We start from the raw sequence: 136,051 nt of genomic DNA, 5'->3' as shown, positions 1-136,051 counted from the left end.
CTCCCTACAGGGAGGGAGCCCTATGCGGGACTCGATTCCAGACCCCAGGATCACGCCCTGGGCTGAAGGCAGATGCTCAACCACTGAGCCACCCAGGTGTCCCAAGTCTTCCATTCCAACTCAAAGTCACCCCGCTGGGGCCCTTACCATTCTCACTAGGGCCTTTTATGCCTGCCTGATTTTGCCATGCCCACCCATCCCCGACCAACAGCCTGTGGCTTCCAGTCTACCACCCTCTGCTTTCTGGGTGTCAGAATAACATGGATGCCCTTGACCGTATCACTCAGTACAGGTGAATCTTTTTCTGTCAAAGCCATAGGCACAGATTCAGAGCAACGGATGGGATCAAACTGGAGACAAGAAGGTCAAATGATTAGTCATGTGGGCTGATACCTAACCAATGCCATTCATGGGAAGAAAATCAGGCTGCTTACCATGCCCCAGACCATAGACCATCAACAGCACTAGATTCCTATTGGTTCTACTTTTTAAGAAATCACGCCTATTCAGTTCTTCCTTTAATAAATGACATACTCTGTAAATGGAGGTATGGGAGGGAATATGGCCAGTGTCACCTTTATGCTTTGAAGTGGCTTCTGCTTTTTTTTTTTTTTTAAAGATTTTATTTATTCATGAGAGACACCCACAGAGAAAGAGAGGCAGGCTCCACGCAGAGAGCCCATTGTGGGACTCGATTCCAAGACTCCAGGATCACGTGAAGTGGCTTCTGCTTCTGTCCCTACATGACAGTCTTAACAACAAACCAGGGAATGCTCTGTAGAAGGGGAAACTTCTAGCACCAGGAGTACGAGAAAGACATCTTTGGTGTCTCTTACTGCTCTTCAGTCTTCATCGCTCTCCACTGCTGCTAGACCTCAGCATATTTTTATCTTCTCTCTTTTGTTCTTTTTCCTCCCTCTTTTTTCTTCATCTTAGCCTATTCTCAGATATTACTGAGAGCACCAAAGCCACTGCAGAACCCTCCTGGATGGGCCATGATTGTCATGAGTGGTTCAAAAGATACACCAATCACTAAGAGTTTTTACCCAGATGATGGTGTGAGCTCCCCTGGATGCCAGCTCTGGATTTCTAAATATTTTAGTATTTGTAGCTGCTCATTAAGTCTCAAGAAGGTGGCTGAAATCCTCCAAGACAGGAAGGGAATCCATGATGGCTTTAAAGGCATGATGCAATATGAAAGGGGCCAATAAATCTAAACCCAGCAGAAGGGAAAACCAGGTTTGCTTCAGTTGAGAAAAGCTGATTTGGAAGCAATTGGATGTCAAGTTGGGCATAAGTCAAGAAAAATCCAGACAAATTCAGGGTGCAATAGTGTGACTATACCCAGCCAGGGGTTCATCCTCTCTGCCTCCTTCAGTGTTCTTCAGTATTGTCCAAATCTCTGTGGCATAATTTTATTCAGATTTTTTACATCTGCAGAAAAAGCTTTGAAAAGCCCTGTGATGAAGGAACTGGAGTATTATAAATCTGGATGGATAAAGACAAAGGGGCAAGCAATTTAGTGGTGGTTCTCAATATTACTTTGTAAGCATGAACCTTCGTCACAAACTCAGTCACTCCAGAAATAGTTTTCTTGCCTTTGGCCCTGAGCCACCAACTTTCTCATCTTCTGTGCACACTGTTTGCTTTATTCTCCAAATTATTCATGAGACTTCGAGTCTTCCACAGATGACTCCTTTCCCTCCATCCTCTGTACACACTATGAAACAACTGATCTATTCTCTGGACCCCAGAGACCCCACATTCATCATCCCTGGTGCCCAGTCTGCAGTATGGGAAGCTTGCTGAGGTCTTAAGTGTCCAGCTCATCCAAGATCCCACACAGCTTCTTCCACAGACACCCTGTTGGGCCGCTATCTGGGAGCTAAGGTGACCATCTGCATTAACCTTGGGATCCACTACCATTTTCCTTTTCAGGTTGAAGAATTAGGTATTCCATAATGAACATCTTGTTGTATTTGTAATGTATTTTTTCAAAGCATTTAAAAGCAAACTTCAGATTCTAGCACACTTCTTATATTAAATTTTATAGTTAGCTTCTCTGTTTGCAAGTGAACTGAGAATGACCAGAAATCTGCCTTGAATGTGAAGACGTGTACTTGCTGATAAATTTTGAAGGGAAGCTCTGACATCAGGGTGGTTTTAGGAATTACTCAGATATGAAATCATTTAATATTTAAAATGAGGTGAGTAAAGCGTTGCTTTTTTTTTTTTTTTTTTTACTGCTTCTGGTAACTTTTAACCTTGCTCAATTTTATGCTGGTGTCAAGGAAAAAAGGGGGAAAGAGAAATGCATGGAGAGTGTAGGACATCCTCCTTACTGCACATATTAACATTTCTTGCACAATTACCCATGGAATATTCTCATTTTGGACTTTTTCCACACCCTAAATTTAGCAAGCTAGAATTATCTTTTAAATACCACTTTAAGCAACCTTTTTGAAAAGAAGAATGCCAAACGGGGAAATCTGCATTTCTTTGTGGTTAGAATGAAATGGCCTCAGTTTAATTATTCTGCAAAGCAGTAGATTACTCCTTTATTATATGCTGAAGATACAGTAAAGACAGTAATGTAGCAAATTCATTACAGGTCTGAAGATTAGAAATTTATCCATTCAGATTGAGAAACAGGCAATACATTTACAGACATCTCTGCTTTGCATTTTCTGGTAACAGCACATTGAATTGAATAATTACTTTAAATATGTCAGGCAGGTTTCATGATTTAAGGGAATTCTATGTTTGAGTCCTTTTAGGTCTAAAAAGTCTTTAAAATGAGGTCTAAGGACTTTTTCATTTTTTAATTTCTGCACTTTGAAAAACTAAAATCTTCATATAAAATCGGTTTTTCGGGCAGCCCCGGTGGCGCAGCGGTTTGGCGCCGCCTGTGGCCTGGGGTGTGATCCTGGAGACCCAGGATCGAGTCCCGCATCGGGCTCCCTGCATGGAGCCTGCTTCTCCCTCTGCCTCTTTCTGTCTCTATGAATAAATAAATAAGATCTTTTAAAAAATAAATAAATAAATAAATAAAATCGGTTTTTCTTAAAGTGAGACATACCTTTAGAACACAACAGAATTTCCCTAAGTCTGGTTTACAAAGAAATGCATGAAGCTAGCACAAATGTAGAGAGAAGTTTTGAATGAGAAAAGTTTCAAATGAATGGTTTTTGTTCATAATTATTAGTTCTACACTGTAGAGAGGGCTCAGTATTTGAGAAAAGGTTTACCGTGAGGAACAGTGGCTTTTTAGGAGATCAGGGGTCCCTTCCTTGCTGCTCCTTCTTTTGAGGCTAATTTGTGCAATGGAATAAACTAAAAATGTGTTTTAAACCCAGCTGTCTCCACTTAGCTGGGAGACCTGGCCATATTCCTTAAGCTAGGTCTCCCCTTTCTCCTCTATAAAATGGAGCTAATGGTAACTGCCTCCAGAGTGTGGTTAAGAAAAGGACATAAGGGGCACCCGGATGGCTATGGCTCAGGGTGTGATCCCCGGGTCCTGGGATCCGGTTTCCCCACCCCCCATCGGGCTCCCCAAAGGGAGCCTGCTTCTCCCTCTGCCTATGTGTCTGCCTCTCTCTCTGTCTCTCATGAATAAATAAATTTAAAAAGCTTAAAAGAGAGGGACAAAGATCAAGAGTCAAATGTTCCTTAACAATCAAATAAGAGATGTATCAAAGTGGCTGCTGATTCTGGCAATGAGGGAGCTAAGTGTGGCCCGAAAGGAGTTTTGCTGGAGTGGGGGGAGGGGTTGCCTGTGTTGAGAGTGAATGAGGGGCAGCCCTGGTGCCTCAGCGGTTTAGTGCCGCCTTCAGCCTAGGGCGTGATTCTGGGGACCCCGGATCGAGTCCCATGGAGCCTGCCTACTTCTCCCTCTGCCTGTGTCTCTGCCTCTCTCTGTGTGTCTCTCATGAATAAATAAATAAAATCTTTAAAAAAAAAAAAAACTGAGAAGAAAGAAGCCATTTCTAAAAAAACTGAAGACAAAAAATGAATCTAGCAGATCAAATTGGTCATAGAGCCATAAACAAAAGAAGTAAACCTTCTTCACATAGCATTTGACACATAGCATTTGATTATAACTATTCACCAGTATAGCCTAAAGATGAAAAAGAACGGCAAAGAAAACTACAATCATGTTCAATAATCTTTAGTGATAACACTTCTACTTTGATACCTTTATATGTACAATTGGGACAAAGTAAAATAATTGTTAATGTGAGAAAAGATTTTTCAGTGAAAGTGTCTCATACTTTAAAAGTATAAGCCTGATAACTTCACTTGGAAATATCAATATAAATTCATGATTTATTTTCTTTTTCTAAAGAACACATATTTCCTAGATGTGTCTGCTGAGCCTGGAAACCTAAAAAAAACACACACACACACACACAAAAACAAAAAACCTCAGGAGGAATGGCATCCCACTGTTCGGATTATAGCCTTTAAATACCATTTCCCCTTAGAAGGAGCCAGGCTCCTGAATGGTTGATTCAATCTTGCCATTCTAGAAAGCAAGGAAGAAATCCAAGACTGCTGGTCATGTCAGAAAGACACAGGAGCCAAAATGAAAAGACTCTCATTGGACTTGAAAATGTGTGTGGGGAGGTGGGAGGGGGCAGGGAGGGACAAGGAGTATATAGGAAATCTGTGTCTTTCAATATTTAGTGTGAACCAAAAACTCTAAAAATTAGACTGCATTTAAAATTTTATTTTGAAGACTCCTTTTGGCAAGAAGCACCTAGGCGGCTCAGTCGGTTGTGTCCAACTCTTGATTTCAGCTCAGGTCATGATTTCAGGATAATGAGATGGAGACTTCAGAGGAGCCCCAAGTCCTGCTTCCTGCTCAGCAGGGAGACTGCTGGTCTCTCCCCCTCTCCCTCTGCCCCTCCACTCACTCATGCAAGTGTGCAAGCGTATGCTCTCTCTCTGTCTCTAAAATAAGGAAATCTTGTTTTTTAAGCCTCCCTTTAGTAAGAGGACAAACAGTATGAAAAGAATGACAATGGACTAAAATTCAGCAGATATATAAAATTCCTTGATCAGAGGAAACTAACAAAACAGCAAAATAGCTTTTCACTGAAGGCTACTAAACTTCTAAAACTTGGTAAATAAAGGGAAGAATTAAGCATTTACCCTGCTTTTCCTGTACAGACTGTATTGAAGTGTCAGGGGAAAAACTGATGAGGAACTTTGTATCAGATCTCTCATCAATAAAAGAGAAATCACATGTCTCCACTGATACAATCCCAAGCGCAGGGCCCTGCCCCCCTCAGCTGATCCTGCATTTAAACCTGCCTCTAGATCTGACGCTCTGTATAGGAAATAGGGGAGATAAAGGGGAAAATTCGGTGACAAGAAGCAGCAATCTGCCAAATCCAGAGCTTCAGTCCTTTTATAAGACAAATGACCTTGTTTCTTCAATGGCATTTTCAAAAAATAGGGGAGTTATAATAGTTTTCAAAAGAGAGAGAACCAGGAGCAATCTTCCCATAATAAAATTCTAAGCAAATGATATAGGTGGAGAGTGAGAGACAACATGGGGGAGGGGGTTATTTTGTTTTCGGTTTTAAGACATTTTGCTGGATCACCTGAGTGGCTCAGTGGTTGAGCATCTGCCTTTGGCTCAAGTCGTGATCCTGGGATCCTGGGATTGAGTCCCGCATAGGGCTCCTGGCGGGGAGCCTGCTTCTCTCTATGCCTATATCTCTGTTTCTCTGTGTCTCATGAATAAGTAAAATCTTAAAAAAAAAAAAAAGACATTTTGCTGAGCAGAGAAACAGGGTCCTCACCGCAGCAAGGAGAACATGTGGAACAGAGTGAGCCGTTTGGGAATGATTAGGAAGGGAATGCTGCTGGAATGAGGTCCTCAAAGAAACACAGTGAGCAGGATCCCAGTCCCTGTGGAAAGAACAGCCCCTGGGTAAGCTGTTCTTAGATCATACACCGTCTTAATAAAAAACACATGTAGTAATATTAAGCTGATGGCTCGGATCTGAAAAAGCAGCTAAGCGAGCCTAGACGTCTTAGGAGGGAGAAAGGTATATTGGAGATGCAGTGGATTTATGTAGCCCAGTGAAAGCTGACTTGTTGAATCCAGTTTCCAACGTGGCTCAGACTTTCATTATTCTGGTGGATAGTCCATGTTTACAAGAGCCTTTTGTTTACAGCTCTCTACGCTGTTTCAAAGAATTCTGGTTCATTAAAAGCCATTTGGTGCTGACCCTACAGATCTTCTGAACATGTGAGCCTTCCAAATAATTAGCATACTCTTCCCCCACACCAGCCTCCATTATGGTCAAATTTTTTTTAGCCTCCCAGGCAAAAGGATATCGTGGTCACCTCCTTCTCCACAGGCATTCAGGGGTTGTAAATATTGTACTCTCATTTTTCCATTTGGCCCGTAATCAGAACAGTGGCTCTGCTGCAAGCAGTAATTACCTTCCAGTGTGTTCCCAATCCTATTATTAACCACGCCAAGACCACGTGAACCCTGAAAGACCAAGCTACAAAGCTGTCATGCCCTGAACACATCAGATTTTACTCCTCGGAGAATGAAAGGGAGCAAACATTTGTTTTTTGTTTTCTTTTTTTACTTTCTCTCCTTTTCATTTCTCCTGAGGAAGAAGTCTTCACCTCACAACATCTATCATATGGTCCTGGAAAAACTGAGAGGTACGGCTAAATGGTTAGCCACCAAATCTCTGGAATTTATTGCATTCTTCCATTTCTCCTTAAAGGAAAGTTATAAATTGCATGTCTTTGTACATGAGCACATCTATACATCATTTTACGCAGGTACGCAGGGTCACACATGTGCTTTGTAAAAAGGTGCTTAGCAAAGCAAAAGCTCCAACAGCTTCCTCTCTTGCTCCTTTTCCCCACAGGATGGCCCAAGGCCATCTACAGGGAGAGGCTGGGATGCATCCTCCGGTGTTTTCTCCTTTCTCAAGTGTTCTTCGAAGCACACATAGGCATGTATCCACTTCTAAAGGCACGCATTTTTTCAAGCATTGTCTTATAAATGGGCAGTCAAATGGGCATCTCTTTGCATTCTGTGTGTGTTCACCATCACACAATACCTTGTGGACACTCCCTCCCAGTCCCCTGTCTTAGCTCCACTTCGTTCTTTCAGTAAATGTCGGGAGAATTCCTCAGCCTGGAGATGCCATGGATGAGCCTTCACTTTGCGCTCGGGTTTTCACACAAAGGACCTACCTGTGTATCCTGTGGTCTTGAAGAACCCAGAGCCCTCCCCTCCACGGGGCCATGTGTATTCGATAGACTCTCAGGGGCACAGCTGCCAGGGAATTCATTTATTCTCTTAAGAGGTGTTGCCAGATTGCTTTTCAAAAACTGGAGGGAAAAAAAAACAAAAAAACAAAAAAACAAAAAACAAAAACTGGAGGGAAAGAGTCAAGGAGAGGACAGCAAATGTGGATAAAGTGCTCACTCTGAATTTAAATTGTGTGGGTTGGCTGGGGGGGCCAGGTGCTGTGTAATGACCAGTCCAGTGATATTATTATTGGTTGTTGTTCTAAAGACTAGAGCCTCCTCAGGTGATGGTCTGGGCCTCCGTGGAGGGGGCCATTCACGAGGTGTGTGGTAAAAGGGACCCTCCACAATTGTGCACCTGGGGTTTCAGAAAGGAAGATGAAGCAGTGAAGAGCACAGGCTTTGGGGGTCAAGTGTTCAAATCCCCACGTTACCCCTTTCCATTGTGGCACCTTGGGCAGGTTACCCAACTTCTCAGCTTCAATACCCTCATCTGCAGAATGAGAGAATGGTGCCAGCCTCAGAGGCTGGCTGTGAGGAGAAAGTCTGGAAGGCCCTACCTGAGCAGAGTACCTGACACCTGCCTGACTGCAGGAGACACTGTTTCTCAAACGCCTTCATTAGGGCTTCTTCCCACGCCCTCCCAGTGCCCCAGTGCCCCAGCTGATGGAAGCCCACCGAAGCAGAGATTGTGTCTGATTCATCTTTTCATTTTTACATATCCAGGGAGTATTTTAAAGTGAATCCCAGATGTCCTGTCGTGTCAACTGTTAATACTTGTGTGTACTTTTTCTTTCTCTCTCTCTCTTTTTTTTAAAGAGTTTATTTATGAGAGACATAGAGGGGCAGAGACACAGGCAGAGGGAGAAGCAGGCTCCATGCAGGGAGCCTGATGTGGGACTCGATCCCAGGACCCCGGATCACACCCTGAGCTGAAGGCACACACTCAACCACTGAGCCACCAGGTGTCTCTTGTGTGTACTTCTGATAGTTCTCACAGTGTAATCTGGAGACCCCTGAAGGTTTTCCTCTCAGGGGGTCTCCCGGGTCAAGATTATCATAATATGAATATACTGCTTGTCTTTTTCATTCTCATTCTCTCATGGATGTACAGTGGAGTTTTCGGGCACAGACTGAAAGCAGCAGCAGATCTGAGAATCCAGCTTTTTTGTTTTGTTTTTAATTTATTTATTCATTCATGAGAGACACAGAGAGAGAGAGAGAGGCAGAGACACAGGCAGAGGGAGAAGCAGGCTCCATGCAGGGAGCCCGACGTGGGACTCGATTCTGGGTCTCCAGGATTATGCCCAGGGCCAAAGGCAGGTGCTAAACCGCTGAGCCACCCAGGAATCCCAGAATCCAGCTATCTTAAACTAAACCAATATGACACATAGCAAATGTTTACAAATCTTTTCACAAAAATTTAACACAATGCCACACTTTTATTTTTCTGTCTTGGAATATATACTTATTTTTCACAAAAATAACTTTGAAAATGTTTATTTAAACATGTATATTTATCTTGTTTTATTTTAATTTTTAAATATTTTATTGATTTATTTGACAGAGAGAGCACAAGTGGGGGCGCGGCAGGGGAGGGGGAGGCAGGCTCCCTGCTCAGCAGGGAGCCCAGGACTTGGGATCACAACCTGAGCTGAAGGCAGATGCTTAACCGACTGAACTACTGAGGAGCCCCTGTTGTTGTGGTCTTAAAAGAATCAAATGGATATGTAAAAAATTTATCAGTTTTAATTTCTACTATAAAAAAAAATCTTTTTCACATAAAGAAAATCTCTTGGGAGGGGTCCTCAATACTTTGGTAGTGTTTTGATTGAGATTTAATTCACAGACCACAGGATTCACCTCTTTAAAGTATATAATCCAGTAGGTTGTAGTAGATTTACAAGATTGGCCAACCGTCTCCACTAGCTAATTCCAGAACATTCTTATCACCCTAAAAAAGAAACTCCATATCCAGCACCCATCATTTTCATTTTCCCCTCTCCCCCATCCCCTTTCTGACTCTGACTTATTTCTTCTGGACATTTGAAATACTTGGAACCTTTTGTGTCTGGCTTACTTAGCATAATGTCTTTAAGACTCATCCACACTGTAGCATGTGCCAGAACTTCATTACTTTTTATACCTGGTATTCCCCTGTATATAAATGCCACATTTCATTTATTTGTTCATCAGTTTATGGACTTTTGGATTTTCTCCTTTTTGGCTGTTGTGAATAATGATACTATGAACATTTGTGTCCAAGTTTTTGTATAAATACACATTTTTAGTGCTCTTGGCTCGATACCTAGGAACAGAATTCCTGAGTCTAACTCTGTGTTATTCTATGCTTAACTTTTTTGAGAAACTGTCAAACTGTTTTCCACAGCAGCTGCAGCATTTTACATTTCAGCCACCAATGTATAGGCGTTCCAGTTCTCCACAGCTTTTCCAAAATTTGTTATTTTCACCATTCTTGATGCTAGACATCTCCCAAGGATTGGGAGTATGGCTCGGTAATTTTTAGAAGCGTAAAGAGTTTTGAGACTAAAAGTTTTAAGAATTGCCTTTCTGACATACAGCTTAAAAAAATAAACATAACAGCATTGTCAATCTAAAAATTAACAATAATTCCACACAGTTGTGCAACACCAGTTTGAGTTTACTGGGACAGACCCAATCTATACCACTGTACCCTTTAACTTTCTTTCAACATGCCCTGATTAGATGACAAATTATATGGGCACCCTAATAACGAGTCTAATGTTCAGATTTCTGTCAATTGCCTTCAATATGTCTTTTTCCAGTGTATTGAGAACAAGATCCCACACTGCATTTGGTTGAGGTGGCTTTAAAAACTTTTCATCTCAGGGATCTCTGGGTGGCTCAGTGGTTTAGCACCTGCCTTCAGCCCAGGGCATGATTGTGGAGTCCCAGGATCGAGTCCCAGGATCGAGTCCCACATTGGGCTCCCTCCATGGAGCCTGCTTCTCCCTCTGCCTGTGTCTCTGCCTCTCTCTGTGTGTCTCTCATGAATAAAATCTCTGAAAAAAAATTGTCTTATAAAAAAAAAAAAACTTCATCTCTATCAGAACTCCTCATACTCCATTTCTTTCATGCTCATTATTTATTGAAGAAACTGGGTGATTTGTGGAACTTCCTACATCCTTACTCAGCTGATTAAACCATCGTAGTCTCTTTTCATCTGTTTCTTTGTCCTCTATGCTTCTTGCCATTTGGTAGTTAGATCTAGAAGTCTGATTAGGTGAGGTTTGTGCAAGAATATTTCTTAGATGCTGTGTACTTCCGATTGCATTGTAACAGGAGGCATGTGGTATGGCTCACTCAGTGATGTGAAGATAAATCCGTGGGTTCAGGGGCAGCTGGGTGGTTCAGTGGTTGAGCGTCTGCCTTTGGCTCAGGTCGTGATCCTGGGGTCCTGAGATTGAGTCCCACATTGGGCTCCCCGTGGGGAGCCTGCTTTTCCTTCTGCCTATGTCTCTGCCTCTCTTTCTGTCTCTCATAAATTAATTTTTAAAAAATCTGTGGGTTCAGGATTTTTAGCTTCATCCAATCATGTTTCCCATCAATGTACTTTTTAAGAATTTTTAAGTAATCTCTGTGCTCAACATGGAGTTTGAAGTCCCCACCCTGAGATCAGGAGTCTTATGTTGTACCCACTCACTGAGCCAGTCAGGTGCCCCCCACCTCACACTTTTAATAACACGGTTATTGCTGCCATGTCCCAGGGCTTCTTTAGGAGTTGTGAAGACTGACTCTTTAATTCCAACTATTCTGTTGCATTTATTATCCTTACAAACTATTTGGATAACATGAAATGATAGCAGAATAAATGCTTGATTTTTTTCCTCTTCTTTACCAATTTTCTAAACAAATAGTTCCTTAGATGATACACGAATAAACGATGAAGGATTTTAAAAAAATATTACTATGCATTCATGGATTTGTATATATTTGATGTTTCAATCAGTCATTCTCCTTTTTTTTAAGACTTTATTTATTCATGAGAGATACAGGCAGAGGGAGAAGCAAGCTCCTTGTAGGGAACCCGATGTGGGACTCAATCCCAGGACCCCAGCATCACACTCCAAGCCAAAGGCAGATGCTCAACTGCTGAGCCACCCAGGTGCCTCCAGAATCAATCATTATTCTTTCTTATGCCCAAACTGTTCCATCTTTGGCCAAAGGATGCCCCTTTATCTTTGCTCTTGGCTCTTTTGACATAACTTCAGTAGCATTTGATAGCTACCTTACTTTTGGGCATAACAGAATGTCACAGGCTCATCTTACACAATCCCTGCCCCAGTTCTGAAATCGGTCATTTCCTAAAAGGGTCCTGTTCCTTTTAGTGGGCAATGGCATTTGGATGATCAGTTTGGACACTAGGGTTGTTCATAGCCAATGGATTGCCTTTGCTTCTTGGCTTTTTCAAGACAAGGGAAGACAGGCAGGGAAGACAGGCTCCCACACAGGAGGGACACAGCTAACATATGCAAAGAAAGAAAATTTAATGATTCATATTACCATTGCCAATTCAAATTTTCCGTTATTTACACGACTTATCCTTGGCACCATTGATTTGATAGTTGTATCTCTTCGTCTTTCACTGAAGACCTTGGTATCTAACGATACTAATTCAATTACTTATTTACTCTTTTATTTACACATATGTGTAAAATATAGATGCATGATGGGATGCCTGGGTGGCTCAGTGGTTGGGCATCTGCCTTTGGCTCAGGCGTGATCCCGCAGTCCTGGGATCGAGTCCTACATCAGGCTCCCTGCATGGAGCCTGCTTCTCCCTCTACCTTTGTCTCTGCCTCTCTTTCTCTGTGTCTTTCATGAACAAATAAATAAAGTCGTAAAAAAAATTCATACAATAGCATTAAAAAACCAACAATATCAGTATTATTACTAACAAATACTATTATTACATGCAGTTTGATTTCTTTGCCAATCTTTTTTTTTTTTTTTATCCTGAAGATGTGTCACTAAGGATGTACAGTCAAAATAATGAGTTTTAAAGTCAGTTACTTATTTTTCCAGGTAGTTATGTCAGTAACTCCTGATACTTTACTTTTTTTTTTCTTTTGGAAAATGCTTTATTTTTTTCTTTTAAAAAAGTAATCATGGAAACCAAAAGTTTACTTTGATTCCAAAGTCAAACTAAAAAAACGCAGTATATGAAGATAAGTCTAGCTTCCACTCCCATTTTTTTCTCTCTGGTTTCTTCCTTATATGTAACATTTTTATTGGTTTGTGACTTATAATTCCACTGCCTCTTCTTGCAAATGTAAACAAACACACACATCTTTCTTAGGAGAAGGGCAACATATATGTGCCCCCAGCCTTGCTTTTTCCACTTAATGCATCCTGGAGGGACGCCTGAGTGGCTCAGTGGTTGAGCATCTGCCTTTGGGGCGGTGTCCTGGGATGAGTCCGGCATGGGGGCCCCCACAGGGAGCCTGCTTCTTCCTCTGCCTAAGCCTCTGCCTCTCTGTCTCTCACAAATAAATATTTTTAAAAATGCATCCTGGAGTTCTGTGACCTTCCACAGAGATGGTCTTCATTCTTTTGTAAAGCTGCACAGACCTGCATTGTGCGGATGCACCGTGGCTTATTCAGCCGGTCTTCTGCGGATAGACTTGTGGGTTCCACAGACTTCTACTGCATGGCTAAATCGTGCCAGGCACTGGGGATAAAGACGTGGTCTGGCCTCAGGGAACTCGGGGCGCAGGGGGGAGACCTCTGCAGTACAAGCGCCTCGCTCACAAGGGAGTGAGATGGCAGATCCACTTGGCGCAAAGGGTGCGAGGCGCAGGGAAGACAGGCTCCCACACAGGAGGGCACAATCACGGTCTGTGGGCGGGCATCCTGCTCCCCGCACCCACTGTAGCGTGGGAGAAGTCCCTCGGGAGGAACCCCTGATTTTTTGATCAATGTTTGAAATTGCTTAGAAAGTCATGAGTGCCACCAATTGGTCAGAGAAGGCAAGGCCAGATGGAGGAGGCAGAGAGGCAGGGTCCTAACCGCAAAGTTCCCGCAAAAGAGGAAACGTAAATTAACACCGCTCTAAGCTGCTGACGCATACTTGGCTCCTTTATTTTTCATAACAATCCTAAGAAGTAGGGACTCTCATTCCTCACACGTCACCGTTAAAGAAGTTAAGGCGCAGAGGGGCACCTGGGTGGCTCGGCGGCTGCGCGTCGGCGTCGGCTCAGGGCGTGGGCGTGATCCCGGGGTCCTGGGATCGAGTCCCGCATCGGGCTCCCTGCGGGGAGCCTGCCCCTCTCTGTGTCTCTCATGAGTAGATGGATAAAGTCCTTTAAAAAAAGAAAATAGAAGGTACAGAGAGATTAGGAAGTGCTCTCCCAGGGCACCCAGGGCACCCAGCGGGCGAGCAAGTGAGGGAGCAAGAGACGCGGAGGGAGGTTGCCCGCAAGCAGCGCCCTCTGCCACGTGGGACAAGGTCACACGAGGTCTTCTCCGGCCATACAGTCACCCCCTGGGGAGGAGACCGCACCGTGGCCCCGCCCCCAGCGCCCAGGTCGGGAACTCCCTGCAGAGCGCCCTCTGACCTGTGGGGGGCGCAGCGTCCCCAGGCCCGACCGCAGAGCGGACTCAGCCCCAGCCGCGAGGCTGCCCCCCGAGGGCGCCCCCTTCTCGGCGACCCCCCCCCCCCCAGCCGGCCCCACGCCCACCTCTCCGCGCTCCCGCCCTCGCCTTGGCACCGGTGAGGTTCTCCCCCCCCGCGCTCCTAGGACACGCGCGCGGAAGGTGCAGGAGGTCAGGGGCGAGGGCACCACCACCCTCCGCTGGGGACCCGGGGCCACCCGGACAGCATGGACAGACCTCCACTCCCGGGGACCCGCGGCGCGGCGAGGCGACCGGCCGTGCGGACGCGGCCACACACGCGCTCGGACAGGCTCCTCCCCCCGCCTACTCCGTCGGGACCGAACCCGAGACGGACAAAGGGCGGCGGGCCCGGCGCTTGAACCCGCCGCGGCTCCCGGCTCGCTCGGGGCGCCGCCTGCCGCCCAGACCCCGCAGCGCGCGCGGCAGCACCCGAGGGCACCGCCCCTCCTCCGCCCCGGGCCAGACCCCACGCGACGCCGACCTCCCCCAGCCCACGGGCCTCCCGAGCGAGAGCTGCGCCCGGCACCCGGCACCCAGGCCGGGAAGGCCGCGCAGCCGCGCGCCCACAGCGGAGGCCGACGACGAGCTAACGTTCTGAGGTACGGGAAGAGCGAAAAAGATCCTCCGAGTTCACGTCAGACGGGTAATGTGCCGCGTCGTAACAAGGTTTGAGGGAGGCACATGTCACACAACGGCGTGAACACCCAATCATCACGCTTATGAACTACAAAAGGATCGCGCGCCTGCGTCTGTTAAGGAAACCCGGGTGTGTACCACACACTTTTTGAAGAGGGTGACAGACTTAGTCCTTACATATTCAGTCTTAACAGTAAAATTCTGCATGCTTTTAAAGTATCTTCGATACCGCGTCGTGTGTTTCTACCTTAATAAGTGAAGAAGATATAAAACTAGCGAGAGGATGCGTCTATGCAAATTTTTACTCCCAAACTCCACCTTTTTTGGAGGGGAACCTGGATCTCTGCTGCTTTACGACAGCGGGTCGTGAAATGACGAAGTGTTGCCTGGGCACTGGCGGAAGCTAGCTTGGTGCCTTGCGGCAGCGAGGCGAGCTGGGTCCGGATCCCGATGCGTACGCGGTGCAGGCGGGTTGTGAGGCGCCGGTGGAGGTGTTTGCGTCTCGCCTTAGGGCTTTATTTCTTAGAGCTTTAGGGTTGTTTTGTTTTTAATCTTCAGAAGGGCAAGGGTAAGTTATCTACCGTTGGGAGTCTGAGATCCTCTTACTCCCAGAGAGGCTCCGTTCCCCTTCCTTTGCACAGACTGGCCTCTCCTGCGGGTTAGACTCGCGACCCCGCGCCCCGCCCTCCTAGTCTTGCCGTCCTACTTGGTTTTCTAGGTGTTCCTTGGGAGGATTCCAGCCTCCGGGTGACCTTTGTTGTCGGGCGGGCCGCGCCAGCCTCCCATCTCGGCTCCCTGGAGGAGGCCAGCTCGTCGCTGCCGCGGGCTGAGCAATGGAGCCCGAGAGCCCGCGGGAAGGAGAGCGGCCTCCCTCCGCCCTCGGGCAGGCCTTGTCTCAGATCGTGCACCGTCTCACCAGCCAGGAGTCCCGACGGGCCAAGGCCAGGAGTGCGGCGCTTGAGGACCTGAGCGCTCTGATGGAAGCCACGGAGTGTGACCAGCTGTTGGAGGGGGGCGGCACGTGGCGCCGCGGAATGCCCGAGGTGCTGGGGCAGGTGGCAAAAGCCCTGGAGAAGTATGCAGCCCCGCCCAGGGAGCAGGAGGGCAGACGTCGCGCGGACTGCGACGTGGCCGAGAAGGCGGCCGCGGTCGGGTTACTGTTTCTTAAACTATTGGGGAGAATGGAGGCGGCCCAGTCTTCGTTGGTTGGCCCTGCGTGGAAGGCAGGCCTGCGTCACTTGGCAGCACCCATCTATGTTTTCGCGCTCACGCACAGTCTGGAGCACCCGTGGACCAGCCCGAGGTCCCGTGAGGTTGCTGGAGAGGTGCTCTCCGAACTCCTTCGGGTTACTCCGTGTGCGTCCGTGGCAGGATTTCTGCACGGAGAACATGAAGACGAGAAAGGGCGGTTCACGGTAGTGATGGAGCTTCTCAAACGCGATTTGAATAAGTGAGTATTCTTGACAAAGGACCACGACCTCTGGGCTTCAGCCTAACATCTTAGAATGTTTAGGGCTCGAAGGACCTGAGTTCCTCCAACGATAAGGTAAAGGTGGTGTGATATTAGCAGATCTCTTAAGGCCCGGGAGGGTTGTGATTTGCTATAAATGGCATTATTAGATTTTGGCGAATTCAACATTAGAGCCCAGGCCTTCAGGCCCCCACTTCCTAGCGCTCCTTCTAGCCCTTTGGAGTTCTGTCCCATGTCTTTAGGCTCAAGTTTCTTTCTTTTTTTTTTTTTTTTTAATTTTTATTTCTTTATGATAGTCACAGAGAGAGAGAGAGAGAGAGAGAGAGAGGCAGAGACACAGGCAGAGGGAGAAGCAGGCTCCATGCACCGGGAGCCCGACGTGGGATTCGATCCCCCGTCTCCAGGATCACGCCCCAGGCCAAAGGCAGGCGCTAAACTGCTGCGCCACCCAGGGATCCCTAGACTCAAGTTTCTTAAGTTAGGTGACGATGGGGATTTGGAGAGGATTTAAACGTAGGGTTTGATTTTAAACTTAGGGATCTTGAAACTCATCACTAGGTATTAGATACGGTTGATTAGATCTGGAAGCCAGTTTGGGATGAAAGAAAGCCCTTTAGATTGCTCTCAGCTAAAGTGTTCTTTGTGAGTTCCACTTGCTACTTTATATATTTGTAACAGGAGATAGAAAAATGTGCACACAACTGTCACTTTACCAGGAGCCTGGAGTTTTGAGGTGACTTGGCACTTCATTTTATTGCTTCTGAGTCAGACCATGTCAGAGAGCCTCTTTGAACCTGTTTGTTTTGTTTTGTTTTTTTTTTTTTTTGGTAATGAAAAGATATTATCTCCTCTTACACAGTTATTCTGAAGGTTGAGTAAAGTGTAATGAAAAACCCACTTAATAAGCTGTAAATTGCTTTTCTTCAGATATTGATTCACTTGCTCCCCCCCCCCCCTTTTTTTAAAAAGATTTTGTTTATCTATTCTTGAGAGAAAGAGATGCAGGCAGAGGGAGAAGCAGGCTCCATGCAGGGACCCCAACGTGGGACTCCATCCCAGGTCTCCAGGATCAGGCCCTGGGCTGCCCCACTTGCTCCCTTGTTATAGTGACTAGTACTGAAGGCATTTCCTTTACTCCCCTCTCCCTTCTTAACAAATCTTCACTGTAACCACCCACCCCATCACCTCCGATTCTTTACAAGCTCGGATTGTAAACAGTTCCTTCTCACTGGATAAGCTTTAGGCCCAGAGCCCTGGGTGATTGATTGTTCAATGTACTTAGTGTCAGGTTACTTTTTGTTTGTTTGTTTTTGTTCTTTTGGTGCAAGTTCTGTAAGTTATTTTGATCTAAATCTTAAACTGTATAATATCAAGAATTTTGTGTGCTATATTCTTTACAAGAGCAAGAAAATATTCTTTCACTTGAAGAGGTTGATTTGCTTTGCTAGTTAACATGTCACTACTTAATGTGGTTTCACATTTCCATTTAGGGAATCCTGGAAGAATAACCCTGCCACGAAACATGTTTTTTCATGGAGTCTACAACAGGTCACCCGACCCTGGCTTAGCCAACATCTGGAAATGGTACTTCCCCCGTCACTGCTCATCTCAGATGACTATCAAACCGAGAACAAAATCCTGGGTGTACGCTGCCTCCATCACATTGTGCTTAATGTGGTAAGCAACCTGTCATCTGTGTTGATGGGACAGATTGAGTCACCAGCATAACACACTATTTTAACACACCAGCATAACACTGTTTTAGTGTTGCCTTTTTATACCTCTTATTAGCTTCCTGTTACGCTGTTACGTGACAAAAATCACTTACATATATTTTTTTCTTTATATTTTCCTTCTGCCAACCTAGTAGATTGTACCTCTTAAGTAACGTATGTAGGACACCTGCATGTCAAACTGAATAACCAGACCTTGATTAACAGTTGATTTTCAAGGAGCAAAAAAATCAGAAACTGAAAAGGATTATGCTCAGTGTGCAAGCTATTATATTACTCAAGGAAACTTTTTTTCTTTAAACTGTGTATAATGGAGCTTTAAAAATACACATAGAAGTAGAGAGGGGCATAATGAATCTTATGGTATAATTGTGTATCCATAGTTTCAAAAATTATCAACAATTTGGCAACCTTGGGAAACTTAATTGGGTAATTTTTCTGCTTGCAGCCAGCTGCTGATTTGCTCCAGTATAACAGAGCCCAGGTCGTATATCATGCCCTTTTCAACCACCTGTACACACCAGAGTACAACCTCATTCAGGTAATTTTAAGTTTTGTTTATAACTGCGAATCTAAGTTCCCAAACTTGAGTAGAAGGTGGTATTATGTGAATAAGGATAGTTGAGACACATTTTCCTCTCTTGGAAAGTGAGGGTGATGACCAAGTCATTGCCAACTTGAAAATAAAGTAGCAAATGACTAGTGAAAATGTCTTAATACTAAGCGGGCATTCACATTTCTGAGTCTCCACAGTAAAGCTAGTGTTTGGTCTTCATCTAGGCCAGTTCTCTATCACTTGAGAAAAGCTTTGTCTGAAAAGTTCTATTTTTATTAAATGTCCTTCTCTGTTGCTTTGTATCAACACACTCTTGAAACTCCTTTTATGTTGGATATTACAGTGCTTTCACCCGAGAGATACTGGATACCTACTGTCTGAGGAACCATGTGGGTTCCAAGAATGAATGGGTCAGACAGGGTTTCTGGCTTTAAGAAACCCTTTAGGAAGACATGTAAATAAATATTTGGGGCACCTGGGTGGCTCAGTTGGCTGACTGCCTTTGGCTCAAGTCATGATCCCGGGGTCCTGGAATCCAGGCCCGTGTTAGGCTCAGGCTCCCTGCTCGGTGGGTAGTCTGATTCTCCCTCTCCCTCAGTCCCTCCCTCTCCCCTTGTGCTCTCTGGTGCGTGCTCTCTCAAATAATAATTAAAAATAAATGGACTCAACTTAAAAAAATAAATGAGTATTTCTACATGTCTACAGCACAGTGTGAAATATCTATTAAGAGGTTTGTGTAGGGGATCCCTGGGTGGCGCAGCGGTTTGGCACCTGCCTTTGGCCCAGGGCGCGATCCTGGAGACCTGGGATCGAATCCCACGTCGGGCTCCCGGTGCATGGAGCCTGCTTCTCCCTCTGCCTGTGTCTCTGCCTCTCTATCTCTCTGTGACTATCATAAATAAATAAAAAAAAAAATTAAAAAAAAGAGGTTTGTGTAGAGTGCAGTGGGTGTCCAGCAAAAGGTGGCTAACCAGTTTGGTGGTGGTGGGATGGTTTTAGGAGAATTTGGGAAGGAGGTGATCTTGGAAGGATGAACAGTTCTTTAGTAACAGAAAGAACATTCTGAAGACAGAAGAAACAAGTTATAAAATCAGAGGTAGAAATAACCTTTTTTATGCCTGTCTTCCCTTCTTCTGTCCCCCCTGCCACATTTCTTTAAATATCAATTTAGGTATTAAGCCGAGAATCCAGGTATTGACAGCCAAAAAGTTTAGGACTCTTTAGATGATGGCTTTAAAACAAAACTAAGAGAAAAAGCAAAGATCCCAAGAGAGCTAGAAGGGAGTGCCTAGACATTGAAACCTCACAGAAGGTGGTCAAACTGGACACAAAGACCACCTCAGACTTTATGGAGGAGTTTTATTGTGAGACATGTATATAAAGTTGCTAGCCCAATCAGTGAGTGTGAATGCAAATGAACAGGTCTTTTTTATTACTACCTCCCAGGCTGTGCTCCTGTGTCTGCTGGATTTATTCCCCATCCTGGAGAAAGCCCTGCAATGGAAGGGAGGTGCAGGTCGGCCCACCACACACTGTGATGAGGTGCTGCAGTTGATTCTGACCCACATGGAGCCAGAGCACCGCCTTCTCCTTCGCAGGACCTATGCCCGAAACCTCCCAGCGTTTGTGAAGAGGTGAGTGCCTGGGCCACTGGTCTGGCCCGGCCTACTCTTCAAGTTCATCTCCTCGATGCACATTTCTCTTTGCTTTTTAGGTTGGGGATTCTAACTGTCCGGCACTTAAAGAGACTGGAGCGGATCATTATTGGTTATCTGGAGGTTTATGATGGACCGGAGGAAGAGGCTAGATTGAAGATACTGGAAACCCTAAAACTTCTCATGCAATATGCATGGCCCAGGTAAAACTGCAGGCAGGTATGCCCAGAACAATTTTTATCAAGATAAAAACTTTCAGAAAGGCTAGTAAGTTGAAGTTAATAGGCTGGGCTTAACTGATGGTAAGCTAGGATCTGGAACTAAATGACAGAAAATTCTAATTGACAGTGAGGTCCCAGAACCCAAGCTTATTTCTCTCTTTAACTTTTAGGCCTAAGACTGTAACAGTTAAGGGACTATGGACCATTTCCTCTTCTCTGGCCCAAAGTATAAGCCCCTGGTAAGGAGAGATTCTACTTCTCCCTTTCCAGGAGGGATTATTTCCTTACAATAGAACCACACTTCTGGAGGGGAGTAGGGTGTTCCTAGGCAGGCCGAGTGTTCACGGGCACACACTGTGCTGCAGAAAACAGGGGGTCTCGAAGTGACTAAACCTGGTGTCTGGTGTCTAGTTCTGCTTCTGGCTCCCTGGTTGTTGAGTCATTTCCCTCAGTTCCTTCATTTAGGAAGGGAGGGCTTTACAACTTTGATGGCCTTTTGAAATCTTTGTTAATATCCTGATTTAGATAGAGTATGAACATAACTTTTTCTTGATTCCAGAGTTCCCTGTAGACTTGTGGTCTTATTGAAGGCGCTCCTGAAACTGATATGTGATGTAGCGAGGGATCCAAACCTTACACCTGAGCCTGTAAAGAGCGCCTTACTAGAGGAGGCCACCGAGTGCCTGATTCTCCTGGACCACTGTTCTCAAGGACAGGTGAAGGTGAGTCTGCAACCTGGGTCTTGAGCAGTTCCTCTGACTACAGTTCACATGCCTCACCTACTCTGTGGAAAAAAACACAGGGTTTAGGGCTCCACTTTGGAGACTGCTAGCCCCCAATAAAGGGTGATTAACATCTCATTCTTCTTTTAAAGCTACTCAGCACTATTTAGACCAAAAAGCAAGAGGATCAGGAGAGGTCTCTGGGGTGAGGGTAGAAAATGGGCAAAAGATTGAGTTTATTAAAAAGGACTGTTTCAGTCTCTGAATTTTTTTTAAATGATGAAATAATGAACTACAAGCCACCAAAAAATAACAACACAAGTAGAGTGATTCAGATCCCAGAAGTGTTTCCAGTTTTTCTGGGCAACTATATTTTTACATACTCTTACTTATTCACATGGAGATTTTTCCTTTAGTTTCATATTCCACAAAGTTAACTTCTCAAAACCAGAGCATATAATAGCTATATGTGTGTATTTATAGACATTTAATAAACCACTGCCTCATTTCTCTTTAGAAATTTTCAATTTAAAGTTAAAAAACAGCGTAAAAATATTTAGAAATAGTTTGGTTTTTTTTAATCAGTTTATTCAAATTACTTCGTGTTGGCTCTTTCATCTCAGGCAGTTTTCACGAGCTGGATCCAATCTGATTTGCATTGGCTGGTATTAACGGGCTTCTTACCAGCCATCTTCACCAGCCAGCAGGACATTTCCATGCACACCAACACAGTACACCTGTTCCACAGACTGCTCTCTAATCTCATTTTTTTTTTCTTTTGAGTGTGGTACCAAGAAAGTAGTACCAAGGTAAAAGAAAAAGTATCAATTAAAAATAAAACCCAAAGTCTATTTGGTTTCATATTTCAGGATCTCCTGGTCAAAATTCTCCAAAGCTGTGAAGACAGCAAGGTGGTGAACTGTATCCGAAAAGTGCAGCAGGTTTCTGAAGGCACATCCTACAACGGAACCTAAAACTGGAAGGCTTTTTCTTCTTGTTCCTACTGTGTAAATGGAATTATTTAAGAAAAAAGGTATTTTCACTAAACACTGTAGCTTAGACCTTTTTGTTTTAGTCCCTTCCATAGAAGTAGGGAAAGGGGAACAAGGCAAAAAAAATGAAGATATTTCTAAATAAAGTTGGGGGGGGGGGGAGGATGCCAAGGAAACGGGTGTATAGCATTTAAAACTTAGAAATATTTACACCCACAAATTCATCTGTTAAGCTTTTTGGGCTCAAGCTGTTACTTCAAAGCATATGCCAACGCTATAAAAATACTGTGTTCACAACTCAAGGCCTCCTCCGCTCCCTCCCAGATTTCTTGCCCCACAGAAGTAGCATAAATATTAAAAACACAAATATTGTGTTGAATACCATATGAAAGAGCAAAAACTGGAGGTGTTTACATGTTCATGGTAGAAGAAAGAGGATGATGAAAATGTTCAGTCCTGCTTATAAATGTCTCAAGTCACATAGTTTTGGCCTTGGCCACAGGCTCTGTCTCCTGCTCATACTCTATCTCTACATAGGCTCGTTTTCTCTGCAGGTGTCCTTTCAAGGGTGTTTTGCCTTTATGTTTTGCATTAAGGACCTTTTCTTCTTCCTCACTGGAGGATTTATCATCCTGATCTTCGTCACTGCTGGCATCCAATTTATCCATATCCTGATATGGGGATGGAAAAAAAAGAAAATTCTAGATTCATCCTCAAACTCCTCTCATTGTCTTCTCAATTTAGAACCAGAGAATTTATCTGGCTCTGTATTCAGAAACCACCTTTTTCCTGAAGGCCAAGGACAATTTTTCTGCCCATTAATCTCACCTCAAAATCACTTATGTCACTTTCATCCACCTCATCGTCTTCCACAAACTCTCTTTTTCCCACATCCTAAAATAAAAATTGGTACGTTCAAAATACAGAATGAAAATTCAGCTTATGCTTCTTGATGAGTAAGTGTATAACAGATTCAGTCTACTTACTAGGCTCAACCAAAATCTACTTATTTCCAAGTTTTAATACTTCTAAATTAAAAACATTTTAGGGTTATCAATTTCTTTTAATGAGGTAAAACATCCTTATTTAAAAAAAATCAGTATACAAATAGGGCTTTACAAACAATTCTGTATATTTAATTAAAACTATTAATTTCAAATATTGAAAAGGGTTACTACTAGGAAAAAGTACCATCTGTATGCCTATGTGAGCATACCATGTGATTAAGCAACTACCTGCTAAATCTGACCTTTTCCTAAAAATACTATCGCTCAAGTACCTCCCCTGTATTAATAGTGAAATGAAATCCTGTATAAATTTCAGTAAGTTCCTAAAAAAAAAAAAAAAAAAAATTTCAGTAAGTTCCTTTAGCTGATGAAGATTCTTCATTGGTCTCCTTGCAAGAAAAATTTCAGAATCCCAGTAAATACGATTAAATTGTCAATGTGTAAACAGCTTATTGGCTGAACAGAGTTATTAACCTCATGATAAAGAAAACCGACCAAAGAATTTTTGGTTAGGGGAACGAAATGATATTGTCTCCCAAGTTCATGTAAAGAGATCTAGTTTTACAAGACTACCGTTTGATGAAGCAAAACGAACAAACAAGGCTTACTTCTTCATCTTCATCTTTTTCCTCAGAATCTGAAGAGTCACTCTCTGCCTCCTGCTGTTCCAGGGCTTTATCAAAGGCATGAATGGGGAAGTTGTAGATGTCGCCATACTGAAGAACAAAGATACACACCAGCTTTAATGACCTCTCAATCGTACATGTGAAATCCACTGTCCAATAAGCATATTATTTTTTCCCCAGTGATTAAATGAGAATACTTGATTTGATAAGTAGTAGTATTTCTGTATTAATATCAAGCCTAGAGCTGACAATATCTTAAAAGCCCATTTTAAATAATCACTGGTTAAAATCAAACAAGTAGCTTCCATGAAGAGTCACTTGAAACTTAGTTTATAAAACCCATGGCTTGGAACAAATGTAAATTCGCTGACAGAAAGAAGTAATAAGGAAAGTTTTATTCATTTTTGTCTTGTAAATGACATTTCTATTTTTTTTTTTAAAGATTTTATTTATTCATGAGACACAGAGAGGCAGAGGGAGAAGCAGGCTCCATGTAGGGAACCCAACATGGGACTCGATCCTGGGTCTCCAGGATCACACCCTGGGCTGAAGGTGGCGCTAAACCGCTGAGCCACCCAGGCTGCCCAACATTAGTTTTTAAAAAGTCTTAGAAGATTAGGGTGCAGAAGGATCAAAACTGCATGCCTTTTATACAGAGATCTGGAACTGTTGTACTGGGGACACAAGTTGGCAATATGGTGCAAAGGGAAAGGTCTCTTACACTAAATGGAGCATCAAGGGTGACCAGAGCACTTTATAGGTTTGTGTCAATGAACTAAAGTGGGGAAGCCAGAGCCTATATATGTTTTATTTCAGGAACAAAAAATCAAAGATCTTCCCAGCATCTTTGAAAATAAAACACATTTCCCACTAGTTCCTAGCATATTACTGATCTAAAAAATAAAGTTTACACCCCAAAGTTCTTAGCTTTCTCACCGTATCTTGTTTCAATCTCTCCAACAATTCCTTTTCAATAGCATTATCCAGCTGTGCAGCTATTAATGCCTTTTCCTGTAACGAAAGATTTGAGTAAACCCATTTATTTCATATTGATACTCATTTTTCAGCCTAGAAGAAGAAACCGTCAGGTTTTTATTTTAAAAAACTACTTTCCCCCTACTCTTGCTATCACTAGAACTTGTGCCTCTCCAGCCAGATATATTTCTGCTTTCTCTCCCAAACCTTGAGAACCTTTTAATTTTTAAAAACTCCAATTGTTTTATAAATAGCATTCTAAATGAAGTTCTAACAAAGCCTTTCATAGATGCACAAAGCATGTAGCTCTACATTTAAGTGTCTTAGAAAATGAGCAATTCTGAACTAGATTTTAAAAGCTGAGAAAGGAAAATAGAGACCTTTACTCATACTTCTTCTAAAACCGTGTTAGATTCCATGTGACAAAAATAGATTAAAAATTTCTTCCTCAAAAAAAAAAATTTTTTTTCTTCCTCCAGTGATCACATCCAAAATGATATATGGAATCAACCTGGACCACCCAAAACCAAAACATAAGAATCTAATCTAAATCTACTTTCTAGCCCAAGACTGCATTCATTTAATAGTGAAGATCATAAAAGATTCTGAAGTCTTACATACTGAAAGTTTGTTTGAATAACTGTACAAGATAAATCACAGGGAGACTGGGGACACATGATCAGTTAAAAGTCTATCATGCTGGTTTGCACTGTTCTCTAAATTAGGTGCTCGCACCTCAAGGGCAATCCACTGAGATGCCGGCAGAAAATAGTGAAAATTGTTACATATTTCTTCTTTAAAAATTAAATGTTATATTTGAAAAATACTACACAGAGTCTGTAAGTGGGGATCTCACTTTATTCAGATGATTACAGCATTTGGCAGTTAATGTTTGCTTAAGGGGATTTATAGAGGCTACTGAATAGTTTGCAATACCATAGGGATGGTTATAAAAGTATGCTATTTAGTGGTTTAGTACTTAAAAAGAGTTGTACGACTTAAAGAATCATGCATTTTTCACAAAAAGAAAAATGTTCCAAATTTTCCAAGATGACAAAGGACTGTCAGTAGTATGTAACAACACAAGTTTTAAAAAATACTCCATTCTTTCAAGAGAAAAGCAGTATTTTAAGAGTTTAAAATGTTTTTTGAAAAAAAATTTATTCTGTGAATAGAATGTCTTAAAAAGAAAAGTGTGATTACACCTAAAAAGTAACATTGTGAAAACATGCGTCTCCCGTAAAAGCAGCAATCAGACACTCAAAATATTCTGGTACCACAATTTTCCAACCCATTTAAAAATCTTCCAAGTCTACATTTCTCAGAAGGCTTCAAACTTATTTGCTAAAAGCAGAAAAACTTAATTTCCTCTGAAAGGCTTGTAAGACCACCTGTGTAGCCATCAGGGAAAAAGCATACTCACTACCTATATCTGAATAAAAACCTCTGCATAACTGCTGATGAAGGATGAAAAATGAAGAGCCACTACTTAATGCAAACAATCAGCAACGTACTTCTTCATGTATCTCTGAGGAATCTATCAGTTATGAGAGCAATCAAAAAGAATTCCTTCTCAGCAAAGACCTAGACCTTCATTTCATCAATAATAGATATGTCAGTTAAAATACACCTATTAGTGCAAGTACACATGAATAGTAAGTAACATAAAAAATATGCTGGGCAGTATATGTTCAAAAATTCCTTTGGTGGGTAAGGGATCACAACAGTTTGTGGAGACCAATGCTGTAATAGATTTGAAGTCTGGAACTCTATGTGATTAATAGGAACAAAAGCACTAAATTATTAAAGCTATTTCTTGAGAGGACATGACAAATGATCAGGGAAATGTATGTTGGCAGAGGGGAAGTATGCATAGCAGACACCTAGAATAAATGAAAATCCGAACTTGTAGGAAAGCTAATTCCAGGGTCTTGAAAAGCAAAAGAAAAGTCAACTTGAATGAGGTACCAGTGAGGTGGACGGGCAGACAGCTCTATTGACAAAGGCTGGAGTTTTCCAACTAGATTTTCCATGGTATTCCCAACACTACTGATTAATCTGGTAACAAAGCTGCCCAGTTTACTTCAAAGAAACCACCCCAATCAATTCCTTATAAGCAATTTTAAAATCCAAAAAACTCAATTTACTGGCCTAATGTGACCTGAAATGACATAAGGCTACTTAAAAAGTTTTTGAAATTCCATCTAGTCTGAACCTTATATTTCACTAGAGAGCTACTAGTGTATCTGATTAGAATGCTCAAACCCTGAGGACCCAAATAAAATTACTAATGAAAGAGGAGAAATAACAACCAACACCACACAAATACAAACAATGTAACAGAATATTATGAAAATCTGTATGTCAACATTTGGACAACTTAGTTCAAATGGATAAATTTCTAGAAACATATAACCTACCAAAACTAAAGCAGGAGAAAACAAAATTTGAATAGACCAATAGCCAGCAATGGAATTGAATGAGTAATCAAAACGCTCCCCAAAAACAAAAGTCCAAGAACAGATGGCTTCATAGGCTTGTTCTACCAAACATTTAAAGGTTAATACCCATTCTTCTCAAACTATTCCAAAAACACAAGAGGAAGGAAAATTTCCAAATTCATTCTATGAGGTCAGTATTACCTTAATACCAAAACCAGATATAGACACTACAAAAAAAGAGAACTAGAGGCCAATCTCATGAATATAGATGTAAAAATCCTCAACAAAGTATCAGCAAACTGAATCTAACTATATTAAAAAAATTACATACCATGATCAAGTGGGATTTATTCTGAGCATGCAAGGGTAGAGTAGTTCAATACTCACAAAACAACATGACACATCACATCATTCAGAGAAAGGATAAAGACCATATAATTATTTCAATACATATAGAACAAGAATTTGACAAAGTACAACATCCATTCTTGATAAGAAACCTGCAAAGTAGGTCTAGAGGGAACATACCTCAACATATATGAAAAACCTACAGCAAACATCTTCCTCAGTGGGGAAAAACCTGAGGGTTTTCCCCCTAAGATCAGGAACAAGGCAAGGATTGTCCACACCACTTTCATTCAACATAGTACTGGAAGTCCTAGTCACAGGAATTAGACAACACAAAGAAATAAAAGACATCCAATGGGTAGGGAAGAAGCAAAATTCTTACTCTATGCAGATGACATGATAATATATATAGAAAACCATAAAGACTCCATCAGAAAACTGCTAGAATTGATAAATGAATTCAGAAAAGTTGCAAAATCAATGTGCAGAAACCTGCTTCATTCGTAAATAAGCAGCAGAAAGTGAAATACAACAATCCCATTTTCAACTGCATCAAAAACAAAATATCAAGGATAAACTTAACCAAAGAGGTGAAAGACCTGAATTCTGTAAACCACAAAACAGTAATGAAAGAAATTCAAGACGATGCAAAAAAGTGGAAAGACATTCCATGCTCATGGAAGAGCAAATACTGTTAAAATGCCCATAGTTCCCAAAGCAAGCTACACATTAAATGCAATCTCTATCAAAATACCAAGAGCATTTTTCACAGAACTAGAACAAACAATCCTAAAATCTGTAGGGAACCACAAATGACCTCGAGTAGGTAAAACAATCTTGAAAAAGAAAAACAAAACTGGAGGTATCCTGATTTCAAGTTCTACTACTAAGCGGTAGTAATTAAAACAGTATAGTACTAGCATAAAAATAGATATAAATCAATGGAATAGAACAGAAAACCTAGAAATAAATTCACAATTACATGGTCAATTAATCTTTGACAAGGGAGGAATGAATATACAATGGGAAAAAGCCCAATAAATAATGTTGAGAAAACTGGACAGCCACTGGCAAAAGAATGAAATTGGACTTTCTTTCACCAAACACAAAAATAAATGCAAAATGGATTAAAGACCTAAATATGAGACCCCAAACCATAAAAATCCTTGAAGAGAACACAGGCAGTAATCTGACACTGCCCATAGCAACATTTTTCTAGATATGTCTCCTGAGGCAATGGAAATAAAAACAAACTACTGAGACTATAACAAAAAAGAAAGTTTCTGTACAACAAAGGAAACAACTGACAAAACTAAAAGGCAACATACAAAATGGGAGAAAGTATTTGCAAATGATATATCTGATAAAGGATTATTATCTAAGAACTGATATAACTCAGCTCCCAAAACACAAATAATCCAATGTAAAAATGGGGAGAAGGCATGAACAGACATTTCTTCAAAGAAGACATCTAGATGGCCACAAGACACATGAAAAGATGCTCAAAATCACTCATCATCAGGGAAATCTAAATCAAAACTACAATGAGGTATCACTTCATACCTGTCAGAATGGCTAGAATCAGTAACAGATGAAAACAAACGTGGGTGAGAATGTGAAACAAATGAAACCCTCTTGCATTGTTGGTGACAATGCAAACTGGTGCAGCCACTTCAGAAAACAGTATGAAGATGCCTCAGAAAGTTAAAAATAGAACTACCCTAACTACCCTAAGAGCCAGGCATTGCACTATTGGCTATTTACCCAAAAAAATAACAAAACACTAATCAAAAGTATACACACATCCCTCTGTTTATTGCAGCATTATTTACAATAGCCAAAATGTCCACTGATTGATAAATGGATACAGAAGTGGTGTATGTGTGCGTGTGTGTGTGTGTGTGTATATATATATAATTACTCAGCCATAAAAAAAAAAAAAAAAACAAGAAATCTTGCCATTTGCAAAGAGATGGATAGAGCTAGAATGTAACCTGCTAAGTGAAGTAAATCAGAGAAAGACAAATACCATAGGATTTCACTCATATGTGGAATTTAAGAAACAAAAGAACAGAAAAAAAAATACAAATCAGGAAACAAACTCTTAACTATAGAAAACTGTTACCAGAGTGGTGCTCAGTGGGGAGATGGGAAATAGAGGATGGGAATTAGAGTTTTTACCATGGGCATAAAAAAAAAAAAGGATGCTCAAACCCTCCTGAATGGAGTATACAACGTATGAGATCGGCAACAAACCGAAGTTCTGACTTCTGAAACATTTAACATGAAGAATTTCAGACAAGGGATTTCTCTGTTCTCCATTATATACATGCCCAAGAACCCTTATTTTAATCTGCTCTGAAAGTCATAATCTTAAAATGTGAATATCTGATATCTTATACAACTAATACTACTATCCATTAGGGAACCATTACTCAAGGCCCCAACAGTTCATAGACAATGGTGACTGACTCTTTCTCATGATCCTTACCTACACAACCCCAACCTCAATGGAAATACAGAAGCTATGAGTCCCAGAATGGTAAGTTACCTCTCTTCTTTTCTCCCTCCGCTCCACCTTCTTACTCAAGGGAACAAGTTTCCTCCTACGGAAAATAAAAATTATCAGAAAACCCAAGTGCACATTCGGTGTGTTCCTTTTTAAAAAAAAAATGAGAAGAAAGAAGGATTGGAGTTGATTTTGTAGGGCTTGGCTCAATATAGCCAAGACTATATACTTCTATATAACTATAGATGTATATAGATAACTATATACTTAACAATTTCCTAGGTATTTAATGGTACAAAGTCATTTTTACACATATTTTAATGTGTATTTTATTTTTTGTTTCTTAAGGCATTCTGAGACTTCTGAGGGCATTCACTATGCTAAGATTAATGCTTCAGATAACAAAGAAAAGGAATTTTCTGTAGAAGACTGCCATCTTTAGCTTTCTCTGCAGGTCCCAATGAAAAACTATTAGGACCCATCACTCCTTAGGAAGATATTCAATTAATTTTGTGGATTTCATAACACTTTTAAAAATTAGTTTTCAGTGAACCCAGAGTAAAGTTCTTAAATTTTATTTATTCACATTTTTTTTTTTTTTTTTTTTTTTTTTTTTTTTTTTAACATTTTTTTTATTTATTTATGATAGTCACAGAGAGAGAGAGAGGCAGAGACACAGGCAGAGGGAGAAGCAGGCTCCATGCACCGGGAGCCCGATGTGGGACTCGATCCCGGGTCTCCAGGATCACGCCCTGGGCCAAAGGCAGGCGCCAAACCGCTGCGCCACCCAGGGATCCCTATTTATTCACATTTTTTAGGTCATTGTCAATACCCTAATTTTAGGATTCTGTCAGGGAGAAAATTTCCTGAAGCTGCTTTTTAGACAGGGAGGAGATCATCAAGTTCTACTCTACTGCTTTTTAAGTCCTGGAACATCAAAGGGCACAATTTTAACCAGAGGTAAACTTTCTTCTTGTCAGCATCTCATAAAAGGTTACCCAAAATTGGATTTAATAAGAAGCATTACTAAAGGTTTCATAATCTCTCATCTTCCTAATGTGACCCAAGGAAAAAGACTTAAGAAAATAAATATAATAAATGAATGATCGCTTACTTACTGTCGCTTTAGTGTAAGTTTTCTAATTCGAATTAGGTACTGGGTGATCTTGGTGAATCTTTGCTTACACTTGTGTCGAATGAAACGGGGCCAGTAAATTAGATTTTCATCTATTTGTTCCAGTGCTCTCTCATAGTTTTTATGAAGCCGGACCTATCAAACAGAAAAAGCAAGCTTAAAGAGTAAGGGTAAATGGGGGCACCTGGGTGGCTCAGTTGGTTAAGCACCTGCCTGACTCAGCTATGATCCTGGGGCCTGGGGATGGAGCCCTGAGTAGGACTCCCTGTTCAGTGGGAAGCCTGACCTCCCTCTCCCTCTGTAGCTCCTCCTGCTTGTGTGTGTGTGTGTGTTCTTTCAAAATAAATAAATAAAACCTTAAAAAAAAAAAAAGAGTAAGGGTAAATGACCGGGTCTCCACTGCTATGATACCCATATGCCCTAACGAGGTTGGCTTCAAAACTTTAATACAGGGGCACCTGTGTTGCTCAGTAGGTGAAGCATTTGACTCTTGATTTTGGCCCAAGTCATGATCTCAGGGTCCTGGGATCCAGCCCTGTGTCAGGCTCTGTGCTCAGTGAGGAGTCTGCTTCTCCCTCTGCCTCCCACCTTGTTCTCTCTCTCACAAACAAGTAAACCTTAATTAAAAGTTTACTCCAGCTATGGTCAAAGAAAAGAGAAAAACATGGGCATTTTGCTACCGATTAAGGTCATTGTGATTTTATCTCCTAAGTCTTACCCGTTCCCAGAGACGCCTAGGAAAAGCTGCTCGCTCTATAACCTTCATATACAAGTAGCACTGTCCTGCAAGATAAAGTAAATACCATTAATATTATTTACAGAGAGACTAAAGAACATCCTTTTAAAAGCTGTTGACTAGTTCCCATGGAAGTTAAAACTAAGGAGTCACCTTTCTCCTCTTTGATAGTGGCATACTGACTGTTTGCCAGGGGACAAGACGACCGGTTACACAGTCCAGTCAGGCTGTATTCATTTCTGCAAAAACTTTGAGTCTTAGTTCTAGAACAGGAGGAAAAGAGCAAAAGTTGTAAGATGGGTTACCAGGAGGGCAACTGAAGGAATCTTTGCCCACCTTGCAAATCTAGACTCACCTTATTTTGAAAGAACAAAACTGCTTATTTCCTAATGTATCCCAGATAACCTGCAAGACAAAGTAAAATCCATTTCAATTGCTCTGACTCAACAGATGAGGGTATTAACTGAAGAAAACAATGCCCTGGGCAATGCCCTGGTTACTGAAGAAGTCTCCTTGGGTCTTTGAAGAATGAGAAGAGGAAGAAATGCTTTGTAAAAGTCTCACTTTTCTTTTTATGCAGATTCTTGCAGAAAAGAATACAAATTGGCAATAATCATACCCCATTACCCAAGGATTTAGAATTTTGTAAATGTTTTCAATTTTCTTCTATGCACGTACATTCCACCAATCACTATGCCTATATTTTTAACAAAAATTAAATGTCATATATATTTTGTAACTTTCCTTTATTACTTAATATGTTCATTATCCACCGCAGAATACTAGATTGGGGATACAGATAGTATAATTTGGTCTCATCTGGGCAAAAAAAAATAATCTACTGCTATCTTCTACTAACTAATGTGTTCCTTACTCTTTCAGCATTGATTGTAGATTTATATTAATACACTAACATCCCTAAGCCACGAGCAGAGGAGGCACTCAAGTGTTAGTTGAATAAAGGAAGGGATAGTCCTTAAACAGTTTTATCTACTTAGGGAGAAGGAAATGTAAACAAAGCAGCAGTCTAAGTGCCACAAAAGAAGTTTTAAGAGCTTTTGAGTGGGCTGCCCTGAGGAACTGGGAAAGGCTTTAAAGAAGTCAAAGCCTAAAACGTAAATAAAGGTAAACACATAAAATAACATTTTGGAAATTTTATAGTATGTGTGTTTGGTGGGGGATGACAAGAAGGTAAGAAGAAATGAAACTCGGACAATAGCTCATTCTGGCTTGTGGCTGTAAGTAGGTGACTCCCAAATTGACAACTGGTCAAACTTCTCTCCTGGGCAGACTAGTATTTACAACCAACTGCCAACCTGAAATCTCTACCAGGATGTCAGAAAGGCGTCTCCCACATTAACATATCCAAAGGAAGGTCTCGGTTCCACACCTCTCAACACACCCGTTTCCTACCCCATCTCCACAGAGGAAACCACCACTGAACTATTCAAATCCAAAAACCCTTGGATTTTTCCCTTTCCCTCTTCATCGAGGGGATCATATAGTCTTTTTGGTTACACAGAAAATACAGACCTCAGATCCACCCACTTCTTTTCTTCTCCACCATCACTACGTCGGTGGAAACTACTTTCATCATACTCTAGTCTCCCTGCTTTCATTCTTTCTTTCCTTCAAATAACTGGACAACTTTCCCCAAAATGTCAGAGGTCGTTTCCCATCAGCAGCCCTAACAACACTCCTTAGAAGCCTCTATATGACCTTGTCCTGCAAGCAACCCCAACTTCATTACCTCTCTGTCCCCTCAATCCCTAAGGCTAACATCGGTATTCTTTAATATATTCCATCTCTCTTACGTCCAGATCTTTGCACTTCACTGTTCTTACTGCATGGATTTTCCCCCCCTTTTCTGCCCCAAAGCCCCTCAATGAGGGTTCATTCTCCTGTTTCAGATCTCAGCTCAAATATCTCCTATTCAGGGAAACCTTCCCCTCGAACCTTCAGCTGTGTCTGAAGTGGTCTCCAATCACTCTGCTTCACCTGCTTAGCTGGGTCCCTCTCACACAATTAGCACACAGTACAACGGCTTTCAGTTTGGTCCCGTGTCTACCCACCGTCTGCCTTCTGCACTAGAGCGCTGCAGGAAAGCAGAGGTCTTTTGTCAGGCTTATTAAAAACTAATAAAAATCTCCAGTAATTACCACAGTACCTGGCACACCGTAAGCACTTTTGTATTTCGCATACACGTAACTAAATAAATGAGGATCGAGGATGCTTCCAAAAATTATGACTTGGGCAGGCGGACAATGCAACAAATGTAAAGAAAGACCAAAGACGGGAAAAGCAGATTTAAAGGCAACGCACACGTGGAAGAAAGGGATCCTTAAACCTGAGGTCTCAACGCGGCCGCACCCCCCCCCCGCCGCCCCCAGCCGCCCCTCCCACGTCCAGGGACACGCGAGGCCAAGCGCTTCCTGGCTGGGCTTGGACCCCGAGGGCCGAAGCGCCCGTGCTGCGGCCCCCCACCCCCTCGGGCCGCCCGCCGGCCGGAGAGCCCGGGCGGACACGTGAGAGCCCCACGTTCGGAAAGCGGCGTCCCGGGGGCCTCGGATCCGGAGCCACACGAGGCTAACGCGCCAGCTCAGTAGGTGGCTCCTGAGTCCTAAGGCAGGAGAACGCAGGTGGCAGGCACGCGGGAGACTCACGTCATCGGACTGCATGGCGCCGGCGGCTCAGCGTGCGAAGCCCGGCCAGGTCTCCGCGGCAGCCATGCTCCTTCCGGAAAACCCCCTCCGGAAGCCTAGTCTCGCCTATCGCGAGAGTGCGCACGGGTCCGGCGTGCACAGCGCCCCGCGGTGGCGTGACTCACGCCTGCACCGCCGCCCGCCCCGCCGCGCGGTCCCGGTGTCGCCCGGGGACGGACGCCCCACCCGGCCAGCGGCGCCCTGCCACCCCGCGCAGGAGTCGGCCGAGTCGTGGCGCGCGGAGGCCGAGGGCTCTGGGCGCGTCCTGCTCCAGAGCGCGGTCTAAGAGCGCCCCTGCGGGGTGTCCTGGCCGCCGACCCCGGCCCCGGCCCGGAGCGCTCCGTGGGGGAGGGGGGGGGAGCGCCGTCCGCCGGCCGTAGCGCCGCCTAGCGGCAGGAGCTGCGCTGGGTTTACTCCGTGGCCCGCGCTCCGCCGCGGCTTCACCAGGGAGACCCCGCTCCCGCCCTCACTTCCCCTCGCTTAAACCCCGCCAGCCGTTTGCTGTGGCATTGGGTCTTGACCTTTGAAACTCATGGATTTAGATAATAATAAAATAAGAAAAAAATGGGAAGGCTAACAGGTTTTCCTCAATTTTATTTTGAGGGGAAAAAGAAAACCTTTATTAGCTCACACTGTTTTTCTAAAGACCAGTTTAATGCCGAAAGAATAAAAAAAAGGCACACTCTCAGAATAACGGTGGGCACTTCATTTGCATATCACATTATAATAATTATATCATAAGTCATGTAATTTTGCTGCATGCAGGTGGAAACCACTCTGCTGGAGGTATGCCTGGGTGGCTCACTCAGGCCTTGGCCTTGATTTGACTCAGGTTATTAGGGTCCCGGGATCCAGCCCCTACTTGGGCTCCTTGATCAGTGGGGAGTCTGCTTGAGGATTGCTCTTTTTCTCTCCCTCTGCCCCTCCCCTCTGCTGTTTCTCTCTAAAAAGAAGGAAGGAAAGAAAAGACAATACCCTGTTGGAAACCATTTATTTGGCAGTGGTTTTTGAAGCCAAATTCAGGTTATAAAAACCAATTGCGGGGCACCTGGGTGGCTCAGTGGTTGAGCATCTACCTTTGGCTCAGGTTGTGATCTCTGGGTCCTGGGATCGAGTCTCTGCAGGGAGCCTGCTTTTCCCTCTGCCTATGTCTGTGCCTCAATCTGTGTGTCTCTCATGAGTAAATAAATAAAAATATTTTTAAAACAACACTAAAAACCAATTGCTATTTACTAAGTATCCTTGAGCAAGTCACCCTTTAGCAAACTATCCCATTTGAAAAATGGAGGTAAATGAGGACCAGAGGTGTGTTAAATGCATAGTTTACATTGCTTCATAAAAATTTTTGATTGTTCTCACTCACCTACTTGGTTTCCCGGGCTTAAAGACCTAGAGGGCAGGCATATCACACACACACATGCTCTTTTATGTTAAGAAAATCAAGTTTAAAATAATGTGGGAGAGGAGTGCCTGGTTGGCTCAATAGTGTGGTCAGCCCTACCCTGGGTGCAGAGATTACTTAAAAAAATAAATGGAGGAAGCTTCTTAAGAAATAATAATAATGTGGTAGAACCCAAAAGCTAGACAGTACTCACCAGGTACACCACACTGCACTCCCCAAACTGTTTTAAGAAGGGAAAGTGATACATTTTTCAGTTTGATTTAGAAGAACACCACTTCCCTGCTCACCACCAACAGATAAATCCAATGAATAACTTTTTATTTTTTATTTTTTTTAAAAAGATTTTACTTATTTATTTGGGAGAAAGAGAGAGAGAGAGACAGATATATTGACAGAAAGCAGAAGTGGGGAGGAGAGGGAGAAGCAGGCTTCCCGTTGAGCAGGGAGCCTGATGCGGGGTTCAATCCCTGGACCTCAGGATCATGACCTGAGCTGAAGGCAGATGCCTAACCAGACCCAGGTGTCCCTGAATAATTTTTAAAACTGATTTATAATTGACATATATTAGTTTCAGTAGTACAAAATAATGATTTATATCTGTATATTGCAAGAGGATTACCACAGTAAGTCTAGTTATCCTCTGTCACTATAGAATTAACAATTTTTTTCTAACAAGAATGTTAAAGATCTGCTTTCTTAGCAACTTTCAAATATGAAATACATACTTTTATTTTTAACTATAATCACCATGTGCACATTATATCCCTATGACTTTTTCAAAAGAGATTTTATTTATTTACTCATGAGAGATATAGAGAGGCAGAGACATAGGCAGAGGGAGAAGCAGATATAGAGAGGCAGAGACATAGGCAGAGGGAGAAGCTCAACCACTGAGCCACCCAGGCGTCCCTTTGACTTGTTTTTGTTTTTTTAAGATTTTATTTATTTATTCATGAGAGAGACACAGAGAGAGAGAGAGAGAGGGGGAGAGAGGCAGAGACACAAGGCAGAGGGAGAAGCAGGCTCCATGCAGGGAGCCTGACATGGGACTCCATCCCGGGACTCCAGGATCATGCCCTGGGCTGAAGGTGGCACTAAACCACTGAGTCACCTGGGCTGCCTGCTATGACTTGTTTTTTAAAAGTTTATTTATTTATTTATTTATTTATTTATTTATTGATTGAGAGAGAGAGAGAGAGAGGGTGCAAGTGGGGGCAGGGGAAGAGAGAGAGAGAATCTCAAGCAGATGCAGTGCTGAGCAAGGAGCCAAGGGCTTAATCTCAGGACCCTGAGATCATGACCTGAGCTGAAATCAAGAGTTGGATGCTTAACAGACTGAGCCTCCTAGCCTCCCCCCACCGCCGATATTTTTGTAACTACAGGTTTGTACCTTTTGACTGCTTTCACTCATTTCTCCCCCTCCCCCAAACATTCTGTTCTCTGCTTCTATGAGCTCTGTTGCCTTTCTGTTTTAGTTTTTTATTATTTTTAAGATTTATTTATTTGAGCGGGGGAGAGAATCTTCAAGCAGATTCCCCACTGAGCATGGAGCCCAATGCAGTGCTTAGTGTGGGCTTTCTATCTTATGACCTATGAGATCATGACTTGAGCAGAAACCAAGATTCAGACACGTAATTGATTAAACCACCCTGGGCCCTTGTTTTTGTTTTTAAGATTTCACATGTAAGTGAGATCATATGATATTTGTCCTTCTTGGCCTTATTTCACTTTGCATAATCCCCTGTAGGTCCATTCCCATTGTCACAAATGGCAAGATTTCATTTTTAAATAATGACTGAATAATATTCCATTTTCATTTCTTCATATATACTTCCTTTTACTAATACATATATATATATATATATATATATTCTTATTCATTCATCAATTGATAGATATTTAGGTTCTTACCATATCCTTGGGTGTTGTAAATAATGCTGCAATGAATGTGGGGATGCATACCATTGACCCTTCAACAACATGGGTTTGAATTGTGGGAATCCACTTATATGTGCTTTTTCAATAAATATAGTACTATAAGTGTATTTTCCTCAGGATTTTTAACATTTTTTCTAGTTTAGTTTATAGTAAGAATACAATATATAATACATATACCACATATGTATTGAGGAGGGTTGGCATGCCCCTTGTTCAAGGGTCAACTATATATCTTTTTTGAGTTAGCATTTCATTTTCTTCAGATAAATACTAAGAAGTGTAATTACTGGATTACATGGCAGTTTTATTTTTTAAGTTTTTGAGGAAACTTCATACCATTTTCAATAGTGGCTGCACCAGTTTGCATTCCCATCAGCAGTGCACAGTGGGTCTTTTTTCTCTACATCCTGACCAACACCTGTCATTTTGTGTCTTTTTGATACTGGCCTTTCTTACTGGTGTGAGGTGATATCTCATTGTGGTTTCAGTTTTTATTTCCCTAGTGGTTAGTGATGTTGAACATTTTTTCATGTGTGCAATTTTTTTCATGTTGGCCACTTGGATATCTTAAAATACGTTCTTTTTTTAAAAATTTGTATTTATCTGTTCATGAGAGACACACAGACCAGACGGGGGGGAGAGAGAGAGAGAGAGAGAGAGAGAGGCAGAGGCACAGGCGGAGGGAGAAGCAGGCTCCATGCACGGAGCCTGACATGGGACTCAATCCCAAATCTCCAGGATCAGGCCCTGGGCTAAAGGCAGCGCTAAACCTCTGAGCCACCTGGGCTGCTGGGCCATTTGGATATCTTTTTTGCAAAACTGTCTATTCAGGTCCTCTACCCACTTTTTATTTATTTATTTATTATTTACTTATTTTTAAATACTTTTAAAATTTATATATGAGAGAGAGAGGCAGAGACACAGGCAGAGGGAGAAGCAGGCTCCCTGCAAGGAGCCCAACACAGGACTCGATCCCAAGACTCCGGGATCACGACCCAAGCCGAAGGCAGACACTCAACCACTGAGCCACCCAGGTGTCCCTCTCTGCCCACTTTTTTAATTGGATTGTTATTTTGGTATTGAGTTGTGTAAGTTCTTTATATATTTTGTATATTAATCCCTTATTGGCATATCATTTGCAAATATCTTCTACATTCACTAGGTTGCCTTTTTGCTTCATTGATGGTTTCCTCTGCTAGTAAAAGCTTTTTTTTTTGACGTGGTCCCAATTGTTTATTTTCTGCTTTTGTTTCCCTTGCCTCAGGAGACATACCCATAAATATGTTGCTAAGGGCAATGTCCAAGAGATTGCTGCTTATGTTTTCTTTCAGGAGTTTTATGGTTTTGGGTCTCATATTTAGGTCTTTAATCCATTTTGAGTTTATTTTTGTGTATAGTGTAAGAAAGTGGTCCAGTTTCATTGTTTTGTAGGTAGCTGTCCAGTTTTCCTAACACCATTTATTGTAACAACTTTCTTTCGTGGGCTCTTTATCCTGTTCCATTCACGTATGTGGCTATTTTTATGCTAGTACCATACTGTTTTGATTACTCTAGCTTTTATATCTTGAAATCTGGGATTGCAATACCACCAGTTTTGCTCTTCTCAAGATTACTTTGGCTATTCCAGATCTTTTGTGGTTCCATGCTAATTTGGGGATGGGCAGATGTGTAGTAGTATATAAGTGTTGTGTTAATCTGCATTTCTCTGATGACAAAAGTAGTTAAGCATCTTTTCACATACTTACTGGCTTCAGAGTCTTCCTTGATAAGTCTTGGTAAGTCTTTAGTTCCTTCCTCCCCAGAGGAGATTTTTTTTTTAAGATTTTATTTATTTATTTGAGATACAGAGAAAGAAAGTGAGAGAAAAAGAGGGAGCACAAGCAGGGTGAGGGGTAGAGGGAGAAGCAGACTCCACACTGAGTAGGGAGCCTGATGCAGGACTGGATCCCAGAACTCTAGGATCATCACCTGAGCCCAAAGGCAGATGCTTAACGGACTGAGCCCCCGAGGGGCCCCCCAGGGGAGATTCTTATTAGGTCACTGTTTTGATTCTTTCTTATTGAATTATAGGCATTCTTGGCTACATCCTGGATATAAATTCTTTCTTAGATAAGTCTACTGCAAATATCTTTTACTCTGGACTGTCTTCCTTTCTACCAATAGTGTCTATGATGAACAGAATTTGCCTTCTGTGATGATAACCAATTTATCGAGCTTTTCCTCTGTTTTCGGTGTTTCTTGAAATTGATAATATTATTAACCAGTTTCTGTAGAGAAGTTAATTGAGGTGCTTGGCACTGGAACTGACCTCTCAGGGCCAGGGGTACTGTGAGGCAGGCCTAGGGCAGCAATGACTCTAGGTTCCTGCAAGGGTGCCCCGCACTTACCATGGCCCAGTCAGCGTCTCCTACCTTGAGCCCCGGATGCCTCACTTGCCTCACCCTAGCCCTGGCTCTGCCAAGGTCTTGCATTACCTCCCTAGGCTTATCAGCTCCCTGCAGGCTGGGTTCTAAATCCAATTCTAGTTGCGTTCTCCGAATTTGGAGTTGGGTTCTCCGATTTTGGAATTCAGTAGCCTGCTGGACATTTTTACGGGCAAATGACCATCCTGCTCCGTCTACCAAGCAGGGGCACCTGATTAAAGGCACCCGGGTCGCCGCTCGCTTACCGTGTTCTCAGCTTTCCTGCACAGGTGACTCGGGGCTGGCCTCGTGCTAGCCGAGTCCGAGAAGCGTCCCACGACCTACTCAGGAGACTGGCAGGAGCGTCCCGGGAGCTCGGGGCAGCCGGCCTGGCCCCAGCGAGGCGAGGCCCGCGGGCTCCCGGGAACCCCGGCCCCCGGCTCCAAGCCGGCACCGGGGAAAACCCGGATGGAGGATCGCGGGGCCCGGGCGGGCCGTCAGCCCCCCCTTCCCAACCTCCTCTCCGAGTCTTCGCCCCAGCTCGGGCAGGCGCAAACTGAAAGTGCAACTCGGCGGGGCTGCGGGCCACGGAGCGGGCCCCCTCCCCCGAGCCCGAGGTGAGTGGGAGGCGCCGCGTCCCGTCGGGCGGTCCCGGGCCGGGCCGCCGGCAGCCCCCGCGCTCCGCGCCCCCGCCGCTGTGCCCGAGCGAGCGTGTCGGGGGGAAGACGGGCTTGTGCGCCGGCCAGGGAGCCGCGTCCGTTTCGGGAAGCCCCAGGCAGCGCTTTCGGGGCCGCTGCCCGCGAGGGAAACCTCCTCGGGGCTGAAGAGCGCAGGCGGGAGGCCGGGGCCGCGCAGGAGCCCGGGGAGGCGCGGGGAGGCGCGGGGAGGCGCGGGGCTCCCGCCGCGGGCGACCCGGCAGTTCAGGCCGCTCCCCTCCGCCGCCCCCGCGCCGCCCGCCGGCCCCGGAGCCGAGCCCCGCCCCGGGGGCTGCGGGTTGCTCCCCCGCCCACGTTCACGGAGAATCACTTGTTGCTGGAGTTGTGTGCTCACGTGGGAGCGGTCCTGACCGCCCAGCTAGAGGAGCGTCGCGGATTGAATGGAGAAAAATGCCCTGGGCCGTGTGTGTGTGTGTGTGTGTGTGTGTGTGTGTGTGTGTGTGTGCCTGGGGTGTGTGTGTGTGTGGGTGGTGTGTGTGTGCCTGGGGTGTGTGTGTGTGTGTGTGTGCCTGGGGTGTGTGCCTGGTGTGTGTGGGGTGTGTGTGTGCCTGGGGTGTGTGTGTGTGTTGGTGTGTGTGTGTGTTGGTGTGTGTGTGTGCCTGGGGTGTGTGTGTGCCTGGGGTGTTTGTGTGTTGGTGTCTATGTGTGTGCCTGGCGTGTGTGTGTGTGTGTCCCTGGTATGTGTGTGTGTGCCTGGTGTGTGGTGTGTGTGTGTGTGTGTGTGTGTGTGTGCCTGGCGTGTGTGTGTGTTGGTGTGTGTGTGTGTGTGTGTCCCTGGTATGTGTGTGTGTGCCTGGGGGGGGTGTGTGTGTGTGTCCCTTGAGTGTGTGTGTTGGGGTGTGTGTGTGTGTGGAGAGCCCCCAGAAGGGCCGGCTTTGGTTATCCATCCGCAATCCATTTCTTCCCTATTCTTGTACCCCATTAGCGCCTTCAGAATAAAACTCATTTTGTATAAGACGGAGAGATAACACGGATGTCATTTTCATTTCCCGGGCATCTTTTTTTTTTTTTTTTTAAGATTTTATTTATTTATTCATGAGAGACCCAGAGAGAGAGAGGCAGAGACATAGGCAGAGGGAGAAGCAGGCTCCATGCAGGGAGCTCGATGGGGCGGGTGTGGGGGGTGGAGGGACTCATCCCAGGACCCTGGGATCACGCCCTGGGCTGAAGGCAGATGCTCAACCGCTGAGCCACCCAGATATCCCTTCCTGGGAATCTTTTAATGATTCTTTACTATGTAACAAGTGTCATGCAAAATGACTGCTTTCCTTAGCATCACAGCTCCAACAGACTGCCCCCCGCTCACGGCCTCAGCTCCCTCAAATGCGTTGCGGTGACTTGGCTGGTTGACTTCGTTTGCGGAGTGTACGGGCTCTGGCCTCCTCCAGTGTTCTGTATGGCAAGTTGGTCTTCACGACCTCGTTGACCTCGTTTTCTTTGTACGCCCTTCCTTGCCTCACCTTGAGACAACCCAGGAGCTCATGACCAATCTTGGGCTTGCTGGTGATGGCACACTACAAGTAGGGCATTGTTTCTGTACCCCCCGTGGTCCCTCAGAGGGAGGGCTTTCAGGTGGGTCTTGGCTATGGCTCTGAATAAGCATCCCCAGGTATCTGCACACTAAAGTGGCAGAGTCACCAATCTAGAAGCACTCAATTTCAGAACTTTCTCCTTCCGTCTGTCTGCAAGCCACAGGCAATGTCCTAGCGTCAGACGTTCCTTAAGGTCTGCTCCGTTTTTGAAACTGCTGTAGTAACTCTTCCTTTGCTGGCTTCCTGCTAGATGGCAGTGTGTAACAGTGAATTAAATACTCAGCCTTAACTATTACTGTGATTATGGCTTATATTTTATTATTCATTTTAAAAAACTGTATATCCTACAAACAGTATATTTTTAAAAATTCAAACTAGTGTTAAATTAAGAAAATAAAGAACAAGGACATAGTCTGGACAAATAATAATATTATTCATAGATGTGAGTATTGCTCAAATGTGGACATTTCCAACCCATGTTTAAGTGCTTTCTAAATGTGGAATATAGAGTGTTGATTTCAGTGGAAATACAGTACCTAATTCAATTACCAGCACTTCCCAATGAACATTGTTAGTGTTACTGAACATGGGTTGTTAAACATTAAAAAAAAATCTGTCTTTATTTACAATGTCTTTCAGATATTCTTTGAGAATAAAATTTGAGTTTTCAAAAGTTAATGCTGAATTACTATAACAGAGAATGAAGATAAAGTAATCCTAAACTTGTTATATAGAAATATTTCTTTATATTTACAGAAATCTTAGTTTATCATGACTCAAATTGTCTTGGTCACGGTCTCTTTACTTGATCAGTCTTTCTTCTATGGAGAGTTTTTGCTCCTGGACACTATTTGTGGGATCAGAGAGCTTCATTTTGGGATGAGACCCCAGGAGATCACCTGGTTCAGCCCTTTGTCTTTGGACATGTGAAGTCTTAGCCTTACTGTGTTGATATTATTTAACCAGTGCCTCATTCATGATTAGGTAAATGATGAAAGGCAGATGAAGGATTTTTTTTTTTTTCAGATGAAGGATTTTAATTCAAATCTTTTGCCAGGTAGGAAGGTTGTTACATTATAACCAATAAACCCTTCTTGGAGAAAGAACAGTTACTAAGAAGATCTTAAAGGAAAAAGATGAGAAGGTATTGCTCTTCAGGAGCTGGCTAAATTCTTAAATTCTTAGTGCAGGACAAGATCTTCAATATTGTGCCCTCACCTCCATTAAAAAAAAATATTCTTTTTGAATGCTTTTATTTGGGGCTTCATATCAGTCTTTTCTGGTTTTTTTTTTTTTTTTGGTCTGGGTATGTTTTAATTTAGTTTCTGTGTTAAGTAGACCCACTAAATGAGATTGTATTAATTAATACTGCATAATCTGAATGCTTCAGCATGGCCAGAATTTAAGAGTTTAAGAATGGCATCACTTAAGTTCTATTTTTTTTTTAAATTTTATTTATGATAGGCACACAGTGAGAGAGAGAGAGAGAGAGAGAGAAGCAGAGACATAGGCAGAGGGAGAAGCAGGCTCCATGCACCGGGAGCCCGACGTGGGATTCGATCCCGGGTCTCCAGGATCACGCCCTGGGCCAAAGGCAGGCGCCAAACCGCTGCGCCACCCAGGGATCCCTCACCTAAGTTCTATAAGGGAGATGTGAAGGTCTCAGGCTGCAAATTCTATTCCCCTCCCCACCGTTAATCACCAGCCTTGCCTCATGAGATGGCTAGTATTCCTTTATCTCCTTATTCTTTTTTTAAAATTTTTTATTATTATTATTATTTTTTATTTATGATAGTCACACACAGAGAGAGAGAGTCAGAGGGAGAAGCAGGCTCCATGCACCGGGAGCCCGACGTGGGACTCAATCCTGGGTCTCCAGGATCGCGCCCTGGGCCAAAGGCAGGCGCTAAACCGCTGCGCCACCCAGGGTTCCCTATCTCCTTATTCTTTATCTGTCTCACCTGAAAGGTGTGCTTGGTGGAAGAGCATGACCTTCCCAGATAGAAATCTGCAATCTGCAAACCTAAGCACTCTCGTAAAAATAAATGCTTAGCAAGATATGAAGTCTATTTAAAAAGGAGGAAAACAAACACCAATAAATAAAGAAAATTGGAGGGGGCATATGGGTTGCTCAGTGGTTGAGCATCTGCCTTCAGCTCAGGTCGTGATCCTGGGGTCCTGGAATCCAGTGCCGAATCAGTCGCCTCACAGAGAGTCTGCTTCTCCCTCTGCCTATGTCTCTGCCTCTCTCTCTGTGTCTCTCATGAATAAATAAATAAAAACTCTTAAAAAATGAAAAAGAAAATTGTAGGAACATGGAAACTGGAACTACCATGCCATGTTCACCAGGTACCCAAGCAACAGGCACAGACACCAAGGAAGTCTGCAAGTTAACAGAGTACGTCAACTTTTTAACATTCAACAATTGTGTTACATGCATCCAATAAAATGACTTTAGAAAATTTCCTGAATTCTCCCAGCCTCCTCCGTTCTTTCCACTGCTGTGATAGAAACAAGCACAATGATAGGGACCTACATCTCCCAACTTGGCATTGGGAGGGGTAAGGCTTGCCAGCACAGGTGGCCTGGACCCTCTAGGAGAATGGCTAGGATGGTGAAAGAGATGTGGTTATAGGTAGGGACTAGAGCACACAACAGGAAGCTACATTCCAGGAATAGTCGGAACAAAGGGTTTGTTGTGGTGGAAGCTGGAGAAGTAGGGCAGAGTCCAGGGAGTCTTGTTTTCTAAGCTAATGCATTTGATCTTTATCTTGAAATCTGTGGGAAGCCACTGATGGATTTTAATCAGAGGAGAGAGATCCAGTTTACATTCCAGAAACAACTACAGTCAAATGGAGAGTGCAAGGGGTCAGACTGGTAGGAACACCAGTTGTCAGGGTTTTGAAGAAACCAAATAGGAATGAAAGAGGAGTGTTGGAGCGCCTGGGTGGCTCAGTCAGTTAAGCGGATAAGCGTCTGCTTTTGGCTCAGCTCATGATCCAGGGTCCTCCGATTGAGCCCCACGTCAGGGCTCCCGGTTCAGCTCTGCTGTTCCCCCTGTTGGTGCACACTTTCTCTCTCAAATAAATAAATAAAATATATATTTTTAAATCTAAATTCAATTTACCAACATATAATACCCAGTGTTCATCTCGTGTTAAATAAAACCTTAAAAAAAAAAAGGAGTATTGCAGAGGACAAGTAGTTGAAGGGACTGATTAAAAACACCTGGAGAGTTGTCCAAAGGCCCGTAGACCTTCCCACCAGCCTACCATGATCTGTCTTTCCCAGGACAGCCATGTTTGAGGGATATTGTGAGGATTTATACATTATAAAATGAAAACATATTTTGAAAGAGTCAAACCTACTTCAGAAATTACACCTTAGTGGGTATAATCTAAGCCTGGTAATTAGATACATTCCTTTTAAAGACTCTCCCTGGTATAACCTTAAGCTCTATTTAGACAGTCGGTTGCTTTTTAACTCAACTGACACACCAATTTCTAGAGGAGAGATGATCAAAGGAGCCTTCTAAGAGCTCCCAGCATCTGCCTCGCCTCTTTCCCCCTGCCACGGGGACAGGGAGGAAAGATAGAGACACACAAAGTGTCTGGCTCAGAACACCTTGCACATCTCCTAGGGTTACCTTCTCACTTTATCCTCAAAGATGCAGGGTAGAAATCATCTCCTGAGTCCCATTTCTGAGACCCTTACCCTGTACTTTGGACTGGCAGGCACTGCAAGGCAGAAATTGGAAGCTGGCATCCTTAGACTGCTAATTTGCCTTAAGATCTCTCCTCTGTCTGTTTTAATTCAAAACAAAATGGAGAAATTTGAAATTCTTTTAGGGTGAAGGTACTGCCGGTTTTGATAGACTAGTGCTTGCAGGAGTGTGAGGTAGTCACGCTGAGCTTCAGACTCCACTCTGGGCAGCAGATGGCCAGCCCCAGGCAGTGCACAGAAGCTGAAAACTGCATTTCAGGAGCTCAGCTCCAGGGTCAAGAAGGTTGGTTAGCGAGCGTCCGTTTCAGATGTTACCTACCATGGTGGTCTGAACAAACACACATTGCTTCACCAGGCAAGGAGGGTTCTGGGGCATCCTCTTGGTGGATTCTGAGATTCACCTTGCAGGAGGTGATGAAACAGGAGGGAGCTGCTTTCCTCCTGGAGTCCCATTGCATGGTGCTTACTGACTTTCACCACGCTCTCCAAGCCCATCTGTCCCACCAGTGGGGGGACTGGTTACTGGATGACAGGCTTCTGGGTAATTGATACCATATATTAGATTGATGTGCCTCAACGTCTGGCCGGTTGCTGCATGCTATAAATTGTAATACCATCTATACTAACTGGCTCTATTCTCTAGAATGGTGGTGGGTATTTAACCACAGCTGGGTGCCTGAGACCTCATTATACCTCTGGCTTTGGGAGTATAAGCTAAATCAAGATTCTTTGGATGAAAGGGAATTTGTAACCTTAAATTATTGTGTCGTAAGCCATGGAAAGACTTAAAAAGGCCCTACTTAGGACAGACTCTAGGAGAGCATTGTGGTAGCTTTAAAAATATCCCAAACTCTGTCTTCCCATTCTCTTCCTATCTTTTGTTATCCTTTATTACTGACCCTAACAAGAGGTCACTGTTTCCCTCACCTCTTTCCTTTCCTGGGAGCCTGGAGACAGGTGACCTGATCTCTAGACCCACTTTAACCTTTCAAAATTACGATCTTGGGCCTATCACTTAAACTTACAGAGGCTCAGTTTCCTTATTTGTGGGAACTGAGAATAAAACCTACCTTGCTTACTTTACAAAGTGATTTTCCATAAGATTGAGTGGAATGATATATGTTAAAATCTTCTGAAGATGATAGAGTTTTATACCCACTTAAGGTGGTAATATTTCATTACCTAATGCAGAGTACATTAATTATGTCTATAATAAATTGCCTGTGCATATAAAACAGAAATTGGATTGCCTTCCTGTTATGCAAGGCAAAGAAATAATGACCGGTAACGTTTAATTTTTACTGTGAAGAAACCGAAGCTTAGATTTAGTAACTTGTCCAAACTTGTATTATGTATAAATGGCAGAGCTAGGATTGAAACCCTACGTGCTATCTCCCCATTTTAGGTAGTTAATAGCTACTAGCATCAACTGAGTAGACAGGAAGGCACTTTTCAGGTTCTTAGAGATTTTTGTTACTTTTTTCTCTGGTATACTGGCTGATGGAGGGTGATTGTATACAGTTTTTTTCCACTCTGATTAAGACGAATAATCTGTGTTAGTATTATTGGATGGGAATTTCATAGTCTTAGTGTTAAAAAATATAAAAGGATGCATGAACCTTGGAGTGTGACTAGTTTCTGGTTGTAGTACTTATCGAAATTGTAGTGTTGGATAAGTGACTTTATTCAAATTTGGTTTTCTCATCCCTAAAAATGAGGACAATTGCTCCTTCATAGAGTTGTGGGAGGGTCGAATGATCTCATGCATGCTGAGCACTTAGGAAGGGCCTTGCTTACAATAGGTCACTCAACAAATATTAGCGATCTACTTTTCTTTGGCAAAGTGGATGTTTCTCTTTCTGAAGTTCCAGTTTATTGGGCAGCAACATACTTTATATGAATTGAGCTTCAGTTTACACTTAAAAGTATAATTAAAAATTGTAATTAATATTTAAAAATAAGATAGCAAAAGGTTTATTGGACATCTATGCACCACACTCTGAAATAAGTCTTCTAGTATTCTTATCTCATATAATGCTCAATAACTTCCTGATTAGGCACCCTTGTTGTCTACGTTTTGGAAATTGAGATATTGAGAGGCTAGGTTAAACCAGCTGGGGAGTTGAGATTTGCATCCTGGAGGGCTGACTCGAGAGCCTTTCCTCTTAGTCACTGTGGATTGCAGGAGTTCCGTGGGTAAAAGAGGAAAAACATAGCATCAGTGATTTCTGAAAGCAAGAGTCATTTTGTTGCTTGAGGAACTTATCCTGGACTTAGGGAGTAAATCAAGGTAGATGCACTAGAGGGAAGTACACCTTTAAGGCCAGTGTTTTTAACCAGAATTCTATATCATTTATATACTTCTTTTTTTTAATTAATTAATTTGACAGAGAGCACAAGCAGGGGGAGCAGCAGGTAGAGGGGGAGGAAGAAGCAGGGTCCCCACCAAGCAGGGAGCCTAATGTGGGGGCTTGATCCCAGGACCCCGAGATCATGACCTGAACAGAAGGCAGATGTTTAACTGACTGAGCCATCCAGGTGCCCTCATTTTTATATTTCTAATTATATCTTTATGTCTGGGAGATGTTCAATCAGATCTCAGAACCAGGTTTTTGGAGTCCTGTAAAGCCGACTCAGGAATGTTGATCCTTGTTGTATCCTGAAACTCCACTGGGTCATTTGACCAAGACATTTGACTGCACAGAACCCTGGGAATAAAAGGCATTCTTAGGAACTCTTTAGTTCATCTTTAAACTTTTTGAAAAGATCATACATTCCAGACAGATGGAAATCTTATTTCAGAACTTACAGAGAATCATATTGCTCACACAACCCACTGCTTTGTTACACTTGCCATAAAAGACTGAACAAATACATCAATAATCAGAATTCCTTATGTTGTGGCTGATGTTGTTTTCCTTAGGGAAAGTTTGGGTCAGTTGATCATGATCTATTTTCAAACCAAGCCTGAAACTTTTATTTAGTATCTTCCTAATTTTTACAGGAGTGGGTGGATAATCTTGGTAATTTTTTTCAGTTTTGAGAGAGAGAGAGAGAGAGAGAGAGAGCATGCATGGGGGAGGTAAAGGGAGAGAGAGAATCTTAAGCAGGCTCCCTGCTGAGCGCAGAGCCCAACCCAGAGCTTGGTCTCACAACCCTGAGATCATGACCTCAGCTGAAACCAAGCTAGACGCTTAACCAATTGAGCCACCCAGGAGCCCGAATTGTGGTAATTTCTATACCACTTTTCTACTCCTTTGAAACCTAGGAAGTGATTCCATGTAAGTGATTTGTGGATGATGGCAGAGAAAATTAAGTGGAAACAGAAATTTAGATTCAGGACCTAATTGTGGACCTGTCATAGTCTTCTCATGTGCTGTGTGACCTTGACCAAGTCACTTTCCCTCTCTGGTTTTGGTTTCATTATCTAGGAGTAAAGTATGTAGGTTCTCAAAGGTTCCTTTTAGTTTTAAAGTGTCGGCTGTCTATGTGACAACCCTGAAAGACCACATTTATTAAATCTTCTGTATTATGGCTAAAAGATTATTCATTTGTTACAGAATTTTTTGACGCCTTCTGGTTTGAAGAATCTCCAGCTGCTCTGATGATAGCTTAAGACGACTGCATGCTGTTCCCTCTCGATGCCAAGCCAGACCCGCGCAGAACCTCGGATCTCAATCCTTCATGGAGACCAGGTCCCAGCAGGAATGACAGTGGAAGAAATTGGCACCCAGATGGTTCCTCTGCGTGAAGTTGTCTTGGGCTGTGGGCCGACTCGAGAACACCTGGTAACCAGGCTCGCCCTCTGTCAGTCACCCAGGGCCGGGCAGCATGGTGTGGATTCAGAGGAGGAGGCTTTTGGCTTCTTGCCTATGCATCACAGCCACAGTCTTTCTGCTTGTCACACTCCAGGTAGCAAGAATTTGGGTTGCTTAGTGTTGATTCCTGACCCATTCCACCCTTCCCACCCTCAACCCCGGCTCCCCTTCTCTTCAAGTACTTTACTTTTGGCTTAATCTCTCAGGATCGGGGATTTTCTGTCTATGGCAGGGGAAGTACTTTTTTTTTGTTAATAGATGAAACTGAGGTTTTAGTGAATGGGTGTATTAGGTAGAAACAAAATCAATGAGATGGGGAGTCCACTTGTGACTCTTGTAGGGTCCTGGTTCTAAGAGCACAGAAAGTAGAGCTCTGTCCGTCTGGCTGGGTCAAATTTAGATGGCTTGCTCAAAGTCCCCTTTCACGATGACTTCGGAAAGATGGCATTCTTGAAGAAGCCCTGTGTATTTTCTAAGAATAAGATGGTCTGTTCTGCAGAAAACCAGCATCTGCGTTAATACATTTGTCATTCTTGACATATGCTACTTGACCACAGACTGAATGTGAGTGTTGGAACTGCAGCATTTTGTAGTTTTCCCATTTATTTCATTTATTTTTAAAATTTTAAAAAAGATTTTATTTATTTATTCATGAGAGACAAGAGAGGCAGAGACACAGGCAGAAGGAGAAGCAGGCTCCATGCAAGGAGCCCGACGCAGGACTCGATCCTGGGTCTCAGGATCATGCCCTGGGCTGAAGGCAGTGCTAAACCACTGAGCCACCTGGGCTGCCCTATTTAAAAAAATTTTTTTTTTTAAGATTTTATTTATTTATTCATGAGAGACACACAGAGAGACAGAGACATAGACAAGGGGAGAAGCAGGCTCCCTATGGGGAGCCTGATGTAGGACTCGATCCCAGGACCCCGGGATCAGGACCTGAGCCAAAGGCAGATGCTCAACCACTGAGCCACCCAGGTGCCCCCTCTCCCCACCATCTATCTCATTTAGTTGGTGATTCTGAAGTTCATTGACTGATTTCAAATTAAAGTAAAAATGACACAGTGCTAGAAAAAGTATAGGTATGAATTCAGATATAGTTTGGATGCGTTCAAACACCAGCTGTCCATTCTGAATTCCAAAAGACTTTTAAAGATTATTTGTGGATATGGGCAGGTCACATGTGGAGCTGATGGAAACAGAGGTATCCTCTGGGCTTTTTCTTCTTTTATTTCTTTAATTATTAATTTTATTTATTTTTAATTAAATTCAATTAGTTAACATATAGTTTATTATTAGTTTCAGAGGGAGGGGGTCTGTGATTCATTTGTAATACTTCGTGCTCATTCCATCACATGTCCTCCTGAATACCCGTCACCCAGGTACCCATCCCATCCCCTGGGCTTTTACTTCTTGATTAAGATTGAACGAGATAATGCATATAAAAAGACTTTGGCAGACAGTCTGGCGCTGGACTTCTACCACCTTTTGTTACCAGATCAGGATTCTGGTCAGAGGTAATACTTGACTCCTTTCTTGTCTGTCTTGTGGGTGTCCACAACCTGCTTGTACAGGAGCAGCTGGAGTTCTCTACTTTCTGCAGGAAGCTTTGAGAGCTTTGATCTTACCAGACAATTACCTTGGCACTTCCTTCGGTTATGAGGAATGGCTGTGTCTGAGCTAAGAGTGTTTCTGTTGATGTCAGAAGACATTGCCAAGTTTTTGGTATGCATGTCATTTCTAAGCTCCCAGAGTATGAGGGGCAGTATGATCACTGAAGCTAAACCCTCATCTGGATCTTGATTCATTTTGCCACCAGTAGTATGGTTTGGGCTGTTTCCTTGTCCACATGGATGCATTAAATGCTTCAGTGATCAGAGTTTCAGCAGTGTTATATATATATTTTTAACACTGTACATGAGAAACTATAATGCCCATACAGTTAGAACCATTCCTCTTTCTGGTGATTTGTTGCCAAGTAGGTACGGTAAAAGAAGGATCCAATAAAAAAAAAATCATGCTAGGGCTGCTATAATAAGTGCCACAGATTGAGTGGCTTAAGCAACAGAGGTATATTTTCTCACAGTTCTGGAGGCTAAAGTCCAAGATCAAGGTGTCAGCAAGCAGAGTTGTCTCTTCTGAGGCCTCTCTCCTTGGACTTGTGGATGGATGGCTCTTTCCCTGTGTCCTCACCTGGTCTTCTCTCTGTACTTGTGTGTGTCCTAATGTCCTCTTTTGATAAGGGTATCAGTCCTATTGGATTTGGGTTTACTCTGATGACCCCATGTTAACTTAATGACCTCTTTAAAGACCCTATCACCTAGTGTAATTCAGTCTCATTCAGAGGTAGTGGGGGTTAGCACTACAACAAATGAATTTGGAGGGAATACAGTTCAGCCCAAAGCAGATCTGATAGCATAATTCCTAAATAATCTAACCCTGAAAATGTTATGCTGACCTTCAGCTAAGCTGAAGCATGGTTCCCTGGAGGAACTTGTTCATCTGAAACATTATTTTCCACTTGCGTTTGTATGTACTGTTTGCAAATTCTGTGAAAAAAAAAAATATATATCTTTAGTTTCTTAACTATTTTTTAAAATATATTTTTAATTTTTTTAAAGATTTATTTATTATTCATGATAGATGTAGAGAGAGAAAGAGAGGCACAGGCATAGGAGGAGAGAGAAGCAGGTTCCATGCCGGGAGCCCGACGTGGGACTCGATCCCGGGACTCCAGGATCACGCCCTAGGCCAAAGGCAGGCGCCAAACTGCTGAGCCACCCAGGGATCCCCTAGTTTCTTAATTTTATTTACTTTTTAGTTGCATAATATTTCATGAATACAACATGGAATATTTTAAAGCAAATCCAGGACTTTGTATTATTTACCTGGATTTACTTTAAAATGATGCTCTAACATATGGGATCTTTTGAAAGTTTAGTATATCCAAATCACTGTGATTGCACCCAACAAAATAAACAGTAATTAATCCATACCATCCATATACTAGGCCATGTTAAAATTTTCCCAGTTATCTCAAAGAGGTCTTTTGTTGGTTTGAAGCTGGAATACACAAATCCTGCACACTGCATTAAGCTGGTATGTCTCAAATTTTGTGGGGTTTTTTTGTTCTTTCTAGTATAAAAGTTTCCTCTGTCCCACCACCTTTCATTCCACGTCCTGGGCTCGTTGAAAACACTGGGTCATTTGTCCTTTTGAATTCCCCAGATTTTGGATTGGCTGATTTTATCCTCATAGTTTTGTTGAATATGTTTCTCTCTCTCACCTATTTCCTATCACCTGGTGGTGATATCTGAGGCTAAATTTTTTTTTTTAAAGCTCTTTGGCAGGAAAATATCTCTACCTAAAGCAATCCCTATTAGTTGGAAATGAATTTATACTTCACATAGTAGACCTTGATTGGAAATGTGGAGCAAAATCTGCCTTCGAAGTTTTATCCGTGGTTTTCTCAAAGTCTCTTTTTAAAGTTGTTGGTGTGGGACCCAGGAAATTTAACAAAAATTCCCTACCCCTGGACAAGCAGAGCAGGACTGACTCCATTTTGTGCTGCACCTGCCTTGTGCTGACCTGCTTATTACTTAGGGCACTGCCCCGCCCTAGTCAAAGACCAGGGCACACCCTAACGGGAAATCGGCTCAGTGATAGGCCAGTTCAAATGGATACTTTAGGGTAAAATGTAATTCAATCGGCCACCTGCATGTGGACCGACATGACTGTGCAACTTTCTGCGTATCCCATTGACCACTGGCCCCTATAAAGCTGCTACTCCCCTTAGTCTCAGGGTGCAAGTCCCTGCTCCCCTGTGTCAGGTATACTTGGACCCAAGCTCGAGCTTGTAAATAAATCCTGTGTTTGCATCGGTGTCGGCTCCTCGGTGGTTTCTCGGATTCGCAATCTCGGGCACAACAGTTGGTTGTATATTTGCAGGAGGAGGTGGAGTGAAAAGATCCAGAGTTTTTGACTATAAGTCCACTCCATTCCATCAAGCTGCTGGGGAGTAGCCACATTCTGATGTTATCACAAACATGCTGACACGGTGCCTGAGAGGCTCAGTGGTTGAGCGTCTGCCTTTGGCTCAGGTCCTGATCCTGGGGTCCTGGGAATGAGTCCCACATCAGGTTCCCTGCAGGGAGCCTGCTTCTCCCTTTGCCTGTATCTCTGCCTCTCTCTTTGTGTCTCTCAGAAATAAATAAATAAAATCTTTAAAAAAAAAAAAAAACATGCTGACAAAGCTGTTGGCAGGGGCTAGACTTAGATTTTAGTGATTGTTTTACTGTCAAAATGCTGACTTTCGTGTCATAGATGATTCATGATTTTTTAAAAGCTAATATAATTTCTTACTATTTTTGGAGTACTACTGGGCTGTCACCAGTGATTTTTAATTTTTTTTTGGCCTTGGATCCCTCAGAGAATCTAGTGAACATTATGGACCTTTGCCAGGGAGTTGCAGGCTCTATCAGTGGGCAGTGGCCCTTTTTTTGACACTGGGGCAGCAGGCGCAGAAAGAAGGTATCACCGAGGCTACTGAGAATGGGGCCTGGGGCCACACAGATGTCCTCTGTTGGCTGGGGAAGGAGTTAATATGTTAAAATGTGCCTTCTTTTCACTGCTTTCTTTGGTGCATAGTCTGGCTACTTAACGTTTCAGTTATGTATGGAATGGACCAGTTCCTACTTTTATACTGCTTTCTCTAACATATTTTTATAATGCCATATCAATATCAAACCTTAACGTTTGATGACAAGGCAGCACTGTTGGAGAACAACTGCCCCTCTATTCCTACTCTGCCCCCCTGCCCTCTAGATGCCTGTTACTGATGGCCTGGCTATCCAGTAACCCAGACCATCCCGAATAAATAAACATGGTTTTATTTATTTATTTTTTTAATAAACATGATTTTACATGGAAGGGAGCCCAGTACTCATGGTATACTTCACTTGATGCCATAGTGGAAATTATTAGAAACATAAGACCTGTGTTAAGACTCATTTAACTGTAATAAAAAGAAACCAATTGGTAATTTATAACTCATTCTCCTTAGAATGTAATCTTGAGTAATAGCCAGATAATGCCCTGACTCTCATGGGTTTCATTAAAAGATAAAACTAGAGGCACCTGGGTGGCTCAGGGCACCTGCCTCTGGCTCAGGTCATGATCCCGGGGTCCTGGGATCAAGTCCCAAAAGGGGCTCCCCACAAGGAGCCTGCTTCTCCGAACTCTGCCTATGTCTCTGCCTCTCTCTCTGTGTCTCTCATGAATAAATAAATAAAATATTTTAAAAAGACCAAACTATTTCCAGATACTATATACACCTGTGAAACAGAGAAATGTAGCTGGCATGTGTTTAGTAGAATTAGGCATCTTTCCTGGTAGATATTTTGTCCCCACACACCCTAATCTCTGGAACTTGTGGATATGTAAATTTACATGGCAAAAGAAACCTTGCAGATGGCATTAAGATAAAACACTCTGAGATGAAGAAATTATCCAGAATTATCAGTGTGGGGCTGATGTCATCATGTGAATCCTTAAAAGCTAAGAGTCTTCCCTGGCTGTGGTCAGACAGAGATTGGACCACAGAATAAGCATCAAAGAGAGACAACATTGCTGGCTTTGAGGATGCAGAAGGGGCAGGAGCCAAGAATGGTGGATGGCTCTAAGAGATAGGAAAGCAAGAAAATGGGTTCTCCAGAGCTTCCAGAGAAGAATGTAGCCCTGCTGACACCTTGCTTTTAGCCTAGTGAGACCGGGTTAGACTTACCTCCAGAACCATGCAACAATAAATGTGTTTTCTTTCTTTCTTTCTTTCTTTCTTTCTTTCTTTCTTTCTTTCTTTCTTTCTTTCTGATTTATTTATCCATTTCAGAGAGACAGCAGGGGGGTGGGGCAGAAGGAGAAAGACTCTCAGGCTGACTCCCCACTGAGCACAGAGCCCAGTGCAGGGCCCCATCCCAAGACACCAACATCACAACCTGAGTGGAAATCAGGAGTCAGATGCTCAACAGAGTGAGCCATGCAGACACCACTATAAATGTGGTATTTTCAATTGCTGATTTTGTGGAAATTTGTTATAAGAAGCAATAGAAAACTAATATGAGGCTCCAACATCAAGATGAATGGGAGACATGCAAGAGGAAATGAAACAGTCCGACTCTGTAATCCTTGTCTTTTCTCTCAGGTCGTGGTTGAACTGGGAAAATTTGAAAGGAAGAAGTTTAAAAATTCTGATTTGCGAGCTGGACATGCAAAAATGGAAGAGGAGCCTGTACATCTCTATCCACTCCCTGAGAGAGAAGCACTGATCTTGAAGCGGAAGAACCAACTGGAAACTGATAGCTATCCCATCATGCTCTGGTGGTCCCCCTTGACTGGGGAAACTGGAAGGTTAGGCCAGTGCGGAGCAGATGCGTGTTTCTTCACCATCAACCGGACCTACCTACATCATCCCATGACCAAAGCATTCCTCTTCTATGGTAAGTAGGGCTTTTGTTTTTATCCCTTTGCTTGCTGACATCATCTTCCAAAGCTAACTTATTTTTACCTCCCCAAGAAGAGATGGTGGTGTTCCCTTTGAAAACACTGTGACATGCCCAATTCTCTTTGCATTTGCTCTGTATAAGGCCTGAGCATTTAGCAGATACAATAAATTAATAAGCTTGAACAACATAGAGGTGGTTGGCTGGCTGCTTGGTAATTATGGAAGAGGAGAGATTTCCTCTCGCCTTTTCACAGTTGGATGCTGTGCTTTACTGGATTTAGTATTCAGGGAATTGGATATTGATTCTGTTGCTGATATCAATTCAGAATGTCACCTGTGATAATAGGAGATTTTGATGACCATGACAGATGAATGTTTAATAATAGGACATTAGCTAAGCACAGTGTTCTTTATTTCATTAGTCAGATTCATCAGCCAATGTTTTGCATTGGCTTTCAAGAGTAAGTTGGTATTCATCACTTCTGAGGCTGATTGTATGTCCTGCTGGGACCGAGGATGACCAAACCCAGCGAGGGGAAGTTAACAAGATGTCACAGTGGCAGGAAATACAGAGCTCCTAGGTGCTGAGTGGTGGGGGCAAGGGGGTACAGATGAGCAGACTCGACCAAATATAGCCAAAGTTGATCAGTTAGGAAGTCAATGAAAGCAAATCTGCTTCAGAGTGGTATGACTGTGTCTCTGTATTTGTGTGTATGTGTTTGTGTATGAGAGAGAGAGAGAAGGAGGGAGAGAGACTTGACACTCTTCCTTTAGAGATTGGGCTGGGATCTCTGCCTGCAACCGGTAAGAGAGTCTGGTTTCCGCTTGTTGGAGGTGAGAAGCAGCCATCACATCACTGCTGTACCCCCTTTCCAAGTGTAGCCATTGATTTTATTTTTTAATTTTTATTTTTTTGTTTATTTATTTACTGAAGTTCAATTTGCCAGCATATAGTATAACACCCAGTGCTCATCCCATCAAGTGCCCCCCTCAGTGGGGGGCACCCCATACCCCTGCCCACCTCCCATTCCACTACTCCTTGTTCTTTTCCCAGAGTTGGGAGTCTCTCATGTTCCATCACCCTCTCTGATATTTCCCACTCATTTTCTCTCCTTTCCCCTATAATCCTTTTCACTATTTTTTATATTCCCCGAATGAATGAAACCATATGATGTTTGTCCTTCTCCGATTGACTTACTTCACTCTGCATAATACCCTCCAGTTCTATCCACGTTGAAGCAAATGGTGGGTTTTCATCATTTCTAATGTAGCCATTGATTTTAATAGTGAGACATTTCTTAGACTATCTGATGCTACTCCAGGGCAAACAGGCTGTGGGGGACATGTCACCTTAGCATATGACATGGCTCACTGTGATGACAAAATGATGTAAACACTGAATACTAATCTATCCAACATGGTACAGCTTTTGAGGAAGGCTATGGGGGTCAGAAATTGAGTGGGGTGGGCAGGGATGTGGAAGGAGAGTTAAATATTTTTCTTCCACAGTAAGAATCCATATATACTGCCTAAAACTGAAAAGTCAAGAAGTAAAATCTAAGCGTATTATTTGGGAATGCTGGAGGTCTATGTGCATGTACAACATGTTAAAAGGTTTTGTTTAAAAGGCCGCCGCTGTGATATGACCACTTTGGGTAATGACCTGGCAATATCCAGTAGATGTAAATTCATACCAAATCATCCCACACTGCTAGGAAAGAAGTCTCACACATGCACATGGATTGTTTATAGTAGCGTTGTTTGTCCTAAGTAAGGTTTTTAAAATAACCTAAATGTCCAACACAAGAAAAGCAGTCAAATGAAGTGCAATATACATAAATTCAGTGTGACACTATGCAACAGTGAAAATGGGTATTCTGGAGCTATGAGCCTCCAACATTGATAGACTTCAGAAACCATATAAGAGGAAAAGCAAGTTAGAGGGATAAGACAGAAAGGTAACATATCATGTCTCCCGGAGATTCTTGACCTGCTCCATTCTAGAGTGGTTCCCTTTTTGCTGGGTACACAGGTGCTGTCCAGGCTCCCCATTGTTCTGGGGACTTCCTGTGCCTTACTCTTGTGTTGGCTTCCTTGTTTCTTTTAAAAAAAAGATTTATTTATTAGAGAGATAGAGGACACGGGGTGGGGGGTAGAAAGAGAGAGAGAGAGAATCCCCAGCAGACTCCCCACTGAGTGGGGAGCCTGACACGGGGCTTGATTTCAGGACCCCGAGACCAGGGCCTAAGCGGAAATCAAGAGTCAGACTCTTAACTGACTGAGTCACCTAGAGGCTCCACCTGTTTCTTTTTGTCTCATTTTTCCCTCTCTTGGTTTATAGTTTTGCTTCAGTGTGGTCTGAGAAAGGTCTATGGAAGATAAGTCTTCAGAGACTTTGTACGTATGATAATGTGTTCATCTTACCCTTAACCTTCACTCATGGTTTGGCTCAGCATAGAATTCTAGGTTGGAAACTCTTTTCTTTCTGAATTTGAAAGACGTTTCCCCACTGTCTCCTAGCTTCTAGTGTTATTGCTGGGGACTCCAAAGCTATTTTTATTTCCCCCGATTTGTATTCTGCTCCCGTCTCCCTGCTCTGGAAAAATATAGAATATTCTTTTTCATCAGTTTGGAAATTTGGTGATAGGTGCTTTGGTGTCAGCCTATTTCCTTTTATTGAGGTGGGTACTGAAATATTAGGTTGTTAGGAAGCCTATGTATGAAGCAGTATTTAGCTTAGTGACGTTTCCAGAACTCACAGATCTTCAGGTTCATGTACTTAATTTTATCAGCACACCAAGACTCGATTCTTCTCTCAGGGATGGACTTACCTCTAACCAAATTCCCAGAAGACTGATGCGTTCAACTGGAATTCTTCTGGTTTGAGTTTTATATCTCTGGGTTTGTTACTCTCCAGCTCCTGAAACCATCGGTGACTCTCATTAAGAGCTAAATATGTGCCATTTTTATTACCCTGGCACTTAGGACTCTCTGATCTGAACCCAACCTGTCTTCTAAACTTAACCACTGTGATTCTATCAACAAAATCTTATGTTCAAAAATCAAACCGCAATAGTCACCATTTTAGGCAGAAGCCACAAATGCACTAATAAGTGCCACTGTTTATTCAGTTTCTGAGTCCTACATTGTCCTTTTTATATTTGTCCTGTCAAATAATCTACAGAATACCTACCATGTGTTTGGCAACATGCATGAATAATGTGTCTAATATCAGACAGATTATTATCTTAAGACAAAGACATTACCTTACCGTAATGCAATTCTAAATGGCATCTATACCATGAGAAATGCCAGTAAATCTTGTGGGATTTCAAAGAAGGGAGAGAGAACATATGATTGGAGGAGTCAGGAAAGGCTTTGTAAGACCTCCTTCATAAAACAGGAGAAATCTGAAATGTTGAGAGATAATGGAATTGGACTGTGCTTAGATTGGAAGACATTTCAGGATGAGGGACAGCATGAATGTGGGCAAAGAAGTAGAAAGTTATGGGTGATATCTGAGGTATGGCAAAGCTATAGCATAGTTCTGGGTAAGAGAGAGATGGAGATCGAATGATATATTGGGACCAGAACATGGAGAACCTTGATTGTTGGGACCAGAACATGGAGAACCTTGACTGTTGGCTTAAGATTTTGTATCGAGTTGGAGAATGGCATCAGGAAGCCCCCAAGGGTTGAATGGCCTTTTATTTTTTTTATTTTTTTAAAGATTTTTATTTATTTATTCATGAGAGACACACAGAGAGGGAGCGAAGCAGAGACACAGGCAGAGAGAGAAGCAGGCTCCATGCAAGGAGTCCGACATGGGATTTGATCCTGGGACTCCAGGATCACGCCCCGGGCCACAGGCAGGCGCTAAACCACTGAGCCACCCAGGGATCCCTTGAATGGCCTTTTAAACATCAACTCAGATATAACAGCTGTGAGCCATTCTGGATTCCCTTCCATCAGATGCAGCCTCCACTGTGTGCCAGGCACAATGCCAGTCATGAGGAATAAAGAAGATAAATATGATAACTATGGCATTTTTTTAAAGATTTTGTTTATTTATTCATGAGAGACACAGAGAGAGGCAGAGACATAGGCAACGGGAGAAGCAGACCCCAAGGAGCAGAGAAGCCTGATGCGAGGCTCGATCCCATGACCCTGAGATCATGACCTGAGCTGAAGACAGATGCTTAACCGACTGAACCACCCAGATGCCCCTTGGTTTTGCTCTGTATTATCTTCTCTTCCTTCATGGAGTGTAAAGTTCTTGATGCTAGGGGAGCATCAGTCCATTTTTATACATCCACCCCTTATATCTAGCACCTTCTATGTGACAGGTGCTCAGGAAGTATTCATAAAGACCTCAAGTTAGAAAGGATGTGGGAGTCTAACCTTCTCTTCATCAAGGTTGACAAGACTGAAACTCTGGAAAGTGAGAGACACAAAGGAAACAAGCTAAATCAAAAGAAGACAGCACCCCTTTCTGTCTGAGGGCTCCAAGTTCTAATTAAGTAGGTCAGTTCCAACTAACTGCACATGGGATTCTGCTGTGGCAGGATTGGAAAAAAAAAAAAAAAGGCAGGGAAAATGATTCAGGTGTCGAAAGCTGACCTAATTCAGTGAAATGGAAACTCGGAGGATTATATAACCTTGAAGCTATTGTAAACCAGAGTATTTTTGAGTTTGCTTATTTCCTTTGTAGCCTACTTTCTCGTTTTCTTCCTAGATATGAGTCATTTGCTTAATACGAACACAGTGAAGACTGTGTCTGGTTTGAGCCATTTGAGAAATGCGAGGCTTCAGCTTCATTAACAGTTCTCTGAAACAAAAATATAGCAGGCACAAGCGAATAAAGTAGTTTTTTTTTAAGCCAAAAGTCCATGGGTCAGGACGCCTGGGTGGCTCCGTGATTGAGCATCTACCTTCGGCTCAGGGCATGATCCCGGGGTCCTGGGATCCTGGGGATCCTGGTCTCTGCCCCTCTCTCTCTGTGTCTCTCATGAATAAATCAATAAAATCTTTTTTAAAAGTCCATGGGTCACAGAAGTTTTAGACACTGTCACTGTTGTGATTTCATACAAAACTCTGTGTTTTTAGATCGTTGTCCAGAAAGATGTCTCTCCTGGAGGAGGGGTTGGAGTCACCCTTGACGAAAATGGGCTTAGGCAAAGCAGGCAACTATTTATGTTTTAGGTGAGCTTCTAAATAGAAGTTTTAGTAAGCATAGGCACATGTGGAGAGAAAGGAAATAAGGAGGCTCCTGAAATATTTCACCTCCTGAGGAATATGGGGATGAGCACACCTTGCTGAAGTCTGGAGGTTCTAAAGAGGAAGGACATCATGTTGGCCCTCCTCAGGATGCCTGCAGTCCACCCTCTGGGGTTGAGTGTGGACTGTGTGCCGGGGGCTCTAGTACCTCCACCCTAGGTACAGGCCCCTTGCTCTCCCTATTACTTTCTTGATTGCGATCTCATTGCCTTCTCACAACAGCCTCGTAGGTGGGAATTCTATCTATTTTTGATGAAGAGGGAAGTAAAGCATGGAGTGAAGAGGCTTGTCTTCGGTTACCTGTGTGGGTGGTGAGGAATCAAAACTTTCTCCTAACAGAAAAGCATGAGATAATATAGTCCACATTCTCTCTCCAACCTCGGAGAAGACTTAGAGTAAAGGAATCATCAGAAATGGGTTGCATCATTTCGGAAGACTTCTTTAAGATCCAGTGTTACAAGGTAGGTCTTTAGCCAAGTTGGATGTGGAGAGCCCCAGACGGGGAAGTATCATGAGCAAGGCAATGGAAATCAGCATTCTAGCTCACTCTGTGCCCAGCACATTAACGAAGAAGGTGTTCTGGTATCGAAAAGGCCTCCTGGGGCCCCGGGTGGCTCAGTGGTTGAGTATCTGCCTTTGGCTCAGGTCGTGATCCTGGGGTCCTGGGATCAAGTCCTGGGAGCCTGCTTCTCCCTCTGTGTATGTCTCTGCCTCTCTGTGTCTCTCATGAGTAAATAAATAATTTTTTTTAGAAAATAAAAAAAAAAAAAAGAAAAAGTAAAGGCCTCCTGAGTGAGAAATGGAGATGGCTTCTATTATAAGCCATCTACAGCTTACTAGGTCTCAGAGTGTTGTAATGAAATACATTTAGGATGAATGCTAGCAAACATAGTAGACGCTTTCTTTGTTTCAAAGGGCACTTTTGGATTTCTCGGTATCTCAGTGTGATGACCCCTAATTAAAAAGAGAGGGATGTAGGAGTGGCAGCCCAGCTCGGTGGGTAGGGCCTTTGAATTGGTCCTCTGGTGCAATCCTTGTTCCTTGATGTCTACTCATTTTTTTCAGTTCACCAAGTGTTAATCAGGCTATAATGAAGAGCGATCTAAAGAGGATACTCATGCTTATACCGAAAAGCCAGTTTATTACTGTATATCTTCACAGTCATAGGAGTATTGCTGTTCATTTTTCAGGGTTTCTCCACCCAGTGATCAAGTTAGCCAGAAAATGATGAGAATCTAAGGTTGCTTGGTGAGCTTAGAATTACAGGAAACATTTGAATGGTCTTGAGGGACAAGGGAGATAGCCTGATTGGCTTCCTCGGTCCCTAACAGAGTGTAGTAACGATTATTGCCATTTTCAGTGCCCACTCTGCCAGGCACCAGATACTCTCTGTGTGTTCTCTTATTTAAAATCACTACACTGTGCAGTAGCCTAGGCATTATTACCATTTTAGACACGAGGAAACAGGCTCAGAGAATGTGACATGCCTAAGATCACACAGATGGAAAGTGCCTAGTCGTGTACTCAAACCTGAATATTTGATTGTGCAACTCCTACTCTGTTTATTAATCTTTCGCTACACCGTCTACACCAGAGGCTGTGAGTGTGCATGCCTGATCCAGCATCTTTCTCCTCTGGGAATGCTAGATCATCAGTGAACTCTGTTACCAGTCACCTCTTCATCTCCCAGGTTTCATGCAAAAGTTTACTCTTTTGTTTATTCATTCCCTGTGAGACATTTTGTTCGTTCATTCATTCATTCATTGATTCATGGCCTTCATGATGACCAAGCATGAGCTCTGGAATGAGAGCAACACACCTGTTTTTCTCACTGTCCTTTAAAACGGTACTTAGGGAGTTAATTTTTTCTTTCTTTTTTTTTAATATTTTATTTATTTATTAATGAAAGACACACACACACACACACACACACACACAGAGAGAGAGAGAGAGAGAGAGAGAGAGAGAGAGAGAGAGGCAGAGGGAGAAGCAGGCTCCATGCAGGGAGCCCGACGCAGGAATCGATCCTGGAACTCCAGGATCACGCCCTAGGCCAAAGGCAGGTGCTAAACCGCTGAGCCACCCAGGGATCCCAATTTTTTCTTTCTTTTAAAAAATACTTTATTTAAATTCAGTTTGCCAACATACAGTATAGCACCCAGTGCTCACCCCATCAAGTGCCCTCCTCAGTGCCTGTCACCCGGTTACCTCATCCCTCACCCATCTCCCCTTCTGCAACCCTCTGTTTGTTTCCCAGAGTTAGGAGTCTCTCATGGTTTGTCTCCCTCTCTAATTTTTCAGGGAGTTAATTTTCACCATCCCCTGACTGGGAACTCTGACAGATTCTCCAGCCTTTGTGCTCCCTCATAAGACATGGACAGTTTTAGGTTACAAGTGCAGTTTCAAACTTAAGTCAGTGGCATGTTCAGTCCTGGGTAGACTATCTGAACTCTGAATTCGCCTAGTGTGACATTTGTTGTGTTCTCTAGCTTGGAACTCTTTTCATGCCTTGAGCCCACTGCCCTGAGAAAGGCTCTTGTGTTCTTTCTGCTCTTTATTTGCTCCATCACTGGCTGCTTTTTGGAACCTGGTGGAGTTGCAGTGAGGAGAGGAGAGAATTAGGGAGATAGGACATTTCTTACTTGGCTGTGTGTGGCTTCATATCTTCTGAACCAGGCAGATGGTTAGAGCTGGTGTCCTTGAGTGAGTCGGGTGGGAGATAAAGAACACTTTTTCTATTCTGGGGCATTTTCATGGCATTTGGAGTGTGCCTGTTGGACTTTTACAGTTTCCCTTCTCAGGAAGCTGAGTCTCTACTCTGCGTAGTCAGCTTCCCAGATCCTGGCAGAATAACTCCAGCTTCTTTTTGCTGAGGCCTCTTTGTTCCTTGTAGGGCTCCAGGAGGAGGATCCGAGGCTCCCTGCCTGCTTCCCATGTGTGTCAAGGAAAGTGCTTACCAGCCTCTTGACTTGACTAGCTTTGGGTTCATGGGCAGGTCACATCCTCTCATCCTCTAGATTTTCCTAGTGAGATGGGTTGGGGGAGCCCAATCATAGCCCACAGTCCTCCTGCGCCTCCGCAGGCATGAAGTCTTCTGTCTCTGTCTCTCAGGTACAAAATCATATTGCATATTTCAGAGTTCTCCAGATAGCCCTGGAGAAGCAGGGGGTTCAGAGCATGGCACAAGTGCTCACCATGGGGACGCTTCAATAATGTCCCCGCAGGCACTTCTCTCTCATCCCTTTCTGTATTCTTGACCTTGTCATGAAATCCAAAAATCATAAAACGAGTTCTCCTTCATTCCAGGCATAAATTCAGCGAGTGAGGGCAAGTATGGGTTCTGTTTCATAATGACTTTGAATCTTGGTATGTGTCCTGTCGGTTCTATCCCAACAGTAAGCTGTACAGGGTTTCTGCAGAGTGGCACCATTTGCCAGGCCCCTTGCCATGCGCTGGAGAAGCATGGAAAACAAACAAGTTTGGTCTCACATGATTCTATCACAGTTGATGGGCTGACAGCCTCAATAGATTTCCTCACATGGCTATCCCCACTTCATGAGACACATCCATGAACCATGCTCCGGGCTAGAGAGTTCTGCTGATCTCATCCACCACCTGTTCGTTCTTACTAATTTTTGTCTCTGGTGGTTGATCTTCTCTTGGGCCTTGTGCATTGAATTAGTGGGTAATTGTTTTTATTTTTATTTTTTTGGAAGATTTTATTTATTTATTCATTAGAGACACACAGAGGGAGAGAGGCAGAGACATAGGCAGAGGGAGAAGCAGATTCCATGCAGGGAGCCCGATTGGGACTCGATCCTGGGACTCCAGGATTACACCCTGAGCCAAAGGCAGATGCAGACGCTCAACCGCTGAGCCACCCAGGCATCCCAGTAATTGTTTTTAATAGCATCCCAGATTAAGACTTATGTAGGAGATGGGAAAGAAATTGAACTTAGTTGGACTTAATTGTGTGGGCAGTAATGAGGTTGAACATGAAAAGAAGCTCATAATAACTAGGTGATTGTATGTTATATACAATATATGTACATATGTATATGTGTTTATATCTGTCTGTCTACATATATATATCTTTGCTGTAATAAAACTTCTCATTTTTTTAAAGATTTTATTTATTTTGAGAAAGAGAGTGCACACGTGAGCAGAGGGAGAGGTAGAAAGAGAGGGGGAGAGAGAGAATCTCAAGCAGACTCCCTGCTGATCATAGAGTTTGTCATAGGGCTCGATCTCATTACCCTGAGTTCATGACCTAAGGTGAAACCAAGAGTTGGGAGCTCACCCTACTGAACCCCCCCCCAGGCACCCCAAACCTCTTATTTTAAATAGACATTTCATTTTTAGTTACATAATTATTTGTGTGGTACTTTACAGAGGGCAGAGGCAGTGGCACGGCTCTGCTCAGACCCCCAGCAACATCTCATCTGGTTAGAGTTCCAGGTCCTTACTGTGGCCTCTGAGACTACAGGCTCTGCCCTACTCGTTTCTTCAGGCTCCCCGTGCTCTCTCCTCTCTACCCCAAGCTGCTCGCAGCACCTCCCCACATGCAGGAAGCCTTGCCAGCCTCAGAACCTGTCACTTGTTCTCTCTCTCTCTGCGCTTCCCTGGCTTGTTCCTCCCCATGTCGGGTGTCTGTGAGTGATGCTTTTCCCCAAAGAGGCCTCTATCCTCACCTCCTCCTGAAGCAGAGCTCCCCTCCCACGCCAGTCTCTGGTGCTATAAGCCCTGGTCCAGCTTTATTTTCTCTTCATAGCACTGGTTACCCCCAAATTTTGCTTACTCATCTGGAGCCAGTTATCAGTTGTCTCCCCCCGCTGGAATCTAAATTCAGGAAGACCAGGACTTTTGCTTTGTTCCCTGCTGTCATCCCACAACCTAGAACAGTGCCTGGCCCCTAGCAGGCTTTAGGGAACATTGTTGAGCAAATAAGTGAAACTGGCCTGATCTCCTCATGTAGAGATGGGGAAGAAATGAGAATGCTAGTTTTTTGTTTTTGTTTTTTTAAGATTTATCCATTTATTTTAAAGAGAGAGAGAGAGAGAGAGAGAGCCTGTGCACATGCACACACAGGAAGGAGGAAATGGGGAGAGGGAGAGAATCCTCAAGCAGACTCCCCACCGAGGGCAGAACCAGACCTGAGCAGAATCCAAGAGTCCTGCTCAACCACTTGAGCCACTCAGGTGCCCCAGAGAACTTTGGGATTTTCATCTTCATTGGGTCTTGAGATGTTCTATAACTTATCCATGTGCCTGACGTATTTTTTTTTTAATATGGTCTTTAGACCCAATGATTAACAGGCTGTTTTATTTAAATAATATTTTATCAAAATTTTTTGTGTGCGCAGTTGAATTAGATTTTCTGCTACAAAGCGTGAGGGGTTTTTTTTAGAGTCTAGAAGCAATCACTTTCAGCTCTTTTTGCTATTTTTTTAAACAACGTGTTACTTCCTAATTTTGTAATCGGGGGTGGGGAAGTGGGGAAGAACATTCACCCTGGCTCCCTGCAGACCTGGACACACAGCATGGATGCCACACGCCTGGCACTGTGCTGCAGAAAGCGTGGTCACTGGGGGGACAGTTGTGCTGTAGCTTTTATTGCATCAGTTGGGTATGATTGATTCTTACTTTAACTAGATAAGATCTGGCAGCCAGTGTTAATAACAGGGGAATAGCTGTCATAAGAACAGAGGCAGCCAGTTTTACTAATGCCCAGTGTTCAGGTGTTGAGGTCGTTGGTTGGAAAGTAAGAGACAAAATCTCAGCTAATACTTGGGCTCTTTCAGTGGGAGTTGTGGTAGGTTTGGGGTTTTTTTGTTTTGTTTTGTTTTGTTTTTCCTGATAGTTCATGTAATATAATGTGTGGGTCATTCTTTCACCTCATGTCGGATTCGTTTGCATCTCTAGAAAGTTGTCTTCGTGTAGTGCTGGAATGGTGGAGAACCAAACAAACCCAAATTCTCTGCCACTGAGATTTCTAAAACTTGAGAGTTTATGACCTTACTTATTTTGCTGTAAATGGATAGTTTCGAATCCCAGCTCACCCTAGCGTCATGAGTGAACAAACAAACAGAACCCTCTCTCCCTGGGGTTCATGTTAACATATTCAGAATCTCTTGTGCTGAAGACTTGTAATCTGCCAGGTATGTTGTCAGTTTGTCCACATGGGAGATTGGCTTAAGAAGCATTTTGCAGGGCTTTAGGAAGGTGTGGGAAGAGTCGGCCAGAGAGTTGGACACAAAAGAAAACACATTTTCAAGAAAGAAAATGTAACGATAACACACTGGTTTGGCCTAGCAGTAAATAACATTTATACCTGTAATAATGAAAGCACTGGATATATACTTAATCAAAAATGGATGAGATGAGTGAGGGGATGGGTTAAGTAGGTGATGAGGATGAAGGAGTGCACTTGTGATGAGCACCCGGTGATGGATAGAAATGTTGAATCACTGTATTGTACACCTGAAACTAGCATTACACTACATGTTAACTGACTGGAATTTGAATAAAAACTTTTAAAAAAATGGCTGAGGAGGGAAGACAAATATGTGGGGGAAGGTGGTCTAGGCGAGTTCAATCTACATTTTCCATAGTGGGAAGATAATATTATCTAAAACCGAAAAACCAAGAAATAGCATATTAGGCATGTTACTTAGATGTTTTTGAAGTGTGAATACAGAACAAACACCTGAAGGTATTGGAGTGGTGACTTCTGGCATGTGGAAAGGGGGTATGGGTGTGGGGCAGGACACTGCTCTCTGGTATTAATGGCCCAATAAAAGGCCAATTTCACTTTTAAAGCTATATGCAGATATTAATTTGGTATAAATAAAAATTTAATTAACAAAGATATTTTGTCTTAGGAGATATACTTAAGTACAAGGACAGTAAGAACAGTTATTATAAATTACCCAATTCTTAGACTTTCTCGCTTTATCAGGATACCTTTGGGAAGAGTGTTAATTATGTAAAGACATTAATATATCTAGCTAAGGTATTCACTTCCTTCCATGAAAAATTGCATATTAATATCACTTGATGTTCAGTCTCTCCACATAAAAAGATAAATCAACTGAATTATGCTAGATTTAGTTTGGTGTAAGGACAAAGGCTTTAGTGAGCCTCATAATGTTTTAGTTTTAAGGGTTGTCAGGCAGGACTGGAATTCTTTTGGCCTTTTTTCTGACCCAGCCTCCTTCTTTTTTATTTAACCCTCTCTGTTCTTTTGATAGCATGTAGTTATATAAAGATTAAAGGAAGAGCAAAATAGCTGAAAATCTGAAAGCATTTCTCAGGTTAACCTCATGAATCTCGAATGAAGCACAGAAGTAACCAGTGCCAGAAATCCAGCACTTTCCCTCTGGCTGGCATGAAGAGGCAGTGGATGGATTTCATTACTGCAGCTTCAGCAATTTGGGCCAATGGATGGGTTGGCACAGATCCAGTTCTGGGCAGATTCTCTGACACCCAGAAACCCTCTGAGACAAGCTGGCAGCTCCCGTCTTCAGATCAGACAACCGCAGTGCTCATAGGCACCCAAAATAAAACTGTGCAGCTTTCATTGATGTGTTTTTGCTCTTAAAATTAAAGAACAAGGGGCTCTTGTTTGGCTCAGTTGGTTTAGCTTCTGCCTCCGCTCTGGTCCTGGTCTTTGGGTCCTGGGATCGAGCCCTGTGTCAGGATCCCTCCTCAGTGGGGAGTCTGCTTCTCTTTCTCTCTCTCTCTCCCCCTTTCTCTCTCTCTCCCTCTGCCCCTCCTCCCTACTTGTTCTCTCTCTCAAATAAATAATAAAAAAATTGAAAAACAAAACAAAACACTTAAACGGAAGAGAGTACAACAGACCCTTTGTTTTCACCAATTTTGCATTCACATTTTGGTCCATCCCATCTAGATAGTTCTAGGGTGCAGATTGAGTGGTCTGGCCCTTGAGAGATGCTAGGGTGTTGGGAGCATCACATACCTGGATAAGAACAACCAGCATCCATCTCTCAACTGGCTTTATGTCATATACTTGTTGCATATGCTGGAGATCTCTTGAAATATTAAAAACTTTTGTATTAGTGAAAAAGTGACCTCTCTGAAGGAAGTAAGCTAATAGTATTGATAATGAAAGTGAAGACAAAGCAAAGTTTTTTTTTTTTTAAGATTGTATTTATTCATGAGAGACACAGAAAGAGGCAGAGACATAGGGAGAGAGAGAAGCAGGCTCCCTGCGGGAAGCCAGGTGCAGGACTCGATCCCAGGACCCCGGGATCATGACCTGGGCCAAAGGCAGCTGCTCAACTACTGAGCCACCCAGGTGCCCCTAAAATGAAGTGTTTTAAGAAGTAATGGTTATCCAGCAGAAGATAGCCGTCTAAGGAGATCAAAGAGTAAAACATTGGACTAATTTATAGTTTGGATCTGTGGAAATAATTCACGTAATTCCATGTTTTGAGGACATTGTATGCTACTGTATTTGTGGTTTGGGGGAACTTGAGAATGTCTCGGGATGTATGCCCCGCTGGTGTCAGGGTCTCCTCCTCATTCATTTATACAACTGACTTCTAAGAAACGTTTATTATACTTGTAGCCCTGTGCTGGGTGCCAGGGTTATAGCGTTAAACACAGCAGGCTCTGCCCCGTGGAGCTTATGAAATATGTAAATAGGATGCTACCAACTATGGATGAGCATTTTGGCTTTATTTTTTTATTTTAGAGATTTTATTTATTTATGAGAGACAGAGAGAGAGAGAGAGAGAGAGAGAGGCAGAGACACAGGCAAAAGGAGAAGGAAGCTCCATGCAGGGAGCCTGACGTGGGACTCGATCCCAGGTTTCCAGAATCACGCCCTGGGCTGAAGGCAGTGCTAAACCGCTGAGCCATCTGGGCTGCCTGCATCTTGGCTTTAGACAGAATAACTGGGGAGGCCTCTATGAGGACATAACATTTGAGCCTAAGACTTGAAAACTGAGAGGAGACAAACCTATGTACGAATTGGAGGGAATTCATTTCAGGTCGAGGGAGCAGCTGGTGCGTAGGAAATGTGGGAAGGAGTTTGATGGAGAGGAGGGTCAGAAGGAAGGTTGGTGTGGCAGGAACACCAGGGATGCAAAAGAAGAGTGTAGGAGATGAGATTTGAGTGGCAGATAGAGGCCTGGTGATAAAGGACTCCATAAGACCGTCTGAGCACAATGGGAAAATATCATAAGATTTCAAGCAGATTTGCTATGATATGACTTTTGTTCTGTTCTGTTCTGATTTTTGTTTTAAAAAGATCCCCGATGGCTTCTCCATGGAGAATGGATTGGAACATGAAGGTGGAAAGGAGACACAGTTTCCATTAAAGAAGTGGACATGATGGTGCTTTGGATTGGGATGGGAGGTAGTGGAGAAAAAAATGGGTGGCTTTGAGATGTGATCTGAAGATAGAATGGATGACTTGATGTCTCAGTGGTAGCTACTTTCCTACATGCAGGTGTCCAAAGAGAAAAACTAACTGTGCTTATTCATTTAACTCCTTGGCCTTTCAGACGCTTAGTTCAACCTCACGTTATCAATTTACCACAACCGTGATGCATAAACAACATAAATACAGCTATTCATTCCCTTCCTGATGGGTTCAAACAATATGTCATAAATTATTGATCACTAAATATTTTGCTTCCACAGGCACATAAATATTTAATCCTCAAGGTTATTGACATGTGCATATTTTACTTTCCTGAGTACAAACATCTAAATTTGATACCCAGATCCTTGGTAACTATATTTTTGTACGTGAGGAGCCATGTGCAACTGGTAATCCTCTAATTTCACTGCCAAAAAGTGTTAGCATTTGTTTACTGATAAAGCCTCTCCTGTTTAGTCAGAAAAACCAACAGATAAACATCCGTTTTATATGGGTCATCCCCCACTCTACCCACCCCTGACACCCCGGCCCCCACTCCTCCATCAGTCTTTTGAATCATCTGGAAAAGTTAAAAGGAAAATACAGCATTTTGTTTCTCATTCTAGACCAAATCAACATCTCTGGAAATGAGGACCAGGAATCTGTGTTCTTTATCAAACTTCCCAAGAAGTAGTGATGTAGCTAGTGTTGGGGAGGTGGGGGGTATCGGGCACAGCTCTGAGAAGTTCTCTGCGGTGGCTTCCGCCACTAATGTTTTATGACTTAATATAAAATCTCTAAGTTCTATCATGAGAATTTATAGATGCATCCTTGGTTTTATATCTTGTTGTTGCTTATGTATGCCTATGATTTATTTTATGCTTGGTCTTTGGTAACAGAATATCCAATTATAACATTATGCCTTTGGGAAAATAAAATCCTCTTTTAAGACATCTGCCTTGTGACAGTTTCCAAGAATGTCTCATGTTGAAATTGGAAAACTGTTCATAATTGGACATGTGAATTTTGATGATTCTTTCACAGGAATTATGCAATTAGGGTATTCTTTTTGCCACATGGGCACAATTTGGTCTTTCAGGAGCACTTAGTTGTTCGACTAATATAGCATCTGGTGATGTCTGAAAGTGTCAGAACCAGGGGCTTCTGCTTAGAGTAAGAGTCTTATTACTAAGCTGATGCTGAGCAAATGCTTGGATCCAGGAGTGATGAGAAAAATTCTTTTTCTACTGTCTTTACCCAGCAGCACTCAGACCCAGAATGCACCTTCTCTGGGGGAGACTTGCACATGTTGTCTTAAAACTGTACAAATATGGAAACCAAGAGGGCTTCAGGGTTACTTAACAAAGCTGTCTGCTGCAGTGCACCTGTGCCCAGATGCCTTTCAAACGGTCCCATTAGATTCCTCTCTAGTCAGTGACTGTAAAGCTCCTGGCTTTTCAGTTCTTGATATATGATTGGCTAGGGTGCCTCATATTCTCTTTATTCTCGAGGCAACTAAACTCTGGTTTTTATTTTCATATATGACATGACATGGTCTGTAAGCTTGCTAGCTCAGTTGTCCCACAGTTTGAAGGCAAATGCTCACACTCTCATTTCCAAAATGGCCTATTTTCAACCTCTAGATACAGTTTTCCAAATATTCTCTGGTTTGGGTCACCAGTATATGGAGAGCAATTGAAAGCATAGAGATGAGGGGCATCTGGGTGGCTTAGTGGTTGAGTGTCTGCCTTTGGCTCAGGTTGTGATCCCAGGATCCTGGGATTGAGCTCCGTAGGGAGCCTGCTTCTCCCTCTGCCTATGTCTCTGTCTCTGTCTCTGTGTCTCTCATGAATAAATAAATAAGATCTAAAAAAAAAAGTATAGAGATGAAATTAGCATTTTTGATTTTTTGTAGCAGCCAGTTTACTTCCGCTTTTGCTAATCCCATCACTGTGATCCCTTGAGCCAATGCTCTGTCTTCATATTGACATTGGGCAGCTGGACACCATGCTGCTCATACAAGTGGGTGACTTTGTCAGTCACAGTATATGAAATGGTGGTTGGTAATAGTGGTGGTGGTGTAGAGGGTGGTGAGTTTTTGGCACATGGAAAGATTTGCTCAGCTTAAATATGAATTGGGTTATTTCTTTTTCATTGTAGTTAATAAGGTCAAGTGTTTTTCCCCCAAATTGCATGAGAAACTGTGGTATAATGGAAAGACCAGGGGTCAGACAGTCAGTTGGAGCAAGGTTGACTTGTTAGATGTGTGACATTAGCACTGTCTCCAAACCTCATTAAGTTTCTTTTTTCATTTATAATATGAGGATAATTCCAATTTCTGTAGAATGTTTAAGTTTTGAGATAATTCATGTAAAGTGCAGAACATTGCCAGAGGCATTATCAATGCTTAATAAGTAATGACAGAGAGTTATTAATACTGATAGTATAAAGATTATGTTCATAATATTCCTTTATTATCCTTTTAACATCCATGGGATCTGTGGTGATGTCCCCTTTTCCATTTCTTTTTTCTTTTTTTTTTTTTGGTAGGCAGCAAAGCTTATTGAGTGATAGTAAAGTGATGATAGTACAAAGCTCCCAGAGACAGAGGGGACCCGAGAGAGTTGCCACCAAGAGATACCTTTTTCATTTCTGATAAATAATTTGTGTATTCTCTCTGCCTTTTTCTTAGTTTAGCTAGAGGCTTATTGATTTTACTGATCTTTTCAAAGAACCAGTTTTGTTTCCATTTATTTTTCTCTTTTAGTTTCATTTTTTCAAGTTCATTGATTTCTGCTCTAATTTTTATTATTTCTTTACTTCTGCTTTTTATGGATTTAATTTCCTCTTCTTTCTGTAGTTTCCTAAAGTGGAGATTTATGTTATTGATTTTAGATCTTTCTTCTTTTCAAATATATGCATTCTACACCATAAATTTTCCTCTAAGCACCACTTTCTCTGTATCCCACAAACTTTGATGAGTTGTATTTCCATTTTCATGTAGTTCAAAAATTTTTTAAGTTCTTATGAGGTTTTTCTTTGATGTGTTACTTAGAAGTGTGATGTTTAACCTCCATATATTTGGAGATTTTCCAGTTACTTTTCTGTTCTTGAGTTCTAGTATAATCACATTGTGGTCTGAGAGCAGACATTATATGATTTCTTTCTTTCTTTCTTTCTTTCTTTCTTTCTTTCTTTCTTTCTTTCGTGTGTTTTATGGCTGGAATGTGGTCTGTCTTGAGAATGTTCCATGTGAACTTGAGTGTGTGTTCTGCTAGTGTTGGATGCAGTAGGGCATGGACGTTAGTTCTATCCAGTTGGTGATTGGTGTTCTTCAGTTCAAGTATGTTGGCTGATTTTCTGGCTGTCAGATCTGTCCATTTCCAACAGAAGGGTATTGAAGTCTCCAACTGTAATAGTGGATTCCTCGTATCCTCCTTGCGATTCTTTCAGTTTTTGCTTCCTGTAGTTTGACAGTCTTTTGATAAGTGTATACATGTTGAAGATTGCGATCATGTTTATATTCAGATGAGCTAATGTAAAGTTAAGGAACAATGATCATAAGTTGATAATAGAATTAAAAGTAGACAAAGACTCTTGGGTGGCTCTGTCAGGTAAACATCCGACTCTTGGTCTCAGCTCAGGTCTTGATCTAAGGGTTGGGAGTTCAAGCCCCACGTTGGGTTCCATGCTGGGCATGGAGCTTATTCCAAAACAAAACAAAACAAAACAACCCAAAACCCAATAAAAATAAATAAAAGTAAAAGTAGGCTAACAGAGTTGGTTTGGAGATAAAGAAGTTTTCTTACCTTTTGAGTAGATTACTATCTTCCTTTCTGGTCCAAGGCCTTTTCCTCTTTGAGGAGGGCAGAATTGTTACAGAAGAAAAGCTTCACCCTTGTACATAACTTCAATGTTCAACTTTTCTTATTTCCTGTTACTTCCTTCCCTTTCTGAAGTCAGACTGCTCTCTTGAGGATTTTCTACATTGCTTTAGTTCCCACTTTAACATAATGAGAACTAAGATCAGAATACTCAGCTGTGAGACTTCTCCTGAGAAGGTACCCCTTCCAGTTGTGAAGCCTTGCTTCTCTGGGAGAAGGAAAGGGAGAAAGCCTCGTGTCTTCTAGCCCTCGGTGTTGTGGGACATGAACAAAGAGGGAAAAGTAAAGGGAGGTAGATGCCAATATTTTGTATTTGCCCTCGCCAACCCCAGATCCTGCCTTTGGGTCACATTTTGGAGTGGAGGCATTAGAAACACCTTGATAAGTTGAGGAAAACACGAAGATGGGCGGGTCCTGAGCTACAACATGGGGTCCAGCATAGTTAATTGATCAGACTGGCATGACCAGGTAGGGGCTTCTGGTCTATTCTCCAAAGCTTGTGTGTTCTTGTGTTGGATGCTCAGCATCAAGGTGCAGAACGTCCACTGGCCAGGCAAGAGGTGAACCCCGGGCTGAGTGCTGGTAGAGCTTACTCACAGAATCCAATCCCAAACGGTTGTACACCTTGCTTTGCCCAGGACAGCCCTCCGGAGCCAGCATCCTCTCCAGTTAATGCCCTCTGCCACTCTTTTTTTTTTATTTTTTAAAAGATTTTATTTATTTATTCATGCAAGACACACAGAGGGAGGCAGAGCCCAGGCTGAAGGAGAAGCAGGCTCCCTGCAGGAAACCCGACATGGAACTGGATCCCGGGTCTCCAGGATCAGGACCTGGGCTGAAGGTGGCGCTAAACCGCTGAGCCACCCGGGCTGCCCCGCTCTCTGCCACTCTTAAAAGTATCCCAATTGTACCAGAACCAATGTGTTCAGACAGTCATACCCCTGTGAGCAGTGAGTGGGCCTGAGCCTTCAGCGGAGCACCCCAGGCCCTGGCAGGGCCCCCCAGGACCAGACCATACACCTTGCAGATCCTGGCCTCAGCTGCAGAAGCTGCAGGATGTCCCTTCTGAGGTCAGAGAAGTCGGAGGATGCCACACGGTCCCAGTACATATTCCCCATTGTCACACAGGGTCCTGGAAAAGAGGTGGAGAAACCAGACAGACATTTTTACTGAGAGAATGAATAGCACGTAAGAGGACCATTTGGAGGTTTTGCATGAGATTGCATTGCATTATTTGTTTTCCTTTTATGCCCGCCAGATGGGGATTCAGGAGAAGCACTGGATTAGTTACACAGAAGATACATTTCATTTTCTCTCTGAAACATCTGAATTGCACTTAATACAAGTAAATTTTGCAACCCAGTCACTGAACCATGAATTACCTTTTCCTACAGCTTCTTTCTATCTTTGCAGGACTTTCTTTTCCAAGATCTCTCAAGCTGCTAAGACAAGATACCCGTCAGCCTTATAGTTAGCGGTTGAAACTTTTCTAAGAATGTTTAGCGTCAAACTGGAATAAATAGCCCCCACCTTTTCACTGTGTCACATTTTCCTACTCATTCTGGACTCGCCACAGAAGTAGACAGTGCTTCATATGTGCTCACAGCTCACCTTATGTCTGCAATCCCTTTAAATGATCTTCAGGGATACATTGTAATATTTATAATTGGGAAATGCTTATAGGTAGTATGTGTGTGTGTTTAGCTTTTATTTTTATTTATTTCAAGATTTTATTTTTTTATTCACGAGAGACACACACAGGCAGAGACATAGGCAGAAGGAGGAGGCTTCCCATGGGGAGCCTGATGCAGGACTCGATCCCAGGACCTTGCGATCATGACCTGAGCTGAGGCCAGATGCTCAACCACTGAGCCACCCAAGTGCCCCTGTTTTTAACTTTTAAATTAAAGTATGACATTTATAAATTTCACTAACCTTAAAATGAAGATTGTTATTGTTTGTTTTTTTGGAGAGAAAGAGCGAGCGGGCGGGGGGAGAGGCAGAGGGAGAGAGAGAATCTTTTTTTTTTTTTAATTTTATTTATCCATTCATGAAAGACACACAGAGAGAGGCAGAGACACAGGCAGAGAGAAGCAGACTCCATGCAGGGAACCCGATGCGAACTTGATCCCAGGACCCCAGGATCACACCTTGGGCCAAAGGCAGGCTCTAAACTGCTGAGCCACCCAGGGATGCCCCGAGAGAGAGAATCTTAAGCAAGATCCAGGACTGGCATAGAGCCCAACACAGGGCTTGATCTCACAGCCCTGATATCATGACCTGAGCTGAAATCAAGAGTCAAATGTAACTTCTGTGTAACTGACCGAGCCACCCAGGTGCCCCATCTTAAGCCATATTAAGATTATTGATTAGCTTTATAAGTCCATAAATTTCTACATAGTGTTTTTAAAAAATATTTTATTTTATTTATTTATTGATGAGAGACACACAGAGAGAGACAGAGACACAGGCAGAGGGAGAAGCAGGCTCTTCACAGGGAGCCCAATGCAGGACTCGATCCCAGGACCCCAGCATCATGACCCGAGCCAAAGGCAAATGCTCAACCACTGAGCCACCCAGGTGCCCGAATGTGGTTATCCTTTATGTAGAGTCTGCATTGGAGACCTACAGACAGCATAGACCTGGCTGGCACTCAGTTACCATGATCACTGATGTGATTTTCTGAAATGGTGAGTAGCTCTTGGTAAATACTAAAGAGCAGTCTGCTTTTCCCTTAATTTACATGGTTCTTACATTCCTGGAAAGTTCCATGTAAAATGGAAACTAGGCAAGAAATACCAGCCCTGGTGTTTATACAGAAGCTGAAGATAATTAAAAACGGGCTGTTCATTTTCATGACATGTGGGACACAGGACCTTTCTTCTCTGTGAACGGTGCTGTGCTTTTCAAGGTGTCTAGCATTTTGGGTCCCCTCCCATCAAGTGGCAGTAGCACTCCCAAATCACCATGAGTCCTCATCTCCTCACCCTGGAAAATTCCAAAAATGCCACTGGGGGTCCTCCTCAGTAGTTGAGAACGACTGCCCTACAGAGTCTCCTCCTTGACCCTCGCTGCAGCCCATATGAAGATAGCACCTGCCATTATGTCTTTACTCAGGACCTCTCTTCTGACCTTTATAGCTAAATACCCCATCATCTGCTTGGTACTTGTTTTACGGGTCCCAAAGTCGCCTCCAAACTCAGGGAATGGCTTCAGTGTCTGTTTATGCAGGTCAGGAGTCTAGGTCTCTTCCCCCTTACCCTCCATGGGTATCCCAGTCATCCTAAAATTCTTTTGATTATATTTCCTAAATACTGAAAATATTTTCTAAATGTTTTTGTTTTGTTTTTTGAATCTATCCACTCTCCTAGGCTCTACGTTAACATATTACTCTCAGCTGCCATAACCTCTTTTGTGGCCACCTTATCTGGTTACCTCTTATGTGGCCACCACAGCGTCCTCTGCCTCATGCAGCTGCTTCCACTCAGCCTCATCTCTGCTTCCTCTGCTGACACTGATTGCCCGTAGTCCCTTGTAGTTCCTATGCTCCCTCCTACCAGAACACAGGCTGCCTTCCTTCTGGAATGTTCCTCTTCCTTCTTCATTCTGTTTATTCCAGCCAGAGTTCAATCCCAGCCATGTCGCTACCTCCGGAAAGCCTTCCTTGACCTCTCTGACAGGGTCAAGTCCCTTATCATAGGCCCTCACTGCATTTCATAACACATGTTTGAGTTCTGACATTACCTTTATTTCTACGATTAATAGAATAATCAATCGATTATTAATTATATTTAATTATAAATGATCGATAATTGATAATCATAAATTAATCAATAAAGTTGATTAATGCCGGCCTTTATCATTGACCTGTAAGCTTCTTGAGAACAGGGGCATTTTCTGATTTTGCTCTACCTACCGCAGCGCCCCGCATGCATGCAGTAGGCCCTCAATTAAACGCTGGGTGAGCGTCCCTGAAACTTGAAAAGAGGTTTGGTTTGGTTTGGTTTGGTTTTTGGCCAGAGCGCGCCTGTTCCATTTTGTGACGAGAGGGGGCAGCAGAGGGCCGCCAGAGGAGAGGTTTTCAAAAAAATCCAGGTGTCAGACTGGCTGTTTAATCAGGAGTGGGAGGAAAAGGAGAGAAACACGCTCAAGTGGGAACAGAGAAGCAAAAGAACAGGTTTTGCAGAAGGAAAACAGAGCCAGAGAGGGGAATGTGCAGTTAGGTAGAGGGGGCTGGGAGGGGATGTCTGGTGTGACGTGGGCAGCAGTCTTTGGCCTGGCACAGTGCTTCTCCCCAGGCCTGCTGGGGGTGGAAAGCCTCCCTCCTGAATACCCCAGAAGCCATCGTGATGCAGCGATGCAGCCGGGGAGCGACAGACGGGGGGAGCCAGTTTCTTCTTGCAGCCACAGCTTAGGTTGGAGGCACAGGGCTCTGCAGGTGGTGACAGTTCTTTCCCTCAAGTGGGGTTTGGGACTGGCTTGGCCGGAGGGGCCTGGGGCAGGGAGGAAGGAGCAGACACTCACATTTCCCCAGCAGCCTCGGTGTCACAGGCACCAAACAGTCCGGTAAGGTCAGGATTTTCCTCATCGGAAAGATGAGGGTGCTGTGGCTCAGAGGGTTACAAGAACAGGCTCCAAGCCCTACTCATGTGGCTAAACTAAGTTTTCAGCCCTAACTCCCTTGGCTCAGAAACCCGTGTTCTTTCTCAGACACTCTTGGGCCTTATTAAAGATTTTGGTAATGACTGCTTTTTCAATTTGCTGTTTCTAAAGAGAAGTATATACCCTTTCTGATCATGTGTCATACTGGTTAGATTCAAAACTTACCCTCAGGCATCTGGGTGGCTCAGTCGGTTAAGGGTCTGTCTTCAGCTCCAGTCCTGATCCCAGGGTCCTGGGCCTGAGCAGGAGTGTGCTTCTCTGTCTCCTCCATGTCTCATGCTCTCTCTCGCTCTCTATTTTTCTCTCAAATTAATAAATAAAATCTTAAAGAAAAAAAAGAAAGAAAACTCTAGAAACTGTTAGCTCTTTCATGGACGTGGTGGCTCTAGGGAAATGAAATCTACCATAAATATAAAATATATCGCATCTTCAATTGGCAGTTTATAATCTCTAATTGCTAACAAAGACTCAGAATTTGAAAAGTGCAAGTTTTCTATGGCCTGTTTGTTAGGATCAAAAATTGCAAGAATTGTTCTCCTGATTTTATATTGAAGGATACAAACTAATTCTGAGGAAGGGAATGCTCATGGAGGAAGTAGGATCCCTGCTCACACATCATGAGCCCCAATTAAAAGGACCTTAGAGCTAGTTAAGGAGTATCTCACCTGAAATATGACTACTAGGAAGGAAAATTCGGGTGGAAGTTTCTAAGAGAGCACTTCTCAGCAGAAAACAGGCCACATTATCATAGATGTAGATGCCAGCATGACTTGAGAACTTCCCCCAGTCCAAGCTCGTCTCTTTGGGATTAGCAAAGCAAGGGTGGTACCTTAGGATGGAAGAGTAACCCTGGAGGGGGACGGGGGGGGGGGGTCGAAGCCCGGGGATCATGGAACTGTCTCCCTGTTACTTAGTAGCAGAGGAAAAACATCTTGGAACTGAATGTGTGTCAACATTTTGGTAGGGAGAAATGTGTGATTTTATCAAATAGTAAATAATACTTAAGAAGAAAATACATTCTTCTCATTGCAAAGAAAGGAGTGTGGTGAAAGTGGATTTTTTTTTTTCAGGAGGGGATGGAAGGCATTGAGGTGGACCTTTTGTCTTACATTCTATCATCTGCATTGCCTTGTCCATATCCCTTAAATAATTTGGTTCAACCAGTTGTTAGTAACAATGATCACTTTCTTGTGCTACTTTGTCATTTCACATTGTCCATAAACAGCAAGATGAATTCTGAAACCAGTCACTCGCCAGGTTTAATGTTTTTTTTTGAGCATCTATGTGTCCAGCTTCTGTCCAGCAGGATGTTTGACTTTGTAGGCGTATACCCTCAGGGAATCATGGAGATGGCACACAAATGGGTTCTTTTCCTCAACCGAACGAACAGTTGTTTCGAACCTAGAACACATTTCCCTCCTTAGTCATAACCAGGTTCCAAGGCCCTTCCATCAAAATCTTTGGAATCCATAGTGAAGCCAAAGTATAAAACTAATAATCCAAGGCTGAATTCTTGGACATCAAACTGAGAGCCTGACTACCTAGAGAGGCTACAAGGAACAAGAAGAGAGAATGTGACATTTGAAGATGAAAGTGCATTTCTAGTTTACAAAACGAAAGATGCTTTTCCATAAGGTGACACTAGAGGGCAGTATATACAGTGAAATCTCACAGGAGCAGGTCTCTGAATTCTTACCATTTCCAGTTATGCTTTTTTTTTTTTATGTTCAAATATCTCTCCTTAATTCTGTTCATTTCATTACATCAACAAAGGGAGAAAGACACTGAAATTCTATGCCATCATAAAAAAATCTTAAGAGGATGAAGAATTTTGTGAATGTCATTTTTTATAAAGTCATGGTTAAACTTAGCTTAAAATGTCAAGTAGTATCACAAGGTTTTTTGTTTTTGTCTTTTTAAATTTGGATTTAAAAATAAAACAGTCCTCTTTCTCTGTCCTCTATACCTTTCTTTCCTGTAGCTTCTTCTGGAATTCTTTTTTTTTTTTTAAGATTTCATTTATTTATTCATGAGAGACACACACACACACAGAGGCAGAGACACAGGCAGAGGGAGAAGCAGGTTCCATGCAGGGAGCCCAACGTGGGACTCGATCCTGGGTCTCCAGGATCACACCCTGGGCTGAAGGCAGGTGTTAACCACTGAGCCACCCAGGGATCCCCTTCTTCTGGAATTCTAAATAATACCTGCTCACTTGTATTTCTGGAGACAAATGGTTATGAGATTCTATTTCATAAATTACCCCAGACATTCATATTTGCTCTCTTCTCCTGAATCTATCTAACATAGTAAAATTTTATTTCATAAGAAATCATTGTTTTAAAGGACACCTGGGTGGCTCAGTCAGTTATGCATCTGCCTTTGGCTCAGGTCATGATCTCAGGGTCCTGGGATTGAGCCCTGAGTCAGGCTCCCTGCTCAGCCAAGGAGTCTACTTCTCCCTCTCCCTCCACCCCTCCTCACTGCTTGTGTGCGAGCTCGCTCGCTCTCTTTCTCCTGCGAGCTCACTCTCTCTCTGTCAAATAAATATTTTTAAATATCTTACTTAAGAAATTATCGTTTACTGTGTAATTGTTAAAATTGCAAGTTTTCATCATGGCACTTTCACTCAGCTTCCACCACCATTGTCTCCTTTGTGTTTGATTATCTCTCCATTCTTCCTCCCTCTCCTAATTATCTGAAATAATTTTAAAAATCATATCAGCTCGCCAGCATTGTTTACATTATCATGAGTATGAAATACTGCTCCACATAGGGCCAGTGATTACATTTCCTTTTCTGATACCTGAGCTAATAGTTGTCTTTAAAAATTGCCTAGTTTTTATTAATGACTTACCATTAACTTTATTTTAGCAGTATTCCATCAGCTGTACCCAATACCTGTGTAAGGATATGGCACTTTTATGTGTAGGTGTATAAAATACATTTAGGTACATGAATAAAGTTTAAGGAAGTGGTCTGATGGATCAAGTAACCTATTGGTTTTATATCTCCCGCAGGGGACATTGCCCCCTCCTGCTTTATTTTTTATTTTTATTTTTAAAAGATTTTACTTATTTATTCATGAGAGGCACAGAGGCAGAGGCAGAGGCAGAGACATAGGCAGAGGGAGAAGCAGACTCCCTGTGGGGAGCCCAATGTGGGACTCGATTCCAGGACCCCAGGATCACGACCTGAGCCGAAGGCAGATGCTCAACCACTGAGCCACCCAGGCAGCCCTGATGCCCACTTTCTATTTCCTAAGGCAGGTACAAGGGTGGTTTGGGATTGGAGGCCTGACATCTTCCCTCCAAATTCTGAAACGTTTGCTCCATTGTCTTCTAGAAGTCTGGTGTCCTTCTGATTCCTGCTCTTTTGTTAGTGACCCTTGTGACCAGTCACGCAGGCCAGTTTGATGAGGGGACCAGGTGGCCGAGTTAAGTACAGCCTTATGTCTTTGAGGGGAAGCTGCCATAAATACAAACAAAAGAATACTGGCATCTGGAGTTGGCTTCATCTTTATCTCAGGTTATTACTCTTTGTGTCTGGTAGTATTTTGCCTGCCATTCCTTTACAAATAACCAGTTTTCTGTAAATTTTGCTGATGTGACTTGGTGTGGGGGACCTTTTCTCTCATGGGACAGGCACTTTGTACCCTCTCAGCCTGGAGGCTTATGTCATTTTGTTCTGAAAACGTATCTCATTTTATTCATCACATCATCTTCTCTGATCTCCATTTTTGAAACTGCCATGAAGTAGACATTGGGTCTCCTAGATTTTGTATGTGTTATTTTTTTTTCTCTTTTCTATCCCTATCTCTTCTGCTTCCGGGAGATTTCTGTTTTATGTTCCAACTACCCCATTACGCTGAAAGGTTTTGTTATATTGCTTTTAATTTAATTTTTTTCTTTCCCTGTCTTTGTTTTCTGGATGCACTAATGTGACATAACTAACTACTCTTGTGGCAGTAGATGTGGACCTTCTCTCAGGAGCTGCTTGGTTTCTGAAAGGAAGTGTTTGGGTAATGTAAAGGTGACTGTCCACATTCTGGAAGCTGGTAGAAGTACATCCCCACTGACCATTTTCCTCAAACCCTCCTGTTTATAGCTCTGGATGCCACTCTGCCCTCTAGTGTGCCTGACATGACCAAGTATGGACACTCTCATTTCAACAATATGGAGAGAATGAATCTGCGGTGGCCTGGCTGGGGGTGTGTTGATCACAGGCTACATGTGAGAGAGAGGGAGCCTGGACTTCTGCTGCTCCAGAATTAGATTCTTCAGTTACCTTGTCTTTTTGTCTTTTCATCTACCCCCCACCTTCTCCAGTCCCTTTGGCTTCCCAGTCAGCTCCCCCTACCCCTGCACCTCCACACCCTCCTCCAGGGTCCACTTGCTCTGCATTTCATTTTTTTTTTCTCCGTATTTCAATCCTTCACCTGATTCAGCCTTTTCTCCTAATTTTTAGTCCTTGTAGGTTTGAATCTTTTGTTTGTTTGTTTCTGGTTATTTTAGTGAGATTTGAAGATGGGTGACTTTGTGTTTAGCCAAGTAGGAGAGTGTTCACCACAGGGAGCCAGGCCCTGAGCTCCGTTTTGCTAACCCTGCCTGTGCGTTGAGGTGTTGCTAAAGAAATAATCATTCAAGGTGCCTTGGTGGCCGTCGGTTAAGTGTCTGACTCTTGATTTTGGCTCAGGTCATGATCTCAGGGTCGTGCTGTGTTGGGCTCTGTGCTCACTGGGAAGTCTGCTTGAGACTCTCTCTCCTTCTGCCTTTATCTCTCAAATAAATAAATCTTTAAAAAAAGATTATTAATGACACTTTCACTAATGGTGGTAAGGAAGACTTGATTTAAGGGAGGACACACTTTATTCAAGGTGTGGGGACCATGGCAATGGGGTCTTGCAGTATGAGAGAGATTGGGCTCAACTCCAGATATAGCATGAGTGAGTGGGAACGTATAGCTGCGGAGCAGGTGGGATGTCCGTGGAGGGAAATGACCAGCATGAAACAGTAGGGTGAGGGGTTCTGGCTCAGCCAACCTAACAGGATTCTTGCTGAGGGCCCGCCAGGATGACCACACCACCTGGGGAATGGTGGCGGATGAGGAACCCAGTCAGACATCAAAGGTGATCCATCTAGAAGGTCCTGGCTGAGGGGTTCTTGCTGAAACCGGGTGATGCAGGGACAAACCCAAAAGCACAGAGGTCAGGGCCTGGTTTACAAAGAGCTCAGTAGAACACAATTAGAGTCTGGTCAAGGAGAGACTCTTTTAGTGTCCAAGTCAACTTTGGGGGAATTGTTTTTTAAAAGTAAAGAGAGAAAGAAATAAGGCAAGGTGTCGTATGGGAATAAAGAAGGAAGAATACAGCTAAACTAAGGAAGATTTGTTTAATTCTATTTTGATTAAGAGCTACAGAGCTTATGCCCTTTGAAGGAAAGATAATGTCAGGTTATTCCATTTAGCTGATTTTAGAGGGTGCAATCTCCTTATGGTATATATACATTGATGGCCTGGGTTACATTGATTGAGTCCGTGTATTAGATTGACGACATTGATTCTGTGTATGAGAACAGGCTTTTTGTGGATGCATGATGGATGGTTCTGGCGGAGGGTACCGATGCCTTCATCCAGCATCACTGGGGCCTCGCTCACTGCAGCCCTCCCTGCCTTGTTTGATGCAATTAGTATGTGTGCCCGAGTGAGCAGGGAAGCACAGAGGTCGTGGTGGAGAAGACAGACATTTGATAGCTTTCCAAGATGGGAGTAAAACTCATGGCCTAGCAAGCTCTGCTGCCACCAGGCCGATGCCTGTGAATCAGGCCCAGGAACTTTCCATCCTGTCTTCCCCCCACTGTGTGATTGGAGGGAGTTGTCTGACTCACCCTGCGGCTCTAGTTATACAATCGTTGCTGAGGATCAGTCTTTGACGCCTTTTTAAATTCTCATCCTGGCTTACTCTTTATTCCCAGGGCTTCACTTCTGTTTTCTTTGGCTCTGTATTTAATGTCTCTGAAGACATTTTGAGGCCTTATTCAAACAAGTAACATGGTTATCTTCATTTCAAAGGTTGTAAGTTTCACTGCTGGTGACGATTTTACTGTCCCACTTCTTTAGACTAAAGATCGTGGGGACGGGGGGACACCTGGGTGGCTCAGTTGGTTAAGTGTCTGCCTTTGGCTCAGGTCACGATCTTGGAGTCCTGGGATCAAGCCCCACATGGGGCTCCCTGCTCAGGAAGTAGTCTGCTTCTCCCTCTCCCTCTCACTCTGCCCTTGCTACTTGCTCATGCTTTCTGCCTCTCTCTCAAATAAACAAAATCTTTTTTTTTTTTTAAAAAAAGATCTTGAAAATGCATATTAAGTAAGGATGGGCTTTAAATACAATGCATTGGGGCAGCCCGTTGGCTCAGCGGTTTAGCGCCGCCTTCAGCCAAGGGCCTGATCCTGGAGACCTGGGATTGAGTCCCACATTGGGCTCCCTGCATGGAGCCTGCTTCTCCCTCTGCTGCTCTCTCTCTCTCCCTCTCTCTCTCTCTCTGTGTGTCTCATTAATAAATAAATAAAGTCTTTTAAAAAAATACAATGCATTGCTATTTAGTCAATCTACATAAATTAACTCCGTCAAAGTGGGATGTGTGATGTGCACAAGGTTTTTGACTTCTGTTGTCCAACCAGTGAATGAGAACTTAGGAATTGTCACATGTCTGTTCTGAGCTCAGAGGTTGAAAGCCCTGGCAAGTATAATGAAGAGGTTTTCAGATTCAGAGCTCTCTGCTGCTGCTCAGTGACATGCACATGTGCTTTATTTAAAGCCAGTCCTGAGATGGTGTTCCAGATTACTCTCTCTTCATGTGGTGTATTGTTTTATTTATTTTTTTATTTTTTAAAGATTTTATTTATTTATTCAGGAGAGACACACAGAGAGAGGTAGAGACACAGGCAGAAGGAGAAGCAGGCCCCACACAGGGAGCCCGACTCCAGGATCACACCCCGGGCTGCAGGTGGCGCCAAACCGCTGCGCCACCGGGGCTGCCCTGGTGTATTGTTTTAAATCCAAAATGAAGATTTTTCTTTAAAGATTCCTTTTCTTATTAACTAATGGTATTGTGCAATTTTTCATTTTGAGAGAGAGAGAGAGAGAGAGAGAGAGAGTGCCATTCAGTAAAGTTGAAATCAGCACATCCTCTTCAGCATATCTACTAGGGAACAGATTAATAGAAAATAAAAATATTACTCTGTGGTTCATTTTGGCCCTACTCCAGCCATGCTGTAGATTAAAACTACTTCAGCATTTCCCTGTCTCGCTCCTTCATCCTGATTCTGTGTTATTCTATCTTAATTTTCTTATGTACCTTGGATCAGTGGATGTGCTATTTTTCTCATTACGTCATTCGCCAATTCTAATCCTCTAATTCCTTTCATGCAAGCTCCGAGGTATCTCTGTGGTGCCATTATTTTTCCTGAGCACTAGCTCCAAGTTACTGTGGGAGGATTTATTTTCAAGCCTTGGCATCTGAATGGCCTGGACCATAATACCCAGCGGCGAGCCCCCGCTCATTATTAGACCGGGGGCCTGGCAGTATGGTGGGAAGCCAGAGTGCAACGGCTATTCCGGGTGGTCATCAGTAACAGGCAGCCTGCTGAAGGATCTGGTTTGGGCAGACCGCACTGCATCAGGTCCGTGCATGCCAGCTCAGCTTTCGAGTTGCAGAAGAGAAAGAATTGGCTCTGATGCTCCACTGGGCCAGGATCTCAGCTATGTACTGGACTTCATCACATACCATCAGATGGGAGAGTCAACCCAATAACTTTCCATTTCCCAATCGGGAAATAATTCTGGGAAGATGTCTGGCTCTGTTGGTGCAGTGCAAGAGCTGCTTTACTGGGCTAACAGGAACCAGCAGACGTTTGGCAAATGGAAATGTACAGGCATGCATACACCCAAATGCTCATGAATCTTAGTCTTTGCCAAATATGTACCCAGTGGGAGATCCTGGGTTTTCACTTGAGAAATTTCCAGTGTTAAGTTCATGGACACTTCCCTATAGGCCTTCTAAAGACCGGACAGCTCTCCCTCTCACAGTAACCGCTAGTAGGCAGTACCTCCCTCCTGTGAGTGCGACACGCCTGCCTGTCTCAGGCCTGCTAAGCAGTAGAGCAGATTCCGTCATTTCCCGCCTCAGATGCCAACTATTTGCAGTGCATACCAATCCTCTGGGCAGTGTTAGAATCACAGAAGAGGCAGGAAACTGAGAAGTGATAGTTTCCTTGGATCAGGGCAAGAAAACACTCAAAAAATAAAATATTCAAGGACTATTTCCCAAAGAAGGGTCACTTAATGATGCATTGAGGGACATCTGTTTGGTACCTCTGGTCCCCTCCCGGGTACTTTCATCCTGGAAGTCAGTGCCTCTGTTCTTTAGTATCTAGCCAACCCTCAGACATTTCCTTGAAGTAAGTAAATAAGGCACCAAGGTCAAAACGGAGACTACCTCCTGAACCAAAGCCACTTCACACATTCTTACTAGATTAGGTTCCCACTGCTGGGATTATCTCTGTACTAGAAGCCGTTTATGCTGGGCTGCTCTGTTGCATTATTTAGAGGCCCTGAAATCCGCACCGCCTCCCTCTCTGCCGACTGTCCTTCTGGTCTTCTGGTCATTCGATGAGTTTACAGTTGTAACAAGAATAAAACATCGTAAGATGGAAGAACGTTAGGGATGCTTTTCTTTTGATATTTCTAGAGAAGGAATCTATACAGTTTCTTGCGATGGATGGCTGCACACATTCCAAGTGAGTTTTGAATATTTCCCATGAAGGAGCGAGGTGATGTGCTGTGCCCTTAGGATGCTCCAAGTGTTTGCTGAACGTCACCGCAGCACTTGATCTGCTCCATGCCCCCGAAATCCCTCCAGTAGCATCCCTAAAACATACTGCTCCAGTCAGTTCTGCATCTTTTGGGTGATGGAAGATCTATTGTTTTTTAAAGATTGATTTATTTATTTTAGAGAGAGCGAGAGAGCACACAAGTGGGAGGGACAGAGGGAGAGGGAGACAGAATCCGAGCAGACCCTCTGCTGAGCGCAGAGCCCGAAGCAGGACTCCATCCCACGACCCTGAGAGCATGACTTGAGCCAAAACCAGAGTCAGACACTTAACCAACTGAGCCACCCGGGTGCCCCTCACTCTTATTTTTAAAACCAACTCCTGAAAGGTGAAGTTTGCATATCATAAGTACACACATCTTAAGTCAGCAGTTGGTGAGTTTTGACACATGTAGGAATGGAGATATAGAACATCCACTCCTCCCAGGACGTTCCCTGATGCCTCTGTTAGGCAGCGTCCCCCTTGCTCCTCGCACCTCCCCCTGACCCGGGAGACCACTGACTTGATTTCTGTCATCGTAGGTTTGGTTTTTTTTAGTTTAGGGGCTTTATATATTGAATTGTCCACCAAGTACACTCTTTTGTCTGTCACCCTGCATATTTTTGAGATTTCTCTCTTTTCTAATCAAGAAGAAATGAAACTCTGATTTTTAACCAAACCATAGGTTTGGTTTTTTTTTAGTTTAGGGGCTTTATATATTGAATTGTCCACCAAGTACACTCTTTTGTCTGTCACCCTGCATATTTTTGAGATTTCTCTCTTCTCTAATCAAGAAGAAATGAAACTCTGATTTTTAACCTCCATTGTACATGACAAGGAATAAGACTTGGTTGGGCATAATTCATGCCTCTTCTGCCTACGTGGAGGCTATAGAGGGTCTGGGCATTGTTTTCTTTGATAGGAGTGTGGCCTAAGGCCCTAAGGTGGCCCTAAGGCCCTAAGACTTGGTTGGGCATAATTCATGCCTCTTCTGCCTACGTGGAAGCTATAGAGGGTCTGGGCATTGTTTTCTTTGATAGGAGTGTGGCCCTAAGTTGGCCCTAAGGGACCAACTGTCCCGTGTTGGCCTGGACTCAAGGAGTTCCTCGAATACAGGATTTTCAGTGGTAAGACCAGACGGGTCCCAGGCAAATTGGGACAAGTCACCCTAGCCCCCTCTTGTAGGTACTCTAAAGCACTAGTGGTATGAGCTTCTAAACAATAGAGAAAGGGCAAGAAAAATGGACACTTTATGTTTCTTCACCTTGAGGCTGTCAGTGACAAGGAGCCCACCTCGGGTGGGGTGGAGTTCCTTCTGGGAGCAGTCCGGCTGTGGGGTGGCTGAGGTTTGCATCAGTTGGAATCAGTTGATTTCAACTAATGATTTTTTTAATACTTTGGTTACCTAATTTATTAAGGATATATTATGTTTGATGAATATCCTCCTTTCCAGAATACTGTTTAAAGAGCTCTGGCACTTAAAAGTTTAAATGTAATCAAGATTACAAAGTATGTATTTGAAAGCACCAAGATTAGCTAGTAATTATTATTGTGTCAAGGTGCATGGTTTGATAGACTCTGGCTTGATTATTTTGATGCACTTAATTTTAAAACTTGAGCCAATTTTTCTTTTTTTAAAGATTTTATTTATTTATTCATGAGAGAGAGAGACACACACACACACACAGAGGCAGAGACATAGGCAGAGGGAAAAGCAGGCTCCCTGTGGGGAGCTGGATATGGGACTCTATCCCAGGACCCCCAGGATCAGGACCTGAGGCAAAGACAGATGGTCAACCACTGAGCCAGGGTCCCGTCCAACCAGTTTTTCTTTTTTTTAGATTTTATTTATTTATTCATGAAAGACCCAGAGAGAGAGGCAGAGACAGGCAGAGGGAGAAGCAGGCCCCATGCTGGGAGCCCAACACGGGGACTTGATTCTGGTTCTCCAGGACCACGTCCGGGCTGAAGGCAGGCGCTAAACCGCTGAGCCACCCCAGGGATCCCCCCAACCAATTTTTCAGCTGAACTCCAACGTATTACTCTAAACTTGCTTCTCTGAGGATGTGTGCTAATGTCTCATTTACATCTGAAATAGTTCATTAGCTGGGTGTTAGCAAAACATATTCACCTGTTGACGTTTAAGTAAATTATAATCTGCTAGCTTTCCTTTTGGGGTGGATGACATGCCTGGCAGTTAACTGTGTTATATAATTTTCCACATAAATTCTGAAATATGATACTCTTACAAGCCTACAGGATTCCAAGGGCAATATTTTCTAAGTAGCAGTGGGGATGTTATGGCAGTTTGGGAGTATATTTGTGAGCTTTTACATATACAAAGTCTGTGAAGTTTTTTTATGCTTCTTTTCAGAGAGGTGTCTTGTTTATTCCTTTAATCTTTAAAAATTACACAAGTAAAGGTGCCTGGGTGGTTCAGTCAAGTAAGCATCTGCCTTCGGCTCAGGTCATGATCCCAGAATGCTGGGATCAAGCCCCACGTTTGGGCTGAGCAGGAGAGTCTGCTTCTCTCTCTCCCTCTGCCTCAGCCCTCCACTTATGCTCTCTTTCTCTCTCTCTCAAATAAATACATAAATCTTTAAAAAATGCATAAAAATTACACAAGTAATACATGAATATATCACTAAAAACAGTAAAGAAGTGAAAAATGAAATTTTACCTTTACTTTCTCAGTCTCTGTCCCAGTCAGATTATTGTCTATCATTCCAGAAATTGATGTGTAATTGAATTTAACCTGTAGTTTTGTTTTTTTTTTAAGATTTTATTTATTTATCCATGAAAGACACACAGAGAAAGGCAGAGACATAGGCAGAGGGAGAAACAGGCTTCCTGCAGGGAAGTCCCAAGTCCCAATATGGGACTTGATTCCGGGACTCCGGGTCAGCCGAAGGCAGATGCTCAACCACTGAGCCACCCAGGCATCTCTGTTTTCTTTTTTTTTCTTACATTGAATCATACCATAGATATGGATAGGTTTTCCCCCTAAAACATACGTTTAAATTTTTTTTCAGGTTAGAATATATCAGTTTACGTTATTATTTTTAAAGTGATGTTGACTCAGTAGAATGAAGGTATCTAAATTCATTTAATCATCCCTTGTCCATGGCTATTTAAGTATTGCTATTTTTTTTTTGTCATGTTACTACAACTTACTTGTATGTCTCTGCTCGTATGTGCTGTTATTTCTCCAAAGATCTAAGAATGGAGTTGCTGTGTCAATGGATAAATTAAATTAAAATTTTGGTACCAACTGCCAGATTGGCCTCAAGAAGGTTGTACCATTGCTCCTCAAAGTTTGAATTCTTTTTACATGTAAAAAAATTGAAACAAAATAGAAAAGGATAATTAAATTTTGCAGGCTCAAACAGCAAGTTGGGAATTTGCTCTGCTTTTAATAAAATCTTATTTATTGCTTACTTATACATTTGATTTGTATAAAACTTCTCAAAAAACTTGCCACTCAGTTGTTGATTTAACAGCCAGTTATAATTTCATGGACTTTGTATGAGCTCAGATTTAGAATGAATTTTCATGTTTTCCCATTCCTGACCACTGAGAGATTTCCGTTTCATGAACACTGATGGAAATGTGGTCCTCGTGGAATGGTCAAGACATTATTACCTCCACCTGCAAGGTCTTCCACACCAAAGCTCAGGTTAAAAGCCTAGTTCTTTTTTTTTTTTTTCTTTAAGATTTTATTAATTTATTCATGAGAGACAGAGAGAGAGAAGCAGAGACACAGGCAGAAGGAGAAGCAGGCTCCATGCAGGGAGCCCGATGTGGAACTAGATCATGTCTCCAGGATCAGGCCCTGGGCCAAAGGCGGCGCTAAACCGCTGAGCCACCAGGGCTGCCCAAGAGCAGTTCCTTGATATACCTTTTTCCATTTTTAGAAGCCACTAATTCCTTCTCAAATCATCGACTCTGTGAATAAAAAAAAAAAAAGTTTGTACAAAGAATTAATAACCAAAGAGCCAAAGTGTTGCTAAGACTTCACGTAACTTTTCTAGGAAGTGGTAGTATCACTAACTAATCCTCCATGAACTGTAATCATAAGTAAGTAAAATAAAATTGCTACACTTATCCAAATAAATGAGGCAGGAGAGTGTTACTGAGATGATGTAGGGGCTTTCTCATCAATTCACTTCATCCGTTTCTCCCTAACTTAATATGTCCCATTATGTTTACAGAAACCTATTGACCTCATTGAGTAGAGATAAAGTCATGAGATCAAACTGCTAGGAATGAGAACTGAAATTCCCAGGTTGTGATAGGACTGAAAAAATTTGCAGATAACACCTGTATGAAGGGCTTTCAATGCTTTGATTTAACTTTAAGACTTTTTTAGAATTCTTGAGTGTTCCACATTTGAGCTCTATCCCTTTGGTACAAACTTCCTGTTAGCACCAATTTCTACTTTTACTTCGTGTTCTTTCTTTACCTCTCTCTTATTGCCAGAGAAGCTAAGGCCTGATTTCTTCCAAATAAGATCTGAAAATGCATTTGTTTATTTTCCAAATATCTTGGAGTATTTACTACATCTCAGGCATTATGTTAGGTTCTGCAGACAAAGATTAACAAGACACGGGTCCTGAAAGATCTCCCTGTCTGGTGGAAGGCGAGGCGGGTGCACACATAATTGCCGCTGAGAACAATGAATGCTGTCGTTCAGGTCCAGACCAAAAGTCACAAGATAACTGAATAGGGGACAATGAACATGAGGAGGTGGGCAACTTGGAAAGCTTTTCTTTCAACAGTCTTCACCTCTAGAAGTCCATTGGCTATAGCAATGGAGCCTGTTTTAGGAAAAGAGCAGGAAAGGTCTCATCAAACTACACCGCTTCTCAATACGCCAGCATACAGACTTCCCAAACGTCAGGTCACAGACCAATGCCAATGCCATCCAACTGCTTGAGGCTAGAAGTATCAACAACCTGATTAAAAATAGCTTAGCAATCAAGGCATTAATTTATTCAATTAGGATAGGTGGACCTGTTTTGTGCAGTAGTTCAACATATCACAGAAGACATCCTTCCACTCTGTCATTTTCCCACACGGTCATCTGATGGCTATGGCAGCCCAGAGCTCTGGACCTCACCTGCCTGAGCACGTCCAACCACCCCCAAGCTTTGGATGCTGCTATCCGGCTCCGAGCCACTCTGTGTTTGTACTCTTTCTTACATCTGCTCACTTCCTGGCTACCTGCTCACATGCATTGCAGCTGTGGAGGGCAGAGATCACTGGGCCTTGAGGTAAGGCGCCTTGCCTCTAAGGCTTCCCTTGTTAGGTTTAGTTTCTGATTTTTGGGGCCCATTCTGTTCTTTGAGTCATGGTTTCTACAGGATATGGCATTTGGGGACAAATCTCGTCTTTGAGTATGGGCAATGAAGCATAAATTAGTATCACTATAAAGTTTTTTTTTTTTTTACATCAGTAGTGATTGTACTCAAGTGTTGTAATACGTATGTTCTTTTTTGAATCTTTCACACACTGACACACGCACATTAATAAACTCAAAACACCCCGATGTTAAACACTGCTTTTCTTTGGGAATATAGGTAATGTTTCTTCTCCTCTTCCATCTCCTCTCTACTCTGCTCATTCTTTTATTGTTTATTTATTTATTTTTTAAAAAAGATTTTATTTATTTGAGAGAGAGTGAGCATGAAAGAGAGAGAGAGAGAGAGAGGCAGAGACAGAGGGAGAGGCAGACTCTGCTCCATGGGGAGCCCACTGTGGGGCTTGATCCCAGGACTCTGGGAAGGCAGATATTTAACTGACTGAGACACCCAGGCACCCGTGGCACAAGTAGAATTTTTCATATAGAGCATATGTTTCCTAGAAGTTTGATGAAAAAATTTAAATGAAATAAAAATTATAAGAAAATGTTTATGTCCTTTCCTTTATGCATTTACTGTTTTACCCTTTATGACTGCAATAGGAGAGATAGGTAGATCTTACTTGTTTATAGTATTAAACCTGGGTCTGTAGAATATAATTAATACATCATATTATTAAGGACTCCTAATGTGGATCTAAAATTCTTGACCAAGTTTGTTGTTTTGTGGTTGTGTAATGACATGTACATTAGAAAATCAAGCTGGGAGTATCAGGCATCCAAAGATCAGGATGATCTTTGGAGGGCAAGGCTTTCTTCTGCACTGTTTCTCTCTTGAGGACGGAGAGACTCTAAGATGATTAAATGGAGTGGGACACTGGAAGTCTTGAGAATAAGGAGAGTTTATTTCTCCAGGTCCTAGCTTCCCACTAAGTTGAATGTGGCCCAAAGGCTAAGTGGAATAAAGTTATTTGGCAGTCCCATATGTACCAGGCGGATAGACTTGCTTTGGAAAAAGCACTCAGTAGTAGTCTCAATCACTGATTTCAGAGGATGTTATTAGCTTGGAGATTGATTGCTGTATTGAAGATTGATTTATGTAAAATGTCCCTCCAGCAGAGAGTCTAAGGACAGACTCACAGATGGTGTGCACTGAAGTCTTAGCGGCTGGTGAAGATGTCAGAGTATCAAGTGCCTTAGGAAGAAGTGTACCCAACTTACAAAAATAGCTGTTTCATGACCCAATTTTCAGAGTTCAGCCTCTGTCCCATAAAGTGGAACAATGGAGAGAATACTGAAGTGACTAAGTACATACAGTAAATGGAATAATACTATGTGGTCATTAAAAAGAACTGGGCAACTCTGCATTCACTGACGTTGAAATAGCTCCGTGGTAGTTTCATGGTTATTGCTGGGTTCACGTAGTATGTACAGTATGTTTTCATCTATGTAAAAAAAATTTTACTTAATTCTAAAAAGCACTTTTCCTGTTCAAATTTTAACATCTCTAAAATCACCATGCATTTTGTAGTTAGCCTCCCTTTAATCACCGTCAGCAAAAGCAGGAATGCAGTTGTGACAGCCCTCGTGGCCATGAACTAGGACCATTTGAGGAAAGAATATAGGTCAAGTTAATGTCTGAAAACTTTCTTTCTTCTTCTTCTTCTTCTTCTTTTTCTTTTTTGAGAGGGAGATAGAGGAGGGAGGGAGAAGGAGAGAGAGCCTCTTAAGCAGGCTCCATGCCCAGCGTAGAGCCCAACTCAGACCTTGATCTCATGATCCTTAGATCATTAACTGAGCCAAAATCAAGAGTAGGATGCTTAACTGACTGAGGCACCCAGGCAACTCTGTCTGAAAACTTTCTTTGACTGACACCTTCTGATAATGCCAAGAAAGCACTGGCATCAAACGTGGGGGTGGTGTCAGTGGTTTGGAAGAAAATCCCAGAGATGATGGTGCTGCATACTTTTAAGCAATGCTGTTTGGCTCACAGCCTTAATGGTGCAGACTGAAACATTGTGTAGAAAACCACAAAGATCAAAGATTCAAAAATGATTCAAAGAGTTGGACTGTGAATCTAAAGACATTTTAGATATTTTAACTAATTTAACTTATATCTTTCTAAGTATTCCCAAGAGTGATAAATGACAAAAATCTATAAGCAAATCTAAAAGAACTCTTTTAATAAGTATACATAAAAATTCTAGATTGTAGTTTAATTGGAAATACTTTTCTTAGTGATACCAAAAATAATAGTACATCTTACCATTTATTTTTCCTAGATATAGTTAAATGTAGTATTTACCTTCCTTCCCTCTCTCCCTTCTTAACTTCCTTCCTTCCTTTTTTCCTTCCATCCATGCATTTAAAAAAAATGCAAAAGAAATGCAGAATACATAAGAAACTGTTAATAGAGGGAAGGGACCCAGGTTTCTTGTTCATGGAGAGAGAGACACTTCTATATACTCTTCTGTTTGCTTTCTTTTAGTCTTTATCAAAGCTATACACACCCCAAGTTTAAATAGCAAGTAGTTTGTTCCTCAGGTGACTATTTAAGACTTGTATCTGATGACTTCTTTGGTGTATTATCTCCAGATCTCTAAATAATATGGTGGCATTACTATTTAATGGTTTTTCAGTATGAGGCATTATCTACTAACTCTGTCTTGGAAGATGAGGGTTTATGCTTTTACCCTTTCCTACTCAAGCACTCATCTTTTTTTTTTTAATTAATTTTTAAAATTGTATTTAAATTCTGTTTGCCAACATACAGTATAGCATCCAGTACTCATTCCATCAAATGCCCTCCTTAGTGCCTGTTACCCAGTGACCCCATCCCCCCACCCACCTCCCTTGCACAACACTTTGCTTGTTTCCCAGAGTTAGGAGTCTCTCGTGGTTTGTCACACTGTTTTCCAGAGTGGCTGCACCAGCTTGCATTCCCATCAACTGCAAGACGGTTCCCCTTTCTCCACATCTTCGCCAACATTTATTGTTTCCTGTCTTGTTAATTTTAGCCATTCTCACCTGTGTAAAGTGGTATCTCACTGTAGTTTTGATTTGTATTTCCCTGATGACAAGTGATGTGGAGCATTTTTCACGTGCTTGTTGGCCATGTGTAGGTCTTCTTTGGAGAAATGTCTGTTCAAGTCTTCTGCCCATTTCTTGACTGGATTGTTTGTTTTATGGGTGTTGAGCTTGATAAGTTCTTTATAGATCTTGGCTACTAGCCCTTTATCTGATTTGTCATTTGCAAATACCTTTTCCCATTCTGTAGGTTGCCTTTTAGTTTTGCTGTTTCTTTTCTGTGCAGATACTTTTTATCTTGATGAAGTTCTAGTAGTTCATTATTGCTTTTGTTTCCCTTGCCTTCATAGATGTGTCTAGCAAGAAGTTGCTGTAGCTAAGGTCAAGGAGGTTGCTGCCTGTGTTCTCTACTATTTTGATTAATTCTTGTCTCACATTTAGATCCTTCAATGATTTTGAGTTTATCTTTGTGTATGGTGTAAGACAATGGTCCAGTTTTATTCTTCTGCATGTAGCTGTCCAATTTTCCCAGCACCATTTATTGAAGAGACGGTCTTTTTTCCATTGGATATTCTTTCCTGCTTTGTTGAAGATTACTTTGCCATTTCTGGGTTCTCCATTCTGTTGTATTGATCTATGTGTCTGTTTTTGTGCCAGTACCACACTGTCTTGATGATCACAGTTAGTTTTTTTTTTAGATTTTATTATTTATTCATGAGAGACACACAGAGAGGCAGAGACCTAGGCAGAGTGAGAAGCGGGCTCCGTGCAGGAAGCCTGATATGGGACTTAATCCCAGGACCCCAGGATCATGGACCTGAGCCAAAGGCAGATGCTCAACCACTGAGCCACTCAGGTGCCCTGAGTGACGATCACAGCTTTGTAATACAACTGGAAGTCAGGCATTGTGATGTCCCCAGCTTTGGTTTTCTTTGTCAACATTCCTCTATTCAGGGTCTTTTCTTGTTCCATACAAATCTTAGTATTATTCCAACTCTGTGAAGAAAGTTCATGGTATTTTGATAAGGATTGCACTGAGTGAAGCACTCACCCTTCTTGTATCTCCGCCATCCACTTATATTACTGTTTTTGATAGATCAGGATTCACTCTACATTTTTACGGCTATGCAAATGATATTCGTGGATGAACCAGCTAGTTCACTGATTATTTTTTTGCCCTGAGTTAATAATCGAGTCTTATTTATTTCTTTAATTGCTTGTTTTTTAATGTATGTGATGATAAGCAGTTCAGCCCCAAACTCTGACCAGTCAGAAATAATTATTCTATTCTTTCTCCTGCCAGGGCTATTTGCATTTCTGTTATTCTACTTTGAATTTCAGCTAATGGCTTAACATTTACATTCATAATCATCAACTCCCTGGAGCTTATTTTGTTCATCTTTGAAGCCTCAGAGTTCCCAGTTTAATGCTTTCCAAATAGTAGAACTCATTAAACCTTGCTTTTTAGGAGTGGCTATGCATCCCTGAGTCAGTGGTTATGTCTCCTGTCTCCAGGTATGTTGGCTGCAATAGAATCAGGTGAGACCCAGAGATGCCCAGATGAGGCTTTTAATAACGAAGAATAAATTCTTCACATACCTTGAGAGAGATCACAAACCCTAATCCAGGGTTATATAGCCTTGCCATGAAAGTGTGAAGTAGGGGTGCAGCACAACATTCTAGGACTCTCTGAAGTGGCTTTGTCAACAAGCCCTGGGTGACCTTGCAGCTCTGTCTGGGGAGGCAGGGGAGGAGGTCAGTGCCTTAGGCTGCACTGCAGACTGTCACTCTTGCTCTGGTTCCTTTTTCCTCTTCTCATTCGCTCTAATTATTACCAAGCAGGAACTGGAATTCCCTCTTTTGTTTAGGTTTAGATGCTGTCAGAGGTGCCTTCATTTGCTGTTTAGCTCATTGCAGACAGCAGTAGCAGGGAGGTAGCAATTGTAAATAGCTATCTCAAACACTGGAAGTCGTTTGAGCTTCATGAAGCAAGTGATTTAATCCGACGCAGGAAATGAGAACACGCTCTGTGAGGCCACTGTGAGTTTGGCCCAGGCCTAGGCGATTAGCAATACATGCGATTTATGAGCCATTGCCAGCCACTACCATGGTGTTTTGCCCATTGTTTCTTGAGCTTTTTTTTTTTAATTTTTTTTAATTTTTTATTTATGATAGTCACAGAGAGAGAGAGAGAGAGAGAGAGGGAGACAGAGAGAGAGAGGCAGAGACACAGGCAGAGGGAGAAGGCAGGCTCCATGCACTGGGAGCCCGATGTGGGATTCGATCCGGGGTCTCCAGGATCGCGCCCTGGGCCAAAGGCCGGCGCCAAACCGCTGCGCCACCCAGGGATCCCTGTTTCTCGAGCTTTAACGTCTTTTAGCTACAGAGATTTTCATTTCCAATGGCTTGAAGGCTTCTTGGTAAGATCTTTTAGCAACAGGAAAGTCTTCATCTCTTTCTTACATTGAAGGTCGAAAAACACAGCAGATAGGATTTGGAGTTTATGACAAAACTTAGCATTTGGTTAAATGGTAGTTTTACTGGAGGTCTTTGCCTCTACCTCATCCTTCTTCATAGCTACATTGGTCACCAGTGTTCTGTATGTTATAGTTGGCAACTTGGAGGAGGCATTTACAACAAAGCACCTACACGAGCCATGTACTTTTGGTTTCAAATAATTTGATGGTTCCTCTCATCAAGGGAGCCTCATTTTTGGATTTTATATGTCCCCTTCTTAAACAAGAGTCTTGCATTTTTTCTTCTCCTGCCCCATTCTCACCAGATGGACTCAGAGAGAAATAAATAGAGAGGGAGAACTAGAATCCTGGGATGGTGATAACAAGGGGCTAAGAATCGTGAAGAAACATAGTATTTTTAGGAAATCCAAGGAATAAGTGATCAAGAGAAAACCTGCAACAGAACTTGAAATAATAAGTTGCCATCAGATGGAAGTCTCAAGGTTTTGAAGTGGAGTTCTGTATTAATCATAGTTTGATGGGGAAACAGAAATTGTTCTAGGTGTTTCAGACTTGGGAATTGATTTTGGGGACTGGCAACAAAGGCTTTGTAGAGCTAGTGGAGCAAAAGAAGGGAGGGCAAGATATGCAGGATGAATCACGGGAGACAGCAACTGTCCCTGGGCTGGGGAATCACAAGAGGAGATCCGTTTACCCAGAGTGCAGGACAGCCAGTCTCTGAGGCCCCAGCATTGGAAGTGAGCGGGAACCCGTGAGCTGGCATTCCCAGGTCATTGCCACAGCTGCTGTGGCTGCCACCACAGTCTACATGGGTAGTGTCTCCACTGCAGCTGATGGGGTCACATTCCCGGGGGCTGCTGCTCACTGTGCCATGGGAGAAGCCTTTAGAAAGAGGCTCCTTCTTGTCCTCCCACTTCCTAGTCCCCCTACAGTGCTCCCATAGGCAGGACCTACATGCAAGCCAGTTGGCAAGGGATCCCGAGAAACAAAGTTTGCAGTCTCTCTGCCCCCTTCAGTGTAGAGATGAACACGCAAAGAGAGGAATGGAGCAAAGAAACTAGCAAGCCAGTGACTAACATAACCTCCTTTTAGAAAAAAGAGTTCAGATCCCTCTGTGGTTTCTGTGTTCTGGTTCCCCTTTGTAGCTGGGAGTACTGTAATCTTGGGCAAAAACCATTGTACTACAAAGCCTAGTGTTTTAATTCCCGAGGAAATGTGTGGTCCATTGGGGACATTGGTCTATCTGGAAGAAACTAATCTCTGCTTTAAATTCTCAGCTTTCATGGGGTGCCTTGGTTAAGTGTCTCACTCTAGATTTCTGCTCAGGTCATGGTCTCACAGTTGTGGGCTCGAGCCCCACTCAGGGCTCCATGCTCAGTGGGCAGTCTGCTTGTCCCTCTCCCTTTTCCCCCTCCCCCAACTTGGGCATGCTCTGTCTCCCTCTCTAAAAATAAATAAGTAGAATCCATAAGTTCTCTTCTTTCATGATGGACTTATATAAAGCATGGACTCATGGTCCATGGTGGAAATTTTAAAATTTTTAAAAAGGGTAAAATCTTTCATGTGCATGATATTTTGTTCCCCCATAGTAATTTGTAATTGCTATGTTTCAAGTCACTCCAGGGAAAAAATGCACATAAAAAGCAACTTTGTTTACATACAGTGTTGGTTTAACATGTGCAAGTTTTATAGATTGCTCAGATCTCTGGACCATGTGCTCTGAGTGGTATCTCCTTTATTTTTTTTAATTTATTTTTATTTATTTATTTATGATAGTCACACAGAGAGAGATGAGAGAGAGGCAGAGACACAGGCAGAGGGAGAAGCAGGCTCCATGCATTGGGAGCCCAATGCGGGACTCGATCCCGGGTCTCCAGGATCGTGCCCTGGGCCGAAGGCAGGCGCAAAACCGCTGCGCCACCCAGGGATCCCTGGTATCTCCTTTATACATTCTGGAGTTGTGTGTTGTAGTTAAGAAAATTTCAAATTGCTGTGACATAAAATTTCTGTAAGTTTATACTTGGCTCATTGAAGTACGTGTGCCATGTCCCAAAGATTGTGGTTAACCAACCCTGTGATGTATTTTCAAAGGGAAAAAGCAAAGAAAATGTTATACTCAAAGGTAGAGCACCTAGCTTACTCTAAGAGGCTGAAACCAACTTTGGTGGTGATGTCAGTGGGAAAAAAGAAGACACTAAAAGGATTGCTTTAGGGGAAGATGGCTGGTATAGTCAGGGCATGGAATTTGTGATTTTTTTCTGGGCTATCCAAGTGAATACTTCTAGCATGCTATTAGATATCTGGTTGAAGCTCAGGGGAACATCTGGATAGAGTATAAATTTGGGATCTATCAGTAAGTAGGTCTGCCTAAAACCTGAGTGTGGATGGGACAACAGTCATGTTGGCATATTTTAGAATAAATCACTGAAAAGGAATCATTTTGGGGGAATGTGCTTAAAGGAAGTAATCATCCCCCCTGCCCCTCCCTTCTCCTGCCCTACCATATTGGATGTCATCATTCAGAGATTTTAAATCTGAATTTATGTCCTTGCCCTTGTTATGCTGGAGCGTGAATTCTAACCTCCAAGCAACTGTGATTGGGCAGGATGATTGGCAACATAAATTTGGATGATGGGCTCTTAGACTCAGCCAGGAGGGATCAACTCTGTCTTCCTCCAGCCATGCTGCTTCACACATGGTGAAGAGTCCATGGACTAAGGTCAGATGCTCACCTGTGGCCACAGAGCCCTTGCCTCTCCCTTAGACATCACACTCCAAGTACCACGACCCCAGAACTCCCTGCCTCAAAGGCCAAAGTGGAGCCCACTTCCAGCACCTATAATGACCACTGCTCTGGTTTATCCTCCCAAGCTGCTAGTACCCATGGGCTTCAAGGTTGGCCAGGGGATGACTGCAAAGGTATAGAAAGTAAAAGAAAAGTTTTACATTTGATACTTGTTAAGGTAGATTTTATTTGAGCTACTGTAGTAGAGGAGAGAGACTTCAGTCTAGAAGTGAACTCAACTCTGCATACGGTAAAGAAAGCTGGGGATGTCTAGCCAACAACAGAGTGAGGGGGTCAGTGAATGGAAGGTTACTAAGAGAATAGCAGGGGTAGGAAGATGTTTGCTAAACTGGCTTTAGGATTCATGCTAGAGGCAGGCCAAGGACTTAGACATCAGGTGTGGGGGATGAGGGACTTGGTCAGATATCACAAGAGGCAGGGGATTATCAGCAAACTAATGTGGTGGGGTTCTTTGCTGAATCTGGGCTCTGCAGGCCAAGGGCAGGGTAGCTGGCCATGGTTGAGGCATAGTGAGAGGAGGGCTCAGAGGAGCCTGGTTAAATTTGGGCAGAGAGGGAGTTTTTGTCAGGACACAACTTGAACCTGTGGGTTGAGGTGGCTATGTCCATATGATGGTCCCTCAATGTGTAGCACAGAGCCAAGGTGGAAGGAAGAGGGGGCCTCTTCCCAGCATTCTAGGATGGGAAGCTGAGCAACCTGAGATTTCTCAATTTGAACTTGGCCTTCCAGCTGCAGATCCCTTTGCAAGATTCTAAAGGCTGATGCCAGCAGGAATGGGGCAGAGCTAGTATGGCGGGCATTCTCAGCTGAGGAACTCAGGAGCTTTAGAAGGTGCCTGGCTGGTGGGGGCAGGGAGGGGCAAGACCCAGGACAGGCCAGGAGAGAACTTCCACCCTCCTGTGGAGGAAGAAGGGAAAATCGTGTTTCCCCTGGGGTGGTGCTGAGTGAGTGGAAGGGAAGATTTGGGGGGTGAGGTGAGGCTGTCAGCAAGTGAAGAAGAACCTCGCCCTTCTCTTTTCACCCTCTACCAGGCCCCAACGAGAATCAGGACTTAGGACAGAATACTATGAGTATATGTTCTCCACATTTGGTGTGAACTGTGGTTTTGCACATTTAAAAAAAAATCCATGAATATATATATGTTAAGGCCTAAGAATAAAATATTCAACGCTTGTTAGATTGATTTACGGCGGTTGAGTGTTGAGGCATATGGTGCTCGGGACTCTACTCTTGTCTCAGGCCCATCACTGCCAGGAAGGGGCTGCAGAGTTACTGACTGGCCCAGAGCACAGGCCCAGCAAGGGGGCGTGAGAAATGTCCAGGCCTGGGGCGGGAGGCAGAAGGAACGGATGCCTAACTGAACAGGTCTAGTTAAGAGAGGGCTACATGATATAGAATTGATTAAGGGGCAGGTGAAAGGACTCATGAAGACAGATGGTAGGAGAAGAGGGGAGAATGCGGATCTCAAAATTAGTATGAGAGCTTTTTGAGTCCAGTGGCCTGCCCAGAGATCCCAATGTGGCTGGAACCAGGCCATCTGCAGATGTGCGTGTATGGCATGCACCTCTACTGCCTTTGGTTAGAATTTAGCCCGGGGTCATCAGGGTATTTCCCAGGTCCCAGCATCATTCCTTCACATTTTTTAGTTAACCCTCAGAATCTTAGAATAAATGACCTACTTGATGGGGTTGTGTGAGGAAGTCAAGAAAATTCATGTGAAATGGGCTTTCCAAATAGCAGTGAACCATGCAAATTCTGGATGGTAATATACAGCCTAAATTGTTTCTACCCCAAAGTTTTAGTTTCCTCTATTGGGATATTCTTGGTGGGGCTGCATTTTGTGGGGCACTCAGTTTTATGGGCAGAGTTCTTTTTAAAAATGGATTACCTCTGGAGGACATTTTGGGGTGCGGGGCATTTTTCTTTTCCTGATTAAGGCATGTGTCTTTCCAAGCAGGCTGGGTTTAAGCTGCGTAATATTTTGGCAGATGTGCCTGGGAGCTCCAGGAGCAGGTCATTCAAAAGAATTAGCATTGTAGTCGGGCCAGTGGTCTTTCTGGTCTTTTAGCATTAGTGGGTCTGAAAATTCTGGTTTCCAGCAGGAGGTTTTAGTTCCAGATAAATGACTCAAACTTTGTTAGTAGAGTGGGGTTAATAATACACATTGCCTACTATTTTCACCAGTCTGGATGGGAATAATAAAAAAAGAATATATGCCCTTGCAGAAGAAAAGAAGCACATAAACATATCATAAAATATTGTCATCCTTCTGCTTGTTTGCCACTTCAAAGTCAGTCTCTGTAGTTAGCAATCTGGCATCATTTGCCAGCATTAATTTTATTCCATTTGTATTCCAAGTTGCAATTCCCTTTACAATGCACTTTAGTGCTTTAGATCTATTTGTCAGCTGTTATTTAAAGGAACAAATGAATTTGTCAAAATTCTGTAAATACAAAATAACCCAGAGAAATGAAAGTTTGAATCCAAAGCTGTTAAATGTAAGAGCCAGTGAAGATGACTGTGTAAAACTAGTGAGCTAACTAATCACCTGCAAGTTAGTCCCATTTTTATGGATTTACTGTAGCTGAATTGACTTGTATTTCTTCAAGTGTTCCAACACTTGTGACAATGGGAAGTGCCCTGGAGTTGGAAAGAGTGAAATAACTCAGTTGTTTCCTGAGCCATATATAGAAACTGTTCAGTATTGTCATTCATATTCTAGACCATGATCTCTTCAGTGAAATGCAGTTGACCCTTGAACAATGCAGGGGTTGGGGTGCCAATCCCCTCATACAGCCAAAAATCTGTGTCTAACTTTGGCCTCCCCCCAAAACTTAACTACTAAATCCTACTATTCACTGGAAGCCTTACTGATAATATAAACAGTTGGTTAACACATATTTTGTATTATATACTGTAGTCTTACAACAAAGTTGGCTAGAAAAAATGTTATAAGAGAAACATAAAAGAAAATGCATTTACTGTATTGTACTGTATTTGTTGAAAAAAATCCACATGTGAGTGGACTCACAAAGTTCAGGTCTGTGTTGTTGTTGAAGGTCAACTGTATTTTAGGTCTGTTATGGTTCTAATTTCAGTATTCTTGAGTGTTGACAATCTGTAGGTGTAGGGGAGGAACTCACTGGGCAAAATGCCGTATTTTTTTTTAATCTTTTCCAGAGAATTTTAGTTTGGAAGAATCTGATTTTTTTAAAAAAACTATTTTAATGTGATTTTGTGTGTATCTGTGTGTGTCGTGCATGTATCTTAGGGAAGTAGCTAGGAAATACTTTTTAAGGTAACAATGGGAAATGCTTCTGGAAAGTTAGGTCCTTTTAACTTGGCCTCTCTGTGAAAGAGGCATCCCCCTACTTTTAAAGAGGGCCCCACTCCTACAAACTAAACAGAATTCAGATGGATATACTAGAACCTCACACTCTCATTTTTAAAAAGCTGTGTTCTTTTTTAAAGCCTGAATATAAATAAATGTTTCTTGCTTAGATTCTGCAGGCTTTTTTTACTACTACAGATTGCATATGCAAGGGAACCCATGCTCTCGTCCCCTTCCTTCCAACATTGAGGTTCCAGTAGCAACGTGGCTAAAGGTATAATGAGCCGGTAAGCCCTCATCTCCTAGTTATAATGAATGAAGAGTTCATAGCTCGTAATTTGTACCAGTTTCAAGTCCCATTCATATTATCAATAGGATCTGAGTGGACCTAGAAACTGGCCACGGAAAGATCTAGATCTAGCCATTTTTAGTGCATATTACATTTTGCTGATGTGGACAGGCAGAGATGAAACTCAGGCTCTCTCCATTCTCTGAAGTACAGGTGGCAGGTGGTGTGTCTTGCTGCTTCCCTGCTCTGCATTTGGGATCTTTGCTGAAACATACCCAGGGTGAGGCAAATAAACAATCACCCATGCACCACATAGCAGCAGCAGATAGCCATTGGTGTCTGACTAACTCTCTCAAGATACCTGTGCCCCTCTCTCCCTGTCAATTCTAGACCCACTTTTGTTTTAATCATACCCCTCCAATCTCAATTTTCCATCTTAATCTCTACCTCTGACTCCTGTGGATTGGACTCTAGTTCTTCTTCTGCTTTAGTGGACGTTTACATTCTAACTCAAGTGGATGGGTTCTCATTCCCATCGTTGGCCAGTTGACCAGCAACCACTTCATGTGATAAATTGCCTTTCTCCTCAAATTCACTTCTCTTTCACGTCTTCAGGTTTGTCTGTTAACCTTTGCTGACCACCTAACTCTACAGGCCATTGCATTTCAGGTGTGTAGATGAGCATTCTTTTTGATGCTAAAGGTCAAATATAGCAAATGCTAAGTAAATGAATACATAACCATTTTTATATGTTAGTCTTTCATTCCTGATTGTTGAGAATAAAAGCCTGGTATCTAGACCATTATACTTTCTTCAGCAATTTCTCTGTGCTCAGTATATGTCCTCCAAAATAATCGTATTTGATCTTTAATTGTTTAAAAGCCTTTCTTGATGAATTGATTTCTCATTGAAGTACTGTTGGCACCAAAGAGTATATATTTATTTGCGGAAGTGTGCACCGGCATTAAATAATTAATTGTCACGAATTCTACCAAAGAATATGTTTTATTCTGGTGGAAGCATTTATTTGGGCCTTTTTTCCCCCAGTGAATGATGGAAGGGGAATTTATTTGTTTTTTGCCATTTCCTTATGCTTAAAAACTCAAGTAGGGGCTACAAAATCATCAGTGTCAGGAACACTTTAGAAATTCTGCGTTATGTATTGCAGTATTATCTTAATCCTTTCTCAGTTATAGAAATAACTTCTTCCTGATTGAGTCTCCATCCACGATGTCAGGAAACAGCGGCTCACCACATCCATCACTTCTGTCTGCACATGATCGTGTTTCAAAGGTTTCCCAATTAATCCTGTGGAAGCCAGAATCACTCATAATTATAATCCTGTTATGCCTTCTTTATTTCTTGATGTGCTTGTTAATTCATGTCCATCCTGCAGCGGTCTGTAGCATAGTGCTATTATCAGCTGTTTTGTCTTTAAAAGCCTCTTGTCTACCATTGTGACTAAGATTGATTCACTGCACTTTGTTGAAATCGATCATTTTGGATGAAAAAAAATCTATCCTGTATATTTATTATGGCGACTTTTTCATGATTTCACTTTTTTTTCAGTTCATCAATCTGCCAAGTTGGTTGCTTTCCCCTCTTTGGCTTCCTTTGTCTTGCTCTTTTCTTTTTTAAGAATTGTCTGTTTATTTCTCATGCCTTCTCTTAGACAACACCTGGGGAAGAAAAGCCAATTGCCAGAGGTGGTGGAATAAATTCTCCCTTTATTTATTTTTTAAAAGATATTATGTATTTATTTGAGACAGAGAGAGAGAGCTCGAGAGAGCACAAGCGGAGATGGGGAGGGGCAGAGGCAGAAGGAGAAGTCAACTCCCCACTAAGAAGGGAGCCCAACACGAGGGCCAAACCCAGGACCCTGGAATCAAGTCCTGAGCCACCCAGGCATCCCAAAATTCTCCCTTTAGAACCAGGCTAGACACTACTCCCATTTCTTTTTTCATAAAATTAGAAAGATGGTCCCTTTTCTTGGTGCTCCTCTCCCTGAGCATTTTTTAGAGTGAAAGCATCATGACTGAATCCAAGGCAAAACGGTCACATGCTTCTTTGTGGCCTCAGACTTCTCTGTATTCTAATCTTACCAGATTCCAAGCTGAACACTAAAATTCTCTTGCACACACTAATATTTTCTTTTCTTCTTCTAGGCACTGACTTTAATATAGATAGCTTACCTCTGCCTCGGAAAGCCCACCACGACTGGGCCCTTTTTCATGAAGAGTCTCCGAAAAACAATTATAAGCTCTTTCACAAGCCAGTCATCACCTTGTTCAACTACACAGCCACCTTCAGCCGGCATTCCCACTTGCCACTGACCACCCAGTACTTGGAGGGTGTAGAAGTCCTGAAGTCACTCCGATACCTAGTCCCTTTGCGGTCCAAAAACAACCTTCGAAGAAGACTTGCTCCACTGGTATACATCCAGTCAGACTGTGACCCGCCGTCAGACAGGGACAGCTATGTTCGAGAGCTGATGACTTATATCGAGGTCGACTCCTACGGTGAGTGTTTACGAAACAAAGATCTCCCTCAGCAGCTGAAAAATCCAGCCTCTATGGATGCCGATGGCTTTTATAGGATCATTGCACAGTATAAGTTTATCCTGGCCTTTGAGAATGCAGTGTGTGACGACTACATCACCGAGAAGTTCTGGAGACCTCTGAAACTGGGGGTGGTCCCTGTGTATTATGGGTCCCCCAGCATTGCGGACTGGCTCCCAAGTAACAGAAGTGCTATTCTCGTATCAGAATTTGCTCACCCTAGAGAATTGGCAAATTACATCAGACAACTGGATCATGACGACAGAATGTACGAGGCCTACATAGAATGGAAGCTGAAGGGTGACGTCTCCAATCAGCGACTTCTCACAGCACTCAGGGAACGGAAATGGGGAGTGCAGGATGTCCACCAGGACAACTACATTGATGCGTTTGAGTGTATGGTGTGCACCAAGGTGTGGGATAACATCCGGCTTCAGGAAAAGGTGAGGAAATCGAGATTTGGCAAAGAGGTGCTAAGAGGGCCCTCTTGATGGTATCTGCCATTTTGTATCCTTCTGTCCCGGCCACTTCATTCCCGTTAGGGAGGCCAGGCACAGCAGGGAGGTGAGTATTTCATTACTCTCCTTTGAGGATTGTCATGAAGTTTATGAATCATGTCCTTCCCAAAGACCTTCACTCTCCTTGATTGTTTCTTCTGGAGGATGTCATGCTGCAGATGCTTGCTGGGTAGTGATAGAAATAGGCCGCAGAGGAAGGAAGAAGGCCAAAAAAAATTAAAAATTAAAAAAACTGGATGTTCTGTATCTCATCCACAAAAGTCCCTCAACTTTTCCATCACTTCTCTGGTTTCTGCCAGACCTTACATGCTTGCCTTATAGGTGCTGCTTTGAAACTTTTCATTTCATGTATGCAATCAATTAACATCTCTTTCTCTATCTCTCCTTTTCTCTCTCTCTCTCTCCTTCCCTCCCTCCCCGCCTCTCATTCTTGCTCTTTCTTTCTGGCACACACATGCTTATCAATATAGAGAAAATGTTCAAATAATGATGGATAATCCTCAAAAGATTTCTTTTTCTTAAATTATTCTATAGAAATTTCTGGAGTCCCTGGATGGTTCAGTTGGTTAAGCGTCTGACTCTCGATCTCTGCTCAGATCTTGATCTCAGGGTCATGAGTTCAAGCTCCGTGTTGGAACCTACTTAAAAAAAAAATTAAAAAGAAAAGAAATTTCTTAGTAATATCTCCAAATTTCTTGATGCTCTTAACATTTGGTTATTTGATTACTTTACTTATTTGTACAAGGAATGGTCCCACTTAGTATATAACTAGATTTGTTAAAAGGTAATTTACTGAAAGAAAAAGAAAGATTAGTTTTAATGACTTGTGAAATTTAAAAAGAAATGAGATTGGCCACATATACTACTTGGTCATCACCCATTGTTCCCTTACCTGCTCCCATATACATGTAACATTTATCTGAATACTCTGAAGCCAATTTTTGTTAAATATTGAAATGTTTATTTTGGTTAGCATATTAATTTCAGACATAAACCTACACAGTATGTGGAATTATTTTTATATATTGCATGTATACTATATAAGGCTTTCATATGCTAACTATGTACATATTTAGATAATTTTAAAATATTTGCAAGATTATTTTCCTCATTTTAATTATTATAGAAATTTATGTTATTTTATCTGGTTTTGTATAACAAATTTTTACTCATAAAATCATTTATTGTGAGTGAAGTTTATTGGTCAGCAACACAAACACTAAATATTACATCATTTTTCTCACATCCTGATTTCCAGCGACTTCCTTTTTCACCTAATTTATAAGGTCACATTACAAAAACCAAAATCCACACACTGCAAAAAACATGAAAGTAGAGACCACGTGAATTGCCCATGCTATCCCAATGATTTATTCTAAAAGTCTAACAAAGCAGAAAACAGAACTTCTGAAGGTGATGCTTTGCCTGGCACTACCTATCACAATCCTTACCAAGCTTGGAGATTATAGTTATGGAAAACCGGAGAACTACACATTCCAACTGCTTCTGCATCTCACAAATGCCCTATTGGAGTGATTACTGGGGATTCAAAAAGAGTGTGCAATGACACTGGTAGATAGGTTTTAAAAAATCATAGGAGAATACATCTATTCCTGCATTTCCAACAGAAATAGCTAACTATGGTGTTTCAGATTGCCAGAAGGCAGTGTAATTGAATGTCCTTCTCCTTGGGGTCTTCGAAGAAAAAGAGATGGAGTAGCTTGTCCTCTGGCGTGCTCTTATTCTTCCCAGAGGGGTGGTCAGTGAAGATGATTAAAAGGCTTTACTTGCATTTCAATGGTTGTGCTGCAATTCCTAAATGCTAATGTGCTCATTGAAAAGCAGAACAAAATATACCATGAAAGTAAATTAAAGGTTATTAGACCAGTTCTTTTCACTTGCATTTATTCATTTGTTCTACAAAATTGGTTACAGCTTACATATGGCATGCCTTAAAGTAAGTTATTTATGTGTTTCTTCACTTTTTCTCTTTCAGCCAAAGAAAAGCTAAAAGAAATAATTGGATTCCCTCTAACTCTGATTATTTTTTATCTTGTGCTTGGTAATAATTCAATCATTGTGTTTGTGTGTAGAAAATACTATAAGGATCTCAAATGCATTTCCCCTTCCTCTACTCTGCTCCTCTGCTGCTCTCCCTCCACACAGACCTAGTGAATTATCTATTGCTGTGTAAACAATATTGTCACAGACTTAGTGCCTTCAACAACACATATTTGTCATCTCAAGTCTCTGTGGGTTAGCTCATGGCTTAGGCGGGTCCCCTGGAAGCCTGCAATCAAAGTATCAGTCAGGGCTGTGTGTTCATTGGGTGGCTCAGCTGGGGAAAGTTCTGCTTCTAAACTCACATGCTTTTGGCAGATTCAGTCTCTTGTGGCTGTGGGACTTTCAATGTCTTGATGGCTGGAGGCTGGGGGGTGCCCTTCATCTTTTAGAGGCCATTCACAGTTCCTAGTCACATGGGCTTTCCCAGCATGGCTGCTTGCTTCCTCAAAGCCAGCAAGGGAGTGAGGAGTCCAGCAAGACCAGTGCTACCACCTGTGTGTATATAATCATGGACACATAATCACATACATTCTTTCACATTTGCCCTATTTTATTGGTTAGAAGCAAGTGGCAAATAACATGGACACATGAGTGGAAAGGGTTACAAGGGCATGGATACCAGGAGGGAGGATTCCTAGGGGCCATCTGCAGTCTGTCCACCACACCTGCTGAATCTGAGTTGGCTTGTATGCTGTGTTGTATGCATTATTTATGTAAGGGAAAGTCTTTGAATACTGAATTAATTAGTCAGTTAAAGACAATTAGTGGTAAGTGATCCTGTCCTCAAAAAGGCTATAATATAGGTACAACATGGAATCATCACAGATATAACTTTACAGAATTGGGATAAACTTTAAAAAAATAGCTTTGAGATATAATTGATGTACAATGAGCTGCACATATTTAAAGTGTATAGTTTGATTAATTATGACATTTACCTGTGAAACCATCACCACAATCAAGATGACAAACATTTCCAACCTCTTCAAGAGTTTCTTCTTGGCCCTTTTTAATCCATCTGCTTTGATCTCCTACCTCAGGCAACCACAACTCTGCTTTGTGTCACTTTTGACAAAGAAGCTAAGTCAGTTTTTTAGAACTCCATATAAATGGATCATATAATGATTCTCTTTTGTGCCTGGCATCTTTCACTCCATATGGTAATGTTGATATTTATCCACAACACCATGTATATCAATAGTTTCTCTTTATTGTTGAAGTCTGCACATACCAAAATGTCCTTATCCATTTACCTGTTGATGGACATTTGAGTTGTTTCCAGTTTCTGGCTATTACAATAAAGCTGCTATGAGCATCCATGTACAAGTCTTTGTACCGACATAGGCTTTCATGTCTCTTCTGTAAGTACCTAAGAGCAGAATGGTTATGCCATATGGTAGATGTATGTTTAACATTTTAAGAAATTACCAAACTATTTTCCAGAGTTGCTCTATCTTACATTCCCACCAACATTGTTTGAGAGTTCTATTCATTAACAGTTGGTGTGGTCAGTCTTTTAGTTTTTGCTATTATGGCAGGTGCATAGTGGTATCTTACTAACATCAATACCTTTTCTGGTGATATGTCTCTTCAAATCTTTGCTCATTTAAACAAATTGAGTTGTTTTGTTAATCTTGAGTTGTAAGAATCCTTTATATAACAAGTACTTTCTTCCAGTTTTGGGGTTGTTTTTCCATTTTTTTTAACAGTATCTTTTGAAATGTAAAGTTTTTAATTTTGATGAAGTCCAGCTCATCATTTTTTTCTCTTATCGTTTGTGGGTTTTTTGTCCTATTTAAAAATATTTGTGTAACCCAAGGTGACTAAGATATGCTTCTTCCTGTTTTATTCTAGAAATTTTGTCCAGCAAGACACTTAGGTCTATAGTCCACTTAGAGTTAATTTTTGTAACGCAGCATAAGAGTTGAGATTTGTTTATTTAGGTATCCAATAGAATTGACACCATTTGTTGGAAAGATTATTTTTTCCTGATTGAATTACCTTGTTTTTTTCAGAACTCAATTAGCCGTATATTTGGGTTAATTTCTAGACTGATAAATATGCATATATTTAATTACTACAGCTTCATAATAAGTCTTGAAATCAGATAGTGTCAATCTTTCAATTCGGTTCTTTTTCAAAATTGTTTTCACCATTTTAGGTTTTATGCTCTTCCATATAAATTTTAGAGTCAGTTTGCCAATTTATATGAGAAGGCTTGATAGTATTTGCATTGGGATTGTGTTGAGCGTATGTATTAATTTGGAGAGAACTGACAATATTGAGACATTTAATCCAGAGGAATGATATATCTTATCCATTTATTTAGATCCTCTTTAATTTATCTAGACATTACTTTGTAGTTCTTTGTGTACAGGTTTTAACTCTTTGGTCAAATTTGTCCCTAAGTAGTTCACATTTTTTGATACTATAGTAAAAGCTATTTTTTAAAAAACTTTATTTTCTGATCATTTGTTGCTAGTCCATAGAAGTAAAATCGATTTTGTACGTTGATTTCATCGATTGCAACTTTGTTAGTTACACTGATTAATTCTATATCTTTTAAACAGATTTCTTAGGATTTTTTTTTACATAAATGATCATATCATTTTTAAAAAAAGATGATTCTACTCTGACTTCCGATCTCTATTTGCCTTTTATTCTTTCTCTTTTTCCTCTTTACTGCACTAAGACCTTTATTATAATTTTGAATAGTGCTGTTGGGACCATATGTCTTCACCTTGTTCCCTGTCATAGAAAGAAAACTTTATCATGGTTTATGACATTAACTGTAGGATTTTGGTTGACGCCCTTTATCAAATTGAGAAAGTTTCCTTCTATTCTTACTTAGATGAGAATTTTTATCATAAGTGGATTTGGAATTTGTTAAATGGTTTACTATATCCATTGGGATGATCGTATGGTTTTTCTTTTTCAGTTTATTTAATAGTGAGTTACAGTGATGATTTTTGGTGGTTAAACTGACCTTGTTTTCTTGAGATAAACTTCACTGGTTATAACACATTATCCTTCTCATTTATTGTTGGATTTGAATTGCTAAAGTTTTTGTTAGGAATTTTTGCATCCATGTTCATGAGGTATACTGTTCCGTATTTTTCTCCTGTGCCTTGGCTAGTTTTCATATGTGGTAATGCTGCTCTCATGCTCCCTTTTCTTGTGTTTTCTGAGAGGTTATGTAGAATTGGTATTATTTTTTCCTTACATATTTTCTTTTTTAAGATTTTATTTATTTATTCATGAGAGACACAGAGAGAGAGAGGCGGAGACACAGGCAGAGGGAGAAGCAGGCTCCATGCAGGGAGCTCGACGTGGGACTCGATCCCAGGTCTCCAGGATCAGGCCCTGGGCTGAAGGCGGCGCTAAACCGCTGAGCCACCTGGACTGTCCTTTCTTTACATATTTTGTTGAATTTACTAGTAGGTCATCAATACCTAGGTTTTGTTTTGTTTTTGTTTTTTTTTTTTTTGCGTGTGTGTGGGAAGGTTTTTAAGTATAAATTGAATTGTTTTTAATAGATATAAAACTATTCCTGTTACTCATTGCATTTTGAGTGAACTTTTGGTAGATTGTGTCTTCTAAGGAATTTTTTTTTCATTTTATCCAACTTGTGAAACTGACCGGCATACCATTATTAGTATTCCTTTATCCTTTTAATGTCTGTAGTCTATATGTCCCCTCTGTCATGTCTGATATTAATTTATGTCTTTTCTTTTTTTCCATGACTAATCCAAATAGAGGTTTATCCATTTCATTGATCTATTCAAATAATTTGAGCTATTGATTTCTCTGATTATTTTTTTATTTCTTTATATCTTAATGATTTCTGTTCTCTATTATTTTAATTATTTTTAATTTGGACTTAATTTTCTCTCTTTCAAATTTATGGTAGAAACTTGGGCCATTGATTTTAAATCTTTATACTTTCATAATATACATATTGAATGCTATAAGTTTCCCTCTAATTCCTGCTTAATCTACCTGCTACAAATTTAGGTTATCATGTTAATGTTAAATCGGTTTAAAATATTTTCAGTCTTCTGTTCTGCTCCAAATCTTCCTCCTGGGCAACTGATGGAGGTCCCTGGGAAAGGGTTTTTTTTTTTTTTTTTAAGATTTTTGAAAAATTTATTTGTTCATGAGAGACACACAGAGAGAGGAAGAAACATAGGCAGAGGGAGAAGCAGGCACCCCATGGGGAGCCCAATGCCAGACTCGATCTCAGGACTCTGGGATCATGCTCTGAGCCGGAGGCAGGCACTCAACTACTGAGCCAACCCAGGCATCCCAGGAAAGAGCTTTTGAGTGGCTTTGAACTCTTCTTTTGTGTCTGGGACTTCTATGTATTCCAAACTGTCACTGTAGTCCATACTTCACCTTTAAGAATTTGTTAAAAATTTAACTGATTTCTTATTACCTATTTGTATGAGAGGTAGGTAATAAGAAATCTTTCTCCTATATTCTGTCAAAGGTTGAACAGATTATGTATCCATCTCTTAGAACATCTTGTTATTATGGAATTCAGTTTACTTGGTTGCTGTGTGGTTTCAGTTCCCTGATGGGCTCAAGAGAAGTTATGAATTTATAGATTGTTTCATGTTGTCCTTATTGTTAGAATGGGAGCCATGTTCTCTTTGGAAGCAAAGTATTTGTTAATCATATGTTAGAAATAGCTTGTTTTCCTGCCCAGAACCCCAGCTGGAAAGTCAATTTGGGATGCTGAAATTTAGTTACTTCTAAAATGTCATAACTATTTCATCAAACACACTCCCTTCAGGTCATACTGTGAAATATTTCTACAAGAACACTAATTTCTAAGAGTCCATTTCATAAAGTTCTTTTCTTTGTAATATCACCTCAGATGCAACTTTGTTTTACACTTTTGAATGGACTCTTTTGTGAGCAGGCAAGGAAACAGTATTATTACTGGCTTTCTTGTATAAACAGTTATACAAGGGTTGGGAAGGCCATCCAACGGTAAGTGGTCAATATGGCTACCAGCTGACTGGTGATTCAAGGATAATGAACAACTCATTTGCTAATGATCTTGGAACATTTCTGGTGTTGGTGATTTCATTATTTTTTAAGGTAGCCCATTTAATCTTTTGTTATTTTTGACAGTTATATTTTTCTTTGTTTTGAACCCACACTTTCCCTTCTATAGTCCATTCTTAGCTACTTGCTTCTCACTCTTTAATTCATTGGGCTATATAGCCTTGCATCTGGACCTATCAGTCAATAAATGTGAGCAGTGGCTTCTCAAAAGTTGTTTCATGGTAATCATTTTGAGTCCTCCTTACTTGATTCTGTTCTACTCTTCCTCCAAATACAGTCTCTACTTAGCCATGAACTCTGGCTAAAGTAACCCCAATTTTGAGCCTACTTCTGGTCTTTTGAAAAAAAAAATTGGTATTATTTTATATTGGTGTTTAGACTTCCCAGATTTTAAGTCTTAGCATTTCCTAATAGTGGTTTGCTATTTGGATTTGTGTTCTGGTTCTCTGTGCTCAGTGTTGTCTTGGTAAAGAAACTGCTCTAATTCCAGACCTTTGGAAGCCAAGCTCCATGATCATTTGTCAGCGGTCCTCCAGAGCAGGGAGGATTTGGGCAACTGTATCCTTGACCCTCTTCCAAACACATTAATTCTGTCTTCTACTAAGAGTCCCTTCAGATGCTTGAAAGCTTTGTATGCATTCTAGATCATCTCTTTTATAGGCTGCACCCTAGTATCTTCTAATATGCTTCCTAGCATAGTAGAGGTTCAACAAAGAGAATGTGTTGATCCAACCATAGGTAGGTACCCAAATTGTTACATTTCCAAATTGATTTTTCTACTCTGCTTTCTAAATTTCTGATGGATGAAGATTCTAATTAATACAAATTCAACACATTATAAACCCTACTATCTTCACATTAAAAATTTTAGAAAAAGGTACCTATGGACACAGCTTAAACTATTAAATAGTTCTGCAAAGTTAAAAAAGAGAGCAGTCTTTTACTTTCCCCCTTCCTTTCTCCCCAGTAGCAATCTGTTACCACCACAATCACTATTTTGATATTTACTCATTGTTTCTAAAGAACATGCTTATACACTCACTTTCTTTTGATGTTCAGTGTTTATGTGATCATGACTATGTACCTGCTATTCTGAGATGAACCATGTAGTGTACTGTGATTTGTATCCCTGGCCTGGACAAGCTTCTTGTTTCCTTCTTGTTTGCCTCTTGCTGGATTATTTTTCTATGTACGTATCACTCATTCAATCCTTGTTGATTGTTTAACTCTCCTTTGAAGATGTTCAGAAGTACCAGGAATCTACATTTCATCTTGTTGGAGAAATAGCTCACAGAGCCTTCTGACCCTCCCCAGTGTGTGGGCTGCCCTCTACCAGCTCATGGAGCACGAGTCAGAGCTCCCTTCCCCAGCATTTTCCTTTCTTATCTTTTTCTGACACATCTCTTTTATGTTTTTCTCCCTTTTCCTTAGTTTGCTTTTTTGTTTGATCCTACCCTCGTACACCTTTCCGAGAAGGGATATGTGAGGATGTCTAAAATGTCTTCATTTTACTCGAACATTTAAACAATAGCTTAGCTGAGTGTAAACTATCCATTTTTCTTAGAATTTGGAGGCATTTTGCATCGCCTTTTAAAAGACTTTTAATTTTGAAATGATTTTAGATTGACAGTAGAGTTACAAAGATAGTACAGAGTTCCTGTACACTCTGTATCTGGCTTGCCCTGTTGTTAACATTGTACATCACCATGGTACATTTGTCAATACTTCAGAAATTAGTGTTAGCCCACCTGCTATTAACTGACCTGCAGACTTTGGTCATATTTCACCAGTTTTTCCACTAACATCCTTTTGTTATCCTTTGTTCCAGGATCAAATCCAAGATATCAGGTTGAAATTAGCTCTCATGTCTCCTTAGTCTCCTCCAAACTATGATCAGTTGTTCAGTTTCGTGATTTTTAAGAGCTTTGAGACTGTGGAGGAGCACTGGTCAGTATTTTTGTAAACCAGCCCTCCATGGATTTGTCTGATGTCTTCTCATGTTAAAATGCTGGTTACAGATTTGAGGGACTATCACTGCAGTGGTGAAAGAACCCTTCATACCATATCAGGGGATACATCATATCAAAGTGAACTATTACTGGCAATGTTAACTTTGATCACTTGGTTAAGGTGGTATCTGCTAGGTTTTTCTCTGTGAGTTTACTAGTTTTCCCTTGCCATTAGGCAAGTCACTAAGTCCACGCCGTGCTCAAAAGGAGAGAAATTAAGTTCCACCTCCTTGGGAGAGAAATGCCAGACAATTTGTGGATCTCAGTCAAGATCACTGTGATAACAAATAAATATTTGAAGGGGGAGGTATTTTGAGTTATGCAAGTATTCTTTTTCTCCTTAAAGTTTTCCCCACTAATGTTAGCAATCATCAGTTATCTCACCATTGCTTTTTAACTTCTAGTGTTACTGTCGGTAGAGCCTAACAGCTGGTCCTCCAAATTAGACTTTTCCTTGCAAGGAGGTTGTAGCATCTCTTCCTTCTTTCCTGTGTCCTGGAATTTCATAAAAATGTTTGGCAAGAGACTATTTGTATTGCCACGGAGTGAAGATATCTGCTTTAAAGGAAAAGTATATGTTGGGTTCTGTTATTTTGAGATAGGAACACAGGACTTGTACTTTCTTATATTTTTAATTCTTCTTTCCTTTCTCTCACACAGGGCTTAGGGACTTGTACTTTCTTATATTTTTAATTCTTCTTTCCTTTCTCTCACACAGGGCTTACCACCCAAGAGATGGAAGGCAGACGTTAGCCACCTGAGTTGCCCGGAGCCTGCCGTGTTTGCTTTCTCACCTCTGGCTCCACGTTGGAGCTCTTTGCGGGAGATGTGGATTCCAAGCTTTGAGCAATCCAAGAAAGAAGCCCAGGCACTGAGGTGGCTGGTTGATAGGAATAAAAATTTTTCAGCTCAAGAGTTTTGGGCCCTAGTATTCAAGGACTAATTTCTAAAAGTATCAGAATGATATAGACTAGAGATATCTTGAGGTTTATTTTCTAGGTTGCCTTAATATATGAATATTATAGCTACTTTGTTGACTATCCCTTAGGATAAGGATTAAGTGCCACAGTACTCATAATGAGTGCTCTCAGATCATGGCTGTGAATTACCCTTAGGGGTCACCTCTATATTTTTTATACTAAAAAAGTAAATATTTCTTATGGACACTGGTCACCTTCAGTTTACATATCTGTACTGATGTACCTGCTGCCTTTTGTGGAAATTCAGCTAATGTGGAGTGAGTACTCCCCTCACTGCAAGGGAGGCAGAGGGTGGAGCTGTGGAATCTTGATACTCACCTCACTGTCTGCAGTTTATTAGTAATTTGGCAAGCCCAGTGTCCTGATGCTGAGCATGAACATGAAATGCATTAGAACTTGGCAATGAGAGATTCCATCTGTTGGTTTCCAGGGATGAATGAGTAATAAAAGCTGTGTGAATTTTATCCGCTTTTTCTCTTCAAGTCAGAAGAACGTGTACATCTACCTTCTGCTTACTCTTACTACCTCTCTTCCCTCTTTTCATCTTGCCCTGCATCCTGTCCCACTTTCCTCCTAAAGTGGAATGTCTTATGAAGATGTGCCTCCTCCTTGTGTGTTTTGAAAGGTGAGATGTTCTCAATTGTCCCTCATACTGCAGAGCAGAATAATAATCGTATGTTCCAGGCTGGACACCCTGTACTTTTCGATCAATATAAGAGTGGAAGTGAGTGCCCTCAGGAACTCCAGTTGTTTTGAAAGTGATTTTTCCTTTCCTTTCTTTCTTTTTTTTTTTTTTAAGATTTTATGTATTTATTCATGAGAGACAGAGAGAGAGAGAGAGGCAGAGACACAGGCAGAGGGAGAAGCAGGCTCCATGCAGGGAGCCCGACATGGTACTCAGATCCCAGGTCTCCAGGATCACGTCCCGGGCTGAAGGCAGCGCTGAACCACTGGGCCACTGGGGCTGCCTTCTTTTGTTTTCTTTTCTTTTCTTTCTTTTTTTTTTCTTTTCTTTTCTTTAAAAGATTTTATGTATTTATTCATGAGAGACACAGAGAAAAAGGGAGAGACACAGGCAGAGGGAGAAGCAAGCTCCCTACTATGGGACTCCATTCCAGGACCCCAGGATCATGCCCTGAGCCAAAGGCAGATGCTCAGCCACTGAGCCACTCAGGTGCCCCTGATTTGTCTTTTCTTAGGATGATATACAGCCTGTAATAGTGGTCAGCCCACTCTAGTTGGTGAGCATTCCCTGTCATTTCTGATCCTGTCAGAGAGAAGGTTTGGCTGTCTTATTGAGAGCATCCACTGGAGCTCCATGAAAGAAGAGGGGAAAAGAGTGGCTCACATTTTCTTCCCATGTGAGGCGGGGAGGCTTTTAGAGGATACTAAAACCTCTTGCAACCAGACGAGTCATGTCTTTGGTGCTGTTTATTGTGGAAAGATGTAAGCACCAAAGGACAGGGAGAGTCCTTAATTATCATGTCCCCAGTGTGATGTATAGGAGAAATTCAGGTTGGGTCCAATGGTGCCAGTCCCCCTTTTACCCAGGCCAGTGGCTTTATGTGCCAGCGTAAGCCATATTTTTCATGGGTAGTGCTCTCTCTGGCTGTGCTGGAGGAATGAGGATAGAAACCAGCACCTTCTCTTAGAAGCAGGAAAGGTCATGTTGTTGGGTGGGAGAAGGTTCTATGACTGGGTTTTTCTCAATCTCAGCATTGCCATTAAGTGAATGTGATTTGGTACCAATCTCTGAACCTCCCTGAACTTTAGTTTTTATACCTAAGAAGAAGTGATTGGGCTGGTCATTGTTCTTTTATGTGTAATGTTATTTATCAAAATTAAGAAGTTTGATTTGTAGATGTTTTTACTTAGGCAGTTCACAAGTCATTTAGAACCACTGCATAGTTTTCAAAGGAAGAAAGCTCTTTGGAGGAAGAAGTATACTTCTTGGGTAGTGTTAGAAATAGAAAGTAGGTTATCTCTGCCATTTTTTTCTGATATGATCCAAAAGGAAAGCATTGGAAAGAGGTATTGCTTGTTACAGACCAGATTTTAAATTGTATATTGAGTGATTTTTTGTTGTTGTACTCTTCAGAGAAAGCCCAGAATGTGCATCTGGTAAGGTATTATCCGAAATCTCCAGTTGTCCATAAATGCCTTAAAATAGATACCCAGTGCTCATATGCTGCACGTATGTTTTAAACCTCAACATTGCATGTAGTTTTGTTCTCTCTTGGTTCTTCATCAAGACTCCATAGATAAAACTCTCCCTAAACTTTTCTCAAGTACGTACCCCTGAATACATTTAGTGAAATGAAATAATCGGTCATTTAATGTGGCATAAACATCTTGTGGGAGAAGAGGTCGGAAGAGAGGGAGTTCCATTGGATTGAAAATGTTTCAACGAAAATAAATTAGGAGTTTTTTTTGGGACTCTATGAGTATCTGTAGATTTGAGACTTTATCATTATTATTATTTTTTTGTTTAACACATGCATCTTCTATAATAGGATTTTCATTAATAAGATGGTACCTGCATGTACAATAATTGCTATCATGGAGTGAGGGGCATGGCCCCACTGTAGCAGGATTCTTATCTTCAAATAGGGAGCTGTGTGTTTTTGAGTTCCATGTCAGTGACATTGTATTTGTTGATCCCGTGAGACCACACCTTTCTTTTGACTTTACTGTCTCCATCTGTGAACTCTGATTAACAGAGAGTCCTGTCTCACAGGGCGACTATGAGGAATGGCTCATGGCTGTGAAAGTAGATAGAAACCTTTTCAGAAATGTTGAAGGAAGTGCTCACTAATGCTAGTCAGCAGTCTTCACATCTTCATCTGAAAATGAGGTAACTTTGACCTTTGACCATGGAGGAATTTTAAAATTTCAGAACCTGATTGTGGACCGGCTAATTTGTTGCTATAAAGGACTAGAGTCTAGTAACTAGAGTATCAATTGAATTGTTGTCATTATTAGTACAGATTGAATACATATAGTGTCGTACCCACTACTAGGAAGTAGAAGACATAAGCAAAAATGAACATCATTGCTCTGAGTTACACATTGTAAATTACACATAAGAGAGCAAGCCTAATCTCTATAGAACACTACAAATCCAAGCACAGTGCAGATCTGAAGTTGAAATGTCCAGCATAATACTGTGAATTTAAAAAAAATCATTAGTGTCACTCGTAATTCCTGCTAAAGATGACATCCCCGATTTTTTTTGCATTTCAATAGAACTAGCTTTATTATTATTATTATTATTATTATTAAACAAAAGAAATGGTCTAAAAGCAAATGCAGATATGTACCGAGGGATGGACATGACCTGGTACTTACAGAGATGCTGCTGTGTCATAAATGAAAACAGAATGTTAGGAGAAAAATGATATTTCAGGTGATGTCTGTTTGAATAATCTGGAGACACAAGTGAAAGAAGGTGCTGTGCCAAGCAATCAGCAGGAACAAAACAAAATCCTAGCACAGTGCAGATCTGAAGTTGAAATGTCCAGCATAATACTGTGCATTTAAAAAAATCATTAGTGTCACTCGTAATTCCTGCTAAAGATGACATTAGGGGAATCCAATGTAGAGTTAATTTTCAGTGAGTGATATTATCTAAAGCATCATGGATACAACTCTACATAAATGACATATGTCTTTCTTGGAATCTTCAAAATATAAAATGTAGAAGTTCACAGGCTGAGAATAATGGTGGTTAGTTTGTATTTCAAATAACTTTGCAATCCGGAATGTTCTGTAAAGAACTTTCTTACCCTTCTTTAGGGAATTTCTTTGCTTTGTTTTCACTTTTGTTGTTGTTGTTAGTGATACTGTTTTTACTGCATATTCTAATATCAACGTATATCTTTAATTTCTTCTGATTACAGAAATAAAAATGCTTACAAAACTTGGAAAATTGAATTATGAATATATCATCTAAAGATGATATCTTGGGGGCACCTGGGTGGCTCCATCGGTTAAGTGTCTGATTCTTGATTTTATCTCAGCTCATATCAGGGTCATGGGATTAAACCCCGATTTGGGCTCTGCACTCAGCAGGGAGTCTGGTGGAGATTCTCCTCCCTCTGTCTCCACCCCTCCCACTCATGCTCTCTCTCTCTCTCTCTCTCAAATAAATTAATAAATCTTTAAACAAAAAGAAAGATGGTAACTTGGCCAAGTTATTTGGCTGTTCTAAGCTTCAGTTTGCTCACCAGGAAAAGCTTATTAAGTGTCCAACTGCTCTATGAGGTTGTAAAGTGTAAAAAGCCAGTATTCAGACTTCATTCCATAAATGCTAGCTGTAGCTCTTGTGGCTCTCTGTGGTTGTCACCCTTTGTGACGACCTTGATTGAGATTTACACAGAACAAAGGAATGGCTAATCATAGTACCAGCGATGATGGTACCCTTATAAATGGTACTAAATAAACTAAATGTTCTCCGTTTAGTTATCTGATACATATTGTTATGAGATAGACATTGTGTTTTGCATGTTAGCAGATGCAAATCAGACATGGGAGAGGGCTATGAAGGGTTCTGGGTAAGGCTTTGTGATATTATGATTGTATTAAAGCCAGGGACCTAGGAATGCTCAAATTGTACTGTCTCTCCCCTTCATGGGATTTCTGATGGAGTTTTACACTAAGCTCCTAATAGAGTAATGGAAATCAAACAACTTTTTATAGTAGCTGTGCAAACCCAGCTAAACCCAGTGCAGTGATCTCTGGCAAAGGCTTTTCAATTTTGCCATTCTCAATCTTGGGAGGAGCCTAGTGTACCCATAACAGGAGAGAGGAAAGAGGTGACCAGGTCAGGAGGTCCTGCTCCTTCTAAGTAATACATTTTACTTGTTAACTGAAAAAAAAAAGAAAATAAAGGAGAAGCCTGCTCAGGACTTCTGCTGGGAGACAAGCCCCATTTTGCTCTTTATATTTATTGATGCAAGAATATGAGTGCAATGCGTGGGAGCCCACCTTTAAGTCATAGTAACCTCACTGGCTAATAAAATATGGCCTATCAATATCTTGAGCCTAACCCATTAAATTAGCGACCCCATTGGTGCTGGTGGTGCATATTATTAAGGAGATGGACACGAGGCAGGGATGTGGGGAGGAGCAGTAGTGACCTTCCATGATTTTTGATTTCTCAACTCATTGGGCTTAACAGCCAAGCTGTGGTCAGTTGGAGATGGAGCTGTTTCCCTAAGGGGTGTGACCAGTCATGATACACAGAGACTCCTTTCACCTTCCTGAGACTTCTTCCCAGATATTTATCCTTGCTCCTTTGGGTCCCCCTGGAACCACTGACATGAGCAGTTGAGCGATTGTCTCTGAATCTTCTGAAATGAATCAGAATTGCACACTGATTAATACCCCCAAGCATGTTTTGAGCATTAGGTCAAAATTTGATTTATCATGCGAACCATGGATCACATCATCCAACCTAGCTCACCAGAGGAGGTTGTACAACCAGCCCAAATAGTCTATTATGGATATTTTGAATTTTACTATCACAGACTGCTTAATTTAAAAAAACCTGATTGAGTAGGTAAATAAACGTAAAGACCATCAGGGTGGGTAGTGGGGTGTTATTAAGGGTTTTGAGGCAGGGGCATTATCTTTCCCAGGAGCCTGTGAAAGCAGCCTAACATAACTTACTTCTTACAGAGTAAACATGACTATGGGCACTCATCTAGTGAATCATACGGGAAAAAAAGCAGGTTTTATTTTAAATTGTCCTTGATGAAGCAATAAAAATGATTGATTTTATTAAACCTTGATCTTTTGAGTACATGTCTTTTTAATATTCTGTGTGACAAAATGGGGAGTGTACATAAGTCACTTCTACGTACCAAAGCACAACAGAAATTGCAAGGAAAAATACTTGTGTGATTGAGTTGTGAGCTAATCTAGCAGCTTTTTCATGTAATATCATTTTTACTCGAAAGAGCACCTAGCAAACTACGGATATTCAGGCTTACATTTTTGTCAGTCATTTCCATGAAAACAAAGTGAGATGTGACAGCACTTTAAGAATACTGGTAGAAGTTGTTGCCCATGATAACATTTCAGCTTTTGAATGAACAAGTTTTGGAAAACTAATTTCTACCACTTTGAGCTTGACAACTTCCTGATACTTAGAAACTTTCCTGATGCAATTGGTGGTGATATTAGCAACTGCTGCTTTTGACATTGAAAGAAAACAGAGAAGATGATGTGTAAGGGCATTTTTAGTTTATTAGTTTGTTTTTATAATTCGAAGAAAGGAAAAGAGGGTATCAAATACTGGAGAGAGAGCAATTTTTTACAAATTAAAATAATTTTTTTAGTTGAAGAGTTCCATAAGTGAAAATGGAATTTCTAGTGAGAGATTATTTATTTTTTTTTAATAATAATTTTTTTATTGGTGTTCAATTTACCAACATACAGAATAACATCCAGTGCTCATCCCGTCAAGTGCCCCCCTAAGTGCCCATCACCCATTCACCCTCACCCCCCGCCCTCCTCCCCTTCCATCACCCCTAGTTCGTTTCCCAGAGTTAAGAGTTTTTATGTTCTGTCTCCCTTTCTGATATTTCCCACACATTTCTTCTCCCTTTAGTGGGAGATTTTTAAAATTATTGATTACCTCCTGGAAAATTTAGGTAAGATAAAAAGTAAAGAGAGCTTTTCTTGAAGGAAAAGTAGCCTTTGTTTTTTAATTGGGAAGTAAAAAAAATGTATTAAGGAACAAGAAAAATATTTTTAAAACGTCAAAATTAACATTATTTGGATGACTCAGAATGTCAGGCTGCCTGGATTTTATTAATGTACTTAATAAATTTTTATTGAGTACTTAACTATGTGCCAGGAATTATTCTGGACCATGGGATACAGCAGTGAATGGAACTGACAAAGTTACCATAGGGCTACCAGCTGACATTCTGATTCTAGTAGGGGAATGAAAATGGAAATGCGTTAGTAGAATATATACCACTTCCTGGAAGCTTTATTACTTTATTTTATAAAAGCCCCATGGGATGGAATTTACCTCCTGACTTCCTACCACCACATTTGAAACATGAGATGTAATATAAATGGATTATATTGATAGAGTGTATTAAACATGCGATATTGACAAGATATGTTAAAAGTACTAAGAGTTCAAATTTAAAATGAGTTGGTATCCTTTTTCTATTCTTTTCATTTTTTGCTCCCTGGTTTTATTCTTGTTCCTCAAAAGAGAAGGCATTTCTTCTGTCTACATTGGGTGATTTCTGATAAGAACTCTTGACTTGGGAGTTAGCAAGAAAGATGGTGGACCCACTGGGCAAGCAGATCTTCTCTGTCTAAACTGCATCTGTTCATCTTAAGTCCAGGGGCTGGGGCCAGTTAGCATTTACTTAGTCATAGTGCCTGGAAGAGTTTTATCTTACAAGCTGTATTCAGTCATCATGTGTATAGTTCACACACCATTAATAAGAAGACTTGTTTCACCACTGAAATAATATTATCTGCTGGTCTGAGAGAACACAGGTCACTTTGATGAGCATCTTTAAGCAGTGAAGTATAACCACAGGTGTCTTCTATTTCCTGTTTTCATGGTCTAAAATCCCAGCCTCACTGTGTAGTCAGCCTGGGGGTGATGGAACAGGAACAATGAAAAGGAAGCCTCTGTGATGTCCTCTCCTTGTTTTTTGTTTGTTTGTTGATTTTTGCTGTAGTTCTAGGGACACCATTGAAAATACTTTTTGGTAATTTTTATCCAGAAAGATGATGCCACTTTCTATGCCTTTCAGCAGCATATATATTCTGGAGAGACTGTGACAATAGGTTGATGGCTTTATGATTTATTGTCCAAACTGGGATACTTTTGAGAGTGTAAGGGGGAGCTATTAATTAAGCCAGGACAATCAACATGCCACATCATGGCAAGTTGTGGTCATCTTGGCATAGAGAATGTAGGTGGCAACAGGGCATTTTAGCATCACTGTGTTCCAAAACACTCTCAGAGCATGGGGTGCTCGGATGAGGAAATTGTTTCTAGTATTTTTTAAGGGTGGGCTCTGCTGGATACTGTCCTGTGTAATGGCACTTAGTTGTTACAATAACCATTTGAGGTAGAAAGTTTCCTCTCCTGCTTTTTAATATAAAATACAATAAAACTCCAGTTAACCATGGTGAGGTGACATTTTAAACATGTTTAAATTGACAGAGGCCATTGTTTAACCTTTGCCAATAGCTTCTTTAGTGGTAGAGATCTCCATGTCTCCTGAGTAGAGGAGATCTGTGCTCCAGCAAGAACCGTTTGTTCATTTGGTTTACATGCAGCAAGGTAAGGTGATTGGGTCCCCTTTATTCTGGAAGAAGGAACGAATTTGTGTGCTTGGAAAAGGTAGCAACTTCAAATACATTAGTTATGGAAAAATAAAAAAACACTTATAGGAAGACGTGGAAATTTGAGTAGAATAGGCACTGTGGACTCTCAAAAATCACTGAGACTTGGAGACTCTTATCTTATAGAACTTGTTTTCCCATACATCTTATTTTGACAAAGTTTTAGAACTGTAGAAGAGTGGTACGAATAATATAATTAATATTTGACATTTCTTCAGTTAGATTCACCAGCTCATATATTTTGCCACATTTGCTTTACCTCTTTTTCTTTTAAATTTTTTGCCATTTGAAAGTACTTTGTGAACTAAAAGTCATCCAAACTGGTGAGGAAGAAGTAAAACATTCACTATCTGCACATGACATGAAAACTCTAAAGGCTCTTCCAAAATAACTACCTGAATTGATAAATGAATTCCATAGTCACAGGATACAAAACCAATGTGCAGAAATCTGTTGAATTTGTATACATTAATAAAGAAGCAATAGAAACAATATAATCTTGGGATTCCCTGGGTGGCGCAGCGGTTTAGCGCCTGCCTTTGGCCCAGGGCGCGATCCTGGAGACCCGGGATCAAATCCCACGTCGGGCTCCTGGTGCATGGAGCCTGCTTCTCTCTCTGCCTATGTCTCTGCCTCTCTCTCTCTCTCTGTGTGACTATCATAAATTTAAAAAATTTAAAAAATTAAAAAAAAGAAAGAATATAATCTTAAGTAGAAAGTAGAAAGAATGGGAAACAACCCCATCTACAATTTCACTAAAAATAATAAGATACCTAGCAATGCAGCTTGTAATCCAAAGAGGTGAGAGACCTCTACTCTGAAAATTATACAACATTGATGAAAGAAATTGAGGATGACAAAGCAATGGAAGAAAATTCCATGCTCATGGATTGGAAGAACAAATATTATTAAAATATCTATACTACCTAAAGCAATCTACAGATTTAATGCAATCCCTATCAAAATACCAACAGCATTTTTCACAGAACTAGAATTAAAAATCCTAAAATTTATATGGAATTCAAAAGACTCTGGGTTGCCAAAGCAATTTTGAAGAAGAATAGCAAAACTGGAGGTATCACAATTCCAGACTTCGAGTCATATTACAGAACTGTAGTAATCAAAACAGTATGGTCCTGGCACAAAAACAGACACATAGATCAATGGAATAGAGAAGAAACCCAGAAATAAACTCACAAATATATGACCCGTTAGTCTTCAACAAAGTAGGAAATATAACTACCTCATGATCCAGTGATTGAGTTACAGGGTAATTACCCCCAAAATACACAAACACTAATTCAAAGGGTTATATGCACCTCAATGTTCATAGCAGCATTTTTTACAACAGCCACACTATGGAGGTAGCCCAAGTGTATATCGATGAATGGACAGATAAAGAAGATGCTATACACACACACACACACACACACACACACACAATGGAATATTATTCAGCCATAAAAATGAAATCTTGCCATTTGCAATGACATGGATGGAGTGAGAGAGTATAATTCTAAGTGAAATAAGTCAGTCAAAAAAAGACAAATACCACATGATTTCACTCATTTAGATTTTAGTAGATTTTAGAAACAAAACAAATGAGTAAGGAGGGGGGAATAGAGAGAGAGAGAGCGAGAGAGAGAGAGAGAAAGACAACCCAAGGGCCAAATTACTGAGAACAAACTGATAGCAGATGGGAGGTGGATAAAGAGACAGTAAAATAGGTCGTGGGGATTAAGGAGTACACTTTAAAAAAAAAAGATTTTATTTATTCATGAGGGACACAGAGAGAGAGAGAGGTGAGACACAGGCAGTGGGAAAAGCAAGCTCCCTGTGGAGAGCCCAATGCAGACTTGATCCTGAGACTATGGGAGCACGTCCTGAGCCAAAGGCAGATGCTCAACTGCTGAGCCACCCAGGTGTCCCAAGGAGTGCAGTTGTGATGAACACCAGCATAGATTTCTTGAATCACTATATTGCACACCTGAAACTAGTTTTATACTGTATGCTAACTGCACCAGAATTACATTTTTTTAAAAAAGAAAATAAATTGCAAACATAACCCCCTACTTTCAATGAAGGACATTCTTCTAAACAACCACAGTCCCATGATCAAATCCAGGAAATCAAACACTGATACAATAATATTATTTAATACACAGTTCACATTCCCAGTTTCCCAGCTGCACAAATGATGAGTTATTACAGCTGTTTCTTTTTGCTATTCAATCCAAGATCCAATTGAGAATCATATATGGTCTTTCTTATATATCTTTAATCTCTTTTAACCAAGAAGAGTTGTCTTGTTTGACCTTGTTTTGTTTTGCTTTGCTTTTGGTCATTTGTGACATTGACATTTTTGAAGAGTCAGGATCATTTGTCTTATAGAATCTTCTGCAATCTGGATTTATCTGATTGCTTTCTCATGATTAGATTTATGGACTCCGTCTCTTTTGAAGTTTGACATCATTAGAACATCTCTGATGCACTGAAGAGACCCTAACTAAGGCCCCCTATCAGAGAAGACACCAATACCTTCCTCCCCACGTAGAGATTCACTGTTTGAGAAAAGGGAATCTGGGGCAGTGACTCAAGCTTGACACCCAGGTCTAGAGGATGGTTAGTGTTTTGTAGCAAGGGGTGTGTGTGTGCGTGCGTGCGCGTGCATGTTCGCGCACACACGTGTGCAGGCCCATGTGTATGATGAATATCTGAGGTTCAGAGACTGAAGAAATAGAGGAGGGAGAAGATAAGAAAACTAACAAGATATTTACTTATTTTTAGTTATTTTTAAGTTTTTATTTAAAGAGAGGGAGGGAGCAAGAGAGAGAGAAGGAATAGGGTAGAGGCAGAGGGAGAAGGAAAAGCAGAGTCCTTGCTAAGCAAGGAGCCTGACATAGGTCTCGGTCCCAGGACTCTGTGATCATGAGCTGAACTGAGGGCAGATGCTTAACTGACTGAGCCACCGAGGCACCCCAACTAATAAGGTATTTAAAGAGAAAAATATATATGGTAACAAGAGCAATCATGGTGGAAGAGAATGGAGCCTTATAGTGTACAAATTAGTTTTTCAAGTTTTTTCTCTTTAAGACCATTATAAATAAGAACAACTCTTTGGGATAATAGCCCCTTAAAATTCCAAGATTTATTAAATTAATTAGAAAAGGAGATAAGGGCAGCCCCGGTGGCACAGCGGTTTAGCGCCGCCTGCAGCCCGGGGTGTGATCCTGGAGACCCAGGATGGAGTCCCATATCGGGCTTCCTGCAAGGAGCCTGCTTCTCCCTCTGCCTGTGTCTCTGCCTCTCTTGTCACTCTCTCTGAATGAATAAATAAATAAATCTTTAAAAAAAAAAAAAAAGAAAAGGAGATAAAATTCTTCCTGAGATAGAAAGATGAAAGTCGCATTTAAAAGATACATGATTTTATTTTATTACCTAAGATAATGAAGCAGGAGATATCATTCTATACATAGCTTATCCAATGCCATATAAACAATAAATGACAGAACTAAATTTCAAACCCAAAATTATTTTGTTTGCTCATGTTCTCTCTACCATACTCCATTTCCCCAGTGGGATGGATAGGTTGTTGTGATTCTTTGCAGTATCCTGGGAAAAAAATAAATGTCTTTCCTGCTGGTATGGAAAAAATCCAGTTGTACCTTGATAGACTTTAAAATAAATATGAAATTCTTTATTAGTGAAAAGGAGCCACTTACAGGTCAATCTGTTTCTTTTTTTTTTTTTAAGATTATTTTTTAGAGAGATAGCACACTTGTGCATGTGCAGGGTGAGAGGGGCAGAGAGAGAGGGAAAGAGACTCTCAAGCAGGCTCCCTGCTGAGCCCAGAGCTTGATGCCACAACCTTGAGATCAGGACCTGAGCCAAAATCAAGAGACTGTCACTTAACCAACTGAGCCACCCAGGCACCCTGCAAGCCCATCTATCTCTTCTTCAAAAACTTTCATGTGACTTTGGAATTATAGTTTGCTTTGAATGTAATAAATACTTGGGAAAGTCCATGGCAGTTGTGTTCACCCTGAAAGACACTCCCATCTTTGGGAAGGCCTAGATTTGGTGGCATGTCACCCATCTTGTTTACGGGTGCTCTGTACTTGTGTATATGCAAATCTGTCCACTACCCTATTGTGAGCGCTGGCAGACTGAAGCTTACAGAGGACTATGAAGTAATGATGACATATTTGTGCAAACAATGGAAACTCAGAAACAATGATGTTGGCGGTTTTGGAAGTGACACTGTAGTAAAGCATGATTACAGTTATGGAAAACCAGCTTTAACATTCAAAGTACACAGCATAAAATGTCATTTTCTGTGTCCTATCTATTATGCCACAACTCCCCTACAAGGCCCAGATCTAAGACATGAAGATACTACTCACTGATCAAGTCTGGGATTCTTTCTGATTTGATACTTTTCCAAAGTTTCCTCCAGTTTTTTGCAGCTATAGAGGATAATGTAGCTCTCCAAAAGTCATATACTGCCCTCTCTTTTGAAGATGCAACACCTCCAGATAAACTTTATAATAAGAGGCTCTTACATTTTCAAAATGTTAGAGACAGTGGCAATGACAAGGGGCAGAGGTATGGGCAACGAAGGGACAAATACACTTTGCGAGGAGATGGAAAACGGTGTTAGGTTGGTGAGGCCAGGTTATACGAGGAGGCTGATGCGCACGGCCATAGTTCCAGAAAAAAGACTCACTATGGGTTTTCTTACAGAGGCCAATATCTCAGTTTCAGTTTCAGGAAATCCCAAAACAGGAAATAAGATGTTGCAAGCATTGGGCTTTGGGGACAGACTCATGAGACAGAGAACTTTCAACAACCTTAAAATTGCTCAGTGACTTCTTGGCTTGAGAGGACATGTAGCCGAGCCAAGGTGAAGCCACCCTTCCTCCCTCCATCTGCAGCTGGCTCAAGTGCCCATGGTCTTCATCAACACAATCACATTCCTCAGCTGTAGGCGGGAACTCCCCTCAAGTCACACAATCCCTTAGCAATCTAAGGGTCATTCGTAAAGGGCATGGAAAACAAGGAGAAAACACCCCCAATCTGTGTGGAATAGAAAGAATCTGTTTTGGTAGGAATGGGAAAGGGACTGGGGTCGAGCTCAAGGTTTAAACAGTCTGATCTCAGCATTGGCAGCCTCTGCAATGACCTTGGGAAAGACCTTGCGTCAACGGAGTCAGAACCTCCAGACAAAATATGTTGAGTTCAGCCAATTCAGTTTGAATGTTTGTATTTATTTATGTATTTATTTATGTATTTATTTATTTATGAGAGACACCCAGAGAGAGGCAGAGACATAGGCAGAGGGAGAAGCAGGGTTCCTGCAGGGAGCTGGATGTAGGACTTGCTCCCAGGACCTGGGGATCATGACCTGAGCCAAAGGCAGATGCTCAACCACTGAGCAACCCAGGTGCCCAACATGTTTCTGAGAGTTGCCTGTTTGCCATCCTGTTGGGACAGTCTTCACTGCACTGGGCTTAAATGGGACTCGGAAAGGAGAGCCCTCCCCATCCCCAATCCCACCTTTCCCAGCACCCCACAGATTATGGGGGAACATTGAATAGTGCAGATATACTGAACTATTGTATGACTCACATATCACCTAGAATACGGTGGAGTTGGATCTAGATGAATTTGGGGTGACCAGAGAGTGACACTAGAGACTGGGAACCTGATTTACAAATCTTTTAAAATGTTTTTCTCCTCATGTGTGCTTGATGCTTCCCAATTAGGCAGAGAACTTGGTGTCAGGCTGTGCACAGCGTCTCCCATGTTTACACATGTCACGCATTTCTTCAGGGCAGTGCCCAGTGGGATAATTGATTAATCTGAGGTAGTCATTAATTGTTTGATGTCTGCTATATAGAAAGACTGGATGGTCTCAGGGCAAATATAATTTGAGAATAGCCAGGGGTAAGTGACGGCTTAGCTCTCCTCTCATCTCCCACTGACTCCAGACATTCAAAGTGAGCTTGGCAATTATCTAAGAAAGAAAGGAGTGACATGTGGTTTTTCCCAACGGGGGATTTCATTGTCCACTTGGGTCCCTTTGTTTACTGCATCTCAAAGAAACCATGACAACCATATTTGTCTCTATTTCCTTTCCCCACGATGCTTCTGTTTCCATCTGTTCGATATTCACCAATGAAGTCAACTTTCCATCGCTTATTTTTTTTCATTATAAGTGGAAGCATGCTTATGTGAGTTCATTTTTTTTTTAAGGAAAAGAAAATAAAAATTGAAAGGTGGTGCTGGACTTGATAAATTGTTAAGTACCTTCTCTACGCTTCCTCTTTCCTAATTTTCACTAGCATGTGACACGTTCATTTATTTGACTTGCCAGAAAGCACTGGCGCAATGTACAGAGATGTGCCATCCCAGGAAAACAAAGTAAAATAACCTCCCAGCCCCCCACTTTGTAGGTGTATGGTTGCGGGATGAAAAATACCTCCTCTATTTTAGTCATAGTGGTGTACATCTACATCTAAACTTGTCCCTTTCTACTAACAAAATCCCAGGCAATGGCAGCCAGGAACACCTCTCTCCTTCCTCAGAAATTGGTTTTGTCTTCTTTTTAAGGCTTTTACAAGCTTATAGGGTCATATGTGGCTCTTTGATGGGTGTGGAACACAGAAACTAATAACTGAGGGAAAGAAATACAGGGGCCGACTTATTGGAACACCAAAGGGACTTCTTTTGTGCCACAAGGTGAACTTTAACAATTGTAAAAGTCCCCCTTTTACAATTGCATAGTCCAAGACAGAACCATCCCAGGCTCGAGACTCCTGGTTGTGTCTAGCTTTGCCTTTGCTATTAACAGCCTTTGTGACCTTGAGCAAAGCATTTTATCTCATTATGAACTCCAATTCCTTCATATGTAAAGTGAAGTAGTATTAGATGACATATAAGCCTCCAAAGAGCCTTCAATGATACTGTTCTGTTTCACGGCTAAACCGTAACACTGACTAATCTTGCTAGTTTTCCTCTCATACCCCTTATATACAATTCTAACTTTGGCCCTCTTCAAATCTCACTCTATAGCTTCTCTCATCTATCCTGTCCACTTCACATTTACAACTATCATTAATATACTGACTTAAAACTTTAAAAAATTTTCTGCATAACTGTGTAAAATACAGTGCACCCATTTCAAGGTCAATGAGTTATTTTCAATATATAGATAGCTGTGTATCCACCACCACAATCAAGATATAGAACATTTATATCACCATAGTAAATCCCCTAGTTCTCCTTTGCATTTGGTCCTCCCCCCATTCCTGGCCCTACAACATCACTAATCTGCTTTCTGACACCAAACTTTTTTTCTTCCTTAAAGCCGTGCTTCTAATCATGATCAAATATGCATGTTCAGCTTCCACTGGGAAATGTGACTTAGATGCATCACAGGGCCCTTGACCTTTCCAAAATGGAAATCAAGATCTTTCCCCATAAATCTGTCTAATCACCAAAATTATACATCTGAGAATCAGCTATATTCCTCCCTTGGCTTCTCTTTCTGATTAAGTCCATCCCATTTGTAATCTACTCCCTTAATGTATTCACAACTATGCCTTCCTTCTGTCACATTTCCGGTTAAGACCTCACCACCCACAGTCTAGTCCCACCAAGTTCAGAAGCTTCATGGTTCTCTTCCAAGGTCATACCCTGCATCCTTCTAACACCTGGCTCAGATGACCTTTGTATAACCTTTCCCCAACATATTTATATGGTGTGAACTTTATATTCCACTCACTTTAGGGCCTGTCTCTCAAGAAAACTTTTCTCTTGCAAATCAGATATTCCCTAACTTAATATCCTTTAATAGCCACTCATCCCTTTTGGGATGAAGACTCTGGTATAACCATTACCTGACTTTCCAGGTTCACCTTTTACTCCCCACTGTCATTACCATGCCCTGTGCTCTGCTAAAGCAAACTAATTATATGTTGCCTGAACACTCCACGTTTTCTTCATACCTATGCATTTTTGTATACACTGCTTTATTTCCTTTGCCTGGAATATCAGCTTGATGAATCCCCATTTATCCTTCAAGACTCAGTCCAAATTATTTCCTTGGTGAAGCCTTCTTTAATACTCTCAAAGGCTATTAGTTACACTCTCCTCTTTCATTACACATTGCATATTTCTCCTTTATAAGCACCAAGATTATGCTTCAATGTGCAGAAGAAGGGGGTAGTACAACCCATTCCCTGGAGTCATCTTACCAGGCTGATGGGTTGAGCTCATGTGAACATACTCACATGTGTGCATCTACACACACCGATAGGGAATGAGGAAGATTTTTTTTTAAAGATTGAATTATTTATTTCATAGAGAGAGAGAGAGAGAGCATGAGTAGGGGGAAACAGATTCCCTGCTGAGCACAGAGCCCAACATAGGGTTCTACCTCCCCACTGGGAGATCACAACCTGAGCTGAATCCAAGAGTCAGATGCTTAACCTCCTGAGCCACCTAGATGCCCCAAGGAAGAACACTTTTGATAGTCTTTGACTTTTGGTTCAAGTTCTACGTTTTAGCTCAGGAAGAGTTTTAATGAGGAGTTGTAGCTTTGTGAATGACTTTTCTCCACATTCATTAGGTTTTGACTGGTCTGGGA

At 41.9% G+C, this 136,051-nt stretch overlaps 4 protein-coding genes and 1 non-coding gene across 8 annotated transcripts; 3 read left to right on the top strand and 2 right to left on the bottom strand.

Annotated features, from left to right (window-relative positions):
* The first annotated feature begins 13,437 nt into the window (after positions 1–13,437).
* LOC121488693 (acidic proline-rich protein PRP33-like) lies at positions 13,438–14,548 on the top strand. Its single transcript, XM_041751037.1, has 2 exons — positions 13,438–13,636; positions 14,167–14,548. Exons 1-2 carry the CDS (start codon positions 13,626–13,628, stop codon positions 14,546–14,548), a joined length of 393 nt encoding a protein of 130 aa, XP_041606971.1. The 5' UTR covers positions 13,438–13,625.
* A 35-nt stretch (positions 14,549–14,583) lies between these two features.
* LOC121490294 lies at positions 14,584–14,686 on the bottom strand. Its single transcript, XR_005987614.1, has one exon. It is a non-coding gene; the product is annotated as a small nucleolar RNA U13 (small nucleolar RNA).
* TTI2 (TELO2 interacting protein 2) lies at positions 14,602–23,775 on the top strand. 3 transcript variants are annotated; one of them, XR_005987350.1, is made up of 8 exons: positions 14,602–16,036; positions 17,548–17,734; positions 18,239–18,331; positions 19,793–19,980; positions 20,061–20,204; positions 20,782–20,944; positions 21,814–21,977; positions 23,578–23,775. XR_005987350.1 is itself a non-coding variant. In XM_041752604.1 (8 exons), the coding sequence occupies exons 2-8, from the start codon at positions 15,420–15,422 to the stop codon at positions 21,916–21,918; spliced, it is 1,497 nt and encodes a 498-aa protein (XP_041608538.1). In that variant the 5' UTR covers positions 14,617–15,154; positions 15,305–15,419; the 3' UTR covers positions 21,919–21,948. The 3 variants fall into 3 exon arrangements, 2 of the variants coding, with proteins under 2 accessions (XP_041608538.1, XP_041608539.1); XM_041752604.1 differs by lacking the exon at positions 23,578–23,775 and having other exon boundaries at positions 14,617–15,154; positions 15,305–16,036; positions 21,814–21,948; XM_041752605.1 differs by lacking the exon at positions 23,578–23,775 and having other exon boundaries at positions 14,620–15,154; positions 15,506–16,036; positions 21,814–21,948.
* On the bottom strand, positions 21,275–34,524 carry MAK16 (MAK16 homolog). The gene is made up of 10 exons (XM_041752606.1): positions 34,377–34,524; positions 32,069–32,118; positions 31,867–31,976; positions 31,696–31,760; positions 30,961–31,112; positions 29,885–29,939; positions 24,506–24,580; positions 23,552–23,659; positions 22,765–22,830; positions 21,275–22,607 (listed from the first exon to the last, which is right to left on the bottom strand). The coding sequence occupies exons 1-10, from the start codon at positions 34,389–34,391 to the stop codon at positions 22,413–22,415; spliced, it is 891 nt and encodes a 296-aa protein (XP_041608540.1). The 5' UTR covers positions 34,392–34,524; the 3' UTR covers positions 21,275–22,412.
* Positions 34,525–40,543: 6,019 nt separating this feature from the next.
* On the top strand, positions 40,544–119,801 carry FUT10 (fucosyltransferase 10). Of its 2 annotated transcripts, XM_041752602.1 has the most exons (5): positions 40,544–40,774; positions 49,689–49,916; positions 56,146–56,440; positions 107,977–108,812; positions 118,752–119,801. In XM_041752602.1, exons 2-5 carry the CDS (start codon positions 49,770–49,772, stop codon positions 118,974–118,976), a joined length of 1,503 nt encoding a protein of 500 aa, XP_041608536.1. In that variant the 5' UTR covers positions 40,544–40,774; positions 49,689–49,769; the 3' UTR covers positions 118,977–119,801. The 2 variants fall into 2 exon arrangements, with proteins under 2 accessions (XP_041608536.1, XP_041608537.1); XM_041752603.1 differs by lacking the exon at positions 40,544–40,774 and having other exon boundaries at positions 49,778–50,040.
* The last annotated feature ends 16,250 nt before the right edge of the window (positions 119,802–136,051 follow it).

The sequence above is a fragment of the Vulpes lagopus genome, chromosome 4 (assembly GCF_018345385.1).
Source record: "Vulpes lagopus strain Blue_001 chromosome 4, ASM1834538v1, whole genome shotgun sequence".
Lineage (NCBI taxonomy): Eukaryota > Metazoa > Chordata > Mammalia > Carnivora > Canidae > Vulpes > Vulpes lagopus.
This window is presented reverse-complemented; position numbering and strand designations above follow the sequence as displayed.

Coding starts and splice junctions, on each gene's coding strand:
- TTI2 (XM_041752604.1), top strand. CDS start 15,420: ATGGAGCCCGAGAGCCCGCGGGAAGGAGAGCGGCCTCCCTCCGCCCTC. Junction 16,037..17,547: donor CTCAAACGCGATTTGAATAA/GTGAGTATTCTT, acceptor ATTTCCATTTAG/GGAATCCTGGAAGAATAACC. Junction 20,205..20,781: donor ATGCAATATGCATGGCCCAG/GTAAAACTGCAG, acceptor TCTTGATTCCAG/AGTTCCCTGTAGACTTGTGG.
- MAK16 (XM_041752606.1), bottom strand. Junction 31,977..32,068: donor TTTTGTTCTTTCAAAATAAG/GTGAGTCTAGAT, acceptor CTCCTGTTCTAG/AACTAAGACTCAAAGTTTTT. Junction 29,940..30,960: donor AAACTTACACTAAAGCGACA/GTAAGTAAGCGA, acceptor TATTTTCCGTAG/GAGGAAACTTGTTCCCTTGA.
- FUT10 (XM_041752602.1), top strand. CDS start 49,770: ATGCCAAGCCAGACCCGCGCAGAACCTCGGATCTCAATCCTTCATGGA. Junction 49,917..56,145: donor GGCCGACTCGAGAACACCTG/GTAACCAGGCTC, acceptor CTTTTCTCTCAG/GTCGTGGTTGAACTGGGAAA. Junction 108,813..118,751: donor ACATCCGGCTTCAGGAAAAG/GTGAGGAAATCG, acceptor TCTCTCACACAG/GGCTTACCACCCAAGAGATG.